General features: G+C 41.3%; 2 protein-coding genes and 2 long non-coding RNA genes across 7 annotated transcripts in view; 1 reads left to right on the forward strand and 3 right to left on the reverse strand.

Annotated features, from left to right (window-relative positions):
* Window positions 1-9,637: 9,637 nt before the first annotated feature.
* On the forward strand, window positions 9,638-100,505 carry nlgn4xa (neuroligin 4 X-linked a). 2 transcript variants are annotated; one of them, XM_061785045.1, is made up of 7 exons: window positions 9,638-9,929; window positions 27,043-27,707; window positions 31,708-31,767; window positions 48,304-48,456; window positions 90,343-90,528; window positions 92,633-93,422; window positions 96,331-100,505. In XM_061785045.1, the coding sequence occupies exons 2-7, from the start codon at window positions 27,263-27,265 to the stop codon at window positions 97,217-97,219; spliced, it is 2,523 nt and encodes an 840-aa protein (XP_061641029.1). In that variant the 5' UTR covers window positions 9,638-9,929; window positions 27,043-27,262; the 3' UTR covers window positions 97,220-100,505. The 2 variants fall into 2 exon arrangements, with proteins under 2 accessions (XP_061641029.1, XP_061641038.1); XM_061785054.1 differs by lacking the exon at window positions 31,708-31,767.
* Window positions 71,503-85,013, reverse strand: LOC133483617 (uncharacterized). Of its 3 annotated transcripts, none has more exons than XR_009790162.1 (3): window positions 83,740-85,013; window positions 80,470-81,902; window positions 71,503-72,253 (listed from the first exon to the last, which is right to left on the reverse strand). It is a non-coding gene; the product is annotated as an uncharacterized LOC133483617 (long non-coding RNA). The 3 variants fall into 3 exon arrangements; XR_009790161.1 differs by having other exon boundaries at window positions 80,470-80,559; window positions 82,906-85,013; XR_009790163.1 differs by lacking the exon at window positions 83,740-85,013 and having other exon boundaries at window positions 80,470-80,559; window positions 81,449-81,979.
* A 2,404-nt stretch (window positions 100,506-102,909) lies between the features above and the next one.
* Window positions 102,910-106,905, reverse strand: LOC133483620 (uncharacterized). The gene is made up of 2 exons (XR_009790164.1): window positions 106,709-106,905; window positions 102,910-105,491 (listed from the first exon to the last, which is right to left on the reverse strand). It is a non-coding gene; the product is annotated as an uncharacterized LOC133483620 (long non-coding RNA).
* Window positions 106,906-138,598: 31,693 nt separating this feature from the next.
* Window positions 138,599-144,179, reverse strand: part of slc15a1b (solute carrier family 15 member 1b) — a 12,924-nt gene continuing 7,343 nt past the window's right edge. Inside the window, exons 15-23 of the mRNA XM_061785117.1 lie at window positions 142,923-143,004; window positions 142,082-142,198; window positions 141,867-142,007; window positions 141,743-141,789; window positions 141,565-141,672; window positions 141,352-141,466; window positions 141,146-141,283; window positions 140,128-140,235; window positions 138,599-140,038 (exon numbers count right to left, since the gene is read on the reverse strand). Of these exons, the coding sequence (XP_061641101.1) occupies window positions 139,799-140,038; window positions 140,128-140,235; window positions 141,146-141,283; window positions 141,352-141,466; window positions 141,565-141,672; window positions 141,743-141,789; window positions 141,867-142,007; window positions 142,082-142,198; window positions 142,923-143,004 (1,096 nt within the window). The 3' untranslated portion in view covers window positions 138,599-139,798. The remainder of the gene's footprint in view (window positions 140,039-140,127; window positions 140,236-141,145; window positions 141,284-141,351; window positions 141,467-141,564; window positions 141,673-141,742; window positions 141,790-141,866; window positions 142,008-142,081; window positions 142,199-142,922; window positions 143,005-144,179) is intronic.

The raw sequence follows: 144,179 nt of genomic DNA on the forward strand, positions 1-144,179 counted from the left end.
CCTTTACTACTACTACACTGTAAAAATGAATTTTTTGGCTCAACTTAAAAAAACAAGTAAGCTGGCTGCCTTAAAAGTTTGAGTTAAGAGAGCTAAGGATTTCTAGTTCTTTACACTTCCATGTAAGTTGATGCCACTTACTATAAGTTCAATCGATTAATATTAAAGTGATAAACAGTTAGCTCAACTTGATATTCTAAGTTCTACTAACAAGGAATTTTAAGTTGTATGAACTAAATGCCTAGTTGAGGTGACATTGCATTAAAAGTCCAACCAACAATCATGTATTTCTACATTTGTTTCTCAAACAAGGAAACATAAGTTTTTCCAACTAAGCCTATTAGTTGAATCAACATAAAATTTTAAGGCAGCCAGGTTACTTTTTCAGTAAAAGATGACCTCATTGACAATCTTAATTGTGATCAAATCGCATTATTTGTCAGGTCAACTAAATCACTTATTACATACATATGGAATACATAAAGACATTACTTTTCTTTTTTTTACAAATAACATTTGATCACAAATCTATAAATTCATAAAACATCCATCCATCCATTTTCTGAGCCGCTTCTCCTCACTAGGGTCGCAGGCGTGCTGGAGCCTATCCCAGCTGTCATCGGGCAGGAGGCGGGGTACACCCTGAACTGGTTGCCAGCCAATCGCAGGGCACATAGAAACAAACAACCATTCGCACTTACAGTCATGCCTACGGGCAATTTAGAGTCTCCAATGAATGCATGTTTTTGGGATGTGGGAGGAAACCGGAGTGCCCGGAGAAAACCCACGCAGGCATGGGGAGAACATGCAAAGTCCACACAGGCGGGGCCGGGGATTGAACCCAGGTCCTCAGAACTGTGAGGCTGACGCTGTAACCAGTCGGCCAGCGTGCCGCCATTCATAAAACAATGAAAATATAATTAATAACATAACAGTTGCAAATTTAGAGGTGCTTTGAACAGCTGCACTCCACAAATGGTAAACATTTTTTATAAGTATCTGAATCTTACAATGCAAGTAATGTCTATGTATGGAGAACTGACACAGGTACAGTTTGAAATGCATTGACACTCATTTTGGCATATTATGTTGATATTTTTGTCTCCTTCAATTTTTAATCTCTTGTCAACAAATGCTGTTCTCTCACTCCCCGGTACCTTCTTTATTTAGGTAATGTACAAAGACAAACAGAAAGAGCGAAAGAGGGAGACAGTCTTATAGCATATGGCCAGGAATTTGAGCTATGCAATGTTTACCACAGAAGAGTATCAAATAAATGAAAATGTTAAAAAAAAAAAAAAAAAAAAGAGAAAAAAAGGAGGCTGCAGAAGTCACAGGAGCAAAAATCTTTACTTACCTCGTTATGTCGACTCCTGATACTCTGTCTGGGCCTTCTTGTAAAAGAAAATGGCCTCCTTTCCAGGGGGCAGTCTTGACATGTTGGCCTGTGTGGGTTCTCCCGGGGAGTTTTGCAGGGACTACTCATATTTAATCGAGTCAACTCAGCAATTTGAATGACCTGAACTGCTCTGATTTAACTGATGAGTTTGCAATATTAGAACTTAATGTTTCAAGTTGACCCAATGATTTAGGTACTTTTAGTTGGACTGATTCAGAAAAATGAGTTGAGGTAACAAAAAACCCATATTCATTTTTACAGTATACTACTACTAATAATAATAATAATTGAGTTTAAAGTTCAAAAACAAAAAGTGCAGGCAGTTCCCAGAGTCAACAGCATCTCATTAAGTTATCTGCAAATTTAAACAAATGAAGTTTTATAAAGTAAATAAAACAGAGTTGTCACATCCACCACTGGAGTGGGTCCCATTTCCACCTGTTGCTGACTGTCTCTGAGGTACAGATGTAGCTCATCCTCAACGCAGCTGCTGGCCAGCATGTCACCAGTGTGATGTGCCAGCACAGAGCTGAACATCTCATCAACACGGCTGCAGAAGGATGCGTGCTCTCTCCGTTGCTTATTGTGAGTGTTTCCGTCATTCTCGTTTGTTCATATGCAGCTGCCTGCTCCCCCTGTAGCGGCAGAAATAGTTAAACAGCCATTATTTCCCTACAGTTTTAGATATTAATGCTTTGCTGTTGCGTGCACACATGCGATTCTCTAACCGTCCCGTCAACGTGCGTACTTCCCTGTAATAAATCTAAATGAATTTTACTCTCTCTCCCTCTCCCTCTCTCTCTCTCTCTCTCTCTCACTTACACACACACACAAACACAAACACTTCTTACTTTTATCACTGACTATTTCAGGACCTTTCGTGTTTGGATTACACCGCGAAAAGACTTACAGAAGCAAACCAAAGGTGCAGTGCCGAGCACGGCGAGTCCCCCCATGTCTAACCTAACTATTGACTCCTTTATCCACAAATATTCATTTTCAAACTTATGTAAATTATTTGTGTGAAACAAATAGGGTAGATATGCAAATGTGCATCCCACTTCACTTGATACTGCCACAGGACTCATACTGTAAACCCACAAATTCTTCAGTAAAATCATTTAGAAAAGGTTCCAACAAGAGTATTTAATTGTAATTTTATGTACAGTACTTCATGTTTTGAAAACAACTACATTGTTACCAAAAATCAAGTTCTGCTTGTTTGTTAACATCCATCCATCCATTTTCTGTACCGCTTATCCTCACTAGTGTCACGGGCGTGCTGGAGCCTATCCCAGCTATCTTCGGTCGCCAGCCAATCGCTGTGTTTGTTAAAAAATACACGTTTTATATTCACATAACATTCTTTATGTTGAGTACATGATGTTTCCCCCCCTTAATCCAAACTCCCTTGTTATGCTGCAGTTACGTTAATTTAAGTACAGAATTTATAAAAAGTAAAATAAAAAACAGAATATATGTCAACACATGCATGCCTTTTGTTATGCTTTGCTTTTATCTGAACATGGATGCTTCCCTTATGTCTCTTAAAATTATATAAAAGAAATGTAATTAATTTTACATTTATAATGTCTTTGCATTTATTTATTTGTTTATTTATTTAAGCGGATGTGTTTTTTAATTGAAATATTCAAATTTATTATAAGCTATTTGGCAAGTGTTTAACTTTAACCCTATTCCCCCAAAAGCCTCAGCCAGCCACAGAATACCCACCCCCACAAATAGATTCCGGTCCTGTGGGAAACACTGGGAAACACTTTACTATAAGCAAATTCACACGTGTAACACTAACATGTACGTCTGCAAGGACTGCGATTGAGCAGAGCTGCTGCATGTGTTTATATATATATATATATATATATATATATATATGGGCTCATCGTAATGTTACAAGTAGTTGTACGTTGTAGAGGACTAGGATTTATTACACTTTACTGTATGTAGAGTCTGCTGCCTTGACTTACCTTTGAAACATATACAGTATTTGCTCCCTGGACCGCCTCCATTTGGTAAAAACTTTTTATTCTCTGTCTTGTGTGTGTGAGACTGAGAGTATTGTGCCTGCATTGCACAGCTTTTACTGTGTGATGATTGGCAGCTGCGTCAGCGCCAAAATAACCCAGTATTAAATTATCGGCTGACGGATTAAAAAAAGGCCAATGCCAATATGTGCCAAAATTTCGAATATTGGCCACTATAATCGGCCCAGCTGATAATTGGTCTATCACTAATAATGGGTACAGTGATGCAACGCAAACGGTGTTTACTTTTGAGTGTGCACTTTCAGTGGTTCTACGAACCTGTTACTGGCTTGTAAAACAAAAAAAGAAATACAAGGAATTGACTTGGTAAAGGGGGATGGAGTGGGACAATATCATGACAAGCTAACTGTCAAGGCTAAGGTGCAGCATGTAAAGAAAGTTATAGAACTGAAAGAAGTCAAACCATATCATTCCACACCCTATCACTGGAGTCCATCCACCATCTGAATGTGGAATTTTGTTATTTTCCCCACAATTATCATTGTCCTTCATTCATCCTACAGTATATCGTCTGAAAATATGACTTGCTCCTGATAATTGTAAAAATTAAAAACAGCCATCCATCCATCCATTTTCTTTAACGCTTATCCTCACTAGGGTCGCGGGCTGCTGGAGCCTGTCCCAGCTAGCCTCAGGTGGGAGGCGGGGTACACCCTGAACCAGTCGCCAGCCAATCTCAGGGCACATAGAAACAACCAACCATTCGCACTAACATTCACACCTAGGGTCAATTTAGAGTCTTCAATCAACCTACCATGCATGTTTTTGGGATGTGGGAGGAAACCGGAGTGCTCAGAGAAAACACACGCAGGCACGGGGAGAACATGCGATCTCCACACAGGCGGCCCCGGTCCTCAGAAATGTGAGGCCGATGTGCTAACCAGTCGTCCACCGTGCCAGCAGATTAAAAAAAAAAATTTTAATTTTAATTTAACTCTATGATTTAGCCCTGCCTTGTTGAATTCGAAAAGGAGATGTCACATACTGCCCCAAAATAAACAAAAACAGGTATGAAGCTTATCACAGTCTGGAACGAAACTGCCGTATATGGCATATTTTAAACCGAGATATATTGCAGCTTGACACAAAACATTAAAAAAAAAAAAAGAGAACGCCTTGGCAAGATTGATTTTCAATTGTTTTTGTTAATCATGTCTTGGAAAAAAGCTTCTCACATAAATATTTCCCAGTCTCATTATTAGAACACAAAAAAGCAAAGCTAAGGCGATAGCTGACCAAAATTTGCCCAACTTTGCAGATTAAAAAAAAAAAAAATCAAATTAGTATCAATGCTTGTCTCGCATCATTTCCACAAAATCGTAGAAGGGAAAAATGAGTATATTTCTTAAAACCCAAAATAATAGTCCTTGGCTCCCAGGACCTTACAAAGAGTACTTTATGCTCATCCTGAGCATTACAGTGAGGAACGTTGGTGTCATCCTTTGATCAGTCTTTATCATTCAACTCCCCCATACATGTGTTAAAGACATCGTTTTTTGACTTGAGTAACATAAACAAATTGAAATGTCTTGTTGCTAACTAATGCTAAAAATTTTGTGCATGGTTTTGTGATCGCCAGCCTTGATTACACCTCTTATAGAGGAGGCTTCTCGGGAAAGTCACTGCAGACTCGTCCACTGGTCCATACTACTGCAGCCCGAGTGCTGACTAGAACGAGGAGAATACGTTGTATTTCTCCAGTTGTAGTTTCACTCCTATGGCTCCCAGTAAAATTTTAAATTACTTTTACAAAACCCAATTCCAATGAAGTTGGGATATTGTGTAAAATGTAAATAAAAACAGTATACAATGGAACCATGGTAAAATGGATCCCGATATAACGGACGGTCAGGGCGGAACAATGTGTCATAAAATAGTTTTCATTCGTCACTAAAACTGCCGTTGACCAAGTCTGTTAGTTCCGGAATTGGCCGCTGTGTACTGGCGCTGTGGCGCAATGCGGGCAGAGAACTGACTGACATATTTCAGGGTCCCAGATATACAATATGACTAGATCCAATTCCAATACACGTGCCTCCTGTGCCTACGTGGTGGCCATGTTGAATGTGGGGCATTGATGTGGCGGCCATGTGACGATGGTTCTATCTATTGTCTATTGTGCATAGAACGCTGCGCAGAGAGAGAGAGCAGCATGGCTGCATTGTTAACTGTGAGGAATACAAAATACAAGTCTCTGGAGTCTGGTACGTGCTATTTTTTGGTACAGTAACAGTGTATATATCAGTACAACTTTGCTCTGGCTGAGGGATGGATCTCACTTCGTACCTGGAAACGCAATTTTGGTTGTGAAAGATTATGTGATACAGCATGGCATTTTTGAATAGACGTTACATCTGCGACATTACGACGCTGTTCACGTTCAAATTTCGAATCACAACAAAACTAGTTGACGATGGTTGGCCACTCATGAAAACTAGTTGCACAACCCCACACACTACCTGACAGTTCAGTCACATTCACTTGTGTCGCAAGGTGTGCAGCGGGCGTTATACCTGAAACAGCTTGTGGTGCCTATCAATCTACCAAAGGCGTATGCTCCCAATGTTCAAATTTACGACCAGAATCTCTAAAACTAGAATGGGAGGCAGCACCTTTATTTGGCTCCTCTCCTGTGGAACCATATTCCCAATTTTGTCCAGGGGGCAGACACTCTAACTATTTAAGAGCAGACTTAAAACCTTGTTGTTTCATAAAGCTTATTGTCAGGGATGACTCAGGCTTGTCCTGAGTCATCCCTTAGTTATGCTGCCATAGGCCAAGACTGCCAGGGGATCTACTGTGACGCACCAAGCCCATCTCTCTTCCTCGTTACCTTTTCACATTCATATGCTGTCCATGGATATCACTGAGCTCTCTCTCTGGAAGTATGAGGTTTAAAGGCACAATATCTACTGATTCTGCATCTATACTCCAGGTCCTCACATCTTGGAAACAGTATATGGTGTTCTAAGTTCTAAAGCAGCTGCCCCTTTGGAAAGCCGTTTGCTAGTGTGCTAAATTGTCCTTGTACTAGAATGCTATTTGTCCTCGCTAGCAAGACTATTCAGTGCACGAGTAGAACGACTGGGGTGCAGTAGTTGAACAACTACATGTTATTAGTAAGCAGAGGTGGGTAGTAACGCACTACATTTACTCTGTTACGTTTACTCAAGTAACCTTTTCCATAAACCGTACTTGTCAGAGTACTTTAAATGCACCGTAGTTTTTACTTTTACTTGAGTATTTATGTGAAGAAGGATCTATACTTTTACTCCGTTACAATGATCAACATGCTGTTTATTTATTCATTCTGCGTGTCTATTTTTAGACTCCATCTTCGACTTCCGCATAGGTCGCCCGTTGCGCCAATCAAATGGGATCACTAATGTCATTTGACTCCAATTCACCAATCAGATGACACAAGGCAGTCACATGACCTTGCACGTAGCTTTTGCGAGCCAATCAAAATGACTTTTTTTTGGGGGGGGGGAGGGACAGCCGGGCGACTGTTTATTTTACAGACTCCAAAAAACAACAGGTTTGTCATGCAGCTCTTAAATTGTGACTGCCCAAACTTGGATATTTCAGCCCACTTCTAACTTGAGAAAACACCTTGCGCTAAGTTGCAGATGTTTCTATTGTTGTTTTGGCAGTGGATATGGCAAAATTAGCACTATACCTATGGTGTCGCACACGCACACACAATCACTAAGTCTGTTCGGCAAACAGCTTCTTCATGAAGTCATTTCAGTGAATAAAGCCAATAATGTTTCTGTAGGCCCCATTGTATGTGTTGTTGGTTTTTGGGCAGTTAAAAATTGAAATGATTGCAGGTGTGTGTCGATGCCCATATATATATATATTTTTTTTTAATTTGATTTGATGTTCATGCTCTGATTTAAAAAAAAAATAAAATAAAATAATAAAAAATAAATCAGAAGTTACTCACAAGTTACTCTTTACTTGAGTAGTTTTTCTCATTGAGTACTTTCTTACTCTTACTCAAGTAAATATTTGGATGACTACATTTTACTTTTACTTGAGTCATATAATTCAAATGTAACAGTACTCTTACTTGAGTACAATATTTGGATACTCTATCCACCTCTACGAGTAAGGCAAAACTGTGCACTAGTTGACAACTGTGCTACTTAGGACATTATAAAATTATATTAGTTACCATATAATGAGCCACTAATAATACTAGCACACACATGTCAATTAGTGCATAATTTTGCCTAACTAGTACCATGTAGTTGTTCTACTATTGCGCAAGAATGTTGTGCAGTAGTGGAAAAAACATCTCTAGTAAGACATAGTCCTTTTACTAGTGTGCAGAAATGTCATACAGTGTTGGAAGACAGTACTGGAATAAAAATTCACCAGTAAGATATAGTTGTTCTATTAGTGGTCCCTAATCGTTCTACTGATGTGCAGAAATGTCATAAGGTAGCAGAAAGCAGTCGTGGAAATTGTGTCCCCGGTAAGACAAAATTGTTCGACTAGTGCACCATACTTCTAGCATTGCTCAGAAATGTCATGCAGTCATGGAAAATAACATTACCAGTAAGACAGGGTAGACATTCTACAAGGGAACTGTATTTGTTTTACAATTGTTCAAAAATGTCGTACAGTAGTGGAAGACAGTTGTAAAAAAAATTGTCACTTGTTAAACATATTCGTTGTAATGGTGCACTGAATTGTCTTCGTAGTGAAGACAAAGAGTATACTAGTACACGGACAGCGCACTAGTAGGGTATTGAATAAATGTTCAAACAGCTTTCTATATCCCTCCAATCACAAGGCATTGACTCCTGTTTTAAAAGCCGTTTTGACATTTGACAGCAGTGAAATACTCTAAATGTCATTCATTCACTCAGAAATTGTATGACATTTTCTAAAGTGACCCCAAATCCACAAAGATGTAAATATTTAAAAATGTCATTCCTTTGTAAAGGTGCTGCAAAGTTTGTGTAAAGTCCAGGTATGAGTAGGATAAATTGTATACAGTTAATGATGAGTAGAATTGATTCATTTATCTCTTGGTTGTCTCATTTTATGACACAACATCCAGTTTAAGGTGCATCGACATTTTCCTATTGACTCTCGTTCTATATTTGCCATGCGCAGTCGGTCCTCGTGAAATACAAAAGATATTGCTGAGGTAGACGTTGGATTCCAGCACGCTTTAACGTTAAACATTCCCACCCCCATCAAGTTACTGTAAAAAAGGAATTTGGTAACAAAAAAAAAATCATTGCTTGCAATATCTCAACGTTATTTTATTTTATTTTTTTACATATGATAATTTGGGGCGGCACGGTGGGGGACTAGTTAGAGCGTCAGCCTCACAGTTCTGAGGACCCGGGTTCAATCCCCGACCCTGCCTGTGTGGAGTTTGCATGTTCTCCCCGTGCCTGCGTGGGTTTTCTCCGAGCACTCCGGTTTCCTCCCACATCCCAAAAACATGCGTTAATTGAAGACTCTAAATTGCCCATAGGTGTGAGTGCGAATGGTTGTTTGTTTGTATGTGCCCTGCGATTGGCTGGCAACCAGTTCAGGGTGTACCCCGCCTCCTGCCCGATGATAGCCGGGATAGGCTCCAGCATGCCCGCGACCCTAGTGAGGAGAAGCGGCTCAGAAAATGGATGGATGGATGGATGATGATTTGACATTTTGGTACAGATTTTAGCAAGAATCATGGAAGTTGACGCAAATTATTTCCTTTCATGGGCCAACTAAATGATATGGCAGGTCGGATGTTCCGGGCCTCAGATTTGACACCTATGGTATACACTGAGGCCGTTGCTGATCAAATAGTTGTAATGTTGAGAACCTTGAAACTGCACTTGCTATAAATGCGTGTATTCTTTTAATGGGACAGTGGTAACAGTGATAAAAATGCCGCTCGAACAGCTGTCTTTGTTCCCACCAATTTACACAGGTTCCCACAGAATAAGCAACCGTTGGTTGGTCTTTGACTGTCACCATTCTCGGAAAATAAATAAAGAGTAAAACAGACCCATGCAGTATATACTATGCTTGGAAAATGAACAAAATCTAAGGGTTAATAAACTTCACTCTGTGTTGTCCAATTGCAAGCCAGAGAGAGAGAGACAGCGAGAGAGAGAGAGAGAGAGAGGGGAAGAGAGAGAGAGAGAGAGAGAGAGCGAGTCTCCTGCTTTCTTTATCGCTCATCTTGTCCCACCGATGCACTGCCTTTCTGGCACCACAGTTGGCTCCATCAGTTTCCAGTGCGGCTGCAGTGACACATTGAAACATCTTCTGTGATCAGAAAAGCTGGTGTATCTTCTCTACGCACAAGGCGCACACCACGGGATTTCCAAGAGTTGTGCTGCATTGCGCGCGCGCTTCCCCGATTTGGATTTCGACAGCACCGATTTAGTGGAGCTGGATTTAAATGCGCGTCTGTCTGGACCGGCACAAGGGAGTTTAAAGGGTCGAGGGTAAGAATATTCTGGTATTAACCAGGACGCAGTGCATGCCGTCATTTTCTGCGCTCTTCCTCTTCTTTACTGCTGTCAAAGTGATGTATTTGCATGTGACTATTTAATAGCCTTTTAAATCGGCAAACGGAACATTTTTCTCGAAGGCTTTAAGGCTTCGTTTGAACACTTTGGTCCGAACACAGTTGCGGTTGCGCTCGATGCGTCCAAGAAACGGCGCATCGGCCGAATGATTGAATGACGGCGCAGTGGAGGAGACTCGATGGTCACGTGGGCGCGTACATTTTTTTGGTTTTTGTGTTTGTGCGTCTCCACGAGCGTCATGTTCTGTTTGAACTGGGCCAACGCAACAGCGCGTTCACTTTTATAAATATTTCAATTTTAAATATTTGCATTGGAGGAGAGAGACTGAAACATATCAATGACATCCTCCTTAAGTGTGTCATCAAAATGCAGGCTGGCATCCCATAGTCTGCACGCACGCTCTTTGCCAAGCAACCACAAGATGGTGGTGTGTGAGAAGAGGGGTGATTTTTTTTTTCGGGGGGGTGCAGGAGGGAGGATGATCTCCTCTGGCACCTTTTAAAGTTTTAAGTTGTTCGAATATTGGAGTGCAGCCTCTTATCACCATTTATTTATTATACTGATTATAATGTCTCACGGGTAAATTCAACCTACACTATATTTTGTGTTGCACACCACACACATAGAACCACATCATACACGTGCAAAAATGCAAGGAGAATCCGAGTGCAAAAAGTGGTTCACCTCTTGAGTTAGCATTGATGCCTTGCTCAAGGGCACCTTGACAGTAGCCTGCAAGAAGCATAGCATCTCTCTAACAGCTGGTCGCCATTCTTTTTTTTCTTTACATTTTGTCCACAGCAGAACTTGAACCCGCCAATCCCATGGCTCAAGTCCTTACAGATAAGATGTACCACCTTCAAGGGAAATCTCATACATGAACCGATACCTGTCCGTCGTGTTTTAGTCGCTTGTAGGACCTGCAGAGGCCCAGACATGACATAGGGGTAGGGAGCAGTGCAATATACATATAATATGCACACAAAATGCTAATTTTTGTCCACAAAATACAAAATTTAAACAGAGAAATAGATACAACGTGCGCACAAAATACTTATTTGTCGATTTAATCATGTACATGAATATCTTGGATGTGTGAATAAGCAAATGGAGTGCACCTTTGCAAGAAACTATAATACGCAATGTTTTCAGGTCATACCTCTGCCGGTACATTCTTATAAATACAGGTCTTACATAGTACTCAAATGCGGTTCTTTGGCATTCTTAGTAGTGGTTATGGGTGCTAAATAGTAACTAAAAGTGGTTCCCCTATGCATACCGGCCCCAGAACTAAGTACAACCTTTATGTTTTCGGGCTCTATTTTCCTGACGAGCGGAAATCCGGCCCGGCGCATGGCATAACTCTGCGAGGGAGCAGGTTAGACCGGCTTGTCGTAATGTCGAAGATGTGCGCAGCCGGCGTATTTAACCAAAGGGGCTGTCTGCACCGGTGGGCTTAAAGGCAGTCGACTTTATTTGCCGCCAATCAAAGCAGCTTAATTCATTCATTCCCGTTAAGTGAGGCACAATGACAGTCTCACATGCATGGAGAGAGCGGTTTGTGCATCTCAGGAGCATTGTCACTTGGCAGGTGTGCTTAAAAGACAATGTGATCAAATACAGGATCACCTGGCGATAATTGTAGGTGGCTTAAATATGTCCGCGAACCTCAAGTATCTATCCCCACCCATGAAGGATCGTTCGCGCATGTGCCTTTCCTTCCCCTATGGCTGCGTACTGGCCAGTGGGGTAATTTAAAGAGGTTGGGGGGGGGGGGGCGGGGGGGGGGGGGGGGGGTAATGATAATGATGATGTATTCAATGAAATGCTTTCTACAATGATTCAGAGAGTTCAATGTCCATTGTTCACATATTTATGAATGAAATATGTCAGATCCACCCGACATATCCGTGGAGCTCGTGTATCGTTTGCCCACTCTGCGAGAAGGTGGGCTAGACCCGGTTTTGGTACTTTTGTGGACCTGCGTACCCCCAGCGCACGGTCCTGCGCTGGTGTGGGCAACACAGGCCTCTCCTATCAAAATAGGTTATGATATACCCTTTAAAAGCGGCTCAATTAGTCTCACATGGTGACGGTCATATATGCTGTAGAGGACTCAGTGACACGTGTGAGCACTGAACGTTAGCGGTATATGCATCCATCCATTTTCTGAGCCGCTTATCCCCACAAGGGTCGCGGGCGTCCTGGAGCCTATCCCAGCTATCATCGGGCAGGAGGCGGGGTACACCCTGAACTGGTTGCCAGCCAATCGCAGCGTTAGCGGTATACCCTTATTAAATACAGAATGAGCTGGTGACTGGTGGCTGGCAACTGAAATGTATCCATGGACTTCACAAATTTATATCCTCTATGATGATCGACCAAAGTGTCACATGGCAGAAGCCAAAGGACACATCCCCGCTGCGCCGACACTGCCCAACTTGACGCTGACAGGTCTGCCAAATAGGCATAGCGAGCCTTGCGCTGGCGCAACTATCTCGATGCACACCATTGGCACTCTGTTGCCCAGTCCACGAATACATAGCGCTTAGAGTGTAAAGCAACTTGGCTTTCAATTCTTTATGTAAATACCTCTTGGTAATAATCATTCCTTGCAGTGCCAAGCTTTTCAGAAGGTCTTTTTTTGTTTCCAATCAAATGATTAGCATTTGTTAGTGGTTGAGATCAGGAGGATTCTCTATTCAAACACTCAATAAGCACGAGAACAAAGCAATGTGTCGACTTCCAACATGGCGGCGCATGACGTCACAGGAAAAATTGTGCACCTTTCGCCCCGTCCTCTACCTTAGTGACTCCCAACCGTTGTTGAGCACATATTTTACTGTCGAAAAATCTCACGGCACACCACCAAACAAAGATGTGCCAAAAGTAGATACATCAGTCAATTATACACTTTCTGCCATATAATAGAAGAGCAGTTATTTGTTCCGTCTAGCTCTATATGCCACTGGCATAGATACAGTAGATGAACAAAGATACATTATTTGTTATGAATAAATAATATCCTGACCAATGAAGTGGAATTTGATATTTTTCCGCAGCACACCAGAAGAGCTCTCACGGCACACTAATGTGCCACGACACACTGGTTGGGAATCACTGCTCTACCTCTGCCTTGCCGTTTCTAGAAAAGGTACGGCAGATTTGTCAGTGGCGGATGGTGAGTTTGGGACCTGGGCCTTCCATGACCTAATCTGCCTCTTAATAAGACCATGACATTGCAAAAATAATGTACAAAAATGCTACAAATGTACAACCCCAATTCCAATGAAGTTGGGACATATTAAACTTAAATAAAAACAGAATACAATGATTTGCAAATCATCTTCGACCTATATTTAATTGAATACACTACAAAGACAAGATATTTAATGTTCAAACTGATAAACTTTTTTGTTTTTAGCAAATAATCATTAACTTAGAATTTTATGGATGCAACACGTTCCAAAAAAGCTGGGACAGGGTCATGTTTACCACTGTGTTACATTACCTTTTCTTTTAACAACATTCAATAGACGTTTGGGAACTGAGGACACTAATGGTTGAAGCTTTGTAGGTGGAATTCTTTCCCATTCTTGCTTGATGTACAGCTTCAGCTGTTCAACAGTCCGGGGTCTCTGTTGTCGTATTTTATGCTTCATAATGCGCCACACATTTTCAATGGGAGACAGGTGTGGACTGCAGGCACCTGTGGCAACAGGTGGGTGCCATAATTGGCCTGTTCACCTGTGGGATTTTCCAAACAAGTGTTTGATGAGCATTCCTCAACTTTCTCAGTCTTTTTTTCTACCTGTCCCAGCTTTTTTGGAACGTGTTGCAGCCATAAAATTCTAAGTTAATGATTATTTACTAGTTTGAACATTGACAATGTAAACAGTGAATAATTATTTCCTAAAAACAATAAGGTTTATCAGTTTGAACATTAAATATCTTGTCTTTGTAGTGTATTCGATTAAATATAGGTTGAACATGATTTGCAAATCATTGTATTCCGTTTTTATTTATGTTTAACACAACGTCCCAACGGCGGCACGGTGGTCGACTGGTTAGAGCGTCAGCCTCACAGTTCTGAGGTGCGGGGTTCAATCCCCGTCCCCGCCTGTGTGGAGTTTGCATGTTCTCCCCGTGCCTGCGTGGGTTTTCTCCGGGCACTCCGGTTTCCTCCCACATCCCAAAAACATGCATTAATTGGAGACTCTAAATTGCCCGTAGGCATGACTGTGAGTGTGAATGGTTGTTTGTTTCTATGTGCCCTGCGATTGGCTGGCAACCAGTTCAGGGTGTACCCCGCCTCCTGCCCGATGACAGCTGGGATAGGCTCCAGCACGCCCGCGACCCTAGTGAGGAGAAGCGGCTCAGAAAATGGATGGATGGATGGACAACGTCCCAACTTCATTGGAATTGGGGTTGTATAACTGTGTGTGGCATTATACAAGAGACAGAGGCATTCCCCATATTTGAGGATGAATTCTATTATTACTATAGCAAGAAACACAGTTACCTTTATCTTCCTATACATCACCTGAAAACAACTCCAAATCTCTATAGTCATTGTAGTGTATAAACTACAATATATCAGTTCACAATCAATATTTATCTCATAACATGACAAAAAAACGTCAAAACATTAAGTAAAATACATCATACTTATCTGAGGTGCTGATAGAGATGCAGCAGATCTCCCTTTTTTTCTCGTTTGTCTCTGTAATCTACCTCGTACATGCTGCTGTGAAAGTGTCCGAAAATCCTTTTCTGGGTTGAAAACAAGCCTGACAGTAATATATTGGTTGAACTAGCCCCACAAAGTCATTTGGCCTTGACAGTGAATTTTTAATCATGTCCAAAATCCTTCTCTTAAGTAAATGAATTCTGATGCACATACAGAGGCTGAAATAAGTATTTAACGCGTCACCATTTTTCTCAAATATATTTCCCAAGGTGCTACTGACATGAAAATTTCACGTTGGGAGCAACCCAAGTATTCCATACATACATACAAAGAAAGTAGAACAAATAAACTCAGAAATGAAGTTGTGTGTAATCATGTAAAATGGCACAGGGGGAAAGTATTGAACACACTAACTGGTATTTATTTAATACTTTGTACAAAAGCCTTTGTTTGCAATGATAGGTTCAAGACAGCTCCTGTATGGAGAAACTAGTCACATGCATTGCTCTGGTGTGCTTTTGGCCCATTCCTCCACACAAGCAGTCTTCAAATCTTCAAGGTTCCGTGGGCTTCTTTTATGAACCTTGAGTTTCAGTTCTTTCCATAGATTTGATTGGATTCAAGGTGCTTGGTTAGGCCATTCTTGCAGCTTTTTTTCCCCTTTGAAACCAATTGAGAGTTTCCTTGGCAGTATTTTTGGATCATGATCCTGATGAAATGTCCACCCTCGTTTCATTTTCATCATCCTCGTAGATGGCAGCAGATTTTTGTCAAGAACGTCTCGGTACATTTCCCCATTCATCCTTACTTCAGTAATGTGAAGTTTACCAGTACCATTTGCTGAAAATCAGCCCCACACTATCATGTTCCCACTTCCGAACTTCATTGTTTGCATGGTGTTTTTAGGGTGATGTGCAGTGCCATTTCTCCTCCAAACGTGGTGTGCATTATGGCATCCAAAGAGTTAAATTTTGTTCTCATCTGACCAGATTATATCCTGCCAGTATTTAACTGGCTTGTCCAAATGTTGTTCAACAAACTGTAAACAAGCTTTGACATGCTTTTTTTCAGTAATGGGGTCTTGCGTGATGAGCCTGCATACAGGCCATGGCGGCGGAGTACATTACTCACTGTTTCCTTGTGACAACAGTACCTGCTAATTCCAGGTCTTTTTTAAGATCTCCACAGGTGGTCCTTGGCTCTTGGACAACTCTTCTGATTATTCTTTGCACTCACTGTCAGCGAGGAAATCCTGATTGAGGCAAATTTATGGTGGTAGTATTTGCTTTCCTCTTATGTATTATGGCCCCAACCGTGCTCACTGGAACGTTCAGAAGCTTAGATATGCGCCTGTAATCAATGCCATTGTTAGGTTTTGCAGCACTTAGTTTGCAATGGTCTTAAGAAAGCACTTTGCTCTTACCCATCATGAGATTTGTCTTGACTCACTTTTTTTCTCAATAAATTGTCAAACATGCATACCACATTTCTTATTAAAGCATAAAAACAATACAATACTCTACCTTGCCTTTCATAATAGGTGAACGAGGTCTTGAGTGATATCATCCACAATTGCGGCTCAAACTCTTAAGTTTTGTGGAACGCTGCTCGGGATTTGGTGTCCTGTGGAAAAAATATCGCTTTGGTCCCCATCATATCAGTGCCACAAACTGAAAATACTATTTTCTTGGGAATCGGCATCACTTTTCTCTCCCAGAAAGGAAGTGTCCGCTATAATTAAGAACATTTGGTGCGGTCATGATGTTTGTTTGCTTTTAGTTACTTTACTGATTACTTGAATTCAAAAGTAATGTGTTAGAAAAAAAGTAACTTTTTAGTTACTTTCAGCAGCTGTCAAGTGGCAGGAATATCACTTATCCACGGTACAAAAAAAAGCATTAACTTAACCGTACCCATTACTTGGTAGTGACTGAATTTCCAGTTTAAGTATGCCAATCCCTCCTCAGTCGTCAGCGTCCATTGTTTGCGCCGGTGGCCGCTTGATTACATGTGAGTTGACTATGTGCGGAAAACGTGCAACACGTCATGTGACGTCATTGCCCCAGACGGCTCCGTTTATAAATGTTTCGCCTTTTTTCGATATTGTAGTTAGTCGTTGTGTGCATGTTAGTTATGGATAGTTGAGAATATAGTGTGTTTCGCCTGTTTTATTAGTCATGACTAAAACAAAGGCTGAAAATTGGTCTACACTTATGGCATGCACCGTGACTGAATCAAATGTCTTGGTTATTGACTTGCCTCATGTTCCCAAGCACTGTAGTTTGTTATTGATAAATATCTGTTGTATAAACATAAATAGCATATTATTATTCAAAAGCATGTTAACCTCTGTCTTTTTTTGAACAAAAAAGTAACTATTGGCAGATAAATCAAACTAACTGTAATCTGACTACTCTAATATAAAAAGTAGATTAGATATCACTGGACCACATTTTTTGTTACCGGCATCACTGGCAATCACTTTATCAGACTGCAATAAAAAATTCTAAATGATTGAACACCATATTTTAACACCCCATCTCTCAGAATTGACACCAACAAAACATCCATCCATCCATCCATTTTCTGAGCCGCTTCTCCTCACTAGGGTCGTGGGCAAGCTGGAGCCTATCCCAGCTATCATCGGGCAGGAGGCGGGGTACACCCTGAACTGGTTGCCAGCCAATCGCAGGGCACATACAAACAAACAACCATTCGCACTCACATTCACTCCTACGGGCAATTTAGAGTCGTCAATTAACCTAGCGTGCATGTTTTGGGGATGTGGGAGGAAACCTGAGTGCCCGGAGAAAACCCACGCAGGCACGGGGAGAACATGCAAACTCCACACAGGCGGGGCCGGGGATTGAACCCGGGTCCTCAGAATTGTGAGGCAGACGCTCTAACCAGTCGGCCACCGTGCCGCCGCCACCAAAACAATTATATAAAAAACTATAAAATCCATCCATCCATTTTCCATACCGCTTATCCTCACTAGGGTCGTGGGCATGCTGGAGCCTATCCCATCTATCTTCGGACGAGAGGCGGGGTACGCCCTGAACTGGTCGCCAGCCATCCATCCATCCATCCATTTACTGAGCCGCTTCTCCTCACTAGGGTCGCGGGCGTGCTGGAGCCTATCCCAGCTATCATCGGGCAGGAGGCGGGGTAAACCCTGAACTGGTTGGCAGCCAATCGCAGGGCACACATAAACAAACAACAATTTGCGCACACATTCACACCTACGGGCAATTTAGAGTCCTCAATTGAACCCCGCACCTCAGAACTGTGAGGCAGGCTATCCAGTCCAAAAAATAAAATGAAAGCTAAATATTTTACTCTGTCTGGATATAATTTTCTTTGTATTTCCACTGATAATAATAACAATATAACACACATATGTGTCACATAATTATAATGCTCTTTCTCAGCATCAAAACCAATGCTATTTCAACAATGTTAAATTGTTTAAAAATGGTTAAACAAACAAACAAAGAGACCATATCTAACAGCCTCAAAGACATACGGTGAGATTCATGGCCTGTGAGGCACCGACATTTGAGTCTGATTTATATTTACATTTATGAGCCAAACACAGTGCCGTGGCAGCCTAACGGGTAAAAATAAATAAATAAATGAATAAAATCTGGCCATAAGGAGCGTTGCATCACCAGCGATTTAAAGAGAGCGAATCAGCCATCCCAATTTTTTACTTACTCGATAGACATACTGTAATAGGCTGCGGTTCAAAACTGCAGCCCAGCTGAGCCAGCATTACCTACATCAGCAAACAGGTGAAAAACAGCAGCATGGGGAAAAAAAATACAACACAATGATAACGATGCAGAGATGCATAAATGGCACCAGCAACACATTTCTACAGTGGAATTAAAATCAGGTTTTTGATATTTCTGCATAACACATGAACAATTGTGAATCAGTTTAACATGGAAAGTAGATTTTTAAAAATGACAATGAATAAGTCTTGGCTCATAACAATTAGCAGAGGTTATTATTCGTACATTCGACGGTAAAATACAAAATATGAAAAGAATATGAATACTTAATAGACAATTCAGATGGATCGTTCAAGAAACGTTCCTTACTACAGTGCACATTCTGTCACGTTTCAAAATCGTATATGAATTGGATTGGACCCAAGAGCAGATTGAGGCGGAGGGAGTAAATTTAGTGCTTAAATGTAATGCTTTATTGTGGGTTGGCTCAGGGTGAGGATATCCAAGGCAAGGTGCTGGACCATCAGGACAAGGAAAAAAACAATAACCTATCACAGATCCGGAGATGATGGAATGTGTACATTTAAATGACTTGTTCATTTACTGTATATACTTGTGTACTTAATTGCTTAAAAATTATATTTACAATAATGTATCTTTGTTCATCTATTTATGCCAGTGAGGCATAGTGACAGACAGAACAAATGAATGGTCTTCTATTCGATGGCAAGAAGTACATACAGTAATTAATGTATCCACTTTTTGTGACATTTTTGTTTGTTGGTGTGCCGTGAGATTTTTCAATTGTAAAATATGTTCCTTGGCTCCATAAAGGTTGGAAATCACTGCTCCAGTCAAATTATGTATTCTAATCAGTCAGGTCAAACCAACATTACATGACAGAAATAATGGGTGCTAACTTACTCTAATTAAATTACTTTATTTTTAATTAAATTACTTCACCCACACCGAAACTTTAGAGCATGAGTCGACAGAACGGCAGCATGTTTCCAAGCGTTCGTTGTACCACTAGCTTGCTAGGCTACATAATGTTTTGTTGCCCGCTTGCGAGCAGTATCGTATTCAAAGTACGTGAACATACCTCAAGCAAGCCTTAAACGAACGTCCTCTCCTGTCCTGAACACCGGTGACCACCAACACACGATTTCCCCCATTTTCCAGAAAAAAACTGCAAAATAAAAATGAAAAAGTAAAATCAAATAAAAGAAGCACAAAAGCAAATAGGTCAAGCTCAGTTTGTGTTAAAAGTTAACCTGGTGCGAAGAAAATCTCCTCTTCAGATAAAGACAGTTGTGGATTTTATAAGCAATTTACATAACAGTTTAAGTAAAAATAATTATTGGATTTACAAATAAAACTAAATGCCAAGGCATTTATCCCACATGGCAGGAATTCAGAAACAAATCATAACAGCAAGTTGTGATTATACCTCATTATTGAAACCAAAGTCAATTTCTGTGAAACATTCTCAAAGAAATATTGGCAGGAATATCAACCATAGCAACACTATGTTTGTCAAGCAGCAAAGCACACTTTCTTGGCATCGTATTGCTTAGTCAGGAACAAGAAGTGTTGTAAACAGCAGCTGGTCTCAATTTTTTAAACGAGAGAATTCAGTTTAATGCATCTTATTGTATATCCACCCATGTTTTTTTCTATTGGTTTTTAAGCAATACCAAAAGATAAATGTGTACACACTCTAAACTTTCTATATACATAAATAATCTCATGCATAAATAAAACAGCCTGTATCGAGCGTGTACTAGCTGCATCTTTGACTCCTGACTGTTTTCTAATATCGTATAGGAAATAAGCAGAGGTGGGAGTAAGTCACATATGTGCAAGTCTCAAGTCATAACCTTCAAGTCTCAAGCAAGTCCCAAGTCACTGCGGGAAAGAAATTAAGCAAGTCAAGACGAGTCGCCACTAAAGTTCAAGAAAGTCGAGTCAAGTCATTACTTGGTTTAAGCAAGTTGCAAGTCAAGTCATACAATCTTGCTCCAATCACAACATATATTGGAGTGGTAATAAAATGGTTTTTTTCACAAATCATAACACTAAAAAATGATTTCCACTTTATAAAAGTGAAACGAACACCAAGATTATGAGTGATTGAATTAATTGCACTGAATTGTTTTAAAGTTGTATTTCAAACTCAATTTAACTCAGCTTTACTTCTGAACAAACTATGCTGTTTACTTTGTGGTGACAGCCTTCTAACCCCCATAGTTCTTAAAAGAACACCATTAAACAAAACCCATATATTAAAAAAAACCAAAAACCTTTTCACCTTTAATGTGACACAGAACCTGTCCAAATAATTAGAAAAAAAATTGAAATCGTTTCAGGAGAAGTAAAAATAAACAACATGCTTACTGTATATGTGGACATGCTCTTATAACTAGGGTGGCTGGGTTTAGAATTAATCTAATTTAGAACCACTGACTTTGGACAATTGACAATTTTCATTAGATTAAAGGTTTTGTTTCATATGCTGTGGTCTCGATTTTAAAAATACTGCAGACAGCTTTATCACGGAGCCGACACAACAGATGACATTTTAATATTGACACTTCAATGAACATATTCAGTATTATGAAAATTCTATTCACACATAGCTACTCACAATTTGTAGTGTACTTACTAATAGTAGAATGCACTTCTGTCAACGACTATTTTGTCAGTGTGATCGTAATGCAAGGTGATCCAATACAACAGACCGCACAACACTGCGGTTCGCCGCGAGTTGGCGACCTATTACCGTAATGCCTAGTATGAACAAAATTAGGGGCGGCTGGCTTGACTGCTACTTTACGAGTGGAGGCTGGCTTGACCGCAGTCGCACAACACACCTGTCATCTTCTAGCGCTGACTCTCTCTTCATGCGCGCAAACATCGCTGCACTTTTTTTTTTTAATCTCTGCAACTGACCGCCAACAACGCAGCTTCACTTTTTCTGCATTCAGCAGTTAGCATTCTGTTTTTGATGCTACTTTCTGCTCTGCTCTCGCCACATTAGTTAATGAGAGAGAGAGTTTTGCGTGCCTATGAACCGAAATTAAGGTTCCGAAAATTATCATAAACCGTCCCACCCCTACTTATGTTACTTAGCTGTACTAAAACGTTCACAATCACATCATATTTTTTTATGCGAGAGTTGCAAGCCTTGCAGGTTGCCATCCTCTTTTTGCAGACTTCATCGAAAACATAATCCTTGAAAGCAAATTGTATTATCTTTAGGAGCTCCTTCCATCGTTCATGCAGGTGGCTCCGTCACACAGTGCAGACTGTGTTGCCCGGTTGGCGCAAATGACCCCTCCAAATCATTTCTTTCTTAAAAAAAAAAAGGCAAACTCTCTTAGTTAAAATGCTGATTTCCAACTCTAAACGAGATGACTTGTCAAGTTATGTTCAAGTCAAAGTCAAGTCTCGTGGCTACCATGTCTAAAGTCAAGTCATTCTTCAGTATTTGGCAAGCAAGTCGTAAGTCATAAAACTGGCAACTTAAGTCGACTTGAGTCAAGTCAATTGACTCGAGTCCTCCCATCTCTGTAAATATGTCTGTGAAGTCATTACACCTAAAAGGTGAAATGTCATGCGAACCAAGGTGTCTAGCCTGACCCCTGAAAACAATGTAGCAGCTTTTTGGGGGCCTGGAAAAAGCACAAACAGTTTCATTGAAGTCCATTACCTATGAGCTATGAGTGAGTAGTGTTCAGCAGGGCTTTTCAAATGGTCTCAACCTGGAGCAACATTTTCCCATGCTCATTAAGTCACTAAGCATTGTTAACAAAGTCAACCAAGCTGACGAAATTGTCAAAAATAGTCTTTGTCATCCTTTTAAAACACAAATAAATCATACATAACTACACTCAGAGTGCATTTCAGAGCACCTGCTTAAGGAAGAGGAAAGGAACAGTAAATCTAAAGGTTGCACAAAGTAACTAAGACCACCTCCAGCATAATGTGTCTGAATTAAGCACAAACTGAGAAGGAAAATGACAAATGCACGTCAAATAAATATTAAATAAATATTAAGATCACAAAATTAGACGTTCCACTTAAATCTCTCTATTGAGCCCAAACTGAGGAGGAACATGACTGAACTGCATTGGAAAAGTGCATCATTTTTTTTAAAAACAACACACATTAAAAACTTTCCTATATCACACAACCTTTTCAACCTCAGTGTATAAAAAGCCACATTTTAAAAACCTCTGGTCTTATTACCCTTTGCCATCGCGAACATCAGCACACGTTTTTTTTTTTAAATTGCTGTATGTGAAACATCGAGAGCAGGTTCATGTCCCAAAAGTGGGTCGCAACCCATCAGTTTAGCATGACTACTGTATAGTGTACCTTGAGGGACTTAGGTTGCCGCTTATACTAGCCCTGATTGTGGAGCACCACATGTTTACTGATGGAAACGAGGATAAAGAATATATCCCTGTGAGTATTGTTATATTACCTGTCTACATGTATTGCTCCACCGTTTGTATTCAAATATCCGTTATTTGAAGCGTGATAAAACCGCCAGATAGATGCTAGTTGTTAGTCCATCTATGGTGTTTAGCATTAAGATAAGCGGATTTTCCTCAGGCAAAGCTATGCGGTTGTTTTAAAATACACATTATGTGATTTTCTTTGTTTTCTGTTTAGTTTGACAGTAAACTTAACTGGGAATGGCATTAAACAACATTTTTTGAAGAATGCTTATTTATCCATTTAAGGCCATTGAGAACAGATTCTCATTTGCAATGGCGACCTGTGCACAGACAGCAGAATAAAACAAAGAAAAATAAATGTAAATACAAATATATATAAAAAGAACTGTATAAATGTGAGCTACAGTAGTTAAATATTTACATAATCCATTACATTTCACCATAGCACATGATGAATAAAATGTTTATAACAGGCTAAAAACAGGAATTGTTCACTATCTGCCAAACCTTGTTTTGAAGTGTGTTGTGTTAAATTTACGACCACAATACAGCGCACGTATCGCAAATGTTTGCTTGTACGTCAAAGCAAGAAATCTGGCTTGTATCCCGAAAAACTTGGGTCACTTGTATATCAAGGCGCCACTGTATGTCTTTTGAAGCCTGTCCTGGAATTTTTCCGACACACCTTGCATATAGTAGTATATCGTGACGTGGATATGTGAATAATTGTTAGCAGCTGTAGTTCAAAGTGTCAGTCATTTTACAGATAAGACCTGAGTCTCAGGCTGGATCATGTTGTGATTGGAATGCAAATGAGAATGCACTCCTTCATTGGTATTCACAAGAGTTAGCCGTGATAATCAGTAGGAGTGAGAACAATGTAGGGCATCCTTGTTCATGGAGATTGGCAGCGGTGGCGGAGTGCACCCCTCACATTCAGCCCCCTCACTCACCATAAAGAACAATGTATCGTTATGTAAATACACACAAATAATGTACACAGTCGGTTCATGAAAAAAAAAATAATAATAAACGTTTACAAGCCTTAAACCTCGCTTGAACGATGAGCAACAATTGAAACTGAGGAAAGTGTTGCCGCATTGTTTGATGTTTTTGTGCTACCGTGTGAAGTGCCCGCAGATGTGGCCGCTATTATCCCTCTGTATAGTGATTAATGTCATCATTACATAATCACTCACATCAGTACCAAATGATGGAAACCCTGTGGCTGTACTCAAAATGCTTAAGGAAAAAAGATCTATTACTGTAAATATAGGGGGGTAAAAAATTCAAATCAAGCTGTCTTACACTTCAAGTTGTATTTACCAATAAAATAAGAAGTATGCATACAGGTAGGTCACATATTGTATGTAATCTTCTTTCTTGAAATGCTTTTAAACGTCACGATGTTTACAGCCACAATGTCTTGTAACAGTGACTGATTCAGAATGCTACACCGGTTTGTAATAAGTACCATGTCATCGATCGTTGCCCTGGTGACTCCAAATTACTTACTTCAAAAGGCTCTATTATACTTCTGGATATCTCTTGTGCTGCCAGTGCCTTGTATGGCAGCAGTCGCCCATTGGTGTATGAATGTATGTGTGAATGAGTGGTTGTGAGGCTTTGTAAAGCACTTTTGCCACTGTGATAGTGTAGATAAAGCACTATATACAGTAAGTGCAGTCCGTGTACCATTGTGTACACTGTATTATTTTACTGTAATATCTATAGTCGATTCATACTTTTTGTATTGCTCTACCAGGTTTAGGGGAACATGGGCCCTAGACAGCAAAAAATAGGGTGTCAAGATTATAAATGGATAGTTCAGTGTTCTTTTATATATATATTGGCATATAACCAAAACATCTTGTGAGGCTGCAGTGGAATGGACCTCAGACCAGGTACTACAAGAAATGAGTTAATTCAATACTCGGCGAATGCATTGTCCATAACGGTGTAGGAGACAAAGGTTTGCCATGTAAGTTTCAGGACAATCTCCAGACATCATATTCCATCAAGCTGAGTTAAAGCATGTTGAACCCTTTAGCCCCTGATGGTGCTGTGGCTTTGTTCTTGCCTGCACACTGCTTTAAATCCCACTGGGAGGCTTTCACAAGTGGAGCGTTTTGTCTGCCCATTAATGGTCTGCAGGGTTTTAGTTTAAAAAAAAAAAGCTTTAACCCACACCCACACGGTCAGTATGCCGTGTACAGATTGACTTGGCGTCTGTCAAAAATAGACCAGCTGCATATTTTTAGTGCAGAAGGGGAGGCTTCTGGGATTTTTTTGGAAAGGCATCATGCCCCTTCCTGTAGAATCAAAGTAATTGTTTCGATTGCGCATGGTCAGTTCCGGTGACCGATCTGATGCCAGATCCAGAATGACTAACCCAAATGAATGGCTCTGTTATCCTGGGTTCTTTCTCAGATTTAGATCACGTTTGAAAAGGTACAGGCTTGTCCTTAAATGAACTTTGATGTTAAGTATGGTGTCCTGACTACTTATGCAATGTCCTGAACTGACCTTGAAGACCACAAGTGAAGCATTTCATTAAGAAGTCGACGGTGTTTGGTGTGTGTGTGTGTGTGTGTGTGTGTGCGCGCGCGTGTGCGTGCGTGCGTGCACATGGGCTTGGTGGCATTGTTTTTAACATTTTCTTTGATGTATAAAATAATAACAGCCAATTAAAAAATAAAATACAATATTTAATATTTAATAATCATAATTTGAAATATAAAAATGAAAATCCTAATTTGGAAATATCCTGTATATGGGAGTAAACTCATGTAATTATTTGATTTCAAAATTACATTTTTGTTTCCCCAAATATATTAGTGTATTTGAACGGCTAAATGAGAGTTACTAACTTCGTTCACTTTGTAGGTTTCCCCTTTATGAAGTTCTGTCCGTTTACTTGCATTACTTTATGAGTGGATCTGCCACATCAAATATGGTGGACGCCCTGCACAGCAAAAAGTTAAACCATTACGTGGCCCTGTCTTCGCTAACATGTTCACAAACATATTTTTAATGGTTTAGTTTACCATTTAAGTCTTCATATTTTCTATCATTTTTATATCTTATCAATTCAGTGCATAGCTAACATGAATATTAGTTCGTATTTGACCAGCTATTGGTGAGTTAAATTGTGAAGTTAGCATAGCTTACCTATGTCTGCAGTGACGCATAAAGTTCTCTCATTTTTGAGCTTCATGTTGCCATTCTCGTTTTCCTGATTTGTTCCAAAACATAATCCTTGAATATTGAATTGAAATGTAATCATTTTAGGATCTCGCTGCATGATGGGTGTTTCATGAGGTGGCCTCATAGCGTAGTGGTGGGTTGCCAGGTTAGCAGCATGCATGACTAAAGAAAGTAATTTTCAAAAACAAGGGTCACACTCTTGGATATTATCTATTTTCATGTGTAGCAATATAAACTGGAAATTAGCGTTTCCATTTTCATCCATCCATTTTCTGAGCCGCTTCTGCTCACTAGGGTCGTGGGTGTGCTGGAGCCTATCCCAGCTATCATCGGGCAGAAGGCGGGGTACACCCTGAACTGGTTGCCAGCCAATCACAGGGCACATACAAACAAACAACCATTCGCACACATATTCACACCTACCGGCAATTTAGAGTTGTCAATTGACCTACCATGCATGTTTTTGGGATGTGGGAGGAAACCGGAGTGCCCGGAGAAAACCCACGCAGGCACTGGGAGAACATATTATTAGTTTTAATTAATCACAGTATATTAAGGGCTTATTTTATTCCCCCTATTTTGAGGTGCCCCCTGAAGCCAGAGCGCCCTTAGCAGTCACCTATCTTGCTGATGGGTGAGCCGTCCCTGTGTGTGCGTGTGTGAGTTTAGGGATTGTTACTTACTTTTTTTTTCTTTTTTTAAATGAAGGAAGCAAGAATACCATCCATGTGTATGTGATAAGATGCCCAGGTTGCCTGGTCAAATGTGTTTAGTTTCCTTTTTGACACATTCTCCAGTGGTGAGCACTACTGGTATTTTATCACAAGTTGTTAGATTTGTGTGAGATATGTAATACATGTTTGTTTGTTAGCATTTGGCATGGTTACAACTAAAACTAATGTCATTCATGTTTTTCCTGTTTATTTCAGGCTCCCATCAAGCTGGAGCTACGACAATTGTGTCTAAGATCTCCTTTTCCTGATGTTCGGACCTGAGAAACTCAGGATGGGAAATTCTGAGCAAGCCATGTTGTTTTGCGAGGCCGCTGTCTCCCAGCTTTTAGCCTGAGGAAAGAAGGAGACAAAGGGGCGGTGAGGAACCCGAGTGTGGACCTAAACCACTACAGACTTGGCTCAACACAGCAGGAGCATGTCTGCTTACAGAGGTTCTTCATGGATGTGTTCCACCATGGCTTTCCTGCTGCTCTGGATGGGATTCATGTCCATCTGTGCAGTCACAATCCAGGGTCAACAGTACCCTGTGGTCACCACCAACTATGGAAAGTTGCGAGGAGTGAAAGTGACATTACCCAATGAGATCCTGGGACCAGTGGAACAGTATTTGGGGATCCCATATGCATTGGCCCCAACAGGTGAACGGCGGTTTCAGGCCCCGGAGCCCCCAATGTCCTGGCCGGGCATCAGGAATGCTACTCAGTTTGCTCCCGTTTGTCCTCAGTTTTTGGAAGATCGCTTCCTGCACAATGATATGCTCCCTGTGTGGTTCACAGCCAACTTGGATACACTGGTAACCTATGTGCAAGAGCAGAGCGAAGACTGCCTTTATCTGAATGTCTATGTACCCACTGAGGACGGTAGGTAGAATTTTTGTGGGTGGATTTTCTTTTCATGCTTGTATAAATTAATTTCACTTTACTGAGGCAAAATGGTGGAACATTTGCTTCCGCTACGCAGGAATGATGAACAGCAGACAGTTGTGCCTGGAGTGTGTAGCGTATATGGGTTAAATAAAAAATAATATTAATTTAGGAGAAAAGAATAAGCCAGAAGCGAGGCCTGCGTGACTTCCGGTTTAGCGTAATTTTTAAGTTTAATCGTTAAAATCAAACTAACATGTCTCGAAAAGGGGCACAAGGTCACTTTTTATGTGGATAAAATTTAGGGAAAGTGAGGTGAAACCTTTTTCTCAGTCCATAATCTGAAGGTTGCTACCCTTTATGAAATTTTGAGTTCTAAATGACAAGTTTACTTAAACTCAGAACACACACAAAATATGACCAAGAGTGGAATTTTATAGTATATTTAATGACATCTACAAGGGATCTAGAGGGAAACACACAAAGGGCACAGCAACTGTTCGGGAGGCTTAGCAGCGGGGTTCCACGGAGGCTAGGGAGCCAGATCTCCATCCCCACGGCCCGCGGTTACCGAGCCGTGTGCCCGAACAAAGAAAGGGCAAAGGGGGGAGGGGTAGCAGAAACCAGCCCGTGGCTGGCGAGCTGCCAGACAGAACACTTAAGAAGTCAGAGGAGAGAAAAAAAACACTGAGAGCCAGAAGGCGGAAGTTAAGCGTTAAATACCCTAGAGGCGGGGCGTGGGCAAGAGGGATTGATGACTTGGAGAAGACCACACCCATCAGCTTGAATATAGACTACAAATTTGATAAAATGGGTTTAAAATCATATATTAATATAAAATAACCTCAACTTGGTACTCTCTTTACTCAGAGGTCAAGCATATCAGACTGACTGTTTATACTTTAGTTTTGGCAAATCAACTGCTTATGGTACAAATCACATTTCATGCTGCTTGGAGTCAAATCAAGACAAACAATTGTCAAAACCTCACGCTTGCACTTGTAAAGTTGACACACTGACACAGACAGAAAGGCATGCATTTGTAAAATTTCTGCAGAGTTCGTGAAATATCAAAACAGACATTTATCCTTGGTTAAACATCAAATGAGGGTCCGCCCGGTTTTACTTTGCAATTCCTCTCGACGCCTGCGGGTATCGCCTTGTCCCAGCAATTGTCCCTGTTCCCAGACAGGTGGTCCGGTGGAAACATCTGGCCTTTGATGCTTGGGAGTTCAGACTTCGAGTGTAGACGTTAATTAGTTTAGGGTCCACGAGGAGTCTCCTTGGGGACAGTCTCACAGCAGGGCCGCTTGAAAGAATGCATTTTATCAAGGTGGGTGGGGGGGGGGGGGGGGGGGGTTCTGTCCACTTGGTCAGATTCACTACAAGTGTTTAAGTTCTTAATGAAATTATATTAAATTAGAGTTCAACTCAATACAACAAGAACCAATTTTTGGAGCCTCGTCTCATGACGCAAGGTGCAGGAGCAACAGTGTGCTGGAGGCGCAAAAATACTGGGCAGAGTTTCCTCTCCACCCAGTCCCGTTAATCTTACAATGTTTGAGATAGGATTCAATGGTTTATTAAGACTAATTTACCAACTTCTCCACAAGCAACTACAACCTAAATGTGCTGTTATCCAATTGTTATCATCTATGACCACAGATCACTAATTCTCTGGTTTGAATTCAGTCACCTTTGTTGGCTGATGTAGCTGCAGGTGTGCTCCGCATAACTTCATGTGGGTGGAAGTTGGCGAGCTGGCAGTTCTGGGAGGGCCTGAGATGATTTGTAAAAAGAAGGAAGCCTGTGTGGTCGTCATATTGGACTGCTCTGAAATATACAGATCTATAATTGTTTCAGGTTTTTGCTACTATTGTGTCAGGGAGCTGGTCGAAGCAATGTTTTTAAGATCAGCAGGGAATGACATGTCCATCCTTAGTATATACTGTACAGTAAGTGCTCCCTTCACTGCACATCATCTTTTTTTCCCCCAACCCACCCTGAGATTTGGCCTTTTGTAATAGCCTCTCAATCAAGGATCAGGGTGGGAGCTCTTTTTTTGTGGACTGACTGATAAGTGACATACATTCTTGATTTGAGTGGAGATTTGAAAGCTAAAGTCCATCTTACAGCCAGTGCCAGTGGCAATGCTAAAATAACTGCTATCACAGGCTGTCACAATAAAAGGCAAAAAGAAAAACCCAAGAAAAAACAAAACACATGCGTGAAGTTATTCCTTTAGGCTGGATTGCAATATAGTTCTATAGTCCCCAATTCTTAATTTGCGTCTGTATCCCTGTATTGCACATGTCAAATGACCCATATTCAGAAAACCACGCATGCAGACATTCAAAATGCAACTGCGACAACACAGGTTGTATTAAGTAACCAATAATACATAATAAGACAAATATTAAATGTTGGATACCGTTGAGTTTACCTGGACTTACTCTTTCCCCCACTCATTTAAATGAGAGTAAACAGTAAAACACACATGAGCAAACTCATGCAGGAGCTTCTGTCTACCACGGCTCACGCCCAGACACTCACACACAGACGGCCCGACGTCACACGTCACACAGCAGGCCCCGCCTCTTAAGGGCACATGCATGAACACACTTTTTTTTAGATAAGTTTTATGCTTGCATTTTTTTGTGGTTTCCAATGTTTATAATGTGTTTAAAATGTGTGTTTAAATTTTAACATTAAATATAAATATTTTGCTCTGGCTTGCCACTTCACAAACAGCGTCATGTTCCAGCCGTGCTCATGAATTATTCAAAGAAAGCTCCTGAACCAAAATTTAAAAAAAAAAGAATTCAGGTGTTGAAGCAAGCTGGTCTTTCCATTAAAAAACAACCACCCTTCTTGCACTTTATGGGATAGAGATAAAACCCAGCAGGATCACCAGGTGAGCAAGTGACCACTTTGTGTGATAGATTGCTGTTCTGCCTTTTTTCTTTTTTTTGTAGATAACCAACACATTAAGCAATTAGGTCATTTCTTCGGGTGTAATGTCAATGGGTCCACTTTTCATTTTGATTTTAAGTGCTCATTCTCAAACTCATGGCAGTTACTTCTGACTACATATATGCGAGTTGAGAAAATGGATGGATGGATGAATTTGTTGAATTTCTCCCAAATAGTTTCATTTCTTATCAGTTTCTTTTTAATAACTGACATTCCTATGTATGGCCTTCATGTTCCATGTTCTAAAAGCCATCCTCTGTGTTGAAACGACTTTTGGGATGTAGTGGACCAGATGAATCCTCCCGACAATGTTAAGGTCACAAATTTGAGGGTCAGACTGAGGACCAGCCAAGTGTACATATGAATACAGCTGGTAACTCTGTTGATATTGTAATTATAGTGATATTGCTGGACCATAAAATGACAACAGACATACTAAATTGACAAAACTATTGTGACTAGAGGAAGCAGAAGAAAATACTGTATATGTAGAAGAATCTAGTCAGTGTTCCATCCAGCCCTGCCTCTGATTGATTAATTAATAGATTATACCGTGGTGCCCAAGACTTTTGATTATTGTCTTGGACATAAAGGACTTACTTAATTTTAATATTTTTCGCAGAACTCATAATACCAATTTCTATTAATAGTGAAATAAGTCTGCGCATGTAAACATGGGCACTGGCAGGGCTTGTTGCTCTTCATAAGGGCAATCAACTTGCAGGCTTGGCGTGCAGCTACGACAGTTGTAACCTTTAAACATTGGAGAAATCAAACAAGAAAGGAGAAAAAAAAGTTCATTTCTCGTTTTAGTTTCACATTTAAGAATGCAAGGGAAAAAGAAATCAGGCAGTTTTAAACTGCACATGACTGCTCTCCCCATGCACGGCACAGTAAACTCAAACTCAATTTGTGTCTATAAATGTAATTGCACTTTCAAATAAAATCACAATTACATGTTTCCAAATTATACACGTTTTCTTGCATTTTTTTTTTATTCTTTCATGTTTTTCCTCAACACTAGGAGTGAACTATCACAGAAAAGGTGCAGATTTCAACAGTAATGATGGTGGCAGTGATCAAGGTATTTTTCTTTTATATTTTTGCCCTCCAAAATAAAAGCCTAACTCCATTGCATGGCGGAAAACCCCTTTCCTACTTAAAGTTGTTTTTCACGCTTAACTTCAAGACAACAACATCGCAGTAAACATCACATCTGACCTGTTTCTGCTGAATAAAATATCAACTAAAAACAGCAGCTTTGCATGTTATTTTGCAATGTCAGATGAAAAAAGAAAAAAGAATAAAGCTCATTTTCTAACCCAGCTCCACCCTGCATGATGATAATACAAAATACAGAGGTGGTTTTGTTTTTGTATTGTTGGGGGATATTTTTTAGTTAAAGGGGAACTTCTTCAGTCGGGAGATGGGCAAGTGCCCAGAAAAACGCTGACATTTCTGAATCACATTATTATGGACAGTTGTTCATTTTTCTCTTTCTTTCTTTTTCTTTCTTTCTTTCTTTCTTTCTTTCTTTCTTTCTTTCTTTCTTTCTTTCTTTCTTTCTTTCTTTCTTTCTTTCTTTCTTTCTTTCTTTCCAATCCTCACTGCGCATTCTTCCGCATGGGTTGGCACTAGCAAGGGAAGCTCTGCAGGTTGTGTGTCAACCGAGAGACTGCCTTTGAGGAGTTGTATACCAGTCATTCAACTTGGCTCGTTTTTTAATTTTTATTATACATTTTTTTTTTACTTTTGTCATTTTAAACACTTCATCTCGGAAGCCATATTTGAATCTCATGTCCCAAAGCCTACATTTTATGCACCACCATATGGACAAAAGTATCGGGGCATCTTGTCATTACACCTACCTTCAGGAAATAAGGGTGCCCTTATTATACACACAAGGGTAGTGGTTCTCATTCTTTTTACACCAAGTACCACCTAAAAGAATAATTAGCTTCCTAAGTATCACCATAATGACCAACATGCAAATACAGTAGCAGTAAGGTGTTCATCAAAAATGAGAACGAGGTTTTATTTTTAATTGAATGGTTATTGTGGACTATAATCATAAAAATAAGCACACGACCAGTGTACTTTTCCTGGGAAAGTAATTAGACTACAGTTGTTACTTCAATCTAACAATAGTTACTTTTGCATCATCAATGTCTCTCACCAAACAATAATTTGTCGCTAGTGAATAAAGCAAAGAGCAGTCCAAGTGTACAGTGCTATTTAACCAAGACCTCTCTTTTTTCCCCACGAATAGAAGAAAGCGATTGAGAAGTGATTGTTGATTCTACAATGCCCAGTGACGGTGCAGTACCATAAAAGTGCAAAGAAATGAGTAAAAAGCATATTTGATTGTGGTTACTCTTTTCTTTATAATACAGTTTTACTGGTGTATTAAACACGCCATGCGTTGTGGATTAATTATTCATACCGAGTGCTCGATCATGCATCGGTCATGGAGGGTGTCATGGTCTGTGTTTTGGTTTGGGTTGTGTTTAGTTTTGTTCAATGTTTTCCTGTGTTCCATGTTTGTCGTGTGCTCATTAGGTTGTTGTGTCCACCTGTTCTCGTCTACTTTGTCGACCAATCAGCTCTCTCTAGCCACTCGTCTTGTCCAGGTGTTCCTCGTTGTCTCGTCAATTTGTTTGTATTTAGTTCCCTGGTTTCTTTCAGTTCTCGTCGGTTCATTGTCGTTGTCACATGTCTTGCCATGTCATAGTCGCCAGTTGTTTTTGTCATAGTCGCCAGTTGTTTTTGTCATAGTCGCCTGTTGTTTTATCATTGTGATTAAATATTATTATTTTGAGATTCCCGCACTCCTGCCTTGCCTCCCTGCTTCCCTGCAATTGGGTCCACCATGTTCTTGCCTTGCGTTCCTCGCCGTCGCCCTAACCATGTTCATGACAGGAGGGTGAGGACCGACTCACTGAAAGACTTACAATACTTAGCTTAAATAATATTTACAATGAAAAGTGAGAACTGTCAACTTCGTCTGTGAGGTTGTTGAACGCGCTGCACGGCTGTAAGAAAAAGGTTTTCTTGCTCTTCGCATCAAAATTACTGTGGTGGCAGCAATGCTGTGTGTGTGTCACTCACTTTCACGTTTACGTACACGCATGCACAAAGGTACGCACACACACACACACACACACACAGTTGCTTTCATGGACCACAACCGGCATTGTACTGAGAATGGTGTGCTTGTTTACGTTTAGGAGCTTACTATATTGTGTTGGCATGTCAAGTCTGCACTAAGTTGCTGATTTAATGTGCCTCAACTACACTAATATTTAAGTTATCGCTTCATGTTGATGACATAATTCTGTAACTTGTGTGGCGTACATTACCAAGGAATGGGTACGGTTAAGGGTTAAGCTAATGCTATTTTTTGTACTGTGGATCAGTGCCATTCCTGCCACTTGGCAGCTGCCAAAAGTAACTTATTTTTTTAGTTATTTTTTAAAATCAAGTAATCAGCAAAGTAACTAAGTTACTTTTAAGCTCAAGTAATCAGTAAAGTGACTAAGTTACTTTTTTCAAGGTGACTGTTGCGACACTGCACACAAGTCAATTTACCCTCGTTTTTGGTGATCTAATGTCACAACCGAACCCGGCACCTGACAACAACGGGACGGTAGGAGGAAGCCTAGGTAGTTAGACAGTCGGCACTGCCCTATTCACTACTATCAATATCAATAGTGCCAATAGCAGGGCACATATAAACAAACACCCATTTGCACTCACATTTATACCTATGGGCAATTTAGAGTCTTCAGTTAACCTACCATGGATGTTTTTGGGATTTGGGAGGAAACCAGAGTACCCGGAGAAAACCCACGCAGGCACGGGGAGAGCATGCAAACTCCACACAGGTGAGACCTGATTTGAACCCCGGGTCCTCAGAACTGTGAGGCAGATGTGCTAACCAGTTGCCCACCGTCAACTAACATTTTTAACATTATTAACATGTCTATGACAGACTTTCAAAGTATCTAACTGTCGGACAATTATAAAATGAATGCAACCACTAATGTAAGTACACTACAGTAAAACATAACTAGCTTATACATATATCAACCTTTGTCAACAAGTGGCAAGCGTATGGTGAGTGGTGTTGCAAGAAGCTAATGCAGCAGCATAGAGTTGATATAAAAAGTCTACCCACCCCTGTTCCAATGCCTGTTTTTTTATATATAAAGAAAATGAGGCAAGATAAATCATTTAAAAACTTTTGGACTCTCTTCCACTCTGGAGTTGCCCACGGTGAGAGGCGCCGAGCAGGTGTGGGTATACTTATTGCCACCGCGGCGCGGCGCCTGTACGTTGGGGTTCACCCGAGTGGACGAGAGGGTAGCCTCCCTCCGCCTTCGGGTGGGGGGATGGGTCCTGACTGTTGTTTGTGCAACAAACAGAAGTTCAGAGTACTCACCCTTTTTGAAGTCCTTGGAAGGCGTGCTGGAGAGCGCTCCCGCTGGGGCCTCAATCATTCTGCTAGGGAACTACAATGCTCACGTGGGCAATGACAGTGAGACCTGGAAGGGCGTGATTGGGAGGAACGGCGCTCCCGATCAGAACCCGAGCGGTGTTCTGTGCTCATCACGGATTGTCCATAATAAACACCATGTTCAAACATAAGAGTGTCCACATGTGCACTTGGCACCAGGACACCCTAGGTCGCAGTTCGATGATCAACTTTGTGGTCATGTCATCGGACTTGCGGCCGGAAGAGAGGGGCGGAGCTGTCAACTGATCACCACCTGGTGGTGAGTTGGCTCCTATAGTGGGGCAAGATGCCAGTCCGACCTGGCAGGCCCAAACGTATAGTGAGTGTCTGCCTGGAACGTCTGGCAGAATCCCCTGTCAGAAGGACTTTCAACTCCTACCTCCAACAGCACTTTGCTCATGTTCCGGGGGAGGCGGTGGACATTGCGTTCGAGTGTTCCGGAGCTGTGGCCGTAAGGTGGTAGGTGCCGGTCGTGGCGGCAATCTCCGAACCCGTTGGTGGACACCAACGGTGAGGGATGCTGTCAAGCTGAAGGAGGAGTCCTATCGGGCCTTTTTGGCCTGTGGGTCTCCTGAGGCAGCTGATGGGTACCGGCTGGCTCAGCGGAATGCAGCTTTGGTGGTAGCTGAAGCAAAAACTCCGGCATAGGAGGAGTTTGGTGAGGCCATGGAGAAAGACTTCCGGACGGCTTTGAGGAAATTCTGATCCACCATCCGGCGTCTCACGAGGGGGAAGCAGTGCACCATCAACACTGTGTAAAGTGGGGATGGGGCGATGCTGACATCGACTCGGAACGTTGTGAGTCGGTGGGGAGAATACTTCCTCAACTCTACCGACACGCCTTCCCATGAGGAATCAGAGTCTGAGTTCTCTGAGGCAGGCTCTTCTATCTCTGGGGTTGAGGTCACCAAGGTGGTTAAAAACCTCCTTGGTGGCAAGGCCCCGGGAGTGGATGAGATTCGCACGGAGTTCCTAAAGGCTCTGGATGTTGTGGGGCTGTCCTGGTTGACACACCTCTGCAACATCGCGTGGACATCGGGGACAGTGCCTCTGGATTGGCAGACTGGGGTGGCGGTCCCCCTTTTTAAGAAAGGGGACTGGAGGGTGTGTACCAACTACAGGGGGATCACACTCCTCAGCCTCCCTGGTAAGGTTTATTCGAGGATGCTGGAGAGGATGGTCCGTCTGGAAGTCAAATCGCAGATTCAGGAGGAGCAGTGTGGTTTTCGTCCTGGCCATGGAACAGTGGACCAGCTCTACACACTCGGCAGGGTCCTCGAGGGTGCATGGGAGTTCGCCCAACCAGTCTACATCTATTTTGTGGACTTGGAGAAGGCGTTCGATCGTGTCCCTCGGGGGATCCTGTGGGGGGTGCTTCGGGAGTATGGGGTATCGAACCGCCTGATATGGGCTGTTTGGCCCCCCGTACGACCTGTGTCAGAGTTTGGTCCGCGTTGCCGGCAGTAAGTTGGGCTCGTTTTTTGGTGAGGGTTGGACTCCACCAAGGCTGGCCTTTGTCAGCGATTCTGTTCATAACGTTTATGGACAGAATTTCAAGGCGTAGCCGAGGCGTAGAGGGGGTCCGGTTTGGTGTCCTCAGAATTGCATCATTTGCATCATATTTAGGAATCAATTGTTCAAGCAGTTGGACTAAAACATCGACATGCTATAGAAAATGCTTCCCTTTCATTCATTTTGAATAAAAAAAAAAACATAGAAGGACACCAGTTCCTTGAGCTTTAAATCATTCTGCAACACATTCCAGGATGAGGGTGCAGAGGATCCAAAAGCCCTTCTCCCAATTTCCGTTGAAGTGTTTGGAACAGAGAGCATAAAGAGGTCCTGAGAACGCAACGAATACTGTCCGGTACTTCTCTGTCTGATAAAAACACATGATAGGAGGGAAGCAGAGCAAAATAAAACCTGCGATAGCACTAAAGATCACTTAACAGAAACAACACTTCTGTTTAATTGTGCTGCTGCGCCGTTGATCATCTCCAAATGACGTGGCACTGAAACACTTGGTAAAGCTGGACAAAAGTATGTGGACAATGCTTCTGCGAAGAATGTGAGTCCTTCAAATGTTCTATGAGGTGTTCATGCTGAATTTAAGACCACAAAGCAGACAAAACAAAAAACTGCATTATTGTTTTTGTCTAATTGCTGAAAGTGGAGAATGGAGTTTTTGCATACGTTATTCAATGTTATGCCTTTTAATGCCTTTTATGGTTGTGATTAAAGGTGAGCCTACACCTTTTTGATTGTGATTAAGGGTATTTGCAGTACTAAGCAAAATTCAGTAGTAATAAACATATTAATCCACAAAGGGTCCATATTCAGTCACCCTTTTATCTTACATCCATTAAATACACAACCGCTTCAATAGCGAAGATCCATTTATGAGTGCTGGGTTACATCCACTGCCCATTTAGCTGTGCATGTTTTATTGCCTGTCAGTGGCAGAAGAACAAAATTAGCATAAATAGAAATCTCACTTATTGAAATACTCATGCACGTGACACAGGCCGGGCATAATGTTGATGTGATAACCTCCGGCCTGTCATCAGATGAGGGATTTAGGAAGATAAATTGAGCGAGTGTCTGAGGAGAGGAAAAAAATTGAGTGATGTGTGTCGGTGATTATACAAGCATGTCACACAAAATACAAATACTTTATATAATGATTATGTTGGGAAATCCTGATCCTTTATAGTCCGAAGGGCTTTGTACCAGTCGGAAGATCCAGTACATTTTGTCTTATTGATGACAATGACACATTCTATTATAATACAGAGTGTAGAAAAAGACAGAAAAAACACATCCTGATGTTATGATATGTAAAATAATTCAAATACATTGATTAAAATGCAGTCTATAGCTTTCCTAACAATAGCATTTTATTTCATTTTCAGCCTTATTACACTTTTAATACGCATTATGACCACTTCTTCTTAGAGGGACTAACAGCAACAGGTCAGAAAGACCTGGGGCCTCATTTATCATGCACGTGTATACGTAGAAGTGTATGTAAAGCTAACGTACGAACAACTCCACGCAAAGTACGGGATTTATCAACTTGGACTTATGCGTGGCAATGTGCATAAATTTACACAGCTCTGACCATGTGTACACACAAAATCTTGTGGTAGAATAGTGAAACTACACATAGAGCACAATAAGAGCATCACCAAAGCCATCCGAGTGCACATCCAGCTCCTCTCGTCCCTGCAGGATCTTTGGCCTTTTGGACATTTCAGCGGGAGATTGGAGACATGTGAGGCACCATCACCAACAAACCGAAATTAAACAAGGGTCTCCCAAACATATCGGAGCCGTATAAGGACATATTGCCAGTCATGCTTGCAATACGGGTATAATCCATAATTACATAATTCTCATCTGTTGGCCGTGACACCTTTTTTCGGCATTGAGTTTGATGTCAAAGCATTTATTTTGACTGCATGCTCTTTTCTCTGATCGATAGAATTAACAGCAGCAGTTAAATTCTCCCTCTGTCCCACATCATGTTTTCCCATTGTTGGTAACACCTGAATTAAGACCCCTGTTTAACTTGCCTGGAGACTAATTGGCGACCTGATAGCGAATCGAGTCTCCACTGGTTGCGGAGACGCCTCTGTGAGGTCTTCTGGAGTCTCCCAGAGATGAGCCGGTTCACCACGGAGTCGCGGTAAAATCGAACATGCTCGATTTCATTGGAGACCTTTTGGCGACTCCTCTATATGTTCACTCCAGAGAAAAATCTTTACGTAGCTCAATGTCACAAAACTGCACTCAATCTTCAACAAAATGTATGCGAACATCTCTACTAATGACCACTTCAGCCTCTGAAAATATGGATTTTATGGACGTTAAAGCGATGTTCCCAATAGAGGACTGTACCGGTGTCTGTGCTTCGGAGCAAGCACAGCACGCACGTACACAAACGCACGCACGCACACAGACACACTCACACACAAGAACATATTTATAGCTAGATATATATATAGTACTGTATATAGGCCTATATCAGCGACATCTGGGCGATTCATCAGCCTGGGGTGTCTCGGTGACGTCTCCACCAGTGAGATAGCCTCTTAATTGTTCCAAACAGTACTGTTTGGTTTCTGTAACCCATAAAGCGAAATTACAAATGTTTTACATTTCCACTTCTCAGTTCCTCAATCAATGTCAGTCTCGCTGAGATATTCATTTCCTCCGACCTCTTTTTTTGAGAGGAAAGTCAATGCCCACATTCTTAAAGAAAGTGTTGCTGACATAGAGCATATGGTCAATTGGAGGCATTTCTCCATCCAAATGAGCTTCAGCATACGCAAGCTTGACAGTTTAGAACAGGTGGGATTTATCAACACACATTACTTACAGGTGTGCATGCCACAGGTGCCCCCACGTTTGATACATACTGATTTTTTTGTACGTACACACATTCTAAATTTTAGTTGTACAAACAAATTCAGAATCTGTTCTATGCACTCTTTGATAAATGAGGTCCCTGGAGATGCTTACCACCAGGATGTTTCCACTATCTGCTGAGGGTGGTTACTACCTTTTTCAGCAAGATGGTGCATGGCCGCACTGGCATCTCACTGTCAAGAGGATTTCTCATTGAGCACCTGCCAAACAGACGGGTTGATGGTGCTCGACAACATGATCAGGTGTTCTGCAAGTGGGTTCCGAGGTCACCAGACATAACAGTTTGTGACTTCTTTCTTTGGGGCTACGTAAACACCAATGTTTACAAACCCCCAATTCCTGCAACTTTGGATGAGCTGAAAAATTGCACCAACTCCAACCAAAGCAATACTGATGATTGCTCTGTATAGGCCGCAGAGAGTCTGTACAGAGCTAAACTATGGACTAGTTGCATCAGGTCCGTGACGCAGTTCCAATCTTGCAAGTGATTGGAAAATTTGTTTCCGGTTAACTTCCCACTCCATTCATAACAGCGAGAAAATTACTTCTTCTTTTCCTTTCGGCTTGTCCCTTTAGGGGTCGCCACAGCGCGTCTATCCTTTTCCATGTAAGGCTATCTCCTGCATCCTCCTCTCAAACACCAACTGTCCTCATGTCTTCCCTCACGACATACATCAACCTTCTCTTTGGTCTTCCTCTTGCCTGGCAGCTCCATCCTCATCATCCTTCTACCAATATACTCACTATTTCTCCTCTGGACGTGTCCAAACCATCGAAGACTGCTCTCTCTAACTTTGTCTCCAAAACATCGAACGTTGGCTGTCTCTCTGATGAGCTCATTTCTAATTTTATCCAACATGGTCACTCCAACAGTGAACCTCAACATCTTCATTTCCGCCACATCCATCTCTGCTTCCTGTTGTCTCTTCATTGCCACTGTCTCTAATCCGTACATTATGGCTGGCATCACCACTGTTTTATAAACTTTACCCTTCATCCTAGCAGAGACTCTTCTGTCACATAACACACCTGACACCTTCCTCCACCCGTTCCAACCTGCTTGGACCCGTTTCTTCACTTCGTGACTAAAAATAAAATCTATATAAAATATCCCATAATGACACAGTAAAAACATATTTTCAGTCATTTGTGTACATTTATAAAAGATGTAAACATTTAAACATAATATGTGCATAAGTATTCACACCCTTTGCTATGACACTCAAATTTAAGCTCAGGTGCATCTGATTTCCACTGCTCATCCTTGAGATGCTTCTACAACTTGTATGGAGTCTACGTGTGGTAAATTCAATTGATTGAACATAATTTGGAATGGCACACTTCTGTCTATATAAGGTCTCATAGATGGCAGTGCATATCGGAGCAGAAACCAAGCAATGAAGTCTAAGAAATTGTCTGCAGACCTCTGAGACCGGATTGTCTCAAAGGCACAAATCTGGGGAAGGATACAAAAGAATTTCAGCAGCATTTAATATCCTGAAAAGCAGTGTGGTCTCCATTATTCGGAAATGGAAAAAGTTTGGAACCACTAGGACCCTTCCTAGATCTGGCCGTCAGACCAAGCTGAGTAACCGAGGAAGAAGAGCCTTAGCCAGAGAGGTGAACAAGAACCCTATGGTAACTAACGCGGCGCTCCAGTGTTCCCTTGCGGGGATAAGAGAACCATCCAGAAGGTCAACCATTGCTAACACACTCAACCAATCAGGCCTTTATGGTAGAGTGGCCAGACGGAAGCCACTTCTAAAATGCACATGGCAGCCCGCTTGAAGTTTGCCAAAAGGCACCTTAAGACCTGCAGAAACAAAATTCTCTGGTCTGATGAAACCAAAATAGAACTTTTTGGCCTGAATTGCAAGGGTCATATCTGGACCTATAGCATACCGGGCTAACCATCCCTAGTGTGAAGCATGGTGGTGGCAGCATCATGCTGTGGGGCTATTTTTCTGCTGCAGGAACTGGGCGACTAGTACGCATAGAGGGTAAGATGACAGCTGCCAAATATAGAGAAATTCTTCAAGAGAACTTGCTCCAGAGTGCTCTGGAACTCAGACTAGGGCGTCGATTCACCATCCAACACGACAATGACTCAGGGACTCAGAACAAAATGATGAGACAGGTGGCCTCACAGTTTGAAGTTCTTATGAAAATGATTCAGAAGAAGGAACCAGTTGGCACAACACCTGATACCACCACGGTACCAACGTTTTCATGTAAAGCAGGTACCATGCAACCGCCTGCCACCTCTGCTGCTGTCTGCCCACAGCTCTCTCGACCGGAGAGGTTCTCTGGGGATTCTGGGAATATTAAGCCGTTCATCACTCAGTGCGAACTCCACTTTGAACTGCAGGCAGCTGCCTTCCCCACCGAGCGGGCAAAAATCGCTTTCGTCATTTCCCACCTGACTGGTTGTGCGGAGGCGTGGGCTACTGCTGAATGGAGCCGGAATTCCGCCGCGTGTCATTTGAGGGCTTTTTTCGTAAAGACTATGGAGCAAATTTTCCAGTTTTCCACACCAGATCGTGAGGCAGCTCGCTCCCTTGTCACCTTACATCAAGGCAAGCGCAGGATTTCAGATTACGTGATTGAGTTTCGCATTCTAGCAGCTGAGAGTCAGTAGAATAATAGGGCACTGCTCGATGCATTCTTTCAAGGACTATCCCCCGCCGTCAAGGATCATTTGGTCCCGCTAGACCTGCCGACCGACTTGGACACTCTCATCGCTCTCGCCATAAAAATCGACAAGAGGCTTTTGGATCGCGAGCTGGACGGAGTTCGGCGGAGGGCTGCATCACCGCGCACTTGGAGGACGAGCCTTGGTGACCAGCCAAACCAAGGCAGATCCCCTGTTTCCGATCTCAATCCACTGGCTAGCATCACCAGGGATGAACCCATGCAACTGGGCAGGTGCCGTCTCTCCCCTGAGGAACGTCACGCTGGCTGAGGGAAGGGCGGTGCTTCTACTGGGGGCAGTTGCGTCATTCCGTGAGCAACTTGTCACATCAAGGTTGCCGGTGTCGGTACCTAGGGCACGGGTGCGGAGAGTCTAAATTTCATTAAGGAAGACCCTACCCAAACACTCACATTGACATTTCCTGATTCTCATTCGGAACGCATTAGTTTTCATGTTTTTGACGCCATGAATCCTTATTTTAGGGAACCCATGGTTGAAATTACATAACCCCCACATTGACTGGTCCTCTGGGCAGGTTATGTCATGGAGCAGCAATTGCGCCCAGAACTGTTGCAAGCCTCCATGTGGTGTTCAGGGCTATGTTTCAAATGACACAGACCCCATCTTGGGATCCTGATTTATCTCAAGTGCCCTCCTGTTACCAGGACATTAAAGATGTTTTTTCCAAGTCCAAGGCCTTCCACCCCACAGACTTTATGACTGTGCTGTTGACTTGCTGCCTGGAACCACACCCCCACGAGGGAGGTTATTCTCTCTTTCAGGGCCGGAACACAAGGCTATGAAGGAGTATGTGGATGAATCACTGGCAGGCGGGATTATTCGCCCATCTCCATCCCCTGCGGGAGCCGGATTTTTCTTTGTGGGCAAGAAGGACAAGACTCTGTGACCCTGTATCGATTACCGGGGTCTCCACGACATAACTGTGGAAAACAGGTACCCTCTTCCTCTCATCTCCACCGGCTTTGAGTTCCTGGAGGTTGTCAAGGTTTTCACCAAACTAGACTTAAGAAATGCATATCATCTAGTCAGGATAAGGGAGGGGGATGAATGGAAAACAGCATTCAACACACCAACGGGACATTACGAGTATTTGGTGATGCCTTTTGGACTAACTAACGCTCCAGCTGTGTTCCAGAACTTTGTCAATGATGTCTTGCGCAACATGTTGAATGTGTACGTTTTTGTATATTTGGACAATATTTTGATATTCTCCCCGGATGAGGAGACTCACATCATTCATGTCCGCTCTGTGTTGCAGCAGTTACTGCAGAATGAACTATATGTCAAGGCTGAGAAATGTGAGTCCCACAAGGCGTCCGTTTCTTTTCTGGGGTTCGTGTTGGCTCCATGTGAAATCAAACTGGACCCTTGCAAAGTTGATGCCGTGACTAATTGGCCCACTCCCACGTCACGCAAAGACGTACAAAGGTTCTTAGGGTTCGCTAATTTCTACAGAAAGTTCATTAAAAATTCCAGTTCTATAGCCTCGCCTTTGCATGATCTTTCCTCGCCACACAGACCTTTCGTATGGAACGCGCTTTGTCAGGCAGCTTTTCAGAAACTTAACTCGAGCTTTACCTCCGCTCCCATCCTCACTTTGCCAGATCTCAAACAGCAGTTTGTGGTAGAAGTTGATGCCGGTATAGGAGCAGCGCTCTCCCAGGAGCAGTGCTCTCCCAGAAATGTCTCAAGGATGGTAAGCTACATCCTTGTGCTTATCTCTCCAAAAAACTGACCCTAGCCGAGAGAGATTATGACATTGGTGACCGTGAACTGCTGGCAGTCAAGGTCAAGTGTATGGACAGATCACAAGAACCTGGAATATCTTAAGTCTGCTAAGACATTAAATGCGAGGCAGGCTAGATGGGCTCTGTTCTTCACTAGCTTCAATTTCATATTATCCTACCGACCTGGTTCTAAAAATACTAAGCCAGATGCTTTATTGCACATTTTCTGCACAGAGAATTCTTTGTCCGACCCTAAAACCAAGTTATGTTTCGACTTTGGCTCTCCAACAAGCATATTCCACTCCGGGTGGAGTCCTGGAAGCTTGCTCCCAGGTTCGTTGGGCCCTTCCCCATCACAAAGCTCATCAACCCTGTCACCGTGAAGCTTAGGCTCCCAAGGTCGATGCGGGTCCACCCTTTTCATGTCAGCCTGCTCAAGCCCGCCCGGGGATCGTGAATTTTTGGGTCCTATCCCCTGTTCCGTTCATGACAGCCCTGCGATTGTCTTGCAACCAGTTCAGGTGTACCCCGCCGCCTGCCCGACGATAGCTGGGATAGGCCCCAGCACTCCCGCGACCCTTGTGTGGATAAGCGGCTCAGAAAATGGATGGATGTTACATTCATTTGATACTTGTAAAGAGTTTGGCAACACTTGTTTGGGCCTGTTGAAGAAAAATATGTTTGTTTGGCACATTTGACCATTTGACATTTTAATGCTATTTTTATTTTCAGCCTGACATTTTCAACCCATCTTGGCCTCTTCCATCTGTCCATTCTCACTGTTTCTTATTGCGACAGTATGCTCTCAGAAGCGGTAAGGTAACTAATTAGAAAAAGCAACCTATACAGAGCTAACCAACTCTATTTGAGATGGCAATGCGCCAACCAACCGTAAAATCTATCTGATGTATTGCATTGCCATACAGAGAGGCTGCACTATCAGTGTAACTTATGGGACAAATGTCTTTTTTTCCCATTTGCCCTAAAGTGAAGTGAAAGTGAAATGGTCCACTGGGAATTATCCTGATTCTCTCCATTTCCCACCTAGAAGGTTACACGGAAGAAAGAACTGAAACATTAGCACCAGACACACACGGAAAAAACAGTAAAAGGGCAAGGAAATGAGGCCTTTCTGAATCAAAGGCAGTTGAATAATTGTGGGCAGGCTGATCGAATGAAGGTTGGCATATTGAAACCTATCACTTGGCCTGGGGCACCGACCTCCCAATCTTAGCTTTGATCCTCCAGGAATTTTGGCTGTTGGAAAAGTAATTGTCTTGACACACCTACAGTAAATCTCTCCCTGAAAAAGTTTCTATAATTGATCTGCAGTTTGTTACTTGGTTTATTGTGTTATGGTTGCTGTGTCGTTGAGGCATGGTGGACCAAATGCAAAGACTGGGGTGAGGTTCTGGCAGAAATACTCCATCAAAGGTATATTACATTTCAAAACCGGAAACATAACAGGATTTAAATGACAATGAACAAAGAACAACTATACTGAAACAAGGGAACTAAATGCTGTAAACCGAAACTTAAAGGTAATAAGGTGAGCAAGACTTGAGGGGAGAAGGAGATGATTGGACAACACAAGGAACATTACATACAGAAGAGACGGACACATTTAAAACTATTGATTAATTAGGAAACAAAAGAAAGCACATGAGCAAAACAGGGCCAAACATGAACCAAAATTGAATTTAAAAATCATGTATTTAGCAACATCCAAACAAAACTAGTCCACCAGTGAACCCTGACACCCTCAGTGCATTGGGACAAATAAAAAAATGGTGGCCTACAGGTCCATGTTATTTATTTAGATATAAACTACTCACAAAAATGTAGGGATATTTCACTTAAGGGGGAAATGTATGGATGCTGTCAAAACACAAACAGGTGTTTTTGGGCCATGATGGGACCAATGCGTTTCCTGGTTCAGTTAAAAATTTTATTTAAACAGTCCTCTTCATCATGCTGTTCACATCGTGATATCAGGAAACCAAAATGACACCTAACGATTGATCAACAGTACATCGTCATTGTGATGGTTCAAACAGGTTGTTCCTTAGAGGGAAGTGACCACTGAGCTGAGAGTGTCAGCGTGTCATAGTGTCATCAGCAGGTTGAGAGAGATTAAAAAACATTGGAAGAGTGAGAGAAAGGTATATTGGTGAACATCCTTGGAATTTTTATTGGGTCTACAAAAAGGACGTGGATTGAGATGTTTAGAGAAGCTAAAAATAAGTTCATCTGTCAAGGTTATGGCATAGTTTACTGTTCCTGAAATGTCATTTGAAAGCCTAATATCCCAAACTTTTTGTGAGTAGTGTGTGCATCACATTTATAAAGTCCTACAGAGGGTAGCCTTTAATAGAGTGACATTGGGCTTGTGTAGTAGGCGGTCTATTTGCTTTACAATGAAGGTCACCCTGAAAGGATTAGAACATGATGTCCTAAGACCACCCTCCTTTATCATGGTCAATAACATGCCTTTGGATCAGTAAACCACTGCAGACTTCTGACGACAAGTTTTAGTCCATAACAACACAAGCACAGTAGCAGTCGGTCTTTTTGCCTTTTATTTATTTATTTATTTATTTAGCATAAGGAAGAGCTGAACTTCACGGCGCGTGGCATGCATTGGATCATTAATAGAAGATGACGACTCATTTTATACTGTTTAATGCAAAAGACAGGCTGTTTAATTTATAATGACCACCAACCCATCAACTAATCACCAGGTTTAATCACAACTGGCCAAACTGCAAATTAAACAACAGGAACAAATGGGCCGATCCACAGAGGAGACAGATGTTGAGATTGTCGGCTTAAAGCGGTTGGGAATTTCTTATCAGTCTGCAGAAGGTTTTAAAGCCTCCGAGGCATCCCATTGCTGTCAGGTAGAAATGATTGTTGAACAAAAAAGATTCAAACAAAGGTTTTCTGTTTAAACTGATTCTGTGTTGTTTTCCCCCTCTTGGTTACAACAACAACAACGAATAACTTAAAATGGCAGAAGTACTTTTTTTATTATTATTTTTTTTTATTACTGTTGGAAACGGCATGTTTAGGAAAAGTTTAAATAAAACTGCTAATGGTCTTCAAGGTATAGTGCCAAAGCTACAACTGGGGTGAGACAAAGCTTGCAGACTTTATTTGTCATGTAAAAGTACACGACACCTTCATAAAGACAACTTTTAGAATACTGTGGTGTGGATAATAATAACACTGGGTTACAAAAATACTTGGTGGTAAGATGTCTGTTTTTTCACCTGATTTAGCACAATTTTGCATCCCTGAATCAGAAAAAAACAACAACAGCAACAACAAAACAAAAAAAAACACATGGCCATAGTTCAAAAGGTTGACCTGATTGAGCAAAACCATTTGATATTTGGATTCAGCACATCAAAATTGTCGAAAAAATCAGCTAAAAAAATCTTAGACAATAAATTTGTTGTTGACCGGGGTAATCCTCGCTGACAGAGCTTTTCAGAGCAAAAAATAAGCCATGAGGTTGAAGGCACACCATTTCTATTCAATAAATGTGTAAACATTGAAAATTAAATTTTGTCTTTGTCTTCATGGGTTAATGGGTGGAGATTAATGAGGAGAGAAATGAAAGGGCATCTAAACATTATCTAAATGTTGTGCTGTTTGCAATGGTGCATACATTTTCTTTTACTTGGTAATGAAAAATGAATAGTATATTATCCATGGTCTTAGTTTTACAAATCAGTGTCTGATTTTCCATGCCTTAACAATTATTAACAAAAAATAACATACCTCGGTTGCACGGTGAACGACTGGTTAGCACATCTGCCTCATAGTTCTGCAGACCCGCGTTCAAATCTGGCCTCGCCGGTGCGGAGTTTGCATGTCCTCTCCGTGCCAGAGTGGGTTTTCTCTGGGTACTCCGGTTTCCTCCCACATCCCAAAAACATGCATGGTAGGTTAATTGAAGACACTGAATTGGCTGTAGGTGTGAACGTGAGTGTGAATGGTGGTTTGTTTATATGTGACCTGCAATTGGCTGGCGACCAGTTCAGGGTGTACGCTGGCTCTCGCCCAGAGTCAGCTGTCCAGCACGCCCACGCCCCAAGTGAGGAATGAAGAACACACCTCTTCGGAAACATAACATGGACCAGTGCTCATGATGTACCAGTGGCATCAATGTCAAAGTCATCAATTCTTAAGCTTTTTGTCCCTCATTAACTTGTGTCTTGTTTGCAGATATTCACGACGAGAATGGGTTAAAGCCGGTCATGGTTTACATTCATGGCGGCTCCTTTATGGAGGGAACCGGCAACATGATTGACGGCAGCATCCTGGCGAGCTACGGCAACGTCATTGTCATCACAATCAACTATCGTCTCGGCGTTCTGGGTGAGTGCCCCAATTGGGACCTTTTAATTATTTTACTTATGGCTGATTGAGTCTTAAAGTGACATTGGATGATCAATTTAATGACGAATTCGCTCTCACTATTGTCACCAATGAGCTGATCATTGAGGTGGAGGACATTTGCTATATAAATGCAGGCAGTACAGAACCAGACACCCAAGCCCCTTGTTAAGCTGTTTTTAATTACATTTTTCAAATATTTAATGACTTAGGTCAGGAATCGTGTGTGAATGTGTGTGTTACTTGTGAATCTATGTCCCTCATTTTAATTATTCACAGATATCTGATGCACCTTCCAAGGACTTGATTGCTTTGAGAGTGTACGCTCATACTTTTGCTGTTTGTGTGAGTGCAAACATGTGACAGTTTAATTCGTTAAAGAAACAATATTTTGTCCTTTTAGCCGAATCCCAGTTTTATAATCATTTTGCTGCACTAGGGAGAGTAGCATCTCTGTTGTGGCCATGGCAACTCTGTATCGCCCGCACGTTAACACCGCTCATGTGCTAGTGTAGCGGACATGCTCCCCGCAAACGCAGGTGACACAGTGACTCCCCACGGTTTGATAAACTGCATCCTCCGAAGCCGCCCTTCTGTGAGACTCCCACAACAAGACGCTTTGGACCCTGAAGTAATTAGCAGGTCCCCTTGAAATCTTGGTTTACAGTCAGCAAAGAGTCCTTTCTTCATTTGAACTCACAACAGCCCAAAAGGGACCGATCGACGATGTGATGCAAATACAGCAACAAACTATTTGCTTAATATCCAAACATGCATCCATGGCGCCACCCACTGGTGTTTGAGAGGACTGCAACCCGTGAACTCTCATCTCATGTTTAACCAAGGATCAATGTCTGTTTTAATATTTCATGAACTCTGCAGAAATATTCCAAATGTATGCCTTGGTTTCTGTGTCAGTGTGTCAACTTTACAAACGCAACTGTGAGATTTTGAGAATTGTTTATCTTGATTTGACTCCAAGCAGCATGAAATCATAAGCAGTTGATTTGCCAAAACTAAAGTATAAATATTCTATGTGCTAGAGCTGTCAATAAAGAGAGTACCAAGCTGAGGTTATATTATATTCATATATTATTTTAAAACAATTTGATAAAATTTGTAGACAAGATTCAAGCGGGTGGGTGTGGTCTTCTCCGTCCCTCTTCGACACACCCCTGGGGGTGTTTTTTTTCTCTCGTGTGTTTTTTCCTCTCCTCTTGTCTTGCTGGCAGCGCGCCAGCTGGGCCACCATGGGCCACCCACCCCTTTCTTTGCTCGGGCACACGGCTCGATAACCGCAAAGGTTGCGATGAAAACAGACTTGGCTTCCCAGACTATCCATGGGCCACCGCTAGGCGATCAGAGCAGCTACTACGAAGGTACCAGGTACGCTTCCAGATAAGCGTGATCGTTCTGAAATTGCCAGCGAGCCACAAAAAAGGCCGGAAGATAAACAGTCACTACTCTCCCAACAAGGTGTGACAAACAACAATTTTTCTTCTTCCACCTCTTGTGTTTTGCTTTATTTTTCTACATATTTTTCTTCTGCAACCAAATCTGTCACCTTGCTTCCTGAGCCACTTCCGGAGAAAGAGACTACCACCCATCAGCTTGAATTTACGCTGGTGAGTAGACACGGCAAAACGTTTGCCAGACTGTACAATATTAGTGCCTAATAATTTCGGGGAAATTACTAGCTTCAGACAAAATCTCAACTTTGTCCTCTCTCGCATCCGCACTGGATCCAGCAAACGCTCACGTTTCCAACTTTAGTCCAACACACGATGTTCTATTTCCCTTTTCGTACACCTATTTTCCTTCTTTTTATTATTATTCGTGTTATTTTCTTTCTTTAGTTAGACCCGTTTGTGTGTTTCCCTCTAGATCCCTTGTAGATATAATTAAATATACCATACAATTCCACTCTTGGTTGAATTTTGTGTAAATTCTGAGTTTAAGTAAACCTCTGTCATCTAGAACTCGAAGTTTCACAAAGTGTAGCAACCTTCAGATTACGAGACTGATAAAAAGGTTTGTCGTCACTTTCCCTGTATTTTATACCTATAAAAAGTGACGTGGTGCCCCTTTTCGAGACATATTAGTTTGATTTTTAACAATTGAACTTAAAACTACGGTAAACCGGAAGTAATGCTGGCATCGCTTCCGGCTTATTCTTTTCTCTAAATTACATTTTAAATCAAAATATTGATTTGACGAATATACGCTACACTAGCAAAAGTCACATATTAGGTTTAGTGTCATGTAGGCAAATTTACAAAGCTTGCTTTGTAAATGGCATCTTATTTTTAATCTAGAATATTTGCAAAGTTAAGCATTCATACTAATTCTGCACAACAATGTTAAGGCCTGATATAATAAGATCCCAAACAGTGAATGCGAGCTTGCATGTTCCCTTTAACAGATTGCGCATTCTGTTCATGAACAAGATTAGGATCTTGTATTAGGAACAGCGGGCGCTAAATTGCGTGTTTACTCACGCTAACCCAGGGGTCTGCAACCCGCTGCTCCAAAGTCACCTCCATCCTTCTGCTGTGGCTCTCTGTGACAAAATAAATAGTGATTATTTCATTTAAATTTAAATTAGCTGGTTCGTTTTTCAAATGTAATTGTTTGCATTTTTGGTCCACTGCTGAAGGATAATTTAACTGTGGCTTTAATTTCATAAATACAAGGAGGACTCAAAAAATCATTGACTATTTTTTGGAAAAGTAAGCTTCAACCAAGCATCTTTTTTTTGAGATTTCAAAATGTTTTTGTTACATGCAGAAAAAAAGCAAGTCATTGATTTCATAAATGCAATACACTATACAGTAGTTTTTTTTTAATATATCTAGGTAAAAAAAAGATATCCTAAATGCAGTGCTATCCTCACTTTAAAGTTTAAAATTTTGTGTTTTCTGGGATAGGCTCCAGCACGCCCGCGACCTTAGTGAGGAGAAGCGGCTCAGAAAATGAATGGATGGATGGATGGATGGATGTTTAGTGTTATTTTTTTTTCCATTGAGAAAATGTCCAAAGGACTGTTTGACAGTTTCACGTTGCCAACCCTGCTCTAACCGATTCTGTGCACTGTTGGCAACAGGTGTAAAAAGGAAGGATGTAGTGGATGTAACAGACAAGAATTTAAAGTTGAAATATTCCATGCAAACTACATTCTCACATCCGTTCTGTCTGTTCTGTGAGTTCAAGACTTCAACTATTACTAATATCACTTCAGATTAGCAGCGAGTTCTCCCGGGATCAACAAGCTGTTTGTATCCGTAAGGGAAGGCCGTCTTATCAGGGAATTGTATTCACGGAAGACTGAAGCGCGGCACGTCATCTCCATGATGATGGTTTTGCACAGGAAACATCCCAACAGCTCATATCCCGTACTTAAAAGGGTTTCGTGCTCTATGTAGCGCTAATTGTTTTCACTCTGAAAAATTTGGGAGCGCACTGCAAGCACAAAATGAAGTCTGAAGTGATGTAATTGGAAGTGTTAATGGAAGAAGCAAGAGTTAAGAGAAAATAAATTAATTGCGCGGATAAATTTAGGTAAGCCTGCAACCACAATAATGTTTAACTTGATTTAACACCCCCCCCCCCCCCCCCCCCCCCCCCCAAGTCCATGACATTTGGATGTATATACAGGTGCCCATCCTGTGCAACACTAAATTTAAAACTTAGGACAGTACACCCGGAAAACTGCTCTGGAAGAGGCCAGCACCAATTGTCACATTGCACTGAAATGACCAAGACGCATGAAAATGCAGAATTGATTCATACATTTGTCTTAGGTGATATAACATGACTCCTTCTTTTGATTTACCCCAAATCAGCCCTTAGGTCGTCCAGAAGCTCCAAAATCACATTTTATAGATGATAATTTTTGTTGGCTCTCATTTTGCCTGCGCTATGCTAGCGCAATTCATCTCAGGTTTGATAAATCTATCTACTTGCATATACTCCTCCCACAATCCTCAAAATGAACTATGGGGCAATTGGCAGACGCAGTCCTCATTGCGTCCGGTTAGTAGATCAGCATCCACATCTGTTTGCGTGCCGAATCAAGTTTGCGGCCGTTTTTGCACGTGCAAACCTTTAGGAAATTATGCCCTTAATTTTTTAAAGGCACATAGTGTAACTGCGTTGCCATTTCTCAACTGATTCTAACTCCACCAACAAAAATATGAGACTCATTTGGATACAGTTGATTATTTTTCTCACTTTAATTCACTTTATCCCTTAACACTTCTAAAATATTGAAGACTTTTTGCAAGAAAAATCATGGAAAAATAAAAAGCAACGAGGTTTGCAAATTCCACAAGGAATAGTATAAATTAAATGATTATATTTTACACCGGTAAAATCCCCTTTTCTCTTTTGCTGTCTGGCATTTATCCTTCAATGTTGATGCAAGAGTTTTTCTGTCGCAGTGACGCTAGTCTGAATCTCTGTGCGCATGCTGGTGCCGATCCGCTCCACTTTATTTGCCATTCATTACAAGGCCTAGCCTGTCTGCCCCACTCACTATATTTAGTTCCCTGGGAGGCAAGGGGAGAAGGTGTTCTGTGAGAGTTATGCTGTGTGGAAGTGGAAAAAAAAGGAGGGAGTGCAGATAAGAAGACTGACAGAAACCACTGAAGAAGAAAAATGGAGCAGAAGATAGAATGTTGCAGGATAATGTGAGGCTTTGAATAACCTGCCGCTTAGACGCAATGCAAGCACTGAGAAGATCAGAGGGCTCTTTCGCTACTTAATTGACACTCATTTGAGTCACTGAGTGTGTTTCTTGCAGGTTAGCGTCATCAACAGGAACTGATGAGCATAGTGTAGTTGACACAGGGGACGTCTGTCACCTCGCTTTATATTGCTATATGCTTATACATGTTGTGAGAGGCTTCCTTATTCCCATATGACGGATCCAGCTGAAGGAACTAATGATAATTTTCATAATCGTAGATTATTTACTTAATTAATTGAGTAATAAGATTGAGCAATGATTCCCAAAGGTCACAGTATTGGTAGCTTCTCTCAAATTATCAATTAGGAATCATAAAACTGCGATTGATTGCAAAAATCTCTACAAAATCCATACAAAAAAAAACATGTTTTGAAAGATGAGCAAATAAATTGCCTGATTCAATGTTTAGTATTTTTTACCTGTTTTAGGCAACTTCATGTTGATTTTGGGTTTAATGGTTATGAAAGATAATTATATTTGGAGATTATTGAACCTAGTCTAGCAAGAGTGATGTTTTACTACGTGGTTTATATTCAGTGTTGCCATTGGGCATTTCATTATCTGACTACTTACGCATGCTTTACTGTCTTTGTGCTTTAACTCAACCAGAGTTTGACAGTTTGATTATTTAATTCTTTGGCCACTGAGGAGAGGAGCAGTTGAATGCAAGACGATGGTCATTTGCACGTAAAAGTTGACTTACTCCTGAACAATGTATCCCTCTCACTTCGGAAATGATGACTGCATGCCCGCTCACAGGTGACACATCCTTTGTGCAGTTAGTGTATGTAGCATTCCATAAGAAGTGTGGTCACGACGTAATGTTGGGTTATGCTCACTGGTTCTTGAATTTTTTTAGTAACCAAAGATGGAATTATGTTTCCTTTATTCATCTCCAAAGATTCCTCATAAACTGAATTGGAGGATGTCAGAGATGTTGCCTCCTCGATAGGGGTTGTGCATGTGACTGCTCAGCTCTACTCAGCTCTTCTCACCTCAGTTTGGGGAGAGGGGAGTCATTTTTTTTCATCGGCATTACCACATTACTGGTAACCTTTCATTGCTCAGTGAGTCTCCGTATTGTGTTTTTATGTCTCAAAAGTATTTTCTGTCAAATGGCTGTCTGTTGTCATACTAGAGCAGCTCCAACTACCGGAGACAAATTCCTTGTGTGTTTTTTACATACTTGGCAAATAAGATGATTCTGATTCTGAATCCACTCGTGGATTAAACATGCAAGGTTGGGAAGGTGCAAAATCGGCACCAAAACAGGCCGATTGTCTTTGTGTGTACCGGGCCGTAATCAGCGGATGGCAACCAGGAGGCCCTTTTGAGCCCGATCCAATCGGTAATAACTCAAATCATAGACAGAAAACCCCAAAAGAAAACAAACCAAAAAAAACTCTGCAATAGCTTAGCAGGCTTCCACCCCAGCCAGCAAGCAACACTGATGATCCAAGAAGAAAACAAAGAAAACTTGAACAAGAGAACCATCGCGATAAGGGAAGGTGTGAGACAGATGACTTGTCTAAGGCAAACCTCTATGTTGTGCACCTGCAACAAAATTAGCCCCAAACAATTTCAAAAAGAGTTAGCACTGCAACACTAAGTACAAAGGCAAATACAACAAATACACGAGAGCTGCTACCATTGGAGACTTACAATAATACCGTAATATTCCTACAACAGTTTTTGCATTGCTTTGGTGTCCTATACTGTTGAAATTAAGCATGTTCCAGAAAAGAATCCCTTGGCAGACATTGAAGAAGTGGTGCGCTGTGGAGCTTGCTAATGCTTTTGAAGATTATAGTAAGGATAAAAACTTTGAAACGGCCTCTCTGTCCTGGCGCACAGGAAGCTGAAACTAGCCATGCATGAGTAGTACTTCGTCTTAGCTGTGGACGAGGCTACAGATGTGATGGATTTCATCCAGCTACTTACATTCACAAGCGCTTTTGACAGTTCATTTGAAGTGCATGAATAGATATTACAATTGGTGTCTTTGCATGGCACTACCAAGGGCACACATATTTCCATCACTGTTAATAGCGTTGCTCTGGAATATCATAAATGTGGAAAGTTTGATTTCTGTCTGTTCAAATGAATATATGTAGAAGAGGACTGCGTAACTTATCTATGTATGCTGGCATAATATGTTTCATAAATAATTCTATTGCCGATAGTTTTGTCCCTCTAACTATTTGTGGCACTCTTGATCATCAAAGTTGCGCATTAGTATTCTAAAAGCTCATTGCTTCATTCACATACTGCATAGATACACCGTTGTAATGGGGTTAGCCCTTGAGAAGATCATCTCTCTCACATATTGGTTGTGTCAGTGCTGGACATGACAGATCTCTCAGGTAACACTAGGCCCCATCTAGTTATCTCATGACCTAATCTGAGTATAAAGGTTAATTTATCAGATGTGTCAGGGCCACATGGCTCTCATTGCAGCACAACAGACTTTAGCTTCTAATTTAGTCGACACAGGAGATACAACATAGTGTACAGTACAGTGGTGTTGCAGGAACACCTTATCCTCTCTCGAAAGTAATTCACACATTTTAAATCACACCTTTTCCACCTCCATTCCCATTTTAATTTAATAGTGAATCCATACATGGAATTGTATTCAACAGGCGTACATACATTAATTCAAATAAAGAGTGACAAGTTATTATGACTAGATTTGAATAGTTACTGTTAGGTTCATTGAAGACTCTAAATTGTCCATAGATGTGAACGTGAAGGGTTGTTAGTCTTCAGTATATACACTCCGAAACTGCTGTGTCAAGTGATTGATTTCTCAACCAGTGAATGAAGACAGCAGTGACTGAAAATTCAGCAAATGACCTCTCTATAGTCAGGAAGGTGGGACTTGAACAGAAACACAAACCACAGTACAGCAGTGGTACAATTCAATTTTATGGCCATGTCCAAGGAAAACAGAATATGTACTCGCCCTAATCAATGGACAGCAGTGTGTCTAGTACTATTCTGTATTGTGTACTGTACTACCGTGACCAGTACTCAAATGAAAGAAAATGAAAACTGTAATAGTCTATTTCGAACGATACAGAGCCCCTAAAGGGACATGGAAAAAAAAAAATAATAATAATTAAAATGACCAAAAAAGAAATGTGTACCAGAACAAACTGATGTGTAGAGACAGACAAACTCAATCATCAAAATGGCGGCTGCTATTTCCTGCGCTGTTGAACTGTAGATTACAGCATTTTAAATGTGATCTGAGCTTGAGTGCATGATGGCTGTACTCAACATGCACTAAACTTTCCCCAAGCGCCGGTGAGTGTGACAGTCTCACGGCATGCCTGCTGCATGTCTGTTCGGTGACTCTCTCTGCCTGCCCACTTGAAAATGAAATAATCTGATCTATCAATTCAGTGAAGTAAAATTCTGTTGTATTTATAGTATATAGAGCCTAGTAACACCAAAAGTTAAAATAAAAGTCACTTTCCAGATGGAGCAGGTGCAGGACCACGCTCCCCGCACATTAAAGACCCTGTAAAGTGAAATCACAGATTTGTTTCTATAGTAAATACATTATATATGTTTGAAGCTCATTGCTAAAAACATGCATAGACGGAGAACTATGTAGTACTGAATTATGGAAATATAGTGTTAAACTGTTTCACACCATTTCAGTTTTCTGGATTTTTTTGCACCTGGCTAAGTGCCCAGTTACACTCTTGGATGTCCAGCATGAGTCACCCCTTCTCCACTATATAAAAACTTGATTGCCTTCATTCGCACCAGTGGTTATCTGGCACAATTGAGAGTTACTTAGTTTACTAGATCAATTTTTTTTACCATTACAGTGTGCCGTTAGCGAGATAGCTATGCCTGCACACACAAAGGATCTTTCTTGAATGCCACTATTTGCAGAACAGCTTGTGTGGTTATTTAAATTCCCAAGCGAGAGGAGCCCCGGAAGCCTGTTAGCTTACGAGCTAGCTGATGGCTAGCACCTCTCGTCGCAGCATAGAAAGCTCCACGACGAGCCGGTGGGATATATTCCAGCCACCAGAGTTTTTAAGCATATATATTTTCGCAGTTCATACATGCAGGGTTGTGTAGGCATAGGAAAGATGCAACACAAAGTGGTATTTCATTGCCGACTGAGCGGGGCGTGGTTTCAGAGTGTTAAATTTAGAAAAAATATATATTTTCACTTTACAAGGACCAATAAAACCAGATGAAGCCCACATGAATAAACAGGTTGGTAACAGAAGCAAGCAAAAAACCCTTTTATAAGGCAGTAACCTCAAAATGAAATAAGACTCCATCCATTTTCTGTACCGCTTTATCCTCACTAGGGTCGCGGGCTGCTGGAGCCCATCCTAGCTATCTTCAATCAACCTACCACACATGTTTTTGGGATGTGGGAGGAAACCGGAGTGCCCGGCGAAAACCCACGCAGGCACGGGGAGAACATGCAAACGGCACACACGCGAGGCCGGGATTTGAATCCCGGTCCTCAGAATTGTGGGGCAGGTGTGCCAACCAGTCGTCCACTGACTCCACGATACATCTCTTGAGCGGTTGGCTCAATATAGATGTGACCGGTGGTCTTCTGCGTTGTGTCAGTTTGAAGAATGGTGTGACACCGGGACCTTTTTGGAGACGATCTCCTTTTATTCTGACAGAATAAACAACAGCAGAACGTATAAATTTGACTGTGCACTCGAGCTCCTACACAAGGAAAATACAGATGACGACATCGGCAACCCGGAAGTCGGCTTGTCACAGCGTTAAGCCAGCGAACTTCAACTGTTAAAAATACGATTTTTAAATGTAACTCCGCTGACATGTACCCATGATGTGACAAGAAAAGACATAACAATAACATTGAGACTAAAGATGCACAATAAACCAAGAGAAACATTAGGATGGTTCAGGATTACCAACTGATTGAAATATGGTCACCCACCTCTCCCACAGGAAGATTGTACAAAAGGGCAGAGGCGGGGCCACAGAAAACATTTATAGTGGGGAGCACAGAAGAAGACCTTACAGGAGGAGGAGCACCGAGCGACATGCACACAGTTTACACTGGATCGGGAGGCATTTTCTTGTCAGGCAGTAACAGATTTTGTGTAATTATGTATAAACTTCATTAAACACACAGATTGACCCGGTTACATAGAGAGTCACAGAAGAGGGATCCACTTGGCTGAATTGGTCACGCATTAATTCTGCTCATTTAAAATGTGTACTCACTGGCTGCATGTTTCGACAGCACAAAACAGCTGTTTGATTACTTTTCACAGTCCAAACAAAGGTGAAAAGCAGACAAGAGAATTTACTTTTTCTTTGTGATTTTCTTGTGTAATCTCTATACCACGTGTATTAATCAGTGTTATAGTCCCAATATGTTTTCTTTATCAATATGTTAAGAGAACTATGGTTTCTGGGACCATGCTACTACCCAGCTAAACAAGTATTTTGTCTTCTTATGATATTGTTTTCTTTTTCAAAGCATCTTCAGTCACCAGAGGGCAGGTACTCGGCCTTCCCGCAGCCTCCTCTTTCTCCTCCTTCATAAGCTCTTCTGACTCCGCAAGGACAAAAATGGCTGGCAGGAGGTCATGACCGCTCCAACATTGTCTCTGCCTCCCGGTGATGGAGTGACAACAGCCGGAAATGTGCAGCCGCTGTCTCATGACAATTGTCACAGGCGACTATCCACTGTGGTCATGACTCAGACGCTGAGGTGATGCCTTCTGACATGACACAGCAAGGCTGCGGCTGCACTTCAGAGAAGAGGAAAAACATGGCCGGCACACATGATTGGGAAAGGTTTGGAGCTTCTGTGGCTTTGACACAACAATCAATACAAAGACAAATGGATCTCAGTGTGTGCCTTAGACCTTGTGTGGTAAATCGTGGTTCACACCACTGACAGGCCCCTTGCTTGTTTTTGTGATGCCTTCATTCAGCATACACAAAGTTCCGCACAAAGGATAGTTAAGATAATTGTTGTTGCAAATGAATTTCAAGCAATTGCAGCATCAAACTGTGGCAAGCTCATCTATTTCAAAAAGTGAAAGTGGATCATCATGTGTGGAGGATAATGAAAGCGAACAACAAATGGCTCTCACAAATGGAACCTTGAACAAAACACGCAAAAGACAAAAAACATGGTTTGCATAATTTGGGCATAAAGCTTAATCCTCAAAACATGTCAGCACAGAGTTATCACAGAGATAACAGAGTTGTGGTCAGTCTGACAGTTGATTTCCCATTTGTGCTGCAACTTCTATTATTATTGGTTAAACATGGAGATGGGAGAACCGTGGATAACATTTCAGCCTCGTAGTCAAAAGTTCTGGGTTTTGAGTCTCGGCTGTGTTGAGTTTTGCATGGGTTTTAAGTGGGTACTCCAGTTTCCTACCACATTCCAAAAACTTGCATCCGTTTTCTTTATTACATGATGGAGGATCCCCCATTCAGTTTTGGTTGCATCTGTCCTAAACCGATGAATGGTTTCTGCTGTGGCCGCTGTATTTTGTTCATGAAGTCTTCTGCACAACAGTAGATAACTTCTCTCCTGCCCTCTGGAGGCGGTTCCTGATGTCAGTCGGCATTGTTTTGGGGCCTTCTTTACAGCTCTTACAATGTTTCGGTTATCAACTGCTGCAGTTTTTCTTGATCTACCTGATCCAGATCTGTTACTTCTTCTTCCAGATTGATGTTCCAAGAGGTTAAATGAGCATTGTTTGTGTGATGACTCTTAATTGAATTTCATCTCTTTGGTATCTTGTAGGTTACACCTCTATATACTGTATTATCACTATAAGACCAACCCTTACCCTTGGAAATGGCGCATTCCAGTCAGTCACACGGTCCAGTACTTTTGTGTCAATTGAAGAATGGGTGAATTGACACAAAAGGTGCTCTCTTTTAAATTGTGTATCAGATCAACCTGGAAATGTAATCTGAGATGTTGATCTTGCCTCAGTGTTTTTAATCTACAGCAAAAACAAAGGGATTAGCCTCACTCCACCAATGGAATTTTTGGAGGAGATTTTGTGTGTGTGCGCGTGCATGTGTGCGTGCGTGCGTGTGAACGACTTTATAGTCCTGCAGTGGGATATTTGCATGGGGTCTGGGTTTTGCTATAATATGCTGTGATGTATTAAGCGGTTTTGTGTTCCTCAGTTCATTGATTTCTATGTCACTTAGACTAAACAGTATCTCTAGCCTGTGACTCAGCTCAAAATGTTTTTCAAGCCCCATATCATTAGTGTGCTGTGTCTTTGGGCCTTCACACTATTTCATTTCAAGCCATATCCTTAGGTTACATGCAATTGTGGAAAAACCCGATTTAAAGTAAATGCAACTCATCATATTTTTCTTGGACTCATCTTTTATTTTAGTACCTTTTTGTGTTATCATATAGCCATTATCTACACAACACTGCAAATACAACATAAGCATTTTATTGCTTGATGTATATTCATCTGTGGCCCTTCAGATGACAGTCTGCTGGGCGGTTTTGAATGACAGCTGAGGTAGAAGTGGTAATATGAGACACTAAACAGTAGTGGGGCAAGATGACTGGCTTAGCAACTTAAGTCGCAGCGACTCAAGCGTGTCTGTGAATATACAGATGTCATTGTGTGGCTCGAGGCTAGAAATTGCACTCCAGTTATGGCTGGAGAGCACATGAGCTTGTGTGCACAATGGACTTCCCGCAGACAAGCTAGTACATCAACACAGCCAGGCCTTTTCACGTGAAAAGAAAGTCTTGCACGAAAGGATGTTACAAAAAATTCTGTCTGCAGGCTGTCGCAGGCTCTTTTTGATGCAGTCAGAAAAGCAGATATCTCAGTTGCTCCAAAACCAACAATTTAAATCTTTAATTAAATCCTAACTCAGTATTGCAACCTGCCATGCAATCTGTAACAATACAGTACTTCACCCTTTCTCCACAGCTGTGGTCAGGTTTACGCGCGCCTATGACTCTCATGTTATAATAAATCTTTACTTTAAATTACATATTTATTTTCCACAGTGTAATGATTATACAATATAAATTATCATCACTTATTTTTATAAAGAAGAATTGGGTTCACAAGCTTAAATTCATTTTGCATTGTGGTACTGAAAGTTGTAAAATGTCTGTTAAATTGACAAGGCCAACGACTATTATCTTATTGTTAGTGATCATAATTGATTTTACCTTGTAGTTTGTCTTTACCAGCATAAAAAGGTTTGTTTGACAGCATTTATTAGATTTATTAATATGCAGAACAATGGGGAAGTCTAAAAAAATTTCACCAAGTATGGAAAGACTTTTGAAGCCATTTCTAATCAACTGTAGATCCCAGTCAGTTCAAAGAAGACTGCCACAGATTGGTTACGATGTTCAGTAATATCCCAGGAACCACCTCGGGCTCTATTTTTGTGACTAGTGCAAATCCAGGGCTGCACTTGGCGCAACTCTGTGAAGAGGCGGGCTAGACATGGTTTTGGTCATTTGTGGACAGGTGTACCCCCAGAGAGAGTGGGACATCTGCGCTGGTGTGGGGGTTGTCACAGCCGACCTAAATCCTTTCCAATCTAAGAGGATTCTTTCCTTCACTTTAAAAGTGGCACATATAGTTTTGCATGGAGACGTCTCTACATGCGGAAGATGATGCAACAATCCATGTGTGACTGGAGCGTTGAACGTTAGCGGGTACCCTAATTAACTACAGAATGGAATGAGCTGGTGAAAACCGCTGGCGATTTAAATGTGTCCGTGGACCTCATGCATCGATATCCCCTCCAACGATCGTTTGTCCCCTCCCCCCGGACCCCATAGCTGTATCACACCATCATTGATGAGCAATGTTTTTTTACTAATAAACGAGAGGGTAGTCTTAGGGTCAAAAAAAAAAGGCTGATGTAGGTCACAGAGAGGCATTCATGTAGTCATGACACTTATCTCCTTCAAGATCAAAATGAAAATGTTCAGTCATGGCATCAAACTCCTAACTACCCATCAGAAGGAAGAAGAAAAAAAGGGTGGAAGGATGAATATAGTGTGGATGGATAAAGTGAGTCAAGGAAAACCGTTGAGGACAGCTTTTACTTGTCATGCTCTTCAACAGTCCATAAATGTGAAATCACAAAATACACACAGGACCCAAATAGACTTTCTATAACATTTAGCCTACATTTGTTTCTCCATTTTGCTGTTTTTTTTGCACAATGACTTTGATGCTGTAATGGTAAATTGAGACAGTTTGATATTTTATTGCAATTTCGAGATCCACATCATAAATCATGGCTGGTTTTGTGTCATATTACAAGTGGCTGAGTGGCTTTATCAAATTACAGACAAAAGGTTTACCTAACCGGGTGCAAATCTGTCATTGGCAGGAGAGCATAAAAGAGCTGATGTGATGTCCTTTTTAGGATCTTGTCACTTCTATGAGTAAGTTCTACAAAAACAGAATAACTAAACAGAAGGAAAAAGTTTTACTCCATCAGATGTCAAATCCATCTAGATGAGGAATGGGAAACTTTGATGATCACATGAGCCACATACACTCCCCTAAAAAAATAGTGTTCTTTTTGGACAATAAACCTATAGGCCTCACAAAATCTTCTCCTTGTCTTTCAACCAATCACTGGGACAACCTCGCCTAGCTTGTATTAGAATTGCTGATGCAAATATTAGCTGTGGTGTTAAGGTGTTACCATAAGCTTGAATCGCTTCATGGTAAAGTCTGTTTTGTCAAGTCCAGTTTATTTGTATATCCCTTAATCACAAGAGGGCTCAAAGGGCTTCACAGGTGCACAGGGACAAAGACTGATGATATCCGCTGATCTATATCCCCCAATCAGGCAACGAAGAATTCAATATCCCATTTGGGGAGAAATAAGAAACCTCGAGAAGGGAGTGCAGATGGACGTATCTCCCTTTCAGGATGACCAGGCTGCAATGGATGTCGAGTGGGAAACATTTATCACGTTGTATGGTGCTGTACAATGTTAATTAAGATGGCATAAAAGTCAATTAAAAGAGATGAAGCATGGGGGAAGGAGAGACTACTTGAACTAAAAGTGTAAAAATACGTTAAATAAGTTCATTCATTCATCTTCCGCACCGCTTATCCTCACTACGGTCGCGGCCGTGCTGGAGCCTATCCCAGCTAACTGCGGGCGGGAGGTGGGGTACGCCCTGAACTGGTCGCCAGCCAATCACAAGGCACAAGGAAACAAGCAACCATTCGCACTCACATTCACACCTCACCACACCACAGTCTTCAATTAATAATTGACGTGGGAAGAAACCGGAGTACCTGGAGAAAACCCACGTAGGCATGGGGAGAGCATGCACACAGGCGAGGCGGGATTTGAACCCGGGTCCTCAGAACTGTGAAGCAGATGTGGTAACCAGTCGCCCACTGTGCTGCCTAAGTTAAAGTTGTGATTTGAAATTTTCTGAGGCACAATTTGACACAACAAGACAAACATGAGCCCTCATGTAGTCCTATCACTTAAGTCCTTTTTCTTCTGCACTTAGACGCGTGGCCATGCGTGTCAATACAGAGAGCAGGACGATTTTCTCACAGAAGACTTGAGTGTTCACTTAAAAACATGAGTACCTAAATAGACAAGTCTAACAGTCGTAAAAACATGGAATTGTTAAACTTATCGAGATGTATTCAGAAGCTAAAATGTGCGTACTATATGCTAACAAAACTACCATATACAAAATAAAACTGTCTGACCGTATGAGCACACAAGTTCGTACAAGCACTGCGCTCAACTCTGAAGAATAATGTTAGCCTTGGTGCATTTGTTTAGTCGCCTACACAACACGATATGTTTCCAAGCAGGTGCACCACAGCAATTAAAGTGAATTGCATTTCACCTTAATACTACTTAGTATACAATAAGAGATGATTAAGGGTCAAAGACTGACAAAGGCCCAACAAAATTTCATTTTCTCTTCGTGGCGTTGCCCTCAATGGGCCCAAAGTGAGTTTTTCTCCCCCCTGGCAATACGTCAATCTCTCAATATCCTCACCATGCAAGCTTACATATACATGGCAGTTTTAAAACACTTTCTGAGGGAATCCTCTTGACCATTAAACCACCTCTTGAACTGCCAGGTTGTAACAGGCTACCTCACAATTGGGTTTTGCATGGTTGAGTTCGCATTTGCCAAAAGGAGTGAGAAGCATTGAGTATGCCTCCTTAGCATCATCACAAAGAAAAGTAGTAGTCCAGTGTTTCCTTGTTGGACATTTTACATGTTGGTGGAGAGACGCCTGTGTGTACTCCATGGTAAACATGATTTGATATCCTCAGAGTTTGCAATAAATGCTTAATGATGCTAAGTTTTTCGTGCTGCAATGAAAGTGTAGAATGGACTCATCCCGTGTTGGAATATAAATATGGATGGCGATGGCGTGTGAGAACCTCACTGGCTATGTGATATGGCCTGACGCCAACAGCTTGCATATCCGCATTGCGACAGCGTATCTCAGTTTTTACCGTCAAATGTCTGGGGGTTGTGCCATCTCTTCTTAACATAGAGAATTAGCCCACCACCTTTACTTTTTCAGTGTAACCGTCATGGTACTTAAGACCAATAGAGTCATGTTAGCATCTGCTATGGGACTTGTTCCTGTGGGGATGACTGATTCTTCTGGTAACATTGCTTGCCCTGTGCTGTCAGTTCATACAGCTTGTTGGACAACATCAGAACAGAGGGGAATGGATGGTTTAGAATTCTGCTGGCTATATATATATATTTTTTTATTATACTGATTATTATTATATACTGATTATCCCTAAAGATAGTTTTAGCCCTAAGCTCAGCTTTGTGTCTCCGACTGGTTCAGCATTTGTAAAGTCCTGTTGACTGGGGTGACAAATACTGGCTTCTCTGTTTCTCCTTCACGCCAGAAATTCTACTCTCAAATAGACGAGTCTACTAATACAGGCTTGCATTAGCACACTAGGATAAAGATAGAAGTAAAGACGAATGCGCATCGGCCCTCAATGAGCAGCAAACTGACACATGCACTTTCGCAGATGTTCGACAAAATCACAAACATTCCTTTGGTGATGGCGATGTTAAAATAAAGCTGCAGATAACAGTGGATGAGGTTTAGCCTTCAATCTGATGTGGGATCAGTGAACTGAGATTTAATCTGAAAAAGTTGTTGGTGTAGCATTCCATACTTCACCTCATCTCCTTTCTTTTGTCTTCCTCTGGTTTCTGTTCTTTTATGGTCACTTGCATTTGCATGGCTCTCTGAGCAGTCATAGCCAAGAATGGTAATGCTAACATGAAGATGTCTCTCTGCGCTGTTGATGTGATACACTGTGCATAATGTCAGTGTATGATTACTGAATCATGCCATCTTTGCTTGCTTATACTGACTTAAAAAGCAAGCAAAATATGGCATGATTCATCTCATTGACAACAGAGGTTAGGCAAGGCACTTCAGATACAGCAGGTCCACACTGCATGAAAAAGGCAATGAAAAACGGTCTAAAGAAAAACCTCAAACAGACCCGAGACGCATCTGCCTTGACCGGTTGGGTTGGGACAGAGAGAACGAGAGAGCGAGAGAGAGAGAGAGAGAGAGAAGAAATAGATTCAAGATTCCATTTATCTTCATATGCAGAGTAATAACACAACAATAGCTAGGAGCAATGAAATTCTTACTTTGCTAATCTCCGTCCACTTATACAAAGAATATAAAAGATGAAAAAGAACAATTTTTAATAATGATAGATGAAGAAGAAAATAAGTATATAACTTGCAAAGATGCAGGTATTTGACTTCAAGTATAGCAGGTCGGACTGTAAACATTCAAGTGAGCAGGATTAGAAATGAAAAAATATTGCACAGTGTGATTCACAGATTGTGATGTCATTTGTTCAGGAGTCTGTTGGCGTGTGAAGCTCTTTTGTGTCCCGTCGTTCTGGCCGCGACGCTCCTGTAGCGTCTGCCACATGGAGATAGGATAGAGGATTTGAGGAATGGATGAGGTGGCCATGTGCATAACATTCATTTTGTTAACAATAACAGTGATATGGTGTTTGGCAGTATTATGCTACTGTATTACTACTACAAAGTTAATCATAGCAGATGTAAAGGCATTGCTGTTGTCTACACCTCTGGAAGCACAGGCACCTACTACGTGTACAATGTAAAGGGGAAAAGGAACAATACATTTCATAGCTCGATCCTTACTGGAATAGTACACGTGATATTTGCACCATTTTTTCTGTTTGTACTTGGCTGACATTTGCCAAACTTGGTTGGAACATCGGGTACCTGCCGGTTTATACAGTATGTATCAAAACAAAACTATCCCTAATAGTTTTCAGAATATCAAGATGCAACATTACCAAAATAGACGCACTTATGACTGAACATTTTTAAGAGCTTGAGTACTACATTCAACCTAGGGAGTTATTGCTGTTTGTTAAAATGATAAGCCTATGAGCAAGCATAATGAATTGTGTTTAAAAACAGCAGGGTTTTATTTTTTATTTTCATTTTCATTTTTTTTTAGCTGGCTGCATCAAGTACATCCTTTTTGACCTGTTGGACCCCCAATAGATTTGATAAAACGGACAGATGGTATGCAGTGAGGGTGACAGTAGTGGCTTATTCTGTGTGTGAGTGTGTCTTGTGGCTGCATGTGTGTAAGGGCAGCTGTTGAACAAGAGGATTTAATAATGCCTTGTGACCTAAATCTAGCCGAAGCAGTTCCCCTCAACTGCCGTTGTATTAGAGTGAATAGGGATGAAACGCATTGACAGATGAACTGTGATCAAATATATCTATTACATTTTAAGAATGCTTAGTATAGTTGAGGAGTTCCAACACAAAAGCCTACAAAGTGCCACACCAACTAGCAGATTGCCGATCGATGTTGGTCGCCATCAATTGGGTCAAAAGAATCTTCAGGATAGCAGCAACGAAGACGATAACTGACTTGTGCCTCCCTTTGAAAGTTTAGGATTCAGGGTTAATTTAAGTTAAGGGTTAGCTCAAGCAACTAGTTCTAGTACACTCACCTGTTCTGTTATGGATTTCTATTTAAAAAGCACCAAACCATTTCAGTGTAATTTTATTGTCATCTGAAAATTTTGCACTTATGTTTCTGAAGAAAATGTTTCTCTTTCAATTGTCTGGTTTTGCGATGAAATTACATGAACGACCTCTTGAAAAGACTTTTTCAATAAAAGTTAGATTTGTTTCCCCCCAATTAGCCTCTTAATTGCTTAATTTATATTAACTGAGAATACGTTAATTCTTCAGTTGTGTCTTTTGAGTTCTTTCATCCGGTGTGAACACATAAACAGAGAAGGATGAAGATGAAAAAGAATGGGGGTGGGCAACAGATCTTTTCTTTGAAATTTTAAGTCTTTTGTTTGTTTCCATTTACAGTTTCTAATGTACGAACAAGTGCATTAGGTTGCTGGTTTCATGTTTTTTCTATCCAAATTCAAACTTGTTGCCATGCTTTAGGTGCATGTATCTGCAATATTGTGATAATATTGTGGTCATTTTGATCAGTACAGTCGTGATATGAAATGCTCATACCATTTCATCTCCAAGAGTAAATGCGGGTATAGCGATTCATCCCATCCACAGTACTGTGTTATCGCTTGTTGCGGCCCAAATCTGCAAACACTCCTGGGTTTGCAACAGGAAATCTGCCTAGAATACAAATGACAGTTAGGACGTGACGGCAATGTGTGTCGAAGCTGCTCGCACTCCATCAATGTCCACTAGCTGTTCCCTACCAAGACCAAGTGTCACTCCTGAGAGTCCCCCAACCTAACCCCCGTAGTAATGTCACCTTAAACTAACAGCTTCTAAATCCTGTGGATGCTGCACTGGTTTGAAAAAGGGAAAATACAATCTCAGTCATGTTCTTTGTGGGCTGAATCTGCCACACAAAAGCTTGCAAACTATATCATACATTGCTATGGAAATATGTTCTATGCACCTCAGGAGATAGTAGTGCCAATGAATGTAATGCCCTACAGTTTATCTTCATGTTTGGGTCACTATGTCTTCTTTTTTTTTTCTAAGATCAGTCACAGCCAAAAAATGCTTTTTAAGTCAAACGACTCCATTAAAACAAAATTAGAATTCTGGTACTTACAAAATGATGGTTGATGTAAAGGTAAGGCTTTGTTCATCCATCCATCTATTCTCCATTTAGGCGGACTACACCCACATGGTTGCCAGTCAGTCGCAGGGCACCTATAGGCACGGACAATCATTCGCACTCACATTCACACAGTCACTGAGTGGAGACTGACCCCACGCTGCCCGGACCAAAGTCAGGCGAGTGTCAGGCACCCATCTATTCTCAATACCTCTTATCCTGTTCAAGGTCACGGGGTGCTGACTGCGCGAAAGGTGGACTACGCCATGAACTGGTCGCCAGCTCGTCGCAGAGGCTTTGTTTTATTCATTTAGTTTTACAACTAATAGGAACGCTTGCAATCATTAAACCAAAAAGATGCTAACCAGAGGGAAAGAAGATTTCTTACTAATGAAATTAGATTGCTTGGTTAATTAATTACATTTAATTTGTCAGGCATGTCAACAAAAGCCAGGGAAGAGTGCAACAAAAATTACAAATTAAAAAGTCACTTTTTCTTATTTTTTTCTTACTAATCACACAAAAAGACACACAATTGAGCTAAATTTATATATTAATGTGAATTCAGTCAATGAGTGCTTCAAAGTACCATGACAGGTGAGTCCATAAATAAAGGAAATAGGGCAGAAAAGTGGACAAGTGATTAGCACTGCTGTCTTACAGCAAGAGGTAGGGCTGCACAGTTCATCGAATTTGAATCGTCATCGCGATATTTGCTGCCACGATTAAATGAGCCTGATTGTCGGCAACTTTTTTACATTTAAAATGCAAGCACTGCTGCATATGAAAAGTGCTTCATTTGAAGCAGTGCCCGCAACCGAGTCAGCCAGCCACCAGGGGGCGAACACAACATGGTTCATGCTTTATTAAGGGCCGGGCCGCAGTCCATGGCCAACTACAAAATAAAAGCTTTAAATGGCATGAATGTCCAATGTAAAATGAAGCTTTTACTTTGAAGTTGGCCCTCGCAGCACGTTGGCGGAGAGGCAGCATGTCACATTAAGACACTATTTATAATCATTGTAGCGGCTGCCTTGACTTCAACTTTTCCATCGGCCTGACCTCAATGAAAAAAACGCCACGAGTAAAAAGAAAGGGAAAAACACAGCTGTCGAGTTCTTTGCACTTTGTGAGCATGTACAACTGAGCCATGGTCAAGCAGTACAACGGAGACATACCATCCTTGACCATTCACTATACTGACGACGGGGTTTTCAATTGAAAAGTCAGTGCTTGCAGCCTAATGGCATTGCCTGCTATGCATTAACTGCATTTGCTTCCATTAAATTGCAATTTGTGATTGCACTTTGCAATAATTTATTCAGTTAGCCCTTGCTAAAGAAGAATTTTTTGGGGGGTACATTTATTTTTAATTATTATCTATTATTTAAAGAGTTTTTTTAACTAAAAATTTACATATTGTTTGTTTAAAAGTAGTGCAATAAAAATAAGATTTTTCCTTATCATGAGGAATAATCATTGAGCCAAGTAATCATGATCATTATTTTGGCCATAATCGTGTAGCTTGTTCTTTTCATAGTGGAATTTTCATCTTCTGTGTGTGCCTTTGTGGGTGTTAGGGCTCTGGGGGGTGTGGAGGATCCAAATGCAGAGGCTGGAGGCAAGGTGGCAGTAGTTTATTTTACAGCGGGCGTCATGGACATTGCAGTGATCCAGGGGTGTGAAGTTCCAGGTGGTGAATGGACTCTGTGGCTTTGTTCCAATTCAACAAGTGCAGGGTACAAGGCCGGCAGGCAGGCAAGGAGTGCTCGTGAAATAGTCTGGGGGCAAGGTAACGAGGCAGAGACAAAAACACAAAAGATACTACACTAGGAATACTTTACAATAGCTAGGTGCACAAATGTTCGAGAGTTGTAGGTTTGGCAACGAGGTGCCTGCACCTTGTGTCCCTGCTCTACTCGTCTCATCCTGCACAAGGACACACACACACACATGCACACAAAACATGTGGGGTGGAGCTCATGGAGCAGAGGCAGGAGCCCTAACGGTGAGTTCTACGCCAGCTCCTTTCTGAGGTCCAAACACGTTACTCCAAATTGTTAGTAGGTGTGGGTGTGAATGGTTGTGTGTGTCAACCCTGTGACGTCTGGGATAGGCTCTCGCCCCGACAATCAAGATAAGCAATACAAAAAAATAAATGTATCTAATGGAAGGACCGGAAAAAAATAAATTAAAAAAAGCGGGAAATAAAACAGACAAAAATGAATTAATGTAGAATTGTAATCAAACGTAGTTGCCTTCCTGTCCTTGCAGGGGCGACCTCACCATTGGTGTGTACGCATTGCAAAGATTCTGTTGTAAAAGCTTACTTTCAGAAGACATGATTCACCGAAACATTTTATTTCGGGAAACCTATACCTCTGCGTTTGCCCTCATTCCGTCCTCTGCCCAGTGCAGATCTGCCATGGCTGGCTAAGTTTCAGAAGCAATTTGGAAATGTAAGTAGGGGGCTGCCATTCCAGCTCTACTCAGTGATGGAGAAAGGCTATGTGGGGGGGAGAGAGAGCTGGGCAAGACAGACTTCCAGGCCTGCTTGTGATTCCTTCATTCTGAATATTTAGTAGGCGCTTTGTCAGATATTCTATGCCAGACTTGCCAGTTCCTAACCGCCTGTGTTAGAATGCGTGCCATCACATGTCCACGATGATAACACTTTAATGATGTGGGTGTTGGAGCAGCAGCAGGCCTGCCCCGGGCCGGCCCATCATGATTGCAAATGAAAGAGCGGAGGCGGAAGACGCTATTTGGGAATGACACGTGGTCAGATCTGACAACTGCTCTGACGTTAATGGACACTCGCTGAATACAATGCCTCAGGAGCTGAGCCTCCTTTTATATTGTCAATAATACGTATGATATTTGCAAAGTTACTCATCTGACAGTGTAGAGCAGGGGTGTCAAACTGAGTTTTGTCACAGGCCACATTGTAGTTATGACTTCCCTCGGAGGGCCGTTACAACTGTGAACCCATATAAATGAAAGATTACCTCCTATGCTGTAATTACATACAGTATACACACCACATTGATGAATTGTCATGAGCGGAACCGAGGATAGGACCCAAAAATGCACGACTCCAAAACAAAAGGACAGTTTCAAAAAGAGAGAGGTTTAATCAACGGGCAGAGGTCGGTACACAGGCAGGCAATCCCAAAAAGGCAACAGTATCCAAAAATGTGAGGCAAAAAGGCGAGGTCGATAATCGGAACAGGGTCTAGTCTTACTGTGAGTCTGTGACGTGGAAACAAGGAATGCTGGAACGCGACGACAAGGTACAACGAACTGGCGACTAGAAAGAATGAGACATGAGGTTAAATGCAAGGGGTAATTAGGGTGAACGAGGCACAGGTGGTGAAGATGCTCTCAGGAGCAGGTGTGTATGAGACAGCGGGAAGACAACAACCGGAACACACACCCATGACAGTAACCCTCCATTAACGGCCGGCCCCAGACGGTCCCGAATGAGCGAGTCATCCACGATAAACGCAGACGGATCCCATAAACGTTCCTCAGGCCCGTAGCCCTCCCAGTCCACCAGATATTGAAACCCCCTCCCCCTCCGACGAGACGACAACAGCCGCCTCACAGTGAAGACAGGGCCCCCATCCACGAACCGGGGGGGGAGGAGGGGGCCTGGAAGGCGGGACCAGAGGGGACTCCCCGGCGGGCTTGAGCAGGCTGACGTGAAAAGCAGGGTGGACCCGCATCGACCTTGGGAGCCTAAGCTTCACGGTGACAGGGTTGATGATCTTTGTGATGGGGAAGGGCCCAACGAACCTGGGAGCGAGCTTCCTGGACTCCAGCCGGAGCACATACTCCTTCATAGCCTTGTGTTCCGGCCCTGAAAGACACCCATGACAAGAATAGCCAGTTTTGAAATCAGAAGCCTATAAAAACATGTTTTTCAACTATTCCATTTTTTTTCAAATGGGGATTGGTGACCAAAAAAATCCTTACAAATATCTCAATGGTATTACACCATTTTGATTCGCTTTCGTGGGCCACATAAAATAATATGGCGGGACGGATCTGGCCCAAGGCCACCAGTTTGACACCTGTGGTCTAGATTGAAAATGTTTCCTTGATTGCCTCTCTTATTCATGTATCCACTCTTTCATCCATCACAATAGCAATGGGTGACTTCAATATACAGTGGATAAAAAGTCTACACAACCCTGTTTTTGTTATATACCAATAAGAGATTTTTGCGCATTTGGGAGATTTTGTTGTGGTTTGATGAAATCAAAGTTCAACTTTTTGCTGTAATTCCAAAAGGTACGTATGTTTGGCGCAAACACAACAGTGCTCATCACCAAAAGAACACCATGCCTTCAGTGAAGCCTGGTGGTGGCAGCATCATTTGCTTCTACTAGAATTTGGTCCTTAGACAAGGTGAAAGCAATTCTGAACAGCTCGAAATAGCAATCCGTTTTAGCACAAAACCTTCAGGCTTCTGCTAGACAGAAAAAGTGAGGAAAGGCAATCCTTGAACATCTGAACTAAATTATTCAAATTGTGTCTATGTATTTGGTTTTATTTTGCTTTTTTTTTACTCTGCTGTCTGTCACCAGGTTGGCATCAGAAATGAGAATCTTTCCTTACCTGGATAAATAAAGGTTAAATATGAATAAATGAAATTGGGGTTAATCAGAGAAACATGCTGGCAGGTTTGTGCTAACTCCCATTTAACGTGAGTTTGAATCTGATTCCGAACACAGCCAAGTCCCACTTGTAAGAGGGTGTCCACATTTGTGTGCATGTTATAGGTCACATTAATGGTTAAATAGGTTTTGAAATAATTTATCTTGGTCTTATTTTTTATATCCTCTGATACTTCTTGTCACTGCTCAACAATAACGTCAGATGCGTCTCTACACCACAATCTCCACTCAAACTCAAACTGCAAACATCTGTAAGATCTATCAGCAACTCCCTTCCAGCAATTCTCCTCACTCCCGCTCTGATACTCAACGCTCTCCTCTGTCCTCTGTCATTCACTGTCACTCTCTTCCCTCTACCTCAGGAAACTCAGACACACTCTGTAAAGCAAAAATTTCCAACTGTCAGCTCAACACCTTCTTGACAGCATTGGTTCAAACCTGCCTCCTCATTCTGCTCCCTCTTTTTTTAACTGGCATCATACATTCCTATCTCCCTACTGGAATTGTTCCTACCATGTAAAAATTACAATAGTAACCTCTGTAATGGTCCGTCCGGTCCACAACAATTTTGGACCCCAAGGCTCTGTGCTATGGCCACTCCTCTTTATCATAGACACTGTTTCTCATTCCCATCAGCGATTTTTTTTATTTTTTTTTACTTAAATTCTACTTCAGTGCCAATTTTGTCAAACTTACCAGCGACAAACCTGAATTCCTCCTCGTTGGGTTGAGTTTCTCCATTACCATAGGCAACTCCTTCATTTACCCTTCTGCCCACGTGTCATCCTCGGCAGTACCTTATCATTTCAAGCCCTCCTAAATAACATCACACGATCACACGATAGTTTTATCTATGTAAAAATGTATCACCTTTGCTCCTCCCTCATCCCTCGTTCCACTGCCATCCTCATTCACAGGCTCATTGCCTCTGATTGATTATTGGAATTTCCTTCTTTTTTAATCTACCTTCAAATCCCTTCATAAACTCCACCTGGTTCTGAATTCCATTCACACACAAAAATCCTCCTTCCACCACCATTTAGAACAGCTCTACTGGTTACTGGTTCAATTTGGAATCTATTTCAAAATTCTTCTGCTTTTGTTCAAGGCTGTACATAACTTTGCCTCCCCCCATACCTTTCCAACCTTATTCAGATTGTGACCCCTTCAAACTTCTGCCCACCTTACTACTGTGGGAACAGAGCATTCAGTCACTCAGCGCCCCTGCTGTGAAAGTCGCTACCACCTGACCTGCGCAACAAAAACTGTAATTCCCTCTTCTCAGCCAAACTCAAAATATATCTGTTCATACTGCCACTATTTTTTTATTTTATACTGATGCTTTCATGTTTTAAAATTAGTTTTTCCTCCATCCTTTTTGAAAGCTGGAGTCTGCAGTGTCCTTGGGTGCTCTGGAACATACAGTATTATTGAAAATGTAAACTCCACACAGAAAGACTGAACTGTACTATACCCCATTTAGAATCAAAATAAAATTTTACAGCATTTCTATTTTTTAAATGCTCTTTCTTGCACTGTACATTTTTTTTTAATTTTAGTAAACTGTCTTTTCATTTTCTGTACTTAGTTTTGAAATGCTTTTAATCATGTAAAGCACATTAAGTTACCTTGCTTTATAATACCGTACATATAAGGATTACAAAAAAACAAACAAAAACAAAACAAAAAAACATTGTAGTTGAGGAACATGTGAATTAAGTGAAACTGCATTAGTCCCAAATTTGTTATGGAACTCTGGTAGTATCATAATATGACAACATTAGGATGATAAATGATTACAATGTACTTATACTGTTATACTATGTAGCAGTAGATTATGATGATAAATAGATTATATTTATTTTTCAATGTATACTGTGGATCTACATTGGAGCTCTCATTTCTAAAAGATTCCAATCGTTGTCCAACTGTGCATAGTTTTCATTTGAAACAAAAGGAATATAGTGAAAAGATAAATTTATTTATTTTACAACTGTAGCAATTTTTTGGCTTCATTTTTAAAGGCTTAATTTAATTTTTTTGTAGCGTAGTTGATTTTGACTTTCAGTCACTGACAGCGTGTTGGTTCACTCGTCATCAAACGGCGACAAACGTCACAATTGTTCGACAAAACAGACACGCAACAAAAGCAAACGGCAGATAAAGAAGCAGACAACAGCCAGTGGCGAAAGAAAATGCTTTACAACTGATAAATAGAAGAAAATGTTGGCTCGGCGACCTAGGTAAGGGAGAGGCCATATTTACTTCTGTTAAAATGGCATCTCGTGTTTGTGCACATGCGCAATGTGATGTCCTGTTTTTGCGCGTGCGTGTGACGTCACGGACGCATTCCGTCTCCAGTAGTCGCATATGTTTTTGTTATGGGAACGACTACATCAAAAGATCAGTTTTAATAAAAAAATGTGAATTGGGCATCAGTAGCGGCACGGTGGACGACTGGTTAGAGCATCTGCCTCACAGTTCTGAGGACCGGGGTTCAATCCCCGGTCCCGCCTGCGTGGAGTTTGCATGTTCTCCCCGTTTGCATGTTCTCTAAGTTGCCTGTAGGTGTGCATGTGAGTGGGAATGGTTGTTTGTTTGTATGTGCTGGCAACCAGTTCAGGGTGATAGCTGGGATAGGCTCCAGCATGCCCGCGACCCGAGTGAGGAGAAGCGGCTCAGAAAATGGATGGATGGATGGATGGATGAATTGGGCATCATACCCTGAAGTGTGAATTTCGCCTCTGTCACAGAGTGAATGTGAGTGTGAATGATTGTGTTTTTGTCCTGTGTGATTCAATGGAGACCAACAGTGGTGGGAAGTAACAAAGTACAACTACTTTGTTACTGTACTTAAGTAGATATTTAGGGCATTTGTACGTTTGCACGACTTAGTATTTTTACTTCCTACATTTGCAAACAGATTCTACAGATGCAAACAATTATGTACAGTAATTGACAATAAAAACTAAATGTTCCTTTTGTACATCAACATTTAAAATGTCCTGTTTTTACTGTTACTCATTGTAAGGAAAGATGTTGAGTCAGTATTTCTTTTTTTTTTTTTTTTGTTCTACTTGAGTACAGAGTGTGAGTACTTTTACCACCAGTCTAGACCAGTTCAGAGTGTAGCCCGTCTTTCGCTCCAAGTCAGCTGGGTTAGGCTGAAGCTCCCTACGACCCTGAAAATGATAAATGGTATAGAAAGCGGATGGATGGATTTTTTTTTAAAAACATATTTATTGCGTAAGCACTGCAAATATGTTTATTATTATCTCCCGGGGACAATTACAATATTCGAAAAGCAGGGAATTGATCAATTGGTCTGTGATACATTAGCATGATATACTGTAATTACATGCTTTATTTACTTAAAGCCTATAATATGCGTTGTTTACAGTAACAGCATCTTTGCCTATTTAAAATGGCTGCACTGCACAAGGCTGCTTGTGCTTGTGAGTTGTTTGTGCAGCTCTGCAAGCTGTGCAAATGTCTCCCTACGGATGTCAAATAGATTCTAATTAGCTCTGCAGAATTTAATTACCATACGCTGGTGGATCACTAGGATAGCGTCCCGGCTGAATGGATGTGTAACCAATCACACTTTTCCACAGTTGAGTGCGGCTCACTGCAGAGAAATATGTCCCTAGCAAATGAATGCTCTTTTTTTTGTGTGTGGGGATGACCTTCCTTTATTTTTGTATTAAAAAATGTTTTTTGCCATGTTTCAAGAACTGTACACACATATTCTTGTAAGATGAAATGGATCAACTACCAAAGCAAATTGAAGCAGTTATTCATTTCCACAACCCAATTAATCACATTGGAAAGGTAAGGCCAACCTTTATGAAGGACCCCTCTCAGAGATGTATTATATTCACCCGAATCTGATGGAAATTGATTTTTTTCCCCTATTATTTAAATTGTTTATTTCTCAGCGGACCCTTTGAACTCATAATTAATTAATTCTGCCAATTCTGTTTCTTATGTAAATACACAACCATTTCTACCAGGGATTATTTACAAGAACCCTATTGATTTTGAAACCCATTCAACAAGGGACTGTAAAGACGGTTGCTGAGTTTGTGTTGCTTTTCAGGATTCCACCCAGTGTATAGATTTCAACCAACCCTTTCCAAACGTCTCAGATTGCTTGTATGTCTCAAAGCAAGAAGCCGAGTGACTTGGAAGCTTATGTCTCACAAGATTACCTCGATATGACTTCAAACGTTACATAGCATGTTCTATTCCATGTACTTAACGCTGTTTGTCAAAGCAAAAACACTAAGCAATGCCTTAAACGTCACTTTTTATTGTTAGCAACAATCATTTTGACTAGTTGCTTCATCTGCAGTTAAAAAAAAAAATTATCCATGCCATGGCCAAATTTTGAGTTACTATTTTTTTTTTAATTTGTAGAATTGGTTTCTTTTGGCTCAAACTTAGTTTAGAAACAGTAAGTTTTGGGAAGCAATGTAAAAATGTATTCATGTAAATGCTTGTAATTTTTCATTTATTTCGAGATACTCGAACCAATCCTGCTAACTTGTAACTTAATTTAGACCATTCTAATCAACCATAAATGTCAAACTAAGAATGAAGCAGAGAAGTTACCAAAGTCAGTGGCTAAAGATTATTTACTATCATACTGTAATCAGTGGCAGTCCTAGCTTGAACAATGTCCTGTATGAGACCCCCCTCGCATCCAATCTGGGAGGCTATTCTAACATCCTGCAATGAAATTCAAGCATCAACGCTTCAAAAACTCACTGACAAGAATTGTGAAGTTGTATCAAATCAAAATGTAACATGAGCTGTTAAGATGTTTTGATCGAAATAGCTTTTGATTTAAGTCAATACGAGCTCCTAATGCTGCAAAGTCAACAAATGACTATTTTCAATTCTTTACAACCTATACAATGTTTTGAAACTCATTTGAGTATAATAATTTGAAACCGTTACATTTTTTTGGAAAGATTTGTTCAAAAACATTCAAATTATACTATAATAGTTGATGACTTGAAAATCATGCTGACTGTTATTTGCATCGACTATTTAGGAAAATCAGAGAAAAATATCATTTGCATAATTTGAAATGCGGTGCAATAACAATTTAGGAATCACATATAATTGAAGAACACAAACCCTTATAATATCTCAGTTATTAGCCTCTTGATGATTGGTCACTTGCTTCAAATGCTTGTTTTTGTGAGCAAGTTTCTTAGCGAGAGGCTAATACACAGGTGAGAAGTTATTGACACAAGACAAAAACCTCCTCCACCTCTAAAAAAAGGCACTAAAAGGCAAATTTATGAATTTAAAATTGATTTGGGTAGCACTTTTCATACATTTCATACAGGCGGAATGGTGTACGACTGATTAGCACATCCGCCTCACAGTTCTGAGGACCCGGGTTCAAATCTGACCCCGCCTGTGTGGAGTTTGCATGTTCTCCCTGTGTTTTCTCCGGGTACTCCGGTTTGCTCCGGTTTTGTAAGGAAGTAGACATAGGGGTAGGATATATAAAATAAGTTTTACCTCTTCCAACTCCCTTTTAAATATGTATCATTTAACTTTTTTTTATATATTATTTTGTGTTCAAATTTTTCATTTTCTCACATGCTCAAAATAAAGAATTCAATTCAATTTTTGTTTAAAAAAACACTGCCTCCATGGCCAGGGAATGTCATTTGGCATGTGAAAAATTTTCAGTCAACATAGTTCAAAAAGTAAGGAATGTTTGGTAGTTTGTTTCTTTGTTGTTACAATGCCTCTTGGCATAAATATTATACCGTTGGAAAGCCTGTTTATTTCCTTTTTTCATGGTGTCACAGGGCGACACGGTGGATGACTGGTTACCACATCAGCCTCACAGTTCTAAAGGTCCTGCTTTCAAATCCAGCCTCCCCTCTGTGGAGCTTGCATGTTCTCCCTGTGTTTTCTCCAGGTACTCCGGTTTGCTCCCACATCCCAAAAACATGCATGGTAGGTTATTTGACGACTCTAAATTACCCGTAGGTGTAAATATCAGTGTGTACGGTTGTTTGTCTCGATGTGCCGTGCGATTCGCGGGCGACCAGTTCAGGATCTACCCCGCCTCTCGTCCAGAGTCAGCTGGGATAGGCGCCAGGATGCCCGACCCGAGTGAGGATAAGCGGTAAGGAAAATTAATGGAAGGATGGAGGTATGGTGCCACATTTGTAATGAACGTGTATTGTGACATAAGCAGCAAAGCTGAATTGTAGGTTGCATCAAATCTTCTCTCATAATTCCAAATATCTTCTTCAAGATGAGATTCTAGTCTGGGAATGAACTATATCCTCCACGCTTTACCCCCACAGATCGGAGGTTCATCAGAGGTTACCGCCAGAATTTGGGAGTGGAGAGGATGGCATGGCCTGCCAGCAGTCCTGACCTCAACCCGACTGAACATTTGTGGGATCAGCTTGGCCGTGCTGTTTGTGCCAGAGTGGCCAACACAACCACGCTGGCTGACATGAAACAAATGCTGGTTGAAGAATGGGATGGCATCCCACGGCAGTGTGTGGTCAGGCTGGTGAACAGCATGAGGAGGAGATGCCAGGGTGTTGTGGCTGTGTATGGTTTTTCCACACTCTACTGAGGCTCCTGTTTTTTAAATGAGTACATTGTTAAATTGTCAATATGTGTTGTTTCGTCAAACTTCAATGATCTAATCCACTCAACAGCAGTCAATAGCAACAGCAAAATAATCAGTTTGGCATTGGCAGAGAAGATTTGTCAAATCTTTCATGGGCGCAACCCACATAACCCAGAGTTCTGCTGGTCATTCCTCAAATGCATGTTCCTTACAAATGTGGCACCGTTTAAAAAAAATAAATAAGGTTTCCAACAACATGAGATTTATTGCCAAGAAATGTTGTTACAACAAAAATCTGAATGATTTTTTTTTTTTTTTTCGCTTTAACCCTTGTGAACCAATCAGCTCATCACCTCCCAAGTCTTGTTCAGCTGTAATCATGTAATAAAATTTTTTTTCATAGTATTGTCATGCTACGCCCTGCTGTTGAAAAAGGTTTTGTCGTGTTCCGTTTCATGTCGTATTTTGGGAGAATTCAATTATTCTCTTATTGTCCTGCCTGCGCTCCTGTGTTTTGCTACATTTGGGACCACCTGCCTCCAGCATGACAATGAGGCATTGTGACACCTTCAGTAAAGAAATAACTATAACTAATTTTGGATGATATTCAGTCCACCATATTTGTGGTAGTTGTGTCAAATATGTCAGTGTGTTGTGTCACTCTTTGGTATTTTATTGTGGGGGACAGAGCTCTTTTTAAGTAAGAAAAATAAACAATTTTGAGATTATGACCTGGTTTTGGTCCTGGTTTATTGTGTATGCAGTGTTCATACATACTGTAGATATGCGTGTTTGTGAAAAACAGGCTTGTCCTAGATCAGCAGATGAACTTGTTGTTTCCTCTGATCTGGTGCAGAACATCCAGTGCTGTCGAAAGTAAACAGACAACTTTTCCTTGTTACTTGAACAGAAGTGATACATCAAAGATGTTCACATTAATACAAAAACTTGCACAAGAGCTTTGTGTATTGATTATCTATTCAAAAGAACACCCAGTCTATTAAACTGCAATATTTACACGTACCCTTGCATTGTTTTTGACGTTAAGCATACAGAATTTAATGCTGTATTGTTCTACTGCATTTTCATTTATCTGTGATAACCTTGGAATTTTTGTTAATCAGAATCAGAATCATCTTTATTTGCCAAGTATGTCAAAAACACACAAGCAATTTGTCTCCGGTAGTTGGAGCCACTTCAGTACGACAACAGACAGTCAATTGACAGAGAACACTTTTGAGACATAAAGACATTAATAAAAAAAAAAACACAAAAAAAAAACAACAGTCACTGAGCAATAAAAGGTTGCTAGTAATCTGGTTATGCCGGTACAATTAAATTTTGTATTTTTTTTTTGACAATTGTGCGAAAAGATGTCCTCTAGCAATTAGAGCCGTTTGAAATGACTAATAAAACAATAGTCCGGTGCAATGACCATTGTGCAAAGGGCGCCGAGACTTCAAGAAATGTATGCAGTTTAAAGTGACTAGTAGTGCAATAATCTGGGACAATGTCGATTGTGCAAATGTTGCAGATGCTACTCAAGCACATAAGTGGCCAACAACATATGCAAATAGTGCAGCGTGGCAAGACTACTACACTGAGTGAACGGGTAATGTATAATTGGCCCGACAGAAATGTCACAACAAACACAAGACAAGAAATTGGCAGCATGTTACAATGGAATTGTAAGTTAACTGTTTAAGAAGTTAATGGCAAGAGGGAAAAAGCTGTTGGAATGTTCAGTAGCGCCGACCTGAGGGAAGGAGCTGGAAGAGGTGGTGACCAGGATATGGAGGCTCCAAGAGGATTTTGCATGCTCTTGACGTAGTTCTGGCAGCATGCAGTCGAAGTTTGTCATTTTTTGTAGCAGCACCAAACCAGATTGTGATGGAAGAACACAGGACTGATTCAATGACTGCTGTGTAGAACTGCCTCAACAGCTCCTGGGGCAGGCCGTGCTTCCTCAGAAGCCGCAGGAGGTACACCCTCTACTGGGCCTTTTTGAGGATGGAGTTGAAGTTGATCTCCCACTTCAGTTCATGAGAGACTGTAATTCCCAGGAACTTGAAGGTTTCAACGGTTGCTACAGGGCAGTTGGACAGAGTGAGGGGCAGCTGTGGCGAAGGATCGACGATCATCTTTACAGTCTTGAGCGTTTTCACCTCCAGGTTGTGTCGGCCGCAACGCAGCTCCACCCGCTCCACTTCCTGTCGACACGCAGACTCGTCACCGTCTTTGATGAGGCCGATGACTGTGGTGTCTTCTGCAAACTTCAGGAGTTTGACAGCCGGGTGCGTTGAGGTGCACGTAACACGTGAGAAACAAATACTGAATACTAAACCAAAAACTAAAACAAAGGGTTGCCGTGACATAAATAACTAGAGGGATAAAAAAAAAAAAAAAAAAAAGGGGGGTGTGTGGAGCCACAGGTAGGAAGGAAGATATCTAACAAACAAAACCCAGACACATAAACTGACCTACATCAGGAAACACATCACATACGAGTCGAGCCGGCTCAGGAACAAGGCAATATAGGCAAATGCAAAAGGGTGCCGTGGCCTCCAGGGGGCGCCACAAAAATCGGGGAAAAAAATCATCTTCAAAATAACTGCGTTTTTACATTTAAACTACTCATTACAATGAACTCTTGAAATGGAAATGCTAAAATGAATGTAAAGAAATGGCCAAATAATATTATTGCAAGTGATAAAACCAAACCACATAAGATACTGTAATGAAATGATCAGTTGTACTACATCACTTATTTAGCACAGTGCACTGTAAAATTGATAACTTGCTTCTAGACGAGTTGCCTCAACATGGTATGCTAATTCGATTAGGTATCGATTAGGTTTTTAAAAAATATATATAATAATTAAATTATTCTACATTTTTGCTTATATCTTAAATTGTTATCTTAGAAATCAAAGACAATGGTAAAAACAATGCTATTCGATTTCTTTTATAAGAGTACCGTATTTTCGCGACCATAAGGTGCACCGTATTAAAAGGCGCAGTCTCAGTTATGGGGTCTATTTCTGTATTTAACACATACATAAGGCGATCCGCATTATTGGGCGCAGGCATGGTAAAACATACGCTAGCTTAAAACATACAGTAGAATGCTTGCTAGCGTATGTCTTTAAAAAGGCAGCGGGAGCAAAACTGAGTTCGGTTGTACTTTATTGAAGTATTTAACAATGTACTCACGTTATTTTTTGATCAATCCTCATCCACAAATCCATCAAAGTCCTCATCTTCTGTATCCGAAATGAACAGCTGGGCAATTTCGCCATCAAACATGGCGGGTTCCCTCTCGTCATTGTCGGAGTCAGTCTCGTTGCCGGGGGGCTGTTCAGCATTGATGCCGGCTTTCGCGAAAGCTCGGACAACAGTCAAAGCAGATACCTTAGCCTAGGCATCCACTTGCAAACCAGGGATTCGTTGATCTTGAATTCTCTCGCGGCTGCTCGATTCCCATGTTCCTCCGCGTAACTGATAGCTTGGAGTTTAAACTGTGCTTCGTAAGCGTGTTTCTTCGTAGGTGCCATTTTCGGGGGTCCTTAGCCAATACATACCTACTAGGGGCCTCTTTCACGCGCACCCTTCCCCCTTTAACGTCCGCATGCTGCCCTCAGTCACGTCCGCCTTTCCTCTATATAAGCAGCGTGGCAGCAGGAAATGCTCCCAGTCAGTCAAGCGGAACACCCATCAAAGTCACACAACAACATTTACAGAGTTTGGAACTCGGTGCACACATAAGGCGCGCCACATTATAAGGCGCCCCGTCCATTTTGGAGAAAATTTAAGACTTATAAGTGCGCCTTATGGTCGTGAAAATATGGTATATGTAAATTGCTGATAAACGGGGGCGCAGTATTAATCTTGGCTAGGTCGCCTCATTGGTTAGGGGTGGCTGGCTCAGCATACAAGAACAGATGAACAAACGGTCGGTATCTACAACTTGCAGATGCTTTCCAAACGATTTTCTAGGAAATGAGCAAAGAAAAATGTAAGTCTGATGGTGAAAAGCAAAGCAAATACCCGCCGTCTTGCTTTGGCTTCTGCTGCGTTTAAATACTCAGCTGACGATCCTCAACAGCAGGTTCAATGCAAAAGGCTGTGGGCAGCAACGCTCAGCAAGAACACTGTGGAGGCAAAAAAACTAAACAAAGTAGCACACAGGCAGGCTGAGAAACAGGAACATGAAACGCAGGATATTGTTTTGTGTATGTATGCGTGTGTGTGTGTGTATATATACAAACTGCACAAAAATATAAAATAAAAACGTATCACTTTTGTTTTTGCTCCCATTTTTCATGAGCTGGACTCCAAGTTCTAAAACTTTTTCTACATGCACAAAAGGCAATTTCCCTCAAATATCGAGATAATCCATCCCACCTCACAGGTGTGGCATATCAAAATGCTGATTAGACAGCATGATTATTAGGCTGGCCACAATAAAAGGACACTATGAAATGTGCAGTTTTATCACAAAGCACAATGCCACAGATGTCGCAAGTTCTGAGGGAGCGTGCAATTGGCAACGCTGACTGCAGGAATGTCCATCAGAGCTGTTGCCCGTGAATTTAATGCTCATTTCGCTACCATAAGCCATCTCCAAAGGCATTTCAGACAATTTGGCAGTACATCCAACCGGGCTCACAACTGCAGACAACATGTAACCACACCAGCCCAGGACCTCCACATCCAGCATGTTCACCTCCAAGATCATCTGAGACCAGCCACCCGGACAGCTCCTGCAACAATTGGTTTGCATAACCAAAGAATTTCTGCACAAACTGTCAGAAAACATCTGAGGGAAGCTCATCTGCATGCTCGTCATCCTCATCGACCTGACTGGAGTTCGTCGTCGTAACCGACTTGTGTGGGTGAATGCTCACATTCGATGGCATCTGGTTTGCTGATGTCAACGTTGTGGATCGAGTGGCCCATTGCGGCGGTGGTGTTGTGGTATGGGCAGGCATATGTTATGGGCAACGAACACGGTTGCATTTTCTTGATGGCATTTTGAATGCACAGAGGTACCATGACAAGATCCTGAGCCACATTGTTGTGCGCTTGCATGGCCAGCGTACTCCCCAGACATGTCACCAATTGAGCATGTTTGTGATGCTCTGGATCGGCGAATACGACAGCGTGTTCCAGTTCCTGCCAATATCCAGCAACTTCGCACAGCCATTGAAGAGGAGTGGACCAACATTCAAAAGGCCACAATCAACAACCTGATCAACTATGCAAAGGAGATGTGTTGCACTGCGTGAGGCAAATGGTGGTCACACCAGATACTGACTGGTTTTCTGACCCTCCCCCCCAGACCCCCCCACAATAAAGCAAAACTGCACATTTCAGAGTGGCCTTTTATTGTGGCCAGCCTAAGGCACACCTGTGCAATAATCATGGTGTCTAATCAGCATCTTGATATGTGAGGTTGGATGTATTATCTCTACAAAGAAGAAATGCTCACCAACACAGATTTAGACAGATTTGTGAACAATACTTGAGGGAAATGGTCTTTTGTGTATGTAGAAAAAGTTTTAGATCTTTGGGTCCAGCTCATGAAAAATGGGAGAAAAAACCAAAGTGTGGCTTTCAGTATAAATATATATATATATATATATATATATATATATATATATATATATATATATATATATATATATATATATATATATATATATATATATATATATATATATATATGTGTGTGTATTATATATATAAAGACATGTCCTGAGGTCTCTTGCAGGTATCAACACTTCCAAATTCTAAAAGTAAATTTGGCTCCTCACTGGCATAGATGCTAGGTGACTGTTGGAGCTGAGCTGGCTTTGCTCAGCACATCTCATACTTCCCTTCCCTGTCGTTCCCTTTGTTAATTAACATTTCAACTTTCAGCTATGGGGGTAATTATCTTCTGGACACAGAGCATAATTAACTAGTATAACCGTCATGTTGTCAGAGTGCAATGTCTCTCTCTTGAAAAGTGTGATGGATGAAGGCCTCTGTATGGATGATGCTAAAATGAATATGCTATTTTCAGGTGTTGTTGTTTGGGGGCTTTGGGGGTTGATCCAGGGAAAAACAAAAAAATAAATCAAGGCCTCTGGCTCACGTGGACTCAGAACATTTGTTCCGCACTGTCACGGATGGAGGGACAGACAGATAGATAAAACGTACACTGCTCAGTATCACATTTTGTACTGAGGAGGGAGAAAGTTTTGTCAGATAATTGATGTTTTTTGTTCATTACTATTGAGAAATGGAGTGCAAATGACATTAATTTTTTGTCTGGGTTAGAGAATATACTAACAATGATTTTCCATCATTGGTGTCACATCATAAGCAAAGCTCTCATATCGCCAATGTTATTTACATCTCATTAGTGTCATAGGGAAGCTCTGGTAGTTGGGGAGAATAAATAACCTCAGCCACAAAATGGGCTGGAATTTTGCATTATGAATTGAGCCAAGTCTCTTGCTCTGAATCTCGTTTCCTAGAGCTGTGTTGCAACATTATTTTTTTCTGTACACAGAACAGGCTGAACGCTATTCTCTAAAATTCTTAATATACACTGCAAAAAAAAGGAATTGGCTTGAAATTGGTTCTGTTAATGGAGGATGGACAAAGCACAGATTGTTATGTTCTTCCTATTCTATTTCCATTTTCACATGAAAGTGATTTCTGTCAATAGTTTAATGGACTGCTGTGTGTCTAGTTCTAGCCGGGATGCTGACTGGGGTGGTGGAATCTTTTGTACTCAACGCTGAAGTTAAAAAAGTAGGGTCAAAGTTGATTGACGATGACGTCATTGATATTTTTTCAGCCCAGTACGGCGATCCCCAACCTTTTTTGCGCCACGGATTGGTTTCACGTAAAAATATACGGTACTTTGACGGACCGGAATAGAAACAAATAAAAACAAATTATTAAAAAGACAACTCGCTATTATGTTGAATGGACATACTTGTGTAATCAGTGGGAGCCCTGTGCACGGTTCTTCGAGATGGGCTCTTCCCATAGCATAGCTGTTGTAAGACGCAACATCGTTGCCAGGCAATTCAATTCAATTTCACTGTGGTGACTGGTTAGCACAGTCGCCTCACAGTCGGAGGTTGTGGGTTCAAATCCAGGCTCTGGCCTTCCTGTGTGGAGTTTGCATGTTCTTCCCGTGCCTTCTTTAGTTTTCTACAGGTACTCCGGTTTCCTTCCATGTTCCAAAAACATGCATGGTAGGTTAATTGAAGACTAAATTGTCTGTAGGTGTGATTGTGAGTGTGAATGATTGTTTGTCGATTTTTGCCCTGCGAATGGCTGGCAACCAGTTCAGGGTGTAACCTGCCTCCTGCCCAAAGTCAGCTGGGATAGGCGCTACGGCACCTGCAAACCTAGTGACGATAAGCGGTAAAGAGAATGGATGGATGTGACCGTGCAACCGGTCTCATTTCCACACGATTGTCTAAGTATGGCCGATCATGCTGCAACAAGTGTGACAACACTGTCAGTGTCATAGAGCGACATAAGTGTTGTGATGTATGATGAATAAAGTTGGTCTTAGCACAGTTGTTGTCCGCGAATCTTGGCACGAAAGATATAGCTTCACTTCGCGCTGCTACCTGCGTATCTCGCCACCAGTCTCGTGGGTCTGCTTGCATGAATCTTTCAAGACTAACGGCTAACTGAAGCTAGCGACCCGAGGCTAACTACTATGCTTATTCACAGCAAGTTGAATTTGACTCTCAGAATTGCACAGACATATGAAGACTGCGTCTGCTCCACATAGCATTAATAGTCTGATGACAGTAGCAGATGGGCAAGTCAAAAGTCCTCGGGAAATTGCCCATTGGAAGACAAGATGCCAAAAACAAGTGGTTAGCAATTAATCATCTTCAAGTTCTAAATGTCAATGCGGAGTAGTAAAGTCAATTTATCAACCAGTAGACTTGTCTATCCAACCCCTATTGGCTACCTGTGTGCCTCAATTTTCAGATGCTTTTTTTAAAGATTGTTAATTTGGTTGCTTATTTACCACACATGCTTTTACGATATGAGTTCCTTATTGTTCCTAGAATAACAACAAAAGGCAGTTTTCTGTTATTCTGGCCCATGTCTGTGGGATTGCCTTCCAGGGGGCCTGAGGCATGCTCGGGACATTCATATTTCTTAAAGCAAACTTTTTATCTTTTAGATAAATTTTCATTTATAGATTTATATTATTCTAATTTCATGAACTTTTACAACTTTTGTATTCACTTATACACTATATTGCCAAAAGTATTTGCTCACCTACCTTGACTGACATATGATTTTAAGGGATATCCCATACTAAATCCATATGGTTTAATATGATGTTGGTCTCCCCTTTGCAGCTGGAACAGCTTCAACTCTTGTGGGAAGGCTTTCAACAAGGTTTAGGAATGGGTTTATGCCCATTTTCCCAAAAGCATATTTGTGAGGTCACACACTGATGTTGGACGAGAAGGCTTAGCTCACTGTCCACTCGAAATATAACCCAACGGTGTTCTATTGGGTTGAGTGCAGGACTGTGCAGGCGTGTCATGTTCATCCATACCAAATTTTCTCATCCATGTCTTTATGGACGTTGCTTTGTACACAGATATGATGGAATAGGAAGGCAGTAATCCCTAAACTGTTTGACTGTCCACAATCTCTTGGTATGCTGAAGCATTCAGAGTTCCTTTCATTGGAGCTCAGGGGCATCTGGGCGTCCCTGCTAAAGCTACTGCCCCCGAGACCCGACCCAGATAAGCGGTAGAAAATGGATGGATGGATGGAGCTCAGGGGCTAATATTTTGGACTTTTTCTACTTTTTGGGAACAGTCTGGAGTTGGCCCCTTCCTGTTCCAACGTGACTGTGCATCAGTGCACAAACCAAGGTTCGTAAAGACACGGATAAGAGAGTTTGATGTGAATGAACAATCCTGACCTCAACCCCACAGAATACTTTTGGATGAATTAGAGTGGAGACTGAGAGCCAGCCCTTCTCTTCCAACATCAGTGTGTAACCTCACAAATGTGTATCTGTAAAAATGGTCATAAATTCCCATAAACATACTCCTAAACCTTGTGGAAAACCTTCCCAGAAGAATTTAAGATGTTATAATTGCAGAGGGTGGACCAATGTCATGTTAAACCCTATGGATTAAAAACGGAATGTCACTTAAATTCATATCAAATACAAAGATTTTTAACAAATCTAAAATTGTATATGTGTCAGGTCACCTGTCAGGTCACTGTCAGGTTAGGGTGTAACCCGCCTCCTGCCCGATGATAGCTGGGATAGGCTCCGGCACGCCCGCGACCCTAGTGAGGAGAAGCGGCTCAGAAAATGGATGGATGGACAGTGTACAATCACCTGTCGTTTCATTTTCTGAAATGTTTGTCCTCATTAAATTCAGTCCCTATCCCAGCAACTGCAGAGTGCTAATTTAATTAATAATATAATAATTACAAGTGTTGCACTGGTGAGAGGTTAACCACATGATTTTGGCCCACTACATGTGCCGACTTTATTTACTTCAATGTATGTTGTTTTAACAACAGTGTGAAAATAATTTAGACAAACAAGCTAAAAGTAATGATTTGTAATGATGTTTGCGAAGGACTGAAGAGTGAACCTGTCGAACTCCTCACTGGACTCCTGCTATGCTTCATTTGCCACAAACTATAGCAGCTCTTATACAGTCTATTTTTGGTTTTGAAATGAATCCTTATACATTGCCAGAAGTGCCTTGTGGGCTTGTCTGAACCATTTGCAAAGAGGTGAAAGAGGAAGTTGAGAAAGTAAAGAACAGAATTTACACAAACAGCATGATGTTCAAATGAGTCGAGATGGCAAACAAGAGCACGGCCAGGATTGGTGGTCGCCCCGCGCGCGGGCTGTAGAAGGCTGCCAGAGGATATGTAATTCCGACCAGCCCATTTGCTATCATCCCTGAAACTTGCTTTGACAAACCTGAAGCTGCTCTCTATCATTGAGCCACAGGCTTCCTCTCTTCTGCCTTATTTCATCTTTCTCTCCAACCCGGTGGCCGTTTCATTTTTATTGACACTGTAATTTTGGTAGGCTCACGGGCAAAGACTTTTGTTGCCAGGCATTGCCAGCCAAGCCTGCGGGCCTGGCAAGGAGGGGCCAACAGTTATCTCCAGGCAATCTTTTTGGGCAAGTTGGTTTCAGTTCTGAAAGTTTGTCGGTGAGCATGCAGCCAGACAACCAGATTTGTAGTGAGTGACTTATACACAAGTTATATAGCCAAGTGTTACCTTCATTGGTTTCGTATTCAAAATCTTTGTTAACATGGCCAGTGATTAAGCCTACTGCTGCATATTCATATCCACAGTTGCTTAAAGCCTGAGCCAATCCCATCGTAGATGAGGGGTGAAGTACACCCTAAAAAAAAACTCAGCAAACAAATAAACAAACTACAATAATGCTTTTGCTTGGACTATTGGCAAATTGAAATTTAGATGAGATACCTAACCCTGTGATTTACTCTGACCTGCCATTCAGCCATAAAGTAGAACTATCCGCTTCACAAATTCATACAAAACTGCCAGTTGTAAAACTGGCGCCTGCTTATCTCCTGCTTTTATTCATCACTGCAGGGTTCCTGAGCACAGGAGACCAGGCAGCCAAGGGCAACTACGGCCTGCTTGATCAAATTCAGGCTCTCAGGTGGATCAAGGAAAACATCCAGACCTTCAAAGGAGACCCGAAACGAGTGACCATTTTCGGCTCCGGTGCCGGGGCCTCGTGTGTCAGCCTGCTGACTCTCTCGCATTACTCAGAAGGTACAACTTTGCCCTCACATCCACTTTGACGAGATTTGACAGACCATATGAACATGTTTCATCATTTTGTCACGTCTGGCCTTATTTTAGGATGTTTTGTGGTTCAAATAAACTCATCACAATACATTAAAGCTGCAAGCCGCTATAAACAGGTCTTCTCATTTTTCCCCTCTTGTTGAAGGAAATGAAAGGAAAAGCTCTGACCACCTGGAGGGAAGTTATGACAGCATCATTATTTCAAAGGGTCCTCTATGGTTGTTATATTCTGTCATTATGTTCTCCATTTACTTGTTTGTCATTCCCTTTGCTCCTATGGCATCTGGGGGGTGGGGGGTTGGGGGATGATTAGTAGGAACTACTTGTTAACTCGAAGGGTTCCACCTGATGCCATCGAAATGACCGGAGCATTCGACAGCTGGCACGCACTCAGCTGACCAGTTTGTTAGGCCTACGCAGCATTAAATACAGTATACACAAACTACGATAACGCCAAAGAATTCATAATTATTGACAACAAAGAAGAAAGGAAGGGACAAACGTACACAAAGAAGACTATATTTTAGCCCCTTGTGGCTGTGAACCCACAAGGTTTGTGTAACTTTTGTTTTACTCCTTTGTCTTTCAAAATGTTTCTTTTATTGTTTCATAAGGGCGACATGTGTTTGCTTTATGTTTGTGTTTGTGACTCGCTCTCATGGGTTGTCAAGATCAAGAATAAACCCTGTTTTTTGCTCAACTTCGTGTCGTGCTTACGCTACATCCGGAGGGTGCTCCAATGGTCATCATTCAAACCGCTTTCTTTTCTGCCAGTTTGGAGGCATGAGATTTTGGTTAAACCCAGAGTTACTGAAAGTTAGTAATTTACTTAACTTGCTTTTACTCAGTCTGTTACTAAAATTTGGAATCAGTAAGTGAAGCTCAAACAACAAAGACTGCAGTTTTAGGTGGAATGAAAGGATGCTAAACCTTGCTGGATGCCTAAAACTGTACCTGTGCATTCACTTCAGGAGGGAACCGTAGTTTAGGGGTTATCATGACACCATATGTATAAAATGGTGACTGATTTGACCCAAAAGGAAGTATTCACGGTCCTGTATATGCACCAGTTTCCTTAAATGTACCCTCACAGTCATCTTTCCTTTTAATTATTCCCATTTTGCGTTTGACTGATTCTAAATGATTGGGTTTGATAGGGCCTCATACTCAAGGGGGAACCAAATATGGCTGATACCCGACATCTTAATTAACAGTGGCAACAGCAAAAGCTTGGATGTTACTAAAAAGGCCTGAGGGCGGGCGGTAAGGGGAGGGTGGGGGTGTGTGTCTGTGTGTGTGGGTGTGGGTGGGGGGGGGGGGGAACAGGGAATGTCTAATGTGAGGCCAAAACCTCCTTTTGAAGTAGGCTTCGTTGAGTCATCATCTTAACTTGTGTGCATGGGTATAAATACTGCAAAAATAAATATACAAATACTGAGGCTGCAATCAATTTCATCATAGAGGCATGGGCCAATATTTTAGGATTTCTAATTGGCTTAATGTAGATGCATTTATTCATCTCATGATTGCATTCAACACAGCACATACACTGGATTATATAGTATGAGATTTTATGTGTGCTCAGGTCAGTTTTATTTAGATAACATTTAAAGTATTTAGATTTTTGTTGTAAAATGTCAATATCTGAAAATTAGCTTTCATTTTAAGTGTAAATCTTTCATGCCGCATGAGATATATTATCATCTAGGAGGAATGAATGAATTTATTGAAATTCTCCAACTGTATTTTTTATAAATCCATGTCTATCTTATCTACTGTATTTAATCCCTCAGTTAACTTGTTGTGACTCAGTTTGGTTGTACAAAAACCCCTTATTATCATAAATCCCAAACCAAAACCCTTGTGTAACCCTGACCCTACCCCGGAAACATCACACTTTAGCGGAAATCGTTACAAAGCCAACAATCCAAATCCAACTCGAAGCGTCTTTTCATAGCTCACCTAGGAGAGTAGAGAGCTCTGACATCACTATTCTGTGTTGAAACATGACATGTTATTGTACTTTGATGTGTACATGAGTTGCACTAATTCTTGATGCCACTTTCAGATATGTTCCAGAAAGCTATCATACAGAGCGGCACAGCACTTTCTAGTTGGGCAGTCAACTACCAGCCCGCCAAGTACACACGAGCCCTGGCCGAGAAGGTGGGCTGCAACATGCTGGACACCATACACCTGGTGGAGTGCCTGCAGAACAAGAACTACAAGGAGTTGATTGAGCAGTATGTGACGCCGGCCAAGTACCACATTGCCTTCGGTCCTGTGATCGACGGCGACGTAATACCTGACGATCCTCAAATCCTCATGGAACAAGGCGAGTTTCTCAACTACGACATTATGTTGGGCGTCAATCAAGGCGAGGGATTCAAGTTCGTCGACGGGATTGTGGACAGTGAGGATGGTGTCTCCGCCAATGATTTTGACTTTGCTGTGTCTGACTTTGTGGATCATCTTTATGGCTACCCCGAAGGCAAGGACACTCTACGCGAGACAATCAAATTCATGTACACCGACTGGGCAGACAAGGAGAATCCAGAGAACCGCCGCAAGACCCTGGTAGCGCTGTTCACAGACCACCAGTGGGTGGCGCCAGCTGTGGCTACAGCTGATCTCCATGCCCAGTATGGCTCCCCTACCTACTTTTATGCTTTTTACCACCACTGTCAGAGCGACATGAAGCCCAGTTGGGCCGACTCAGCCCACGGTGACGAAGTACCCTATGTATTCGGGATCCCAATGATTGGCCCGACGGATATCTTCAACTGCAATTTCTCCAAGAATGACGTGATGCTGAGTGCTGTCGTCATGACCTACTGGACAAACTTTGCCAAAACAGGGTAAATATTATTTTCAACCAAATTTAATTTGACAGGATTTGCCACATATACACATTTGTCTCATAAGACACGATAAGAAAACTAACCTGTCTTTACACTTATATAAAAATGTTTGTCTTTGTTATACAGGTTCTACTAGGCTATGTTGTTGTTGTTTTTACAGATTTTCTTGAAAAGATAAATTGACACCAACTTAGATTTTGATCCACCGGTCTCACACAACATCACAAAATAGCAACCAAATATGTCTAATACTGGATTTTTCATTAAAAAAAAAAACCCAGTAGATTCAATAATTTAGATGACAAATATAATACAACATCAAATTAAGATATTTTTCGATTTTAGAGAACAGATCTATTATATAACACCAATGATAGTCATGTCAGTGTTATTACATACTTACTTGAAAGCTTAATGGAACCTTACGTGAGAAAAGTTCACAGTTCAATGAGCAGGGAAGAGAAGGCCTTTAGCACTGTGTTAATGTTTGCTAATTCATCTGCAGAGGAGTGGCATATTGTCGGAGCATATGTTAGGGCTGCGATGACAGGCGTTGTGTAGAATCCCACCACATGCTAGCATGCTGTGTATGATCCCTAATGTAGTCACCGTTCAGAAAGCAGACATTGTAATATGGAACCCTTCACTCTAATCTTAAAGCAACAGTAGTGGCAGTTTGGGCCTAAAATACAACAAATCATTTGGATGACGGCGGCACGGTGACCGACTGGTTAGAGCGTCAGCCTCACAGTTCTGAGGTGCGGGGTTCAATCCCCGTCCCCCGCCTGTGTGGAGTTTGCATGTTCTCCCCGTGCCTGCGTGGGTTTTCTCCGGGCACTCCGGTTTCCTCCCACATCCCAAAAACATGCATGAATTGGAGACTCTGAATTGCCCGTAGGCATGACTGTAAGTGCGAATGGTTGTTAGTTTCTATGTGCCCTGCGATTGGCTGGCAACCAGTTCAGGGTGTACCCCGCCTCCTGCCCGATGACAGCTGGGATAGGCTCCAGCACGCCCGCGACCCGAGTGAGGAGAAGCGGCTCAGAAAATGGATGGATGGATGGCATTTGGATGACGTAATGGCTTGTTGTTGCTGGTTTGCAACCTCAGATTATTTATGCTATAATATTAGTGACGCATTCTGGAAAGTTGATTACGGTAGATGGTGTTAGTCCTCTTCTTTAGAGGATGTAATTCTGTAGCAAATCAAGCATAACAAGACGGTACAGCTGTCTGTGGACTCAGAATACTAAGGTTACTGTCATGGCCAACCAAATTTCAGACCTCAGATAGTCTAGATTGATTTGGTCGAGAGCTGTCCAGGGCTCCTCATTCGACCTTGAACACTGCACAACTAACAATCCTCAATGAATGAGAGCTGGCACACTAATATTACTGTTTCTCAGAGTGACCTGCGGATTTTCAGGAAACGAATCAAATTGTCTGGTGGCTTGACGTAATCCAAATATAGCAATTCCGGGATCAAAGAGACCAACATATTCTCATTGACTGGAACCCACAATTTATGAACTGCGCTACAAACTATTATGTGTATAGGATTTAAGTTAAATGAGCATTAAAGTTTTAGTTTTTCTGGGGGATTTGCATACGTTGTTTCGTCTCTCTTTTAGCTAGCGCATATATAAATCTCAAACCGTTTTGATCAGTAATTCCCCAGGTGAGCCTAATTAACGGAAATTGACTGAAGGAGGTTTGGTCCACATTAGCAAAACACAACTTTTATGCATAATGGGGAAGAAGGTTCTTTCTGCTGAATTGTCCAATCCACTGCGAAAGGAAGGAAAACACAGGATATTTCAAGGAAAATATCAGCCTATTAAATTGTTTGTGTATGACTCAGAGAGAAAATGAGTTTATTCCAATAAATACCTGTTATATTAAGTTTCTTCCGTGATTCAGAAAGCTTTCAGCCACCCCTAAATGATCTCACAAGGAGAAATGTCTACAGTGGGCTCAGAACACATACATAAAGATTCATATTTATTCACCAATAAATTCTGTGCTACTTTGGATTGTAGATGGAAGGAGTTCTCGATAGTAGCTGGAATGCCACCATGTCCAGACAAGGTTGCAATGTCAGCAAGGAGGTTGCAGAGTAAAGGTCAAAACGACCTCTTTAAAATGTGTGGCATTTCTAACTGACTTCGCATTTCCTGGCATTGCTTTAAAAGAAGAACCATACCTTCCACAGTAAAAGATTACTCTTTGATAAAAACACACCATCTCATGCTACCAATCAAGCTATAGTTGCCGAAGTAAAACTAAGTCAAACTCATGGTGTGGCCATCATCATCTCCTTACCTCAACGCTATTGAGAACCAGTAGTCCAGCAGAAAGATGGCAGCTAACTCCACAAACAACAACTCTTTCTTTCATCCCTTTTCTTGCGTCCTATGAGATACAGGCATAACCTATCTGTGGAATTCATGTACTTTTAATGGATGAGAAAGTTGTTAGGTGAGATTGAGTACCTGATTATGCCATTAACATTTTGGTTCTAATAGTATTGTTTAGTTATGTAAATGTACTGTAATGAAAAAAGGCGACATTTTCAGTTCTTTACTGCCTATTTGCAGAATCATTGATAACGCTGTATTTTAAACAATTTGTGGGAGAAATAATAATACTAACTGTGGATGATTGAAAAATGTAAATCACATTTATATTTTAGCCAAAAACAGAGCATTAATCTAATAATTTGGAACAGTAGCATACATATTGATTAATTTTGCTTCTGTATCTTGTGCCCTTTTTTGCTTACACAATACTGCACCTTTTTTTTTTTACCACTATCGATTTGTAATAGCACAGTAGTAAGTGTAAATCATAGCTCTGGATATTTTTTTTTAAATATCGTCCCTCTGTTTTTTGTTTTGTGTTTCAGTGACCCAAATCAACCAGTTCCACAGGATACGAAGTTCATTCACACAAAGCCCAACAGGTTTGAGGAGGTAGCCTGGACAAAGTATAATCCCAAAGACCAGCTCTACCTTCACATTGGTCTCAAACCTCGGGTCCGAGACCACTACCGTGCCACCAAGGTCGCCTTCTGGCTGGAGCTGGTGCCGCATCTCCACAACATCAATGAATTCTTCCAGTACGTGTCAACCACAACCAAAATACCGCCGCAAGACACCACACCGTACCCTTACACCAAGCGCTTTCCTGGCAAAAACAATTGGCCCTCTACCACTCGCCATCCAGGGGTGCCATCCAGCAACACCAAGCACACCACGGATCAGCGCAAAAGCGACGACCTCATTGACGAGTCGACCGTGTTGATCGAGACCAAGCGGGACTACTCCACCGAGCTGAGCGTCACCATTGCTGTGGGCGCCTCCCTGCTGTTCTTAAACATCCTGGCCTTCGCTGCGCTATACTACAAAAAAGACAAGCGACGTGCCGATTCAACCCGCCACGTCCCCACCCCGCAGCGCAATTCGACGCCGGTCAACGTGCCCTCTACTGCCAACGACGTGGCCAACATGCAGAGCGAGGAGTTGATGACGCTGCAGATGAAGCAGCAGCAGCTGGAACACGAGCAACAGCGCGAGTCCATGCAAGTCCATGACACACTGCGCCTCACCTGCCCACCCGACTACACCCTCACGTTGCGCCGCTCACCCGACGACATACCGCTGATGACACCGAGCACCATCACCATGATCCCAAACTCAATGGCTGGCATGCAGCCCCTGCACAACTTCAATACTTTTGGAGGCAGCCAAAACAGTACCAACCTGCCCCATGGCCACTCCACCACACGGGTATAGCTCTGTTGGGATCGGATTCCCACAGAGGGGGGGAACTGATTTGACAAAGGCAAATGGTAGTGATGGTCTATGTGAAGCACAGACTCCTAAATTTCACAGAGACATTATTTTGCTACGCTGCCTTCTTGACAAAGCATACATAGTAAAAAATGATATCTTTTTAAACAAAGAAAATATGAATTGTGAATGTCAGTGTAGTAATATGGAGCAAAGCTTCATGGAGTTTTATCAACAGAAAAGCGAAGACAGTGAATGACTGAGTTGCTGTTCATCTTATAAAAAAGCAATTTAATGCATTGCGACAACTGATATACAAAGACATCCTCTGGAATCTCATTTTTATTGATTATAAATGTTTCAGACTCCTTACTGGGTAACAGAATATTATTGACTTCAAAAGAGAACTCTGAGACAATAAAAAAAAGACAGTAAAATACTTTGAGAATTCTCCTATTGCTGTTTTTAATTTGATTGTTTTGTTCTGAGCTTTCTGTTGAGGTGTAAATACTGTATATATGAACAGAGCACATCCTGTTCCCCATGATTCAATCTTTTTTTTTTCACTTGCACAGCCAAAACAATTTCAGCCTTCAAGAGTTGTGCATTTTGGGCCTCCAGGCCATGATGTAAATATTATGTCGTTTTGCGGGATCCTTTGTTGTCAATTCAGGATGTTTGCAAGGATTTTTTTTTTTTTTATTTACAGACTTCTAACAAAGAGTAATGTGGTCTGCTGTCAGGTGGTTTTGCTTCTTTTTTTTTTTTTTTGAGGGCGGGGATTTTTTATTGTATTTATATTGTTTATTTCTGCTTGCACCAACAATGTGGCCTGAAATATATAATTACATTCATTAAGGCAGTATCAATATTAGTTGTAAAAGAATAAATGTTGTTACATAGTTCAAATTCTACTCATATGTTATCAATATGTAAAGTATTGTGTCTGGCTTGTGATATATTTTGGGTTAAAAAGCAAGTGAATGAATGTCAATAGTCTTATTTATTATGAAATGAAAGCGGAATAACTCAATGTTCATTTTGTTTTGTATCTGTTATGCTACAAACAGGAAGACACTACATCTGCTAAATCTATTTAGGGAAAAAAAAGTGAAGATAAGGACATTTCAAAATTGTTGGTTTCTTATACAGTATTTGTTTGCTATTTTGCCTTAAGTGATGATAGAGATACTATTTCTGGCTGGACACATGTATAAAGTTTTTCTGCAATGTTTTTAATAAAATAAAGTATTTTCTATAAGGAGAGAGGGCAAAACATCAAAGGTTCAAATGAATTTGATTGGGTTTATACTTGAAAGGAGTCACATTTCCCCACAAATTAAAGCAGCAATTGAATGCAAAAGACGATAAACGGCAAGTCTTGCAAACGACCCGATCATATTTCCGTCTGTTTGTGACGTAGAAATGGACTAATTATTCAAGTACCTGGCCACTTCATGGTTGGTCCATGCTCACTCATCTCAGGAAAATACAGCTGCGTCATGTGCAAAGCTTTGCATCACTAGCCGAACTCAAGACGGGTGGAGAAATAAATGGCTCCAATTTATGTTTGGAACTAGGGCTGTCAAAGTTAACAATTTAACTCCCGATTAATCACAAAAACAATTATCACAGTCAACATGTATTAACTCAGATTAATCACACAATTTAATTTGACCACACACCCTCCTTTACCGTAACCTTCAACCCTTAATATGAGTGATTGCATTACCATAATGGTGGTTGTCTCCTCATTTATATCTATGTATTAGATAGTTGAGGTAATATCACTATAAGGTGCATTTGAGACTTACCCATTTCACCCCAAATAAAGTTTTCATTTTCGAATGAACTTTATATTCATTGTAATAGGTAGATGTTACAGTATTCTGTTATAAATGCATGGGTCAAGCTCCCACAGGTTATTTTTTTAAAAATACATTACAGTAACTGCAAACAGCAAAATATGTGAGCTTGCTCACAGGGTGGACATTTTTGGCTAATGTTATCATTTAATTACCACATGGTGGACCTTCACTTAGCCAGTGTTGTACCTGAACGAGTTCAATCAACAAAAGTTCATGAACTAGTTCATATTTTAGGAAAACGTGACCTGAACTTAGTTTATTTCTGCCTGATGAACGTTATTGAGAATGCGCTCATGCTGGCATCAAAGAACGCTTTTCGAACGAAAGTTCCATTTTCATCCAAGAGTGCCAGGTTTTGTTAGGGACTTCCAGGACAAAACCCGTCTCAACACACTATATACGAGCCTTTATATGTTGTATTTAGCAACCGCCATTCATGTTTACATTCGGCAGGCACATCACAGCAGCCAGTGTGTGCGAGGTGCGTTCAGTGACACTGCGTAAATGGGAGTGAATATGTTATTTGGTTGTTTTGTGATGAATTACATCATTGTAAAAATGGATTACAAGGAAAATTATTATTTGTATCAGAATGATTTAGTTAAAACACTGCTATCACACCGTGATAATATGGAATTGATTTTGTTTTGTCACATAACAATAGATGAGATAAAATATTTGTTGAAAGTCAGCCAGAGCTGCAAGGATTGCCAAGTTATCCATGTCCTTTCACCATCCTTCCTGTCTTACTGTCTTGGGTGTTTTTGTTTCAACATTAAGGACAAAAGTCCTGTTTTTGTTTGAATTCCTCATTGAAAAAAAAGACTATTCAAGCAGCAAGTTTTATGTTTTTGAGATTGTAAGCTGAAAGCTGCAGTTAGCACCTATTGTGGATTTAATGGGTGGGAACAATGAGGCAATTAAATGCCTATATTTGGTGGGTAGCCTGACAGCAACATATTGAGAGAGAAAAAGACCTATTAACTAGTTCATTTTTGGAACAGTAAATTTCGTTCAGGATTTTGAATTACAAACTATGAATTGAACTCGTTCATGTTTGGAACGGTGAACTAAACTTTTAAATAGTTCACATTGAAAATTAAAGTTTCCCCAACACTGCACTTAGCAACATGGTTTATTCTGTAACTAGCCTTTTTTTCAGCCACCATTGAGAAAGACTGAATGCTGGTGATGATGTCATTGAAGCTATCACAGGGTTTCTCAAAGGGACATATGCAAAATATTCAATATGATCATGAAAATAGAATATACATGATCAAAATGACTTGTTTTTTCAAATAACTTGCTGTGGACTGTAAACTATAAACTCTTATTTAAAAAAAAAAATATTATCGTTGAACCACTTTTTACACCCACTGTAGTTAGCAAAGCAGTGTGAGGGACATGCCAAAATCCTGTACATCCAGTGACAAAAATTGAGTAAAACGAAGAAAAAACCTTTTAAGATTCATCATTGTACTGGTATGCGTGCAAATGTTTGGGCACTTACTGCCTACGATCACACAGTTTTCCTTATTCTGATGCATTTTCATGATGACTGAGTGACTCTGATGAGGACACCAAAGACACAAGTCATATTTATTTATTTATTCAAAGCAATACACTGACATAGGAGAAATGTTCATGAACAAAATGCTTTGACACAAAATGATAAGATGATGAGACGGGTTGTTATTAGAACCCTTTTATGAATCGCTTTTAATTGTGCCCAAGCAAACAGAAACCATTTTAATTGAGTTGTTTGGCTGGAGGTTGGAAGCTGGAGCAGCACTTTGTGCTCGTGTTCATTAAGCTAAAAACAGAGCTCCATCACTCAACCATAGTCCCAGACCTGTCATTCAAGCACCCCCCCCCCCCCCCCCCCCTTCTTCGCTTCACTTAACCCCCAAAACAGGCATCATAAAACCTGTATTAACTGAATGGGCAATTTTAAAGCAGGATTCAATATAAAGACATTATACAAAACATTCAGTCTTAGATTTAATAGTAAATGGTGTAGGCATAATATTAAGATGGGTTTGCTTCATGTACAGTGGTACCTTGATTTATGAGGAGTAATGGGAATAACATACCTGCCAAATACTCCGGTTTTGCCATAATGACTACGGTTTTAAATAACCCATTCCGGGATACAGCTGTATAGATTTAAAACAAAAAAATTTGTTCATAGGTCTGAGCGATTAATGCGTGAAAACAGCCAATCGGAGTCGTCCTTTTCCTGCTCCACTTCCGTTTGCAAAGTACGGGAGTAAACATAAACCGCGCCTCTTCGGCTGGCCTACCCTGTAGCGAGATTGAGACGCCGACTCTCCCAACATACCACGAAGCCTGCTGCATCAGCGGTGGCCCGTTCTTGCCCTGGCGACGGAGGCGGCAAGTACCCAATGGTTGTGTGGCGGCATCTCTGAAGCGACATGGAGCAACGCTATTAACTAGCAAGCTATGTCAGCGTCCTCAACAATGAGCAACAATGTGTTTTTTCATTTGAAGAAGTACTAACCAAGTGATTATGTGAAAAGCAAAAAAATGGAATTACGGTCATTACAGCCTGTCACTCACTGCTGCCATCACATGTAGTCTTAGCAGTTAGCCACTGCTAGCAGTGAGGTTACCAGACTTCCAAGCAACAATCAATCGTGTCATCGTTATTCAGGAGGTATGTAAAATGGTTATTCGCTAATCTGGTCAATCTGTATTGTTATTAAAGATGATGCACATTTGAAAGTAGCAAGAATGTTAACATTATAGGGTATGTAACGTCATAACTGGAGAATGATAATGTGTACAATCCAAGGTGTCTTCATTATCCCACGAGAACGAAGGAGCATCCCAATTCTTAGGGGAAGGGCTAAAATGACTGTGATCGGCTGGCGACCAGTTCAGGGTGTACCCCGCCTCGCCCGTAGGTAGCTGGGATAGGCTCCAGCACGCCCGTGACCCTAGTGAGGATAAGCGGAACAGAAAATAGATGGATGGATGAGGGCTAAAATGAAGGGCTGTATAGCCCTTGAAACCAAGTGAGATCTGGGAGCTCACTTGAAAGCGAGGGGTTTGGGACTCACCCTCCGTTGACAGGCAACGAGCTTGTTTACAAGATGGCAGAACTGACAAGGAAGTACAAAAATGTAAGTAAGCATAGTTATTGATATTCATAATGACAGCTATGTTTTTATCAACATGAATAATTAGCCATGTTTTGAATTGTTGTTTTCTTCGTCTTGTTATAACGAGCTCGCACATCGCTAGTCTACCGCAAGACTATGGTGACAAATTCACATTAAACGGACTTCACTACAATGTACGGCATTTTATGAATGATTAGACAGAATTATTAGACAGCTAAGTCACATTCAGAAGCTACGTAGCCAACGTAGCGTCAAGTACTGTCGCTTCCATATAGTTAAACTGTAGACTAGAATCACTCATGTAATGCAGCATTTCATCATCAAGAAGCCATTGCTGTGATTCCCTGTGAATATTCTCGTCTGACATCGGGTTTACTAAACACACGAGGTCAACGTAATAAAACCCCGGCCGCCTTTTCCTCCACAGGGACGCAACAAGACAACCGTCTTCTACAACAGCAGAAAACATTTTTTTTTTTTCTTTTTTCTTTTTGCCAGTTCACCCACTCCGAATTTCACATCATAATCTCTTCCAGAAATAGAACAGTAGTTTATAGTTGCTTATTATTTCTATACCGGACACTGGACTTAAGGATCGCCTCAATTTTCAGTGCTGGTAGTATTCATATTTTGAATGCAAAATAGTTGAAGGGTTAATCACAACATAACTGCAAAAATATTGCAGAGGTAATGAAGATTTTATTGTAAGCCAATCAAAGGTAGAATTTAGACAAACAAAAGCAAGCATAGTTGTCAACAACAATCGCCAACAGGAATAGCGAGCCCGGTTAAACCAGTAGCCTTCTTGAACTGGAAGAATAGTATGAACAGTATGAAATTAAAGTAAAATCATCACCATATTGCACATTATTGCCTGGACAGAAGTGCTTCACCATGTCGGTCGGTGTGGATGGATAGATGGATAGATGGATAGATGGATAGATAGATAGATAGATAGATAGATAGATAGATAGATAGATAGATAGATAGATAGATCGATCTAATCTATCTATCTATCTATCTATCTATACACACCGACATGGAGAAGCTTTTCTCCATGCACTTCTCCGACCGACCGACCGACCGACCGACCGACCGACCGACCGACACTTTATTAATCATGTGAGGGAAATTAGATAAATTGGCAAATTGGTATTATTTGATAAATTAGTGGCCATTAATACCAATGGAGATGAAGACAGTCCCACGCAATCAGAACAACTAAAGCAAGATTTACCGGTCCCGCAAGTTTTTTTGTCTGACTGAGCAGTGGTGGAGCCAGGGCTTTTTCTGGGGCGTGGCCAGCAGGTGGTCAGAAAATTACAGGGGTGGCCACAAAATGGGGGTGTCGTGGGTTGCGTGACTGGAATTCTGATTGTCTCAACTTTGCGTGCGGCTCAATGTGCCGGCTCAGCAACCCCATACACCAGCTGACTAACATGCATGTGATATGGCGTTCATTCCCTAATAAATTCCATAGACACGCTATACCCTTTAATTGCTTGTGCTAGGACCACTAATAACAACACAGGTTATATTAACATATCAATTTACAGGTTCAATTTACTCTTCAAGAGCACTGTCTTGCTCATTTCCCAGGTCCTGTCCTGTCCTGCCCTTTTCTGTCCTCTCTCATCTTGTTCGCTTGGTTAGTTATTGCACGTCCTCACCGGGTGTCACCGCCCCATCCACAAATAAGAACACAATTTGACTGTTGACACGTTACTTGTGCTCCAATATCTAAACTGTTTAACTATTGTTCTGCTGTGGTTCGCACCCCTATTCCCCTTGTCCACTCAGTCCCTCTGTCTGTCCCCTAAAACCCTTTCCAGCTGTATTTTCAAAATTATGTATGTTTTAGTTTTTTTGTATTTTCCAGCTGTACATCAAAAATGATTACAAAATACTAGTGCCCCAACCTTTGACTTTTTCAAGTTATGAGCCGTCGCTTGGTCGATTTTAATTATTTATTAGCTCTGACCCAGTTTCGACATTAGCGTTAGCTTTTGGTGCAGCAAAGTAGTTTGTCTCTCCGATGAGTGGACGGATGTGACACTTTAAATTTGGACTAAAGCTCTTTTCCCCAGAAGACTAACAAAAGAGGGAACAAATATTCAGTATCAGCCATGTTGCTCCACAAGCTGCAGTCCACATATGCGAACATGGTGGCCATTATAGCACTGACTAGTGGGTCACTGCCAGATGTTATTTCGTCTTGCTGCTGCAGCATCGCCAAATGAAAAAATGATGCAAGTTGATGAATGTTGGCTGGCTCGCAGGAGGGCAGCAAGCAGCATTTTCATTTGCCAGACGCGTGAGGCAACAAATTGAGTTTCGCTCTCCTAATGTAAAGGCCTCTGCCTCATACCTTGAAATCTAATCATGGTCTTCTTCCTTTCACATGGTACTCTTTGGTATTATTTGGTCTTAATTCCCTTCACAATAACAGTAGACCCAGTGTTTTAATCTTGGCTTCAAGAAAAACACCCCTCAATCCAGTCCGAACACTCAATGGTGTAGTGTTAGTCTATTAAATTAAATATTAATTAAAAGTAAAAAGATCAATCGTAAAAGTAACACAAATTCCAAGTTGGATGGCATTGGATTTCCTGAATTGAATAACGTGATGTAGTAGTCTTCTTGACAGGACAGTAGAGCATTTGGTTAGCGTGTGTGCCTCGGGATCAAAGGTTCTGGGTTTGAATATTTCAAAAAATTCTAAAAAATCCACAACAAACTGCATCTGGAAGGTTAACCAGGCTACAGAAGATGGCTAACAGCTTAGGAGTGTCGTGACAGACGTTGTCCGGAGTTGTTAGGTAGACCTGCAAAACGATTGCCGTCCGCCTGGATGGCAAATACTTTATTTAATACATATCTACATAATGCAATACGCTCAAGTCACAATCGGTTACAGTTTGAAACAATATCACATATCGCACAGGAAGTGTAGCAGCTGGTGCTCTGGTGCGGCACAACCTGGATCTGGACACGCTCAAGACCATAGGGATGATTGTGGATTTCACAGCTACCCCTCACGCTGTCCAATTGCCCTGAGTCAAACGTCGGGACCTTCAAATTCCTGGGAATTACAGTCTCTCAGGACCTGAAGTGGGAGACCAACATCAACCCCATCCTGAAAAAGCCCAGCTGAGTATGTACTTCCTCCAGTTGCTGACGAATCACAGCCTGTGTTGCGAAAGTTCTATACAAGAGTCATTGAATCAGTTCTGGGTTCATCCATCAGAGTCTGGTTTGGTACTGCAACATAAAAGGAAAAAAAAATAACCCATTCCGGGATACAGCTGTATAGATTTAAAACAAAAACAATTTGTTCATAGGTCTGAGCGATTAATGCGTGAAAACAGCCAATCGGAGTCGTCCTTTTCCTGCTCCACTTCCGTTTGCAAAGTACGGGAGTAAACATAAACCGCGCCTCTTCGGCTGGCCTACCCTGTAGCGAGATTGAGACGCCGACTCTCCCAACATACCACGAAGCCTTTTCCCGCTCCTTGTCTCTGGTAGGCACTATTAAACAATGCACACTAAAACTAGCACATACTCCAATAGCGTCTTACCACTTGCCATTAACCTCTTAAACAGTTGACTTACAATTTCATAGTGACGCCTTGTCGACTTTGCATATCTCTGTACTGCCATCACTAGAGTATTCAGCGTTGTACATATGTTAAACTGTTGTTAATTAGTATTACTGCACCACTGGATAAACTATATTGCTGAAATACTCTACTTTTATTTGTATGTCCTAAATATATATATTGTTGTCGTGGCTTGTTTTCTTTAGTTCTAAGGGGGCTCCAACTACCAGAGACAAATTCCCTGTGTTTTAACATACTTGGCCAATAAAGATTATTCTCATTCTGATTATGACTCATGTAGCTGTGGGCATACCTGAAAAGAAACACATTCATTATATTGACTGGTTGACTCCCAGTCACTATTTATTTGTACTGTTTTTCATCAAGTGTGGACAGAGCTTGAGAGGATGCGGCAGCGGACCATCCATCCCCAATAGCCCACGGACCCATGACTGTTGTGTCCTTGAGCAAGACACTGATACCCCGTACTGCACTTAATTAGCGCCCTGCTCGAGAGTCTGCCACTAACAGTGTGTTTGCTGTGTTCACGACTGTGATAGGTTAAATCCAGCGGAAAAATTTTGTGTAGACGCCTTTCTCGATAAAACAAAAAGATGATTTTTCGTCTTCTTCTAATAGTATAAAGTAGCACACATTTGGTTAATTTTGATGGGACTTAAGGCCTCTTTATACTGCCGCGCTCGTGCGGCCGACAACGCCCGCATTGCATCACGTGACCGACGAATTGGCCCGCGCGGCCCGTCTTCGTAGCTTGACGCGCACACGGCAAAAATTGTTGCTGCGCTCATCTCTCGTGATTGGTCCGTTTTACTCACATGGTATGATGGCATACTCAGCGTGCCCCTTGGTTCTACATACCATCTACGCCGCCGCCTTCTCGATCGATTTTGCAGCATAATTAAACGTATCATCTGGTCATCTAGGTCCATTTGTTCTAGCAGACACTGTTCCATGGTCGCCATTGTTGTTGCTTTGTTCCTTGTTACGGAAAGGAAAGGAAAAACGGCTATCAGAAATGGCCCACAAAATGCAGAGGAAACCACCCTGTGGTGTACTAGCCAATATCAGCCATAGCGACACCCCCGACTTGGAGGGGAACTGCAGTACATTTTCAAAACTGCGCGCGTGGGTTGCGCTCGAGTATAAACGCAAACTACGCGCGGGACAGCCGCAGTGACGTCAGCGCGAGTATAAAGAAGCCAATGGTAATGTACTCATGGCAGTAAGAACTTGCTGTGCTTTCTGTGCATTCCATAGTTTTGTTTCGTTCGGGAGCTCCATGAGTATTTATCCCACACATTTCAGGAAAATACTGTTTTCTGACTATTATCTCATCTGTCAGCACCACAGAAAAAGAAAGCAAAGTGACTTTTTGTTCATTGAGACAAACAATGATCCCGCCTGGTATACACTTCTTCTAACAGAATTAATTCCCGCAGTGAGGGTAAATGAGTGATGCTGTGTGCTGCCACCATTTGTTGCATTGTGCAATTTTCATTCCAAATGATGCAGCAATGTTTGTCTTCACAGCGTTCCAAGTGATTTAAGGAGAAGATAGTAGCTTTACAACAACTAACGGAAACACAAAAGCAAAATGCAAAAGTGTGTGGGAGAGGGGGAAAAACACAATCAACTACTACCTGGCCAAGACTGAACAAAAAGCTGGAAACAACATAAAGACTCATGACACATCAATGTGAAGCTGGACACCATGCAAGTAGAAATGAGGAGCTAATTGGTGAAGACACGAGGGGCAGCCGCAGAACATAATTGTACTTCCTTTATATTTCACAGTCGGTACAGTGTACTTTTCATCGTGGGCTACATGTTGTGTCTGTAAACATAGAGCTAATATGACTTAGCTCAAAAAGCTGAAATTTCATCTCATCAGAAAAGGACACTTTACTTAAAGGCAAACAGAGAACAGGTTATTTTATGTTCTGGAGCTGCTTTTCTAAATCTGAAAAAGGAATCTCTGTTGGGTGCAATGAAATCAGATGCTCAATGCATCCTGGAGTAAAATGTGCTGCCAAGTGTCAGAAAGCTTTGCCTGAGCTGCAGGTCATCCAAGAGGATAACGACCCCCAAAAAACATGGTCCAGCGCCCTTGCCCCTACCCTCGGGACTGCTCGGGGCGCTTCGGTCGGGCTCGGGACCTCCCTGGGTCCTGGGTGGTCGGTGGCGTCCTCCTGGTTGGGTCCCCTGCTGGACGGGCTCACTGACCCCCCCTTGAGGGAGGGGGGTGGGGCGGGGGCGGCTCATCCTTCCTCAATGTGTCTGCTCAACAAGTCTGTTCACAGGTTGACTAACATGCATGTGATATGGTGTTCATTCACTAATAGGTTCGATAGAATCACTGTAGACTTTAATTACTTGTGCTGGGACCACTAATAACAACACAGGTTATACTAACATATCAACTCACAGGTTTAGACACTAAAAATGAATCCCACCGCACCACTCGACAGTAGCACTGGCTTGCTCGTTTTCCCCACATCCTATCCTGCCCTTTTCTGTCCTCTCTTCTTCTCTTGGTTAGTTATTGCATGTCCTCACCGGGTTTCTGTTTCTCTCCCCACCCAATCTACAAATAACTGTTGTAATGTTACTTGTGTTCAAATATCTAGACTGTCTCACTATTGTTCTGCTGTGATTCTCAACTCAACTCCTATGGTAGTCTTATGCTAGTGTGTCTGTAGGCCAATATTAACACGACACAGACCAGGTAGTACACAGTCGGTAATAGGCAAACTTAGGTAGTTTATTACGGGCAGGGTTCGACACATAGTCAGTCAATCCAACCACGCAACAGCATCCAAAAAGACATGAGGCAAGGAGAAGGTTAAAAAAACAAGCACGGTCATACACAAGGTCAAAACATGGGTAGGAACGCTGCAAACAAAGACTTGCTAGATGAGATGCTTTGGCAACTAAAAGAGTGGAAACCCAGGGCTTAAATATCATTACTAATTCCTAAACACCTCAAGTGACACATGGCAAAGGAAGCAAAACTAGAACTAATACAAACTGAATGTGACTCACCAAAATAAAACTGGAAGTACTAAACATCCCAGGAAGTGCCAAGTGACAATAACTTAACTATAAAAGCAGTGACCACCCTAGGCCAAAAACGGAGACAGACATGACACGACGCATATATATATTTTTTAATGTGGTAAAGGTTTTGCTGTGTAACAGGGGAGTTTGATATACAGTGATGCCTTGACATACCAGTGACCCAACTTGAGAGTTTTTCAAGATATGAGCCGTCGTTCAACCAATTTTTTTTTTTTTTTTGCTTTGAACGCAATCTTGAGATACAAGCTTTGTCGTGGCAGCAAACACAATTCAAACCACTTCATATGAAGCAGCGGTTTGGCAGACCAATTCTTCAAAAAAGAGGCTTTGAGCTGTTCAATGGCTACAAGTACAATATTATTATAGTATATATTATAGTGCTATTGGGCGGAAGTCGTTCAGTCTGGAAGGACTTAGGCTATGGACTTGGAGGACATGGGTTCAAGTCTCAATATGAACAAAAATGGGCAACTAGTTGTTGGAAAGATTCTAATCTGCTTGCTGGCTACTGTCAAGGTGCCCTTGAGCAAGGCATCGTCCACACCATCCCAGCTCAAGTGGTGCATGTGGGTGATGTGGTTTTGTGTGGCGTGCAACACAAAGTGTACATCGGAGTGGGAGTTGAATTTCCCCTTGAGGGACACGCATCAGTTCTAATCAATTCCTTATTAAAAAAGAAAACACATATTACAATTTTTTTTTTTCCTATGGTTAGGCCGGAACGGATTAATGGCGTGTGATGGAAACTTACTGGATATGCAGTCAGATAGAAAAAAAACAACGGAGAACAATGACAGTATAACAACAGTATATGACAACGATAAAGTAACGTAGGAGTTGTATTTTATCTATGTTATGTGGACTGGGAAGGCAGCGCTACATGCGTTAAGGAAAGGATGCAACAAGCAGCAAATAGGACAGGACAAGATCGCACAGGACAGGAAGGACCAGTGAGCCAGGCAGGGCTCCCGGTGTGTGGTGGGAGCTCTGACGTTAACTAATGAACTGCCAGCCATGGCAAAGACGTCCTGCCTTGAACACCTTCGGCTAATGCATTAATCATAATCAATCAATCAATCAATCCATAAGACACCTTCACCATAAGCAGTTTGGCTCTGGAAGGAACCAAACTTCTACTGTACAGAACTAAATTGAATTAATCCCGTAGGGATTCGCTCAGCCATCCACTCGGTGCCATCAGGATAAACTGTCTGAGGCACATTGTTTGATAAGTGTGAATGTGGTCCTATAACAACCATAATGAACATTTGGCTGCATTTGGTGTTTGATTAGTATCTCATGATGGGCAGGGTACCAAGTGGATGCAAGCTGTAATAGCCATGGAGTAGTGTCAACCACTATGAGATAAATTCTTGAATATGATTATTTAATTACAGTGGTGCCTTGTGATACGAGTTTTATTCATTCCATGACCACACTCATACGTCAAAACACTCTCAAATCCTCTTTCCTCATTTAAATGAATGGAACTGCCATTAATCTGTTCCAGCCTCTGCAAGAAAAAAGTATGTAATGTGTTTTTAATAACAAATATAGCACTCGATAATATTGTACTTAAAACATATGGTAATAACACAATTAAATTAAATATAAAGAATTAAACAGTTTTTGCATCATGATTAATTCATTGCAGCTCCTTCTGGTGTGTGCAGATTGGCCTCCGATGGCGTTGTAATACAGTCATGGAAACACAAACAAAGAAGAGTTCCACATGTACTGTTAGTGACAGTCGGTCGGATAAAGAATAATGTGCCTGTTGGTATTGTTATATTGTCTGTGTACATGAGTTGATGCTCCGTTTGTTTGCGCCACCACATATATTCTATTCGTTACCCAGTCTATGGGATTGTGCACTGTTTGTTAGCATTAACCTCACATACTTTTCTTCGGCAAAACTATGCGGTTGTTTTAAAAACACCATCTCATAGTCTTTCTTTAGCTTTCCACATCACATTCAATCCCATGTTTTATGTACTGTATAAATTTTACATGTCACCGTGGCACTGTCTCACAAGGCCAGAAAATCTGTTGAAGTGATCAGGTGCTCGGGATTGAGATACAATTGAATAAAATGTAGTTTTTCTCATTCATCGCTTTGCTGCTCAAAGCTCCTGGGGGCATGTATTTGAATTCAAAAGCGTTGCTTGGTGAACGGCAGCCTTTAGAAACTTAGCCTCGACCCACCAGTCCTTCAGATTACATCTGAATGCTGAAGTTTCTTTCATTTCTTACCTTGATGGTTCTCTTTATTTAACCAACGTCATCCGCCACCTGTTCAAAATATTACTTTACCCTCAGGCCCTTCAAAAGTACTTGTCATTAAAAATAATTATTTTAAAAAGCGCTGCAGGCTTGTTTACAATGCTGTTCGAACACTAATTGCTTGAAACAGATATGATGCATTCTGCTAAAAAAAAACAAAAAAAAACAGGCATGGCAGAGAGAGCAGATTGGAATGGAACTCGAGTTTGGAGCAAATTTGAACAGGGTTATTTTAGATATACCATTAACCTAGCAGATAATAAAAGCTGTACACAACAGAATGGCATCTCAATAGCCTTATATTTTTTATTGGCATTGATGAAGTTTTGGAAACGGGATCTTCAAATATAAATAGGCTTCTGTAGTTAAATTCACTCATTCCTTCTCCCAAGAAAGCAACACCTCTATGCATTATTGACTGCAAAATTAGGTTTACTTTCTGTAAGTCAAAAAAAACAACAACAAAAAAACAGCTCCACACCTGAACAGTGGAATGAAAAGCGGAATTTTCTTTCCTCTGGCTTGGATTTGTCTCAGCTTTTGTGTCTTCATGTAGGCCAGGTGTGAAGAGGTTTACCCACTTGCAGTCTTGCAAAGCCTTCCCTTCAAACTTAATTAAATCAAATCGATTGGATTGAGAGCAGATGTGCTTTCCGAGCTGCAGTAATCAGAACAGACACGGTATATCTAAAGGATTATTTGTTGGGTTTTTCCACTGCAGATGCCATAATCCACTCACTGTTTAATTTATGGTTTGAAAGCTCCAATTGTTTAGGACTTGTTTAGTTTGTGGATTACTGCGTTTAGGATGTATTTGTTAGATTTCCTTTCCGGCCACCCACAGAAAATGTGACTGCCTAGCGTGGCCATTCGGTGACTGTGCAATGATCAGTAAATAAGAAGGGGACTATTCACACTATGATATATATATATATATATATGGAGTTTTTGACCAGCTTGTTCAATAGAATTCTAGTGCATGAGAAGATGCCTGAGGAATGGAGGAAAAGTGTACTGGTGCCCATTTTTAAGAACAAAGGTCATGTGCAGAGCTGTGGGAACCATAGAGGAATAAAGTTGATGAGCCACACAATGACGTTATGGGAAAGAGTAGTGGAGGCTAGACTCAGGACAGAAGTGAGTATTTGTGAGCAAAAGTATGGTTTCATGCCTAGAAAGAGTACCACAGATGCATTATTTGTCTTGAGGATGTTGATGGAAAAGTACAGAGAAGGTCACAAGGAGCTACATTGTGTCTTTGTAGATCTAGAGAAAGCCTATGACAGAGTACCCAGAGAGGAACTGTGGTACTGCATGCGGAAGTCTGGAGTGGCAGAGAAGTATGTTAGAATAATACAGGACATGTACGAGGGCAGCAGAACAGCGGTGAGGTGTACTGTAGGTGTGACAGAGGAGGTGGGACTGCAGCAGGGATCAGCCCTGAGCCCCTTCCTTTTTGCAGTGGTGATGGATAGGCTGACAGATGAGGTTAGACTGGAATCCCCATGGACCATGATGTTGGCAGATGACATTGTGATCTGCAGTGAAAGCAGGGAGCAGCTGGAGGAACAGTTAGAAAGATGGAGGCAGGCACTGGAAAGAACAGGAATGAAGATTAGCCGAAGTAAGACCGAATATATGTGCATGAATGAGAGGGGTGGTGGGGGAAGAGTGAGGCTACAGGGAGAAGAGATACCAAGGGTGGAGGACTTTAAATACTTGGGGTCAACCGTCCAGAGCAATGGTGAGTGTGGTCAGGAAGTGAAGAAACGGGTCCAAGCAGGTTGAAACGGGTGGAGGAAGGTGTCAGGTGTGTTATGTGACAGAAGAGTCTCTGCTAGGATGAAGGGCAAAGTTTATAAAACAGTGGTGAGGCCAGCCATGATGTACGGATTAGAGACAGTGGCACTGAAGAGACAACAGGAAGCAGAGTTGGAGGTGGCGGAAATGAAGATGTTGAGGTTCGCTCTCGGAGTGACCAGGTTGGATTAAATTAAGTAAAATTAGAAATGAGCTCATCAGAGGGACAGCCAAGGTTCGATGTTTTGGAGACAAAGTTATAGAGAGCAGACTTCGATGGTTTGGACACTTCCAGAGGAGAAATAGTGAGTATATTGGTAGAAGGACGATGAGGATGGAGCTGCCAGGCAAGAGAGCGAGAGGAAGACCAAAGAGAAGGTTGATCGATGTCGTGAGGGAAGACATGATGGCAGTTGGTGTTCGAGACGAGGATGCAGGAGATAGGCTTACATGGAAAAGGCTGACGCGCTGTGGTGACCCCTAACGGGACAAGCCGAAAGGAAAAGAAGAAGATTAATATATCTACATATGAAACTGAAGAAAGGAAGATTGAAAACTGTCTACTCGTGCACATTCATGGTGCTAAAATTAGAAATTTTGAAATTTGGTTTGTTTAAAAATGTATATTGTAGTTGAAACCCAAGATTGGTTTCTGACAGATCAGATTTTTATTTTAAACTTTCATACATAACACTTTCATACAACACATTATTGTAGCGGTAATGTCACTCCCCTTTCAAACGCGCTGGGGGTACACCGGTGCACGAAATCACCAAAACCAGGTCTAGCCCGTATTCTCAGAGAGTTACGCAAGCATCTCAAACATCCTTTTTTTGAGAAGGTCAAAGTCCAACAGTGTAAGTCAGGTTTTAGATGTTCCACTGTACTGTTGTTTTAATAAATGTGCTCTACCATCTTTCTGGTAAACCAAGCCAAGAATGAATGTATATAAATGACTATGGTGATAAATGATGATTTAATCCATTATATCCCACATCCATCAAATATTGGTCCATGTAGATGCATAATGGCCTTTAAGGGCAAAGGTCTTGAGGTTTCTGATCATCCTGTCATATTTAGGTAGAGAGGAATAAAAAATGACGGTGCTCATTTACTCTTGTGACACCAAAGGACCTTCATTTAAATGCCACTGCATGATCCTCAGCCCTCTGTCAACTGGCCTAAGGTGAACAACCAAGGTGAATAAATTGCACGGTTAACTGCTATGGATATTTGGTTTCAGGCTTGGTTAGAGTGCTGAATGTACGAGTGCTAATGTGCTTCTGCAATTTAGAACAATTATGTGGTATAATCGAGTCCCCTTTCCATCCTATCATTGTGGTGATAGATTGGTAAAAGTACTAATCTAAAAGGAGACAGCACTCTTCACACATAATGGATTAGAAATGAGAAGCAGGAGAGTTGAGCTATAAGATGATGATCTGAGAGACAGAAAGTTGCTGCTCCTCAGCTTTGTTAAAACCATTATCGGGCTCTCCTGCTCTAGCTGTCCAATAACTGACTAGCCATGAGAGCCATTAGCCATTCTTTCACCATCCAGAAATCAGTTTTTGTGGTCTTCTTAAGGCTCGCAGTAATTAACTGGTCAACATTGTAATGGTGTAAAGTGCTTTGAGTATCTGAAGGGTGGAAAGGTGCTGCTGTCTGGTTCCATGGTTAACCAATAAGCTTCACATAGCTTAATAAGTATGATTTAGAACAAAAGAATACACTCTCTCAACCTTTTCTCTCACTTTTTCTTCTGACCTGAACCTTTGCTCTCGTGCAGATGCTTTTCTGCTCGCTCTGCTTGCTTTGCCTCTGTTTTACATTTTTGTTGCTGTTAAGCTTGTTTTTCTTCTTCCAAAGAAATTAGAAGCAGTGACTCCTGGATATTTTTAAACCTGTGGGACTGTGCTTTCTTTGTGGATACAGTCAGTTGTTGCTATAGTCCAATATTTTTTTATATCCCCTTACCATTACATGAGCGTGGCCTGCTAATTAGCACAAGCCGGCTATTAGCAATGCGATTAGCAACAAGATGCCTCCTTTTTCTACTGAAAACTATCACAAACTGCTACAGAAGATGGCGGTCCTGGGAACAAAAATCCACCATCTTGAAGTGTACGTGGATGTAAATGGACAGTCGGGGAATGAAACCACTCGACCGATGTCTCAAAATGGTGAGCAGAAGCATGCTAACAGACAGTCACTTAGCTCTACAAAGAGGACTGATGTGGACTGTGGGAAACGGTGATGGATCATCCATCAGTTATCTCTGGAATTTACAGGGAGCAAAGCCTAGACATATGGAACAATTTATAAAAGGGAGGACAGAACACCAGCAGATTACAGAGAAATACAGCTGGCCTAAATTGGGTGCCTCTTCAACCCCGAGAGAGCAGCCGTGGACAGTCACTACCGCGAAGTGCAAGAAAAGAGGGCGCAAATCAAAGCAAAACATTGACATCAGACTTACAAATAGATTTGAGCCACTTTTATAAGACCCCGGCCAAGAATGCTCATCCCCCACCACCACTGAAAGGTATGAAACTAAATCATACTGTACAAGAAATAAAATGGCATCCCAAACGTTAATAGTTGGTGATGGAGCTGCCAAGGTTGTGAAACATTTTTGCAGTGAGAAGAACACCAAAGTACTGTGTTTTACCACTGATATGGTGTCTGATATCTCAAAAAGAAAATCCTGCAGATCACTAATGAGCACCCAACTGTGAAATCAGTCATTATACACACAGGGGCCCTGGATGTCGTCAAACAGCAATCAGAAGTACTGAAATGAGATTTCATTGATCACCTAACGAAGGTGCAATGTTTAGATGCTGAGGTTTTCATAAGTGGACCTCTCTCAATGGTATGATTTGGAGATGAACGTTTCAGTAGGCTCATTCAATTAAATAAGTGGTTCAAAGAAGTGTGTACTGTGCTATCCGTGAGCTTCATTGAGAATTTCTGCATTTTTTGGGAGCGCAGACATCTTTACAAGGCAGACGGTTTCTGTCTAAATAGACTAGGGGTTAAGTTATTGGTTGCCAACATTTTTTGCTGTGTATGTCATTCAGCGGCCCGAAAGTAAAAGATTGGCCTTGTTGATGTGGCTGAAGGACAAAAAGTGCAAAAGGACTCTCCAGTTGTTCCCAAACAATCAGAGGAACGAATGTGGAATGAGATGAGGCAGCACTTGGAATCTCCCAAACCCCTCCCTGCCCTATTGGAACAAAGGCCAACACAAAACTCACTCTCTACTTGTCATGAACGGAGCAGAGGATAGGACCCAAAAATGCAGGACTCCAAAACAAATGGACAGTTTCAAAAAGAGAGGTTTAATATACGGACAGAGGTCGGTACACAGGCAGGCAATCCAAAAAAGTCAACAGTATCCAAAAACGTGAGGCAAAAAGGCGAGGTCGATAATCGGAACAGGGTCTAGTCTTACTGTGAGTCTGTGACGTGGAAACATGGAATGCTGGAACACGACGACAAGGTACAACGAACTGGCGACTAGAAAGAATGAGACATGAGGTTAAATGCAAGGGGTAATTATCAGAACTGCTGTCAGTTATTTGTGCTGACTACAACAATTTTGTCATAACGGTCGACTTTAACATTCATGTTGACAATAACATGGAAAAAAAATCAAAAGAACTCTCTGCTATACTGGACACATTTGACCTCTCTCAACAGAATGAATTGTTCAACCCACAGTCAAGGTCACATCTTAGACCTGGTCATCTCTAAGGACTTTGAAATTCTATCAGTTGACATTAAGGATATGGCTATTTCTGACCATCAGTCAGTTACAGTATTTTATTACAATTGGAAGTGTTCAATTTCATCAAATGGCAATCAATTACTAAAACTGCCTTTTACCATCTGAAGAACATATCCAGAGTGAGGGCCTGCATGTGCCAAGCGGACCAGGAGAAGCTCATCCATCCATCCATTCATCGTCAATACCACTTATCCTGGTTAGGGTCGCGGGGTGCTGGAGCCTAAGCTCATCCATGCTTTTATTTCAAGTAGACTTGACTATTGTAATGGTCTTCTGACTGGACTCCCCCAAAAGAGCATTAAACAGCTGCAGCTCAATCAGAATGCTGCAGTGGGTTCTGACCAGAACAAAGAGGTCAGAGCATATTAATCCAATTCTAAAGTCTCTACACTGGCTCCCAGGAAGCTTTAGAATAGATTTCTGCTGCTGGTCTATAAATCACTAAATGGTTTAGGTCCTAAATACATGAAAGAAATGCTAATGGAATATAAACCCAGTAGTGCTCTAAGATCTACAGACCTAGGTCAAATAGTGGAGTACAGAGTCCAAAGAAAACATGGTAAAGCAGCATTTAACTATTATGCTGCACAAAATTGGAATAAGTTGCCAACAGAAGTGACGTCAGCCCAAGTGTGAATATTTTTAAGCCAGGTTAAAAACTCAGGTTAAAATTTTTCTCGTACTTTTTAGAACATTTCCACTTTTAAATGATATTTCTTGCACTGTACGCTGTTTTAATAGTGTGTTTATGTTTTTTTTATCTTCGTTTTAAATGTTTATAAGTTGCTTTTTTATTTAAATGTTTTAAATCAGCTAAAGCACATTGATTTTCCTTGTGTATGAAATGGGCTATTAGGTATTCATACAGTATCCCTCACTAACTTTTTACAAAACGATATTGGGGTGAATGAGGTGAGTTGCAGTGTTCCAGTTTTTTGGGGCACAAAATTGAAAAGATCGACCATAAGTAGTACAGACTTTGGGAATGAAAAGGTCAATAAAACTTCTGGAACGGAGAGTGTGCATGGTGGTATGCATGGTGAGCAGGGAGCAGACAGCCCTTTTTGCATCAAATATCCATCCATCCATTCTCTGAGCCGCTTCTCCTCACAAGGGTCGCGGGAGTGCTGGAGCCTAACCCAGCTATCATCGGGCAGGAGGCGGGGTAAACCCTGAACTGGTTGGCAGCCAATCGCAGGGCATGCATCAAATATGTTTTTCAAAATATTGCTGTTCGTTTAAAGTCATTGAAATTGTATGGCATTTCTGATCTGCTGCTACGGTATGAACCATCCAGACCTCCGTCATCTGGAACAGGTCTACTTTCTGTGCTGAGTTACTGAACATGGAGAGGGGGTGTTCAGTTTTTATGGCTCACATATGTAGAACAAACTCCCAGAAAACTACAAAATTACTCCATTTCTCAGTGCTTGCAAATCTAGGCTTTTCTGTTCGCTGCTGCCATTTAGTCAACCAAATTTAAGCCCGCGCTGCATTGTAATTTTTAATTTCCAGTTTATTTAATAATTGTATGTACTGTATGTAATTTTCATCTTATCTCCAATTATAATGCTTGTTTTTATGCTTGTTTAAATGTGGAACTATGGGAATTCTTTTTGTTTCAATGTCTTTGTTTTCCTTGCTTGTCTTGATACTTTGAATTGCCTTATGTGCAAAATGTCCAATTCATATGTGACTTCCGAAGCACGTTTTTAACGAGAATTTAGTTCAGTTTCAGATTTTCACGATATCAGAGGTTCCTCTGTTTCATTAATCCACTTCAAATGTATTAATGTCTTTTTGACTTAAAATGGTTGAGGTAAATTTCTAAATGACCTGTCCAAAGATGGCCGAAACTTGGACCTGCGCTGAACAAACACTGTACCTCAAACTCTCAGGGATTAATTATTGTTGGATATCAGAGCAAGAACCATAGGGATTTTGAATGACATCTGGTCAGTGATTCTTAAGGTAGCTGGAGATGATCAATATGAGTGACAGTCCATTTAGCTGTAGGGCATGTGGCTATCATTGAGCCACCCCTCAGGCAGCACATTATATTTTTTTAACTTGATATTTTTAAAGCAAGAGGAAAGGGAGAGATGGGGAGACGTAGTGATAATTCCTTTATGGCAACTGGGCTCTCTGGAGATGACCAACTGAGTATTGCTCCTGGCAGCTACAATTATCACTCGGCTAGACTCAATGATTCTGTTTGATATCTGCCAAGGTAATTTAGTGGGAAAGATTGAACTGAGATTTTTTTTACACCCCCTCTGCATCGTAAATGACCCTTGTGCATGGAATAAAGATGCTTTCAGCACTGGCAGTGTCTCGTATCATCTCTAACTGCAACAATATTTATTCAAGGGCTTTGGAACTGACAGAATACATAAGATCCTTCAGCAATATTTACCAGACTTGAATCTAGTTTCGGCGGCACGGTGGAGGACTGGTTAGAGCGTCAGCCTCACAGTTCTGAGGTGTGGGGTTCAATCCCTGTCCCCACCTGTGTGGAGTTTGCATGTTCTCACACACTGAACTAGAAATTTAAGGTCATCCAAAGATGTTTTTTGTGTTAGTTTAAGAGTGTGCCGTCAATGCCATTATGTGACTACACCGAATTGACATTTGTGACCAGGAAATGCCAATAGGTATAATTAAAACAAAAACAAACAAAAAATTGTGTTAGAGCTTGTTGGTGTATTGCTTATAGAAGATGCAAATGTCCTTGGTAGGAGGCAGATTTATATGCAGGTGACTGTATATTTTGTGTTGCACACCACACAGACAATCAGAATACATTTGTCGGTATACAACAACGTTGGCCTTGCTCCAGGGGACCTCTACAATAGTCAGGATCCATACTATCTCTTCAAAAACAATTTCGTGTCCACAGCTGCACTCGAATCATAACACTCTTGATTCAAAAACCGAAGTCCTTCACATGAGTGACTGCAGCCTAAGGAGAACATGAATAAACACACAACTGAATAAAACGGCAGCAGTGCGCTGTAGACGTGCGACACTGCTGTCGGAGTCATTTTCAAAGACAGTTGATTATGCGAAAACTACTCTGCACACTTTCAGCCCGACACGGTCGTAGTTCCTACCGATCCCTTTTTAATAAACCAGGCAAATGTGTGGTTTTAGCAGGCAAAAGTGCTACTGTGGTTCTGATGCCAAATCTCTACACTGCAGCAATTCACAATCATTATTTCTCTCATAACATGTCAAAAACCTATAAGTACAAACTTTCAATGAAACACATCGTACATACAAGAGATGTGTATTATTTATAAACAAACGCCATCCTCTTTTTATACCTGTGTTGGGTCTGTTTTTGAAGTGGCTAATAAATCCCCAGTTTGAAGACAAGCCAGCCAGCTACAAGCATTGTCCGACTTATCGTCACAATGTCGTTTGTCATGAAAAGTCTGCCTTGAAAATGACTTTCTAACTATACTTTCCGTCATGTTTGTCATCTTGCTCAGCTGCCGGCTTCACTTAATGTTATGAGTAGCTCTAAACTAATCAGAGTACGGAAAAATTCTAACATCACTGGTGACCCGCTAGCTACCACTGTTAATTGAATCTGAGATTTCTATTCGGTGTATTTTGCATTGGCCAGCAATCTTGGGTCTGAAGGCCTTGGGAAGATGACATTTATATGGCAACACACCTCTGAAATTAACCCTTAAATGACAGGAGGCTGCTCAGCCAAGATACACGCTATGAAATGAATACAAGAGACTGTTGGAAAGAATAATATTTTATGTAAGTTGTAAATGCAGGTCAGTGCTTTTGATAATGGTTAGGCCTGCAGAGAAGGCTCTGAGGGCGCCCACTGCACACGTCTGGTTTACATGCATTTTAATGCGTTATGGTTTTCCATATCACATGTACATGACTGACTTAGACAATGCAAGCAGTCCAATTAACTGTCTTCGTCGAGTCATGGGGCAGTTTGCCTAAACGGTGCACGCAAACAATCTTACACTATTGAATTTCTCGTGTTTATGTATTGATTTTCTGATGGAATCATGCCGTCCATGTAAATGTAGTCTATAATACATCACAAAACATTTGGGTTTTTTTTTCAATTATAACTATGATATACGATACATTCAATGGGGATTTGTTTCCTGAGCACATCCTTTGGTAATGTTCATCACCCTCAGCCTGTAATCAACAGCCACAAGTCTGCCGCTGTTGCTTCTTTCCACAGTTGCACATTAATCATTTCCACATCAGCCACCGCGGCTGTCACTTGCGTCTGAAAATGACACCAGTGCTATATTTTGCCAACATGTGACTAACTTTCACCTTCAGCTTACTGTTGCACCTGAATAACATTTCATAAACTATGGATAATTCAATCCAAAAAAAAAGAAAAGTTTTCTCCAAAAAGAAGTTAAACATGTATCAACCACAAAAGAAAATAGAAACTCAACAGTCACTTGACAGCACAGGATGATTATTGCTTTAATACGTATGCAAGTAAGCTTTCCCCAATTTGCATGTGTCCTTGTGTGGATGGTTTGAAAATAAAGGAGCTGTGATTAAAATATGTGTGAAGTGAAAAGTGCTTACCAATGGCGCTCTTGAATATTCCTGGGAGAAACAGTAAAAAAAATAAATAAATAAAGGATGGTGGCAACGTCAGTTTAAGCCAGAGCCAGCATACTTTGTATGAATACAGCTTTATCATTTCCTGCAACCAATGCACACATTATAGATTCAGATTCTGCAGTTGTTAGGTGCAAATATTTGTATTACCGTAATAAACATGGGGAAACACCAAGGGCCTGATTTTCCAACTTGCAGCTTCACATTAATAGGTTGCACAGCATACATACAGTGACACAAAATGACAAATCCTCATGCACATCATTCTGATAGATGTATTGCACAATATGGTTTTGTAAAGGAACCAGTAGATTCATCCACCTGAATCTCTTACCATGGTGAATCATTAAACCTCTCTAAAAACTGCGCCTCGACGTCCTCCACCATTTCATTCATTCATTCATTCATTTACCGTTCCACCTATCCTCACTCGGGTCGCGGGGGTGCTGAAGCCTATCCCAGCAATCTTTGGGCGAGAGGCGGGGTACACCCTGAACTGGTCGCCAGCCAATCGCACCTCCACCATTTCAATTCTTTTTTAATCTGGTGAAAGGCAAAAGAAAGGACATTTGCTAAGACTCACCGCAGCCTCAACAAAATATTCACTGCAAATGTCCAAGGAGGCAGAATCAGAATCTTCTTCGTTTGGGCAATGCAGTCCACAGCTCAGAAGGAGGCCTTTAAGCAGACGCATTTGTTGGCGTGGTGGACCTCAATAACAGTTTTTGTCCATCATGTTCATGTTTTTTTTCATTCAATTGGCCTGTCTGTTAAAGAAGGGTGTTTTTTCCGCAATGCGCTGAAGCAATTTGTAGGGTTTTATTAGCTAGTTGGTCAACATAAATTACATGTAACAGGTGTGGCGCTTGTGTGTCACCTGGAAGGAAGTCTGTACCCTTCTGCAGCACCATCGTTTTTTCCCAAAAAAGCTCTCCAGGGAAGTTTGTTTTTGGCTGATTTTTTTTCAAGGGTTAACTTGCATGACCAATGCATGAAATGGCACATCAGTCGGGAGTGGAAATTGTTGTTTTTAAAGATAAAGGGCTCTATTGTCATAGACTGCGCAATTGCAGGGGAGCGCAAAAACTGATGTATCTGGATTTCCATGCAAGCGCAAAGCTCGCTGTGCGTTTTTTACCAATTTGGCAGAGCGGCCTGCGCCAAGCTGATCGTTTTGACGCAGCAACGGTGTGCCCTTTGACACGCGCCCGGCAGCATGACAATTTGATCGGTCTGAAATCGGTCTAAACCTACGCCTGCTGGGACGATGTCTAAATCCGGCATAGTAGGTAGAGCGTCGGGTGGTGGTGAATTTGATTAGGAGACAGACAGACAGACAGATTCTGAGGTCCGTAGACGTGTGGTGGATGTCAGATGTAATCCATTCAAAAATATGTGAACAGCGGGCATCAAACCCTGTTGTTGTCAGACGCAATCCTGGGTGTGGCCAGTTAATAGCTCAGCATACACCGTTTGCATATCTGTTTGCATGGCGAATCAAGTTTGCGGCTGTTTTTTTTTTTTTTTTTTTTTTTTTTAAATCTAGCACCAAAAGTTGTCTTTTGTAATTTTATTCCACGTGTGAAAGAGATGTCGGTGCAGCAGTTTACAGGGTGCCACACAGAAGGTCCTCTGATTAGCAATGCGGCAGTGGGGGCTCTTATAGGACAATTGTTGACATTAACTTTGTAACACAGCGTGCAGAATTAAAGCCACTATAAGTTTACAAATGGAGATGTTAGAATACCAGTATGGACCAAAAAGCAGGACAAACACAACCAGAAACATTAACTTTTAATTGACATGAAGTTTGAAGGGGATAATCCTTCAAAAATGGTAGGACCAAAGTGGAGGATGGAGCTCCTGAGAGGACAGTCCAGATGCGTTCAGTATAATGATAGGTTGTTGTTAACCCTGGAGATTTAATGATTACAAAAATTATTCAATTATTAGTAATTATTAAAATGAGGCTGCGAAATGATGAAATATCAAGCCGTTCTATCTACTCTCACACGCTGCTAGTCGGGGAGGATCGAGTCATTCCTGACGCCCAAATGCCTCACTGGGAGCCCCCAGTTTTAGCCACATCTCCCCAAAATATCAGGAAACTGGAAAAGGTAAAAAAAACAATCAACAACAACAAGGATATATATATATATCAACAAATGAGTACTGCATAGTTCTCAGTCTTTGTACATGTTTTCAGCTAATATCTTCAAGCATGGCGGTACGGTGGCCAACTGGTTAGCACATCTGCCTTAAAGTTCTGAGGACGGGGTTTGAAATCCCGGCCCCGTCTTTGTGGAGTTTGCATGTTCTCCCCATGCCTGCGTGGGTTTTCTCCAGGTACTGCGGTTTCCCCCCACATCCCCCCCAAACAACATGCATGGTAGCTTAATTGAAGACTCTAAATTGCACAGTATATTAGTGTCCAGTGAACCCCTGCCTATTCGAGTTTCGGTACCCATAAATCACCTATTTGTGATTTTCTTTCTTTTTTTGTGGAACCTATCCTCAGCTATTCGTTGAAAAACATATCGACCGGTATTTGACGCATGTCCGTGTACAGATGCACTTCCAGTCTGTTTTGTTCAAATTCAAATAATCTATAAACTATTTATTTTTAAGGGTAATGTAAAATGAGTGTGAAATGATATTCATGTGTTCTTGCGGTCATAGCTTGTTGTATATTTTGTTGCTTAAATTATTAATGTAGGCAATTATAAACAGTCACGATTTTTCACTATTTTCGGCAGGTTCCAAAATCGCATTTGTAATTTCAATTTCTAGGTTTATCATCATATTGTTAACCTTTGAGACAATGTCCCAAAAAGGCACCTATGCACTATTGTGTTGTTCATCCTTATTTTAAAAAGCGCACTGAATTTAAGTCTCTGGGGATATGTTGAGGTCTGACAGACGTTTAAACTCTGCGCGCTTTTGTTTTTTATTCTTTACAGACATTTTTCTGCACATTTTTGGTTGGATTCCAAATTTTACTCCATCGAAAGTTCCAGTGTGTTTAGAAGCTATGCTATGCTTCCTTCTAATAAGTAAACGTGACGTAAAATGAAAACAAAGAAGGTAAAAAGAGTTTTTCATGGCCCCGGGACACGTTTGTGGAAAAGCACGGCCATCTTATTGTGGTGTTGATGCTACGATCGGTGCTACTTATGAGCTTGGAGTTGTGTATACTGATGGTACAAAATTTGATGCATGCTAAAAATCAATCATATTTTATTCATTAAAAGTGAGTCAATCAATTATTACTAACTGTGGCAGTACAATGGGACACCGGGAGTTGGAAAATAACATGAAGATTCATGTTCACTGGCCTACTCTTACTGTGCAACAGGGTGAGAGATGAGCGGCTACATTGCTACTTCACTTTTAGCACTTGATAAATCGAGCTGTCCAAACATAACTCTACTGAGCTCCATCCTTGTGAAAGAGTGTGTGAGCTGACCACAGGTTGGACTTATTGGAAATGCTAACAACAATGCTGCTGTCCAGCGTGGCTCTAGAATAAAATAAAATTACGGTAAATTAAATTAAATCATGCATTTTATAATAATTAAACATTCTATATTAAAATTGGCTGTCCTTAAATTAAGTGATAAAGAATTTATGGTCATTGATATATTTAACATTTATCTAATAATTACTTATTTTTCTCAAGTTTCCTTAAATATGGTAAATTATGCAATTTTGGCCACGTTCACTATGCAGGGCAGGATGCCCAATTAAAATAACATTTTAAATCCAAACTTTTTATGTAGTCATTCACTTTACAAAAGCAAATGCAGCTTCTACTGTGGACAGATTGTGTCCGTGACAACACACACATACGCACAAAACAGGACACGAGGCCCCGAATTTACGGAAGCAAATATGGCCGCACGCGTAGGCCTCGTCATGATGCATTTGTGGCCATTTCAAGGATTTTGTGCAACCGGAGCCAACATTTGCTTATATTTATCAGTTGCATCTTCTTTTCGACTGTTTTCTGCTACTTTATCCACCGTTGCTTATATTGTTGACGTTTGTCGCCTTTTGATGACGTGTACATTGGCTGAGCATGACTTGTGCGTCCATATTGCATTCGCATCAGATACATATCCAATTTATATCCACATGTGAAAGAGGCCTGGTCGCATATGAAGAAAATCTGAATTGTACTGTTCACACTGACACTTCACATTGGGCAAAAAAATGTGAATTAGCCTTATACTACAACTGGTCACAAGTTGTTTGCATTGTGAGAACCTTTGGATAACTTGCCATCATTTATTCCTCCATTTAAATTGCAGCCTCTGCTCAACAATTGACTTGAGGAAATGCACTTCTTTGAGACAAAAGTGGAAAAATGGATCACAGTTGTACTGTGAACAACTGGTCAGCACATTTGCCTCACAGTTCTGAGGACCCGGGTTCAAATCCGACCTCGTCTGTGTGGAGTGTGCATGTTCTCTCCGTGCATGTGTGGGTTTTCTCCGGGCACTCTGGTTTCCTCCCACATCACAAAAACACGCGTGGTAGGTTAATTGAAGACTCTAAATTGCCCGTAGGTCTGGAAGTGAGTGCGTATGGTTGTTTGTTTATATGGAACCTGCGGTTGGCTGGCGACCAGTTCAGGGTATAACCCGCCTCTCGCCCAGAGTCAGCTGGGATACGGTCCAGCGCGCCCGCGACCCTAGTGAGGATAAGCGGTATGGAAAATGAAAAAATGAAATTGATCACAGCTTCGGCTAAGTGAATGACTGTGGCAAAGCCAATCTAAGTCTTCAGAAAAGTGCTGACTTTAAGGCAAAAAAAAAATGCTAATAAATTCTTAAAGTGAAGGACTATTACAGGGGAAGCCTGCAAATGACAGGTGAAGAAATAATCTCCCAGGTGATATTGATCAGTCAGTTTAAGGGGGCCTGTCCTCATTCTCCTACACAAGCACCTTAATGTTCAGCTTTTAATTAAATATTGATTTGCATTCTCAATGAGTATTTCAAACTACCGTCTTCTTTCTTGAGGCAATTCTTGTTAGGACTCAAATGGAATATCTTCATTTTTATAGTACAAGCTAAACACCTTAATACAACCCCCACTTCAGAAAACCAATGTCAGTAAATACAGTTCGGTGCTACATCCGTAAGTGCAACTTGAAACTCTACTATGCAAAGCAAAAGCCATTTATCAACAACACCCAGAAACGCCGCCGTCTTCCCTGGGCCCGAGCTCATCTAAGATGGACTGATGCAAAGTGGAAAAGTGTTCTGTGGTCTGACGAGTCCACATTTCAAATTGTTTTGGGAAATTATGGACGTCGTGTCCTCCGGGCCAAAGAGGAAAAGAACCATCCGGACTGTTATGGACGCAAAGCTCAAAAGCCAACATCTGTGATGGTATGGGGCTGTGTTAGTGCCAATGGCATGGGTAACTTACACATCTGTGAAGGCACCATTAATGCTAAAAGTTACATACATGTTTTGGAGAAACATATGCTGCCATCCAAGCAACGTCTTTTTCATGGACGCCCCTGCTTATTTCAGCAAGACAATGCCAAACCACATTCTGCACGTGTTACAACAGCGTGGCTTCGTAGTAAAAGAGTGCAGGTACTAGACTGGCCTGCCTGCAGTCCAGACCTGTGAAAATGTGTGGCACATTATGAAGCGTAAAATACGACTGTTGAACAGCTGAAGCTGTACATCAAGCAAGAATGGGATGAATTCCACCTACAAAGCTTCAACAATTTGTGTTCCTAGTTCCCAAACGTTTATTGAATGTTGTTTAAAGAAAAGGTGATCTAACACAGTGGTAAACATGACCCTCTCCCAGCTTTTTTGGAACACGTTGCAGCCATAAAATTCTAAGTTAATAATTATTTGCTAAAAACAATAAAGACCTCCCACATCCGAAAACATGCATGTTAGGTTCATTGAATACATTTAGTTGTTTATAGGTGGGAATGTGAGTGTGAATGCTTGTTTGTCTATGACAAGGTTTGTCAGAAACATTCCAGGACTGGTGTCATAAAAGATACCTTTCAAAAGCAAACTACAAACGATGAGTTTTTTGTTCAGTGTGGGCCAGATGAAACCAGCATGCCAACAATGAGCTCTTGTGGCGTTTGCTTGGTTCAGTGTGCGAGAAGAGGTAAGAGTTGTGGCAGGACAACTCGTGGCTGCTTCATCATGACAATACGCCTGCTCACAACGCCCTGAGCACCTGACAGTTCCTGGTCGGGAAGAACATCGCCGTGCTAGAGCAACCTCCTTCCTCGCCCAAGCTGACTTCATGTGATTTTGTTCCTCTTACGGGGCCATCAGGGAAACCCGTTTTGAGGACGTGGACGACATCAAGATGGCCGTGATGACGGCGCTGTAGAGGATCCCAGAAGAATCCTTCCAGGAGTGGATGAAGACGTGGCAGAGAAGGCTGGGAAAGTGCATTTGACTCCAAGGGGATTCAGTGTCGAAGGGGAAAACCTGTAGGTTGGATTTGAAATATATCTTTTGTTACACCAGTCCTGGAACTCATCACTGAAGGCTTTTGACACACTGGTTTATTGTCTGGCCCACACCGAAGGGTAAAACTCGTAGTTTGAGATTGAAATATATCTTTTTTGACACACCACTTGAAAACAGTACACTTTGTTCCAAATAATTAAGCATATGCTGCATATCCCTATTTTATTCAACAAAACCACCAGGATGTTTGCAGTGTTTTATTTGGGGGGGAAATAAATTTTTTTTTTAAAAAAAGACAGAAAATACAGTGTTGCAAATTAGTATACACACCAACAACTACAAAAACCCTATACCTGTGGGTTATAAAGAACGCTTTACATATGTTGTCAAACAGGTTACGTTTACATCGAAGCACATCCTCAACATCACTTTAACAACTTTCACCCATGGAATACATGCAAGAATTTCCTCCCAGAGTTGCTGTTTGGAGGTCTACACCCTCATAGATTTAAAAAGTGAATAAAAACAGTTAAAGAATTTATTTTCTTTTTCTCCTGATGAGATTGGTTAGGGGTGGCCAAAATACATGCAAGTGTTTGGAAGATAATCCATCGGAAGGTTCTTCCAGAGACACCAGCAACTTCAATATCTGCTTGCTGCTCATCAGTGGCTCTTAATACGATGCATTTGCCTCACAGAAACGTTTCTTAATATGCCTTTATCGGAATTGTTCTCTTAGTCCCACACAAATTATTTAACAGGACAATGATTGTCTTGAAATGTGCACTTTTCACAAGATGATGGAATATTCTGCACTTTTTATAAGCAGAAACAATCATTATGCGTAAAAAGTGTGAATTGCTTAATAATGCAACCTTGAGGAATTTTTCTATAACTATGCTCAAACAAATAAAAAAATTGCCTGGGATGGATATCAATGATCTAAACACACAGGAAAACAATTGAATCAAAGAAAGGAAAAATTATACTTGGGTGTGTGCACGTACTGTACATATCATCACGTTTGACTTCATTGAGTAGAACCTTGCAGAGCCTGCTGCTGTTTCAAGGATGCCAATGTGTTTCCGGCGACTCAGGGGACATTTATATCAATACGCTCCTGTTCGCACAATGATTGCACCAACAACCATAAATCATTGATTTCTTGATGGAATCGGCCTCCGAGATACTTTTAGACGGATAATGAGTCAATTTCATGGCCGAGCCCAAGTTAAAACCCACGGCTCAGTATGCCGGTATCAGTGAACGGTCTGAAACTACATTTGCTTAGCAAACAGGTTTGTGTTGATACAATACAATACAATACATCTGAAATTATGAATGATTTTTTTTCTGCATGTATAGACTACTAGAGTAAATGAGTATATGGCAGGACAAGATAAGGGTAGTTGATTGTTATCTATTTACAGTAAATGTCATTTCTCCGAATTTGAGATCCATGGTATGCCATATGTAGCGGACATGCCACGCAAAAGATGCCACCCGGCACCTCAGCCTCGCACTATCGCCGCTCCCCACCGAGGTAGACGTTAACTCCAGCGTCACACGCAGACTCTATATGGATCAACACCATAAACTATCGTCAACAAGACACAGACATTTGCTTTGCCATGCCGACGCTAAGTGAATCACGGCTGCCTGGCCCTTCAAAGCGGAGACCCAAGGATGCCGAGTTCGCCCCCGGACGCCAAGTTAATTAACTCCCCGCCAGTCGAAGGATTGCACCAACAAAGGCGCCTCCACCCTGTTGAGTAATGCCACTTGGGAGTTGGAACAGGCAACAGCGACACCCACGGGCGACGGAACGACACTACAGACATGGTTTCATAAGACAGTCTGTGACTCGACTGAGAGTTAATATTTTAATAACTTTACATGAACGCCACTAGTGACTGTATTGCTGCAAACTTGAATGTCTAACGTCGAATATGTTGTTAACTGAACCAGATGAAATGTTCAACCCCACACCACAAATGTCACACCACACAACATTTGAAACATTTATTACAGGTATGAAAGAGGATGAGTGTTGAACAATGCAGGGTGAGGGAATGGTCTCGTTATCTTAAATCCAATAATTCATATTTTATCCCACTGGTTTTAAACCACAAAATAATCCTAAATTTGAAAATAACGCCAAAAGGCAGTCCAGCCCCTCAGTGTTCTCGAAGGTGGTAGAAAAGGGGGGTGGGGTAAACCAACCCTTTTTGACGCACTCTGGCCCTAAAAGGGGCCGGAGCTGGGATCAGAGGAGAAGCTTTTGGGAGTTTTGGTGGAGAAGTCTTCCTTTGGTCTCACCCCGACCAACTCGCCGACGACCGGGCCAGGCAGGACACCCACCTCATCCGAGGTGGCACGGACACATCGGACGATCCCCGGCTGCAGCTTCCTGCAATTGCTCCGAGCCACCCTGCTTGGGGGCCCGAACTCAGTCTGAGGGAACGGAGGCGGACGCAACGCGCCCGCTCCGAACGTCTGGCAAATAGAGACACCCGAGAGACGTCTTGCCTGATAACTCGTTGGGCTCCTGCTTTTTTTTTTTCCCGGTGCGGACCGGACCGGCCGAACACTCGGGAGCCTGACTCGCCTGCCTCAAACGTGTTCCAGACAAATCCAACATTGCGGTCTCCTAAAAGTATGGATTAGTGCATATTTGGGTTTACATTAATGAGACCAGGAGTCCTCAACTATACGCATTCACTACACGCCCATTCAGCTCATATCAAGTCACAAATCTCCTCCTTCGCCAATGTTTGTCTGTACCTTGTTTGTTTTGTGTTTGTCTGTGTTTTATTCTGTAGAAACCCCTTTTTATTATTACATTTTCTATAAAATTCACCACTTGCATTGATTATGTGTGTGACTCTAGAAAGTCTACAAAGTTTTTAAAATGCAGCCACCCTCCGATAAGAGACTGATTACAAAGGTTTGTCGTCATTTCGCCTCAAGTTAAACGCTGTAATTTAAAATGACGATAACCCGGAAGTGACGCAGGCGCCGCTTCCAACTCATCGTTTCCTTCTAAATTAAGCACAATTCTCATGTCATTACATAACCACTACACGTATCAGGAACAATTATGGGGTTTGGTGTTTGGCTGAAGGACAAATTCAGCTGGAAGTTAGAGCAGAGGGAGCACTGACCCTAAGGACACTAGAGGAATTTTAATTCATACAAGGTAGCACGAACGTTATCAATAAATCCATAATAAAGTTAACTAACTGAAAAGGCCGTATTTGATTCAGGCTCAAGCATCAACCTCTATGATGGACTAATTATTTATTTGTTTCTGAGCTCCCTTCTGCAGGGGTGAAGTCCAATTGACTGCGAACATCCATCTATTTTCTGTACCGCTTATCCTGTACAGAGTCACGGGGAGCTGGAGCCTATCCCAGCTGACTTCAGGCAAAAGATGAACTACACCCTGGACTGGTCACCAGTCAGTCGCAGGGCACATATAGAGTCAGATAACCATTCACTGTCATACTTACACTTTCACTGAGTGGCAACTGAACACACTCTCAGACTTCAATGTCTGGACATTGGAACATTACTAACTCAACAAACGGACACTTCCTGTAGCAATGGCTTTTATTATATAATTGCAGCCCCCAAAGCCATTTTCCCAGTGATCACACCCACTCAGCGAGCTAACAGACCTGATTAAAAAACACCGATGCACCACATAGTCCAAAATAGAGAGGTTTAACTGAGAGCATCACAACCGCAGGGCTTCTTCAGAAGCAGCAGTCGTTTTTTTCCTTTTTTTTTTTTTTTTTTTTTACCGAGCAAATCTTTTGATTTCTGTAGGTCCTATTTTAAGTATTCCTTTTGATGACTCCTTTTATATCCTCCTTCATTACCTTCTCACATATAAGCTTTTTACATCTCCAGTGGGCATGTAATTATCCATGAATCCACAGGAGGGGAAGGGGGGGGGGGGGGGGGGTGTCAGTGCTCCAAAAGTGTGTTATGTCTTGTGAATATTTGTCTCATCCATTTTTAAGCGTCGTCTCAGCAGGTCCCTTTTGCAATTCCGTCACCTCCCACGCCCAGTTTTTTTTTTTTTTTGTTATATTATTATGATGGCGGCATGGTGGACGACTGGTTAGAGCGTCTGCCTCACAGTTCTGAGGACAAGGGTTCAGTCCCAAATGGGTAACTGTGTTTTTTTTTTTTTTATCAGAGCATGTAAAAAAATAATAATAAATGGGGTTCGACACACACCTGCCACCATTTAAATTTTTCACTGCCCAAAAAACAACAACACATGCATTGGGCCCTACAGAAACATTATTTGCTTTATTCACTTCAATGACTTCATGAAGAAGCTGTTTGCTGACCAGACTTAGTGATTGTGTGCGTGTGCTAATTTTGCCACATCCACTGCCAAAACAACAGCAAAGACATCTGAAACCTAGCGCAACGTGTTTTCTCAAGTTAGAAGTGGGCTGAAATATCCAAGTTTGGGCAGTCGCAATTGAAGAGCTGAATGACAAAGCTGTTGTTTTTGGTCTGTAAACACACTCGCGCGGCTGTTCTTTTTCCCCAAAATGAGTCATTTTGATTGGCTCGCGAAGGCTACGTGCGCGGTCATGTGATTCCCTTGTGTTGTCTGATTGGTGAATTGGAGTCAAATGACATTAGTGATCCCGTTTGATTGCACAACGACCGCCCTAAGCGGAAGTCGAAGATGGAGTCTAAAAATAGACACACATGCGCATGAATGGATAAATAAAAGTAGCGAACGGCACGTCACTCATTGTAATTGAGTAAAAGTATCAATCCTTCTTCACATAAATACTCAAGTAAAAGTAAAAAGTACAGTGCATTTAAAGTACTCTGACAAGTACAATTTATCGAAAATGTTAGTTGAGTAAATATAATGGAGTAAATGTAGCGCGTTACTACCCACCTCTGACCACGATACAATTAGTGTTCCTATCTAATACCTAATATACAGTATCATATACTTTATCTTACACTGACGGATCCACAAGTCTGGTTGTGTTACACAAACTGCACAAAATTATGGCCGTGCTGTGAAGCAAGCACTGCAACCGAGCACTGCAGCAGATAGTGGCAGTCCTTCATGGAGCTATGCAGACTATCTTAATATTAGATACGTATCACATTCTACATATTTTTTTTTTCTTTCTTTACTATTATGTCATTTTTTTCCCAGACAAAAAGGAGCCCACGCTGATTAATGTACCCCCACAAATAAGGTATCAAAAGATGCATTTCAACCAATTATTTGACTTGTACATCCCTAATTGGACTGCAACACACATTTTTCACTCAGTCAACCTTAACTTAAAAGGCCAGTTTGCAATTTTCCAAAAACATTACTTTTTATCATATTTGTTAAAACTGTCAGTCTGACCTGACAGTCGTACATGAATGATCTGTGAAAAAAACACAGCCCACTGTGGTCCCATTTTGTACCTTTAATATGATTTTTAAGAAACAACCACGCCGAGGAAAAACAACAAATCAGAGACAGAAGATGTGATCGATGATGTGTCAATCATTTGCCGAGGACACGCCCCAGCCTCGTGCTGACCTGTTAGGTTGGGCTTTAGGAGTTTTGTTGAAACTATGGTGAAAAATCCATCCATTCATCAATTTTCTACACCGCTTATCCTCACTAGGGTAGCGGGCCTGCTGGCGCCTATCCCAGCTGACTCTGGGCGAGAGGCGGGGTACACACTGAACTGGTCGCCAGCCAATCGCAGGGTACATACAAATAAACAACCATTCGCACTCACATTCACACCTATGGGCAATTTAGAGTCTTCAATTAATTTTTGGGGGATGTGGGAGGAAACCGGAGTACCCAGAGAAACCCCACGCAGGCACAGGGAGAACATGCAAACTCCACACAGGCGAGGTCGGATTTGAAATCAGATGTGCTAACCCTGCCGCCGGCAAAAAAATCCGCTTCTGGAAAATGAAAAAATGTCCATCCTTGGATTGCTAACCACTTGGCATAAGACTACCATACAGAAGCAAAGTGAAGCTACCTCAGCCAGCTGAGAGGATTCAGAAGCAATGCGGACTTAGCAACATTTCTGCTTGACAGGTAAGTTGTTTTTTTTTTTTGCTATTTTGATTTTATTTATTTTGGATTTTTAATTTTACATTCTAGAAAATCAAATTTGAAACCGATATTTAGTGTTCTTGTAACAGTCCAAGTTCAGTCCAGTCCAAGTTCTTGTAACAAATACGTTAGGCTACCAATGGCTAATATCGACTTTTTTATAGTGTATGTTGCACGGAGGATAGGTTCAAAAATCTGCAACTCAAAATTGTCGAATGCAGTGAATATGTGCGGGTGTTCACTGTACATGTGTCATAGCTGAGAACCTATTCTATTATTTCTACAACTCTACTTATGACAACCAGGATGCTGTTGGCACCAAAAGAAAATAAAAGGAAAGCAAACTTCAACCCTCTGATTGTCATCATCTCTCATGGTAAATGTGCTGAGTGGCCCACCGCTCTTCCTCAGGGAAATAAATGGGTGATTACAGAGTCCGCTTGACTCAGGGGAGCAGGCCCATTCAAACGCTCATATATTACATTTCTGAGCCCATAAACAAGGGGCATTTTGGAGTCGTTCTTGGTCTCCATTTTGTCATGTACATGCTATGGGAAGTAGACATACTCTTTTTTTTTTCTTTTTTTTTTTTACTTGAAATGTGGCTCAACATTCCTATCTGTCAAATCATACCAAAATGACTCCATAAAACCACTAACAAATACCCCAATAAACATTTTATCATATCATTTACTATTTTTTACATCGCAGCAGCGGCACGGTGGACGACTGGTTCGAGCGTCTGCCTCACAGTTCTGAGGACGGGGTTCAATCCCCGGTCCCGCCTGTGTGGAGTTTGCATGTTCTCCCCGTGCCTGTGTGGGTTTTCTCCGGGCACTCCGGTTTACTCCCACATCCCAAAAACATGCGTGGTGGGTTAATTGAAGTCTCTAAATTGCCCCGAGTGTCATATGTGTGTGTTCCGGGTTTTGTCTTCCCCCCCTGTTTCACACACACCTGCTCATGTGAGCATCTTCATCACCTGTGCCTCGTTCACCCTAATTACCCCTTGTATATAACCTCGTGTCTCATTACCTCTCGTTGCCAGTTCGTTGTACCTTGTCGTCGCGTTCCAGCATTCCTTGTTTCCACGTCATAGATTCACAGTAAGACTTGACCCTGTTCCGATTATCGACCTTGTCTCTTTGCCTCATGTTTTTGGATACTGTTGCCTCTCTTGGATTGCCTGCCTGTGTACCGACCTATGCCCGTCTATTAAACCTCTCTTTTTGGAAACTGTCAATTTGTTTTGGAGTCGTGCATTTTTGGGTCCTATCCTCTGTTCCGTTCATGACACCGAGGTGTGAATGTGAGTGTGAATGGTTGTTTGTTTATGTGTGCCCTGCGATTGGCTGGCAACCAGTTCAGCGTGTACCCCGCCTCCTGCCCGAAGATACCTGGGATAGGCTCCACCACGCCCGTGACCCTAGTGAGGATAAGCGGCTTGGAAAATGGATGGATGGATGAATTTTTTTACATCTTTTAAATTAATGTTATAATTTGGGTTTTTTTCCTCATGTCCTATATTAAGTTGCACACTAAAAGACTAATTATATTGCTACAAATGTCAAGTATCCACACAGTGGTATCTTTTAATTTATTAGCCAAAAGTGCAATATTAAAAGATTTATGCCATCAAGTCCAAATACTGTTCATGATTAAGAGTGTGTAGCACGGTGAAGCATTTGATTAGCATGTCTGCCTCATATTCGAGAGGTTCTGCGTGTGAATCTTGGCTCAGGCCTTCCTGTGTGAAGTTACCATGTTCTCCCTTTGGCTCAGGCCTTCCTGTGTGAAGTTACCATGTTCTCCCTTTGCATTGGTAGGTTTTTTTTCGCTTCGCCAGCTTCCTCCCAAATACCCCAAAAAATTATTTTTACATTCACTGAAGACTCCAAATTATCTTAGTTCTGAATGTGAGTGTGTATGGTTTTCATCTACAGTTTATGGGTCCGCGACTGACTGGTAACCAGTCCAGGGCATACCCCATCTCTCGTCCAATGTCAACGAGGATACTTGCTCCAGTTAATGAGGACCGGCGGTACGGAAAATGGATTCATGGATTATTAAGAGTAATATTTAGTAAATGCATTCATCAAAAAAAATTTGATTTACTTCAACTGGAGAAGTTAACGCACCTTTCCGACTGTACTGAAAGGCGAAAGCGTTAAATAAAGAAATAAAGTAAAACATAAGAGTAAAGGTAGGAGGCCTACTGTAGAACTTTAGTACCATTTAATACAAATTCTGTAATGTAAAAGAAAAATAATGTAACACCCATTTCACCCATCCCAATTTTGTATTAACTATTCATTCGAATCTTTATATTCATGTAAATATTCTGCAAAGACCACTTAATATCTATTCTAATCAATTTTGCAACACTTCCCAAAACAAAAATCAAATTGCCCAATTAAAAAAATTGCTACGTGGAATGGTTTGTAATGGCATGAAATGTCAGTCATTGCCATTTGTATAGGGAATTTGCACCCGCTTGTTGAGTTACCCTCTGTAGAAGAGATGCAGGGTGTGGGTGGGAGGTGTTGGGTAATGTAGGTTACACGTATCTTCAACACGGAGAGGAAAAGGTCAAAGCCAACAGGTGCACCATTTCAAAGGAAAAGAAGAAGAGGAGGAATGAGCAAAAGACGCACCTATGAAGCGCTTCATTCTTACGCATATAGGATGTTATTATTTTATGGGGGGGGCAGGGGATTCTAACTTGAAATCTTCCATAACCTCTCATGTAACATTTATTAGCATTATGACCCCTTGTAATGTCTCTTTCATCAGCCTCTGACTGGTTAATGTATTATGTTAATGTTTAATTGGCCTGAGCAGCATAAGCACACAATTTGGGGGCAGATATCATACAAGGACATCATTGACAATTTTGCATCTCGGGCCAGAAGGCGACACTTTCGAATGAAATGAACCAATCTAATCCGTGACAAAAGAAAGCGAGCACGGTGGGAAACAAAGCCACAATTATTCCACTAAGGATCCCTTAGGTTTTTTTGTATGATGCAATATATATATATTATTTTTTTAGTCTTTTTGTTTCCTTAATTCCAAATAGGCTTTGTTGTTGCTGGATCCATTTTTGATCATAATTCAATATATTTTAAAGAAAATATAAGGTCCACGCAAGAGTGTCGATTCATCGACGTCTGTGTGTGTGTGTGTGTGTGTGTGTGCGTGTTGCACAATGTTATCAAATCCCCACTTCAAGTCTAAACAATGTCAGGGGAAATAAACCACTGTAGATGTAAGTTTAATATTCAAATATTCAGCTACTCAGTGGTTCCCAACTGGTTTTGCCTCAGGACCCAAAATTAACTTACCGTATTTTCACAACCATAGGGCACACCGTATTAAAAGGCGCAGTCTCAGTTACGGGGTCTATTTCTGCATTTAACACATCCATAAGGCGCACCGTATTATTGGGCGCAGGCATGGTAAAACATACGCTAGCTTAAAACATACGGTAGCATGCATGCACGCTAAAACAATGTTTTTAAAAAGGCAGCGGGTGCAAAACTGAGTTCGCTTGTACTTTATTGAAGTATTTAACAATGTACTCACGTTATTTTTTTGATCAATCCTCATCCACAAATACATCAAAGTCCTCATGTTCTGTATCCGAAATGAACAGCGGGGCAAGTTCTCAATCAAACACGCCAGGATCGAGTCAGTCTCGTTGCCGTGCGAAAGCTCGAACAACAGTGCAAGCAGACACGTTAGCCAAAGCATCCACAATCCATTCACATATTGTGGCGTAACTCGCCCGGCGCTGCCTACTAGTCTTAGTAAAGCTGTGTTCGCCATTTGTCATCCATGGCTTCCACGCCGCTCGCAACTTCACTTTGAACGCCCTGTTTACACGGATGTCCAGCGGTTCGTCAAGCCTCCCGGAATGATGGCAAGCCCCGAGTTATTCTTTGCTCATTAATCCATTGCTCGAGTTGGTCTTCCAACATGGGGCCACCTCGCCTTGTTTCCGCATTTTGTTTTTCTTTTTTTTCCGCGAAAACTCAGCTTCGTCTTCTTGAATTGGCGAAGCTCGTTTTCCTGCTTCCTCCACTTGCGAACCTTGGATTCGTTGATCTTGAATTCTCTCACGGCTGCTCGGAGGTCCTTAGCCAAACCGATGTTGTTTTGCACAATGCACACCCCGGAAATGCTCCCAGTCAGTAAAGCGGCAAAAATAATAAAACCCTGGCGCTATAGCGCTACTGGGGGCGTGGCTTTAGCATCCTTCCCCTGTCCTCGGCCACGTCCGCTTTTCCTCTGCGTAAGCAGGAAATGCTTCGGTTCATGGTTCGGCAGGAAATGCTAAAAAAAAAAGTCGAGCGGGGCGCTCATCACACAACAACATTTATAGATGTTGGAACTTGGTGCACACATAAGGCGCACCGCATTATAAGGCGCCCCGTCCATTTTGGAGAAAATGTAAGACTTTTAAGTGCGGCTTATGGTTGTGAAAATACGGTAGTCATTAAGTCGCAACCCACATTTTTGACATTCTTTCGCAACTCAAATTTATTTTACAAAAAATAGCCCAGTAATACAAAAGCCTTTATGCACTGTTGAAAACATGAAAACAGTTGATTTTATATATATGTATATATATGAAACATGAACAAGCATGACAAACATGAAATATGAAATAAAAAGGCACACTTTGTATGAAGTAAATAAAAAGGCCGACTTCTTTTTTTGAAGTTGAAAAAGGCAGACTTCTTGAATCAAATAATAAAATAAAACAGACAAAATACTTAAATAAAAAGGCAGAATTCACATGAATTACAGGTAGGCTACACCTATTTTTAAACAAGCTACACTGGTGATACTGGTGAAATTTCAGAAATCAAACTCTGAAATATAAAGGCAGAATTCACTTGAATTACAGTAAGTTACACTTGTGATGGTCATTAACAGCACTTTTGTGATGCCCTCAACTCAGCTTTTCACTCCACTAGTTTGTCTTCAAAGTGTTTTTAGCTAGCCTGATGTGCAGTACATTATGCATGAAATAAGATGCTGCATAGAAGAGAAAAAAATGCAACAGCAACACTTTTGACACTGTAGCGGCGTCAGTTTTTAAAGCTTTTAAGCAAACATATCAGGATACCAACAGTTTAGAGACAGAACAACGGGCAAATCATGAAGGATAATCCCCCAGCCTCCTTCACGTCGTATTTCATTGAAGCCAACAGAGCATGAAACAGCTAGCTGGCCGATTGTCTGCTAGTTTCATTCCGCTAAAATCATTGTAGAAACACGTCAATACAAGAAGCAACCCGAATTAAATGTACATGTTCATGTGGAGTGGCTGTTGGAAGCTGACACTGGTCATGTGGAGACGCCATGAGGTGTAACTTGTCCATGTGCTCGTGTTTGTGTGTGCCAGCCAATTGGGGGAAAAAAACTGATTCGCCATAAATGATAAACTGCCTATTATAACACAATGCAATGCCTACAACCACCTACACAGCACATCAAAAACAAAAACAAAAATGGCAATGATAAATTGTTACAACACAGTGCAAAATAAGCCATTTTGATAGTGAATTTACAGTAACAGGACAAACTAGAATGCAGTCAACACACCTGCATGGAAACCTGCCTCCTGCAAATTGCAAATCATTACCAAACACAGATCAAAGTCACTTTTGACATTTAACACATGACAAGAAACACAGAGCCAAGCAGTGTTTAAATACAAAAAAAGTTCAATACTGTGGGTCTTTGTCTCTAGTTCTTTTTTTTTTTTTTTACATTCGGGTCTGAGTGAAATCTCCCTTCTCATCTAAGCTGGAATCAGAACTTTTCTCTTCATTAAAACGCTCAACCGAGTCCTTTTCATCCATCTTCTTCTGCTTATCCTTGGGCTCCAGCTCTCTGAACTGAGCCTCGATCTTTGTTGGGTCAATGTATGTGTAGAAGTAGGCCATGATGGCAAAGCTGAAGCACACTCCCACCAGCAGGGATGCAAAGAGAATATACTCGGCCCACTGATGAATACAATAAATAGTGTTATGTATACATTCTTTTTATTATTATCATTATTGATATCTATATTTCAACATTATAAAGCACCCACCTGATCTTCAAGTGTTGCTGCCTCAGCAACAATCAACACAATGATATTACCAACAGCGACCGTTAACAGCCAACCAGCCTGCAGCACTGATTTCATGTTGCTGGGTGCCTGGGAAGAAGTTACAGTTTGGACATATTTATATGAGTAACAAGATATAGCACACAAGATCCGTGGGGAAAATTACAGCAAGAAAAGAGTAAAAAACAGTGTTTGTTTGAGTTGTTTGAGTTCCAACACGAAAGTACTGTAAGTATTATACGCCACTAGGTGTAGTGTAGGTCAGTGGTTTTGAAATTTTATACACCAAATACCACCTCAAAAAATACTGAGCTCTCCACATACCATCAAATGTTCCTCAAAAACATTCCTAAAATGTATCATTTCCACTAAAATATAGAACAATTAAAAACTGTACTTAATGAATGATTAAATGAAACTGTATTACACATAATAGTTCAAGAAAAATTTGACCTAAATAAATGTTTGAAAGCAATCGGTATGATGTATTGAACTTAAAGTTAAAGAGAACTCAAATGTGCTTAACACGCGTACTGTACTGGATTTTTAAAAGGTTTTAGCTCCAGTAATATTAAGCACAGTTTGGACATTTAATTCAGGGATTCTTTTATGTGCCACCACAGGGAGCATTTGTACCACTAGGGTATCCATATAACAAAGAATTTGACCAAAATGTTGAGGGAAATACTGTATTCTGCTAATCTCACAGCAAAACCCAAATTCCAATCCACTACTCTGCATGATGTCTGGTCGGCATACGTGTCTTCATTTCGTCCTCCCTCTTTCTGCTCGCCCATCCCATCTATCGCCTGGCATCACATTTAAGGTTGAGAACAAGTTTTGTCTTTATGTTTTAATATTAGTTGTATGACCATCAATAATGCATAACATACGGCACTAATGAATTCTATTTCCATTATCTTAATCCAAACTAATTGAAGGTCGACCTGAGTCAGTCAACCTGTTGTTTGAATGCAATGTCTGAGCTGTTTTGGGAAACCTGTGAGTAGGAGAATTCCAGGCCTGTAACAGAAAAGACCACTTCTCCTGCTGTGATGAGGAAGTATTGAGGAATCTGCCAAGCCATGTGGACCGAGTTTGGTCTGATGTCATTCACCTGACGGATATCCTGTGCACACTGGAGGACACAACCTTAGTCGAAACGGTAGCTGCCAAGCACACACGAGTCATGAAATATCTTGTTACATTTGGTCCAAATGTGAAAGTGGGCGGGATGATCAAGGTGTAAGAGCTGCCGAAGCCAAGTTGCTGGTTGTAGACACACTGGCCTCCTGTATTGTTGTTGATCAGAAACTCTGCACTGATTGTGACAAGACACAATTTTGCCAGAATAAGGGCGTTTCTCATTGATTTTCATGTATGAGCAGAAAAGAATAGAAAATATAACTGCTCACGTACTTCCCCTGTGGTACTGCCACATAGTTTGACATGTTTGAAGCACTAGTAGACTTGAAGTCCAGATTACCAACTGTTATATTCAAAGCAGAGCCAAGGCCATTGAAAAATCTGCAGAAGGAAAACACGAGTTACAACGATATGACTATATTAATACCTCAAGTTGAAATCATTAACTTACCTTATAGCATTAGCACCCTGTTCTGGCTTGGCTTTGATGTCATCAAACTGCAGATAAGAGAATGTATACTTTAGATTCAAGTTCTAACCAAGCTTCCTTGACCTCATCTGCTAGCCTCCCTTACCACGAGTGGCCTGGGCAGGGGCCCATCCTGAAGGATCACCAAAGTATTCCGGGACCCATCACTTAAACTGATCGGATAAATGGGGCTGGGGCCCAGTTCCAGAGAAAAGGACTCATCAAAGGTCAGGTACTCATCGTTGGCCTGATGAAGGAGAATTAATCAGTAGGTCAGGTGACTTGCTTCTGGTGGATCATGTCATCTTCGTGCTTAAATACCGTGAAAGCATCCAACTTAAGTGATTGTGACCCAGCCCTGATGTCTAATGACTTGTTCAGCATGTTGAGGAACTTCGCTTGGCTCACAGTACTCACTGGAAAGGTGGGCAGGGTTTGCTAAAAGTAGAGAGAATAATGGTGAGTTTGGAACAAATATTGGGATTTCTGCAGAGGTAGGTAGCAATGCGCTCTATTTACGCCGTTACATTTACTCAAGTAACATTTTGGAGAAATTCTACTTGTCCGAGTAGTTTTAATGAAGCATACTTTTGACTTTTACTCGAGTATTTATGTTAAGAAGAACTAGTACTTTTACGCCGTGACAATGGTCCACAGTACATGCTGCTCGCAACTTTCATTTATCAATAACTGCCTGGGCGATCTAATTTTAGACTTTTCTTTTCGACTTGCGCATCAGGCGCTGTTACTCCAATCCACCATCTTTTTTTTGCAATGGTGACCTGGCCAAGAAGGCAGCAAGTTAAACATCAAGTCCAAGTCAGTCACATTCAAGTTTATTTCAGTAGTTTATTTTTACCTCCCCTCTCAAAAAGATACAAAAATAAATCAGTTGAGTTGTACAAATTTTACTTTATTTGACGTTCATCATTTGATTTAAAAAAATACATCAGAAGTTACTCCCGAGTTACTCAGTACTTGAGTAGTTTTTTCACCAAGTACTTTCCCACTCATGCAATTATTTGGAGGACTACTTTTTACTTTTACTTGGGTCATTGTATTCTAAAGTAACAGTACTAAATTCTTCCTTGAGTACAATATTTGGCTAGTCTCCTCACCTCTGGTTTTCTGTGTACAGGTTTTTCATAGTTATCACACTCACATCAATCTGGATCTGAACGAGGCCTGCAGCAACAAACGCCAAAGCGGCCAAGAACATCCCCACGGTCATCCTCTTCAACGGACTGCAAAACGTACACGTTAAGTACATTGATAGCCAACCACCCACCTTTCCTGTTCATGGTCACAGACCAGCTAAAACATGTTATTCTCTTGGGCTCTCTCTAGTGGTACATAAAAGAATCACTACCCAAGTACAGTTTAGTTGTATTTAACTATTAATCAAGTACCTATAAAGTTAAGATATATATACCTTGTAAATTTGACACACCACAGAGAAGAGTCTTTGAGAAAAGGGCCAAATTTGAATGAATTCAAACAAATAAAACAGCAAATATATAAAACCCATCCATCCATTTTCTATACCGCTTATCCTCATTAGGGTCCCAGAGGGAGCATAGCCCAGCTGACTGGGCACGAGGTGGAGTACACCCTGGACTGGTTGCCAGACAATCGAAGAACAAATAAATATAATCATGAAAGTTCAAGCCGTTCTTTCTGTGTGGACGTGTCTGCTGAATATGTGAAAAACACACACACCCAACAGTCCCCTGTCAATAAAACATCTCTACTACGATCTGTAAATCTAAAGGGAAGATGCATTTTCAGGGTGTAGAATAGCTAGCTAGATCATCGCTCAAGTTCTTATACTGTATAGTGGAGGAAGGGTGACCCATGCTACACTCGAACGTGTGTCACACATCGACATTTTAGCCACGGCCAAAAAAAATCTGGAAAACTAAATGATTAAAAACAGCATAATGCCATATCTTCACAATTCAGAACTATATAGCTCTCAGTCTTTGTACATGTTTTCAGCATCTACAGTATCTTAAATCATGTAGTATATATTTAGAAGACAATCTCTGAACTCACTTTACAGGGTCTTTAAGTTCAGTACATTTGCATTTAATCTTTAGCAACACTATTACCATTTTTCTTGAACTTTCATGTGCAATTTTAATTGATTTGCTATTTAAGTACGTTTCTTTTCAATTTTCTTATACAGTATCTCAGCGCTGTGTTAATCTTCAAACTGCATCATGTTACAGTAGCTCACAAAAATATTAAATATACTTTTTAGAAATAACTGTTTTGTTTTCATGAACACTTAGGCCTACAACGCTTCTGTATTTTAATGTTGTTAAAGCTAAACGTCATTTTGGAGGGAGAACCACTGAGCTGGAGCTTATCTGAGCTGACTTTGGCCACCCACAAATATGAGGGAGTCCACAGGATG

This window comes from Phyllopteryx taeniolatus, chromosome 1 (genome assembly GCF_024500385.1).
Source record: "Phyllopteryx taeniolatus isolate TA_2022b chromosome 1, UOR_Ptae_1.2, whole genome shotgun sequence".
In the NCBI taxonomy this organism is placed as follows: Eukaryota; Metazoa; Chordata; class Actinopteri; order Syngnathiformes; family Syngnathidae; genus Phyllopteryx; species Phyllopteryx taeniolatus.

Excerpts from the sequence above, each read along its gene's own strand:
- nlgn4xa (XM_061785045.1), top strand. The coding sequence starts at position 27,263 with ATGTCTGCTTACAGAGGTTCTTCATGGATGTGTTCCACCATGGCTTTC. Across the intron at positions 31,768-48,303 it reads TGATGGTGGCAGTGATCAAG|ATATTCACGACGAGAATGGG; the intron begins GTATTTTTCTTT and ends TCTTGTTTGCAG. Across the intron at positions 48,457-90,342 it reads CTATCGTCTCGGCGTTCTGG|GGTTCCTGAGCACAGGAGAC; the intron begins GTGAGTGCCCCA and ends TCATCACTGCAG.